Raw genomic sequence first — 144,179 nt, 5'->3', positions numbered from 1 at the left:
GTTGGAATAGAGGAAAGGGTTAAATGGATTTTCAGTGATGATGGGATTGAACATATATGAGGTATTAAGAATAAGAATATTTTAAAAAGCAAAGATGACGTTAAGAACTGAAAATGGTACATTTTGAGGGGCCATAGGGCTTCCTTAACTGCTCTGTGTCAGTGGTGTTGGTGTAGCTGCGAGAAAACAGTGGCTATAGTAGGGGATATAGAAATCTTTTTAAGCCAGATTTCTGACTAAGCTATGGATGACTTATCAAATGGAATACTATTAAGAATTTTAAGCATAGTTACATAGTAAAAAGTGATCTTTAAGAAAAATTGATCTGTTGGTGCTATGTACAATACATGAGAAAAAGAGCTAACATGTCCACTCAGTTAGGAGGCTAAGTTTGACCTGTAATTACAGGTCTAAGGCTTGATTCAAAAAGATGGCAGATAGTAGATTAGAGTTGGAGACCTTGATATGAAGTTACATTTAGCTTTATGTAGATACTGATGCATGCATATAGAAATATTTATAGATTTGTGTATATAGACGAACTATTGCTCCTACATATAGTTTCTTTCTCCGTCAGATGAGCGGGCATACGAGTTTAATTCTTCTGGCCTGCTTTCAAGATGGACAAATGGATCTATGAATTAAGGATGCCAGCAAACTCCTAGAAAGTGGACAAGGCAAACTAAAAAAGTTATCCCCTAGAGCCTCTTTAAAGAATACCACCTTGTTTATATCTTAGAATTCTGACTTCCAGAATTATAAGAAAATAAGTTTGTTATTTTAAGTCACTAAGTTTTTCTTAAGTTTTTACAGTAATAGTAGGAAAGTTACACTAGCAGGAAATATAAAAGATGACTTTAGAGAATCTTATAGTGCCAGAAAGTAAGGAAGTACTTAACATACAGATTTATACATATACATACACATACAAGTTATGTCAAAGGAACATAGGAGTTAAGTGAAAGAGCTCTCGAGGGATAAAACTGGAACAATCTGTGCAATAACTTTAGTAACATAATATTTTTAGTAACATAACCGAGAATATAAAATAAAAAAATAACTGAGCCCATGATAACATAAAAAATAACTAAGAATAAAATGGAAAAGAATAGGCAAATCTTCTTGCAGAATTCCAAATAATTTTGTAGATTTGCTATCCTTAAGAAGAGGGAACATGTCCATCCCGTCCTTAAGTATGGATTGTACATAGTGAATTTCTTCCAAAGAATATAGTATGAAGGGGTTGTGGAGAGGGAAATTAACTTTACAAGGAGAGATCTGACAAACATTACCTGAGCCAGATGATCAAGGTCAACATCAACAGTGATAAGTCACATTAACATCATGTACTCTTGATATGATGTAATGATAATGGTGCTTTACCACTAGAGTATTCCTCTCAAAGACTCATAATCTCATTCTAATCATGAGAAAAAGTTTCAGACAATTAAGATGAATCCTACAAAACACTTGTCCAGAACAGATCTTTAACATCAAGGAAGGTTAAAGAAACTGTCACAGCCAACAGAAACCTAAGGAGAAATAATTGAATGTAATTTGGCATCCTGGATGAGATTCTAAAACAGGAAAAACTAGATTAAAACTAAAGGATATGAATATGAATACAGCATGGGCGTTAGCTAACAATAAAGTATCAATATTGTTTCATTAGTTGTGTCAAATGTACCAAACTAATAAAGAAAGATGCTAACAATAGGGGAAGATGGGCGTAGAGTATAAAAGAATGCTCTGTACTAGATTGCACTGTTCTGTAAATCTATAGCTATTCTAAGATAAAAATGTTATTTTTAAAATAGCACAAAGATTTTGGAGGGTGAAACTTCTTATGAAAGATTTTAAAGGAAGTAACAACTGGCTTGGTGATTAATTGGATAAAGTAGATGAAAAATTAATGAATGAGTCATAGGCTATCCTAAAGTTTTAGTCTGTATGATTACGAGAATGCCAATGACAGATGAAAGATGGGAAAAGAAGTTTGCTGGTCACTAAGCAAATAACAAGTTTTGCACATAAAACTTGTGAAAAATAAATAACTCATGTATAAATATAATCATCAGCTGCAAATAAAAGAATTTGATGTTGAGTGAAAATTCATGAATGAAAATGCAGATTTAGGTATAATTAACCGACCAGCAAATATTCATGGAACAACTGCTTATAAGGGCCTGTGTGGAGAAGGGAGCAGTCGTCTAGACAATAATGCAAATCACTGAAGAGTCAGGCATATGCCTACATAAAGATAACAGAAGACAATGCACAGAGTCAAATAAAACCGAAAGATAATAAGTGGTGTAGAAGCTCCATAGGAAAAGGCACCAACATGCACATTTAGTCAGTACAAGTGAGGTCACTGAGGGAAAAGATGGCATTCTAGATTGAATGTTTGTGTTTCCCCAAAATTCATGTGATGAAACCCTAAGCCTGTTTTTGGAAATGCAGCCTCTATGTAACTGGTTCAATGAGGTCTTCTTGAGGATGGGCACCTGATCTAGTAGGATTAGTGCTCTTATATGAAGAGACACTAGAGGGTTCCCCCTCATTCCCTGGCCCCTTCTTCATCCCTTCCTCACTTTGTTCATATGCCAAGGAAAAGCCATGTGAGGATATAGTAAAAAGGCAGCATATGCTAGCAAGGAATAGAACTCTCATCAGAAACTAAACCATCTGATCTTGGACTCGTAACTTCCAAACTGTGAAAATTAAATGTATGCTGTAAAATGCACTTAGCCTGTGATATTTTGTTATGGCAGCCTGAGCAAACTAATACAGATGGTCAAGAAGGTAAATGAGGAATATGAATTGGAGAGTGATTTTTAAAATATCATGACAGTGGCTAACTGGAAAGCAGTTTCAAATATAACAGAAAAGAAGATATTAGTAACTGAAATGGAATAGTGATATACAGATGGGCATGGTAAAAAAAAAGTTGGGTGATGGATTGGATGTAGGGAATTGCTGAAAAAGAGGAGTTAAAGCTGATACCTGAGTTTTATTTAAGAAATAGATAAGTGATGGTGCCAAATACTGAGATACAAAAGAGCACTAGCTGACAAGATTTATAAAGAAAATCAAAACCTCAGTTTTAGACATTGGGCCAGAAATTTAATTTTGAAATCTTAAATCAAGATACTTAAATCTATGAGACTGAATGAGAAGAAAAAAGTTCTGACAGAATTGAAAAGAAAGCTAGTCCTGGGCCTAGGACAGAAAGGGCAACAGCAAGCTCACAGATTAAACCAAGAGGCTGTGCTGTCAACAATGGCAAGGGAAGAAAAGATTTCAAAAAGGGTGTGTGTGTGGCTGTGTCAAATGCAATCAACACATCAATTGAGGACAGAGGAATTAGGTTTGCAATACAGAGATTATGGGAGACCCTTGGCAAAAGGAGTTTCAGTGCAAAGGTGGAAAGAATCTAGAGGAGAATGGTGTGAAGAATTAATAGTGGACGTAATAAAGAGGTGATGGTGAGCATTGATACCATGTTCAAGATGATTAATTGAAGGATGCAGAGAAATAGGGAATATCTGAACAAGAATTTGGAATCAACTGAATTGTTTCCTTTTACTATTATTTCTTTAACATGGGGCATTTTAGATATTTTTGTTGGTATGATACAGTAGAAAGGGTAAGAGTATTCATGGTTTGTCTTGTGTCCCAGTAGATGACTGGATCAAGAAGTGGTACCTATACACAATGCAATATTACTCAGCAATCAAAAAAGATAAACACATGCAGTTTGTAGCAACATGGATGGAGCTAGAAGGGATCACGCTCAGTGAAATAAGTCAGAAGGAAAAAGAAAAATACCAGATGGTCTCACTCATAGCAGGAATTTAGAAAACCTAAATAAGAGACCAGGAAAAAGACTAATCAATACAAAGTAAAAATCAAAATCAACAAGCAACTATAAACCAGATACACACTATGGAGAGGGGGGAGGGAAAGGAAAAGGCACCATAGGAAAAGGCACCAACATGCACATTTAGTCAGTACAAGTGAGGTCACTGAGGAAAAAGATGGCATTATAGATTGAATGCCTCCCTGGTGACACGGGGGTTAAAGTCTCAGCACTTTCAAGCTATAGCCAGCCACTGTGGTGTAAGTTCGATCCCTGGCCAGGGAGTTAACCCACATGGCGCAGCAGACCTCTCCTGTCTAGCACACTGATCCCCTCAGCAGTGTATTTCAGTAGATTTGCCTGTTCCCCCACTCTGTCTCTGGGGAAAGGAAGGACTAGAGTCAAAATAAGGGAGGAGGTGCAATTGTATGGGGAATATAACCAAAACAAAAATGCATACATTGTGCAAAGATGAAAAAAGATGTAAGATTATATAAAACAAAATATTTAAATAAAAAAAAGAAAGGGTAAGAGAAGAGGAAGTGTAACTTCTAGTGCATGAGAAAGCAAGAGGGGGTGAAATCCAGAAAAATACAGCCGGTTTTGCATTTGATAGGGCCAAGGTTATTTCCTTCCCTTTAACTAACAGGGCAAAGGTTCTTTTTAGTTAGATTCAGGGTGGGAAGGTGAGGGAGTTTACCTGTAATAGCTTCTGTTTTCTCAGTTCAACCCAGGGAAAATGTTAGGTGTGAAGGTTTGAAGCAGTCATCTGAGAAGCTGAAAAGAAAAATTACTAGGAAATATACAAAAGTACTAGGCACTATTGAACGGCCAATTGGAGGTTTTCATCATGAATTTTAAATGGTATAATTCGGCCCATTTTTTGAGAGTCTGTAGATTGGTGGTTATGATATGTTTAAAGAACTTCAGCTATAGGAGACTAGAATGACTGAAATAGAGTAGTAGGTGATCACAGGATAATTTAAAGATTTAGTAGGCGGTTTGTCTCTTGGTGGTGCAAATTCCAGTGTTCTTGTGAGTAGGAGGCAGTGATGGAGTTAAGGAAGAGAGTAAAGGAGAGAGGTCAAGGACTAGAGGCTAAAGTTTAGGATATTTCATCCACATGATTTTTGTAATCACCAAGAACAATGACAGGAATTAAGAAGCACAGGAAGGTTGTGAGTCAGTAGTTTAAATCTTAAATAAATGAGGAGAAATGATTAGGAAAGTGAGTGGGAAATACCACAAAAAAGGGGTCATAGGCAATAAAGTTAGATAGGAACCCACAGAGTACTGCGCAGTCAAGTTTATAAGAATATTGTCATAAAGACAGTGTAACATTGTTCTATAAATGAAAAAAAATCCATATACTGTTATTTTATTAATGATGCTTTCCAAAATAAGTGCCTTCATTTTTTTTTTTAATTACACATTCAGGGCCTCCCTGGTGGCAGAGCGGGTTGAGCACAGCGCTGTGAAGCTGCCCGCAGCCTCCAAGGCACCAGTTTGATACCTGCCGGGCCGGGCCGGGGAGATTCCCATATGGCGCGACAGACCTCTCCTGTCTCGCCCGCTGCTCCCCTCAGCAGTGTATTTTGGTCATTCTGCCTCTGTTCCCTGCTCTGTCTCTGGTGGATTCTCTCACCCTCCTGTGCCTCTGGCCTGTACCCCAGTGCTTGTATAAAAAATAAATCTTTTTAAAAAATACATAAATAAATTACCCACTCATCAATCAAGAATTTTGAGCAAATACCACAAGATTTATAAATTATGTGCTACTGTAACATTTATTATAAAAGAAATTTTAAAGGATTAATTATTATATGTGAAATTATATTTAAACCTATCATTTATTTTTATTATATTGCAAAATCCTTTTGCTCTCATTAGACTATTATTATTAATAATTTTACAATTAAAAATACTCATTTTTAAAATTCTGACTTTAAATGTGTAACCAAATGATTTCAAGATCTGGTACAAAGTTTAGTTTATGTCACTACATGGTTTTAATGAAATTCCTAAGTGCAAAACCTCTCCAAAAATACTTATATCTATATTTTTTTATATCTTATATCTGGGCCTCCCTGGTGACACAGGGATTAAAGTCTCAGCACTTTCAAGCTATAGCCAGCCACTGTGGTGTAAGTTCGATCCCTGGCCAGGGAGTCAACCCACATGGCGCAGCAGACCTCTCCTTTCTAGCACGCTGATCCCCTCAGCAGTGTATTTCAGTAGATTTGCCTGTTCCCCCACTCTGTCTCTAGTGAATCCTCTCAACCCCCTGTACCCTAGCCTACACCCCAGTTCTTATATATATAAATGGATAAAATAAATCTTAAAAAATTTTGAAACTATTTGGATGATTTAGAATAAGTTAAAAATTTTCATTTTATTGTACAGATTTTTTTTTTATTATTTACTTTTTTAAACAATATTTGCTTCTCCCCACCCCCTCAGATTGAGTCCCCATAGAATTTCCTTCCCCAAGGCACCTGTGCTCCTCCCTCCCTGTCTCTCATCCCTCTCCCTCCTCCTCCCCTGCAGTATATCTCTGATTTATCATGGTCTGTTTTTACTTTGTTGTGTTTTGTACTGTTATTATTTTTTTTACACTGATATCTTATTTGGTTCCCCTGTATTCCTGTACAGAAAAATTTTATAGGTGCTGTACTTAATCATTTTCAGCTATGATATCACATAAAAATGGATGTTTTTTCAAAGATTTATCTTCAAAATGTTCTCCCTGTACCACAAACATCTTTCAAAATCAGGTTACTTTTTCACAAATTACTAAAATACTATTTTCATCCTTAAGGGGACAGCTTAATTATGACATTGTTTTAAAAAATATATACCTCTAGACAAAATACACAGTTGAAACAATTGTCTTTTGTAATATGACTTACTCATGTCAGTCTCTCCAGTGTCTGTGGCTTTTGTGCATTTGTTCTAGCAGCCACTGCAGCAGCACATTCTGTGAACTTCAGCCAGTTTCACATAGGTACAACCTTACAGTCCCAGGGTTGTCTTTTGATGCTGACCTAGTGTTCCCTTGCTTAGGGGAATCCCACTTGAGCCAGAATGGAGGTGGGTATTCATAATATGGCCCCACCCCCCAACTGAGCTGATGGATGGTGCTTACCAGTGATGGGGTGAGGGGGGAATGAGGAGTTATTATTAAATGATAACAGTTTTAGTTAGGGAAATGAAAACATTGTTAAAAATAAAGATGATGATGTTCACAAAACAGGGTGAATGTATTTGATCCAACAGAACTATGAACTTAAAAATGGTCAAAGTGTGAATTTTATATTGCATATACCTCACTACAATTGAGAAATTGTGATTAATCTCCCTAACATCCTAGGATGTAGAGGCTGTTATTACCTTCCTCCCTTCTTAAAAAGTTAATGAAGCTAGGTCTCAGAGAGGTGAAATGCATCCCCACAGGAGTGTTTGGCAGCAACACATACACAAGACAGACATCAGAGAAAATTAAAGCCCCATGGAATAAACTTTTGTGTAATTCCTATTTTGCAACAATCTTCACCATGGTAGTGCTGAAGTCATCAGATATCTATGCCCCACAAAAAAGTGAGTTAGAGCCCTATAGATGGGAAAATAATATTTGTAAAATGTGAAAATTATTATCACCTTCTGAAAAGATAGAAGGCAGTGCTTTTTGAAGTAGAGAATCCTTTTCTTACACAGTATTTGTCACTTATTATTTAAATGTAAATTCATTGTTCATGTTTAGATAAATTGCTCTACTAAATAGTTTATCATCTATCACTAACTTCACCTTTTTAGTACAGTTACTAATTCGGAGACTGAATTCAAAATATCTAGCAATGTACATGTTTTTATAAGTTATTTATAATTTAAATAACTCAGTTTATATTTGCTCTAATAGAACCAAGTCATCTCCTGCACAAATCAATTCCATTTAATGTTTAAACTAAACATTAAGTTTTCTATTCTATCAAAGGTAATATTGGTCCACAAATTTTAATCTTGTAATTATAAATAGAAATATATTCTCTTATAAAAGTTGAATTAATAAGACTATTTGTTAAATTCAAAATAAGTTTTGCAGACAATCCGGGAAAGTATGCCTCACTAAATAGGCCAAATTCTAATGGCTGCATACTGACTAAAGGTCACAGATTAAGAAAATAATGTTTTTTCAAGTTATTTAAATACCTGTTATAATAAAGTATATTAAAAGGTGCAATGTCTAATTGGAAAATAATTGTGTATGAACAAATGAGATTTCATCCAAAACCTCTAATTAGCAGGAAAATTATATACATCTTTAAAATGTTCTTGTTTTGTGTACTTTCCATTCCTCTAAGATGACTTCTCTGTACAAGCAGTCACGGTGATGTTTTTGCTGATAATATATACTAGTTTAACAATTCTAATTCAAACAAACTTTTTGCAGAGTAACTCTTCAGAAAGATGTTTTCATAATCAGGACACTCTCTTGGCATGAGTCCATCAGAAAGTATGATCTGGCAACATTTTATGTGCTATTGCTTTATGGTAGATTCTGACCCCAGGGAAGCAAGGGTGAAAAAAAGGGAAATGAGATAAAATGTGTTGAGAAGAGTGCATTATTTGGTTGCCACTGTTTGGTATTAAACTGACTACAGGACTTTGTCATAGAACTGTCTTCCCAGTAGCTGTATTAATCACTGCTTCTTCAGACAGTTCATAGGAGAAGGTGAAAAAGAAAAGATATGCCAACTCTTATTTCCCATTGCAAAGAAATTATTCCTGAAGGAAATTTTACTCCTAAATTTCCAAGTTGGGCGTGTCTGGTTTATGAGCAAGTGCTACAGCTTAACATGATTCAAAAGCAGCTGGAAAGTCCTGGAGTGGAAAGTGAGCGGCAAATGACAAAGGCATGAGGAACAGAGCTGTTGCACTGTAGGCCCAGGAGAGTGATTCTCTCCACACTGCAAAGTACAGCCTGTAGAGGATTAATTACAATAGGGATGGCTAGAGTTAAACAAGAGTGTCTGAGGTAATATGTAGGATTTTTTTTAAGGACAAGATTTTCACCTTGAGGAAAAATGTGTTTTTTAAAAATTTTTTTAATTGAATCAGCATTCCATTATAACACCTAAGTTTCAGGTATGCATCATTAAAAGCCATCATGCATATATACCTACATTAAGTTCACCACAAAAAGTCCAAGTAGTCCAATTATATCTTACACCATACAACTGACCCCTTTTACCTGATTTATCAAAACTCCATCCTGCTTCCCTTTTGGTATCCACTAATTGGTCTTATAGGCTAAAACTTTGTTTTATCATTTTATCAGTTTGTTTTTTCTATATACCACTTATAAGTGAAACTACACTGTGTTTGTCTTTCTCTGCCTGACGTATTTCACTAAGCACAATACCCTCTAGTTCTATTCATGTTTTTGCAAATGACAGGATTTTATCTTTTCATAGCTGAGTAGTATTCCACTGTGTTTATATGCCACATTTTCTTTAGCCACAATCTGTCAGTGGCTACGTAGATTGTTTCCGGCCTTTTGCTATTGTGAATATGCCTCAATGACCTAGGAAGTACATACAATAAGTGTTTTCTTTGAAAACGTTCTTTTTCACCTTTTTTAAAAAAAAAAAATATATTTATTTATTTATAAAAGCATTGGGTACAGTCAGAAGTGCGGGAGGGTGAGAGAGTTCACCGAAGCCAGAGCAGGGAACAGAACAGGCAGACTGACGAAATACACTGCTGAGGGGAGCAGCAGGCGAGACAGGAGAGGTGTGCGCGCCATGTGGGACCCTCCCTGGGGGCCAGGGATGGAACCGGCGCTGCAGAGGCTGCGGGCAGCTTTGCAGCCCAGCACTCAACTGCTGTGCCACTGGGGAGGCCCCTTTTTCACCTTCTTGAGATAAGTACCTAGGTGTGAGCTAGCTGAGTGATATGGAATTTCTTTATTTAAGTTTTTAAGAAATTGTTATACTGTTTTCCTTAGAGGCTGAACCAATTCACATTCCCACCAACAGTATATAAGGGTTCCCTTCACTTCACACCCATGCCGACACTTGTTTCCAGTCTTTTCATGATAGCAGTTCTCACAAGTGTGAAATGATAGCTCACAACTGTTTTGATTCATATTTCCCTAATAAGAGATAACAAACATCTTTTCATGTGCCTATTGGCCAGCTGTATGTCTTTTTTTGATAAGTATCTACCTACATCTTTTCCCCATTTTTTAATTGGGTTGTTTTTTGTTGTTGAGTTATATGAATAATTCATATATTTTGAGTATTAAACTTTGTTGGTATGTGTTGCAAATATCTTCTTCAAATCAATAGGTTGCCTTTTATTGAGCATTGGATTTTTATTTGATTTGATTTGTACCACAGCAGTCATTCAAGCATCCAAACTAAAGGATCATTACCAGCTTATACACATTCCTTCAAAGATCACTCTGGACATCCATATTCAACAGGTGGAAAGGGACGAAGGAGTCTGTAGGATCATATAAATCTGGTCTAAAAATCATATACCACACATACCGTGAGAATCCATTGACTAGAATTCAGTCCTAAGAACAATACCTAACAGCAAATAACTTTCAGTAGTTTGTCAAGGAATGAAAGAAAAACGGTTTAGTGAAAACCGGTTATCCTGGCCAAAGACTTCCATATCCACATTCTTTGTAAACAAATTCTTAGCATTTCTATCTAGGATCAAAGAGAATTTTAAAATTACATACATTAGAAAACTACAGGGATTGTAGATTTGGGGATACTGGAAGCACTCTAGCTAGTTGTGAGATAAAGGAGGCAGCAGATGCTAAGTATAGAATCACTGTGCCCCTGAGAGTTGTTCTCTTTTAGGAGAAAAGCAGACCACCAGATGGTGTTGGTACTTATGTGAGATTGCAGACCCCAAAATGTTGGATCCATTTTACCACCTTTTTCAAATTCACCCCAATTAACTTGAATGTTTAGGGAATGTGTCTTAAACATCATGAAATCAACATGAATAACACAAGCCATGTAAGGTCCATCAGTTTCCCTTTGTTTTATGCTTGCTTTTTCTTGATTTTTTTCAGTTCATACTAAGGCAAAGAAAAGAAATTCATGCAAGGAAATTTCTATGAAATAATAGAAACTCTTCATAATATTTGGAAAGAAAGTGAACATAGTGTCATATATACATGGTGTGTGTGTGTGTGTGTGTGTGTGTGATTTGCTAACCCTAAAGCATTACCTTTATAAACTAATTACAGTATGCTATAGTAAGAATATAGCCAAACTGTGCGTTGTTTATATATTTAGATGCTAAGTGGAAACAAATGCATTTCTTTCACTGATAGCCATTCTCTCTCCTGACTAACCCAAAAGTATTTTAGATTCAGAGTTAGAAGATTCAATTCTGGTTCCTGCTCTGCCACACATTTACTGTGAATTTGGCAAACTAATTTATCTCTGTATTTGTGTTTATCTGTAAAATAATGAAAACAAGTACTGCAGGGTATTTTGAAGTGAAATGAGATGCAATATGACATCTTTATAAATCACTATACAAATTATATTTTTTACATGATCAAATTATATTTTTTACATGATCCTACAAGTTGTAGGATCAGAGTGACAAGGATCTACCTGGAATGTTTTCTTATTTCTGACATTTCCTCATGCTTTTAGCCATGGATATTAATCTTTTGGGGCATGTGTCAGAGATACTTTTTTTGTGTGTTTTTATTCCATTCCTGATTTCCCACTGGGATATATTTTTTACTTCTACTTTTTAAGGCAAGATTTCATTCTTCAGCAAATGTGTTTCAGTTAATTGTGATTTTTATTTTTTACACAACCAGAACTTGGTCATTTATAGATCTTTTATTAAATTAAAAAATCCATTTCAAAACAATTAAATAATTTAAAAGACCAGTAGAAAATGTTTTATAAAACATGAAATCTATTGCTACATCTTAGTTGCAATAATTTTTGACAAAATTTTGTTACAATGAAGAGAAACAAATAAATTTTATACTATCAATGGTAATAAATAAAAATATATATGTAAGCCTAATGATCTTCTATAATGTAATGAGAAAAATATATGAAAAACATGAAGTATTCCATGTCCACAAATGTTCCTTTATTTTAAGAGCACTGCCGCAGAGTTACTGGTTTACTCAGACTTTCCCTAGGAAACAGTCACCATCTGCCTGATTAGTCTGTTTCCTTGGTATCCTACCCATTCCAGCTATTTAAATTTCTGCTCTATTTCAAGAAATGCACTCATTAGGATGGCCACATCTGTCATCATTTGAAAGTTGCACATATTCAAAAAACATATACTAGAATCTTAATGTTTTATTAACTATAAACAAGAAAATTTGCCTCTCAACTACCTTACTCTTTTTTTTAATTTAAATAATAAATTTTATTTTTATATTCCCCCATACAATTGCAAACGCCCCATTCTGACCCCAATCCCTCCCCTCCCGCCCCCCACCCCCCAAAAAGTGTCTCTGGTTCATAGTTTTTTGTTGATTTTGATTTTCACTTTCTTATATTCATTTTCCTGGTCCCTTATTTAAGTTTTCTAGATTCCTGCTATGAGTGAGACCATCCGGTATTTTTCTTTTTCTTTTTGGCTTATTTCGCTGAGCATGATCCCTTCCAACGCCATCTATGTTGCTGCAAATTGCATGTGTTTATCTTTTTTGAATGCTGAGTAATATTACATGGTGTATATGTACCACATCTTCTTGATCCAGTCATCTATTTTTGGGCATTTGGGCTGTTTCCAAAGCTTAGCTATTGTAAATAGTGCTGCTATAAACATAGGGGTGCAGGTGTTCTTTGGAATTGATGTTTCTGTGTCCTTTGGGTAAATACCTAGGAGTGGAATTGCTGGATCATGTGGAAGCTCTATGTTTAGTAGGTCCAGAAATCTCCACACAGCTCTCCATAGTGGTTGGACCAGTTTGCACTCCCACCAACAGTGCAGAAGAGTTCCTTTTTCTCCACACCCTCGCCAACATTTGTTGTTGCTAGTTTTTTTAATATGTGCCATTCTCACTGGTGTGAGATGGTATCTCATGGTAGTTTTGATTTGCATTTCCCTGATTACAAGTGATGTTGAACATTTTTTCATATGCCTGTTGGCCATTTGCATTTCCTCTTCAGAGAAGTTTCTTTTTAGCTCTTCTGCCCACTTTTTGACTGGATTATTTTCTTTGTTGTTGCTGAGTCTCATCAGCTCTTTGCAGATTTTTGTGATCAGTCCTTTATCATTAGTGTTGGGTGCAAAAATGTTCTCCCAGTTGGTGGGGTTTCTCTTTGTTTTTGTTATTGTCTCTTTTGCTGTGCAGAAGCTCTTTAATTTGATGTAGTCCCAGCTGTTTATCTTTGTCTTCACTATCACTGCTTTGGGTGATGTGTCTGTAAAGATGTCTTTGATGTGCAAATCCCGTAGTGTTTCGCCTATATTTCCTTCTATGTATTTTATGGTTTCAGGTCTTATGTCTAGTTCTTTAATCCATTTTGAGTTGATTTTTGTGTATGGTGTGAGGTAGTGGTCAAGCTGCATTCTTTTGCATGTAGCGACCCAGTTTTCCCAGCACCATTTATTGAACAAACTTTCTTTGCTCCAATGCATAGTCTTTGCTCCTTTGTCAAAGATTAGTTGATCATAAATCTGTGGGTTTATTTCTGGATTTTCTATTCAATTCCATTGGTCTGTATGTCTGTTCATGTTCCAATACCATGCAGTTTTGATGATTATGGCTTTGTAGTATAGTTTGAAGTCTGGGAGTGTGATGCCTCCATTTACTTCTTTTTTTTTCAGTAGAGCTTTGGCTATTTGGGGTTTTTGGTGATTCCATATGAATTTCATCAATAATTGTTCTATTTCTTTGAAGAATGACATTGAAATTTTGATTGGAATAGCATTGAATCGGTATATTGCTTTTGGTAGGATGGCCATTTTAATAATGTTTATTCTTCCAATCCATGAGCAGGGGATGTCTTTCCATTTCTTTGTGTCTTCTTCTATTTCTTTTAACAGTGTTTTATAGTTTTCTTTGTATAGGTCCTTTACCTCTTTTGTTAAATTTATTCCCAAATATTTGATTTTTTTTGTTTCGATAATAAAAGGGATGTTTTTTTTTATTTCTTCTTCTTCAGATTTATTGTGTATAGGAAGGCTACTGACTTTTGTGTGTTGATTTTGTATCCTGCCACTTTACTGAATTGATTGATGAGTTGAATTAGTTTTTCTGTGGAGATTTTGGGGTTCTCTATGTATATTATCATATCATCTGCACTCTTTAATGCTAAATAAGGGTGACAGAATCTTGTGGTCCTTCTTTTAATTCCATGAATCTAAAATTAAAAAGAGTGCTCACATGGTAAAATTACAACTCAAACATTTCCATTATATACAAATACAGGAAAAAATGCCACCTGTTAAAAATAGTTCCTTGAATACTAGCAGAAATTAATGAATATAAAACAGGTATCCTGTGTTAGTCTATTCTGATTACTGATTATATCTGGCTATTTCCTAAAGTTCCTGAAGTAAGATAATATCTTACCAGTTAATAACATCTGACTCATTTAGGTAGAATTCTAAGATGGCCTCCCAAGGTTCCCAGTCCCTGATGTTCATGTATCTTCTTCCACTTATTCAATCAAGCACTACTCTAATTATTACCGAGAAAGAGTGTTACTGATATAATTAATGTCCCAAATCACTTGACCTTAAGGTGGTTTGATAAGGTGATTTTATCATGATTGTTTAAAAACATTTTTTTTTTCATCTGATCACAGAAGAAGAAATCAGAAAGACACATTCTGACTTGTCTATAGGAAAGCAAGAACCTGTAAGTGGATAAAACCATGTAGTAGGGAAAGGTAGGCAGCCTTTAGGAACTTAGAGCCCCCAAACTGAAAACCAGCCAAGAAAGTGGATTTCCTCAATCTTAAAACCACAAGACATTATGCTACATAATAGGGATATGATAAGGATACCATAAGGTATCATGCTACATGATAAGGATAATTGAAAGGATGATGTATGAGACTTTGTAGGGAACAATGAGACAGCTTCAGTACTTTCATCAGCCTTCATAGTGCTTCTTCTCTATGCAACCCTTTCCCTTCAGCTGAATATGCTATGGCAGCGGCTAACTCCAGGTAATAACTATGCTCAACTCTGGAGATTATAGTTGGAGGTGTAGCCAGCCAAGGCAGAATCTTTCATACAAAATTCTTGCAATTTTAGAAATAAGTTTCTGATTTTTTTATATTTGGGCAACAATTTCCTGATATTTTTTATAACTGTGAAAAACTAGTATATTTCCATTCATATTTTACATTTAAATGATAGAATAAAGTTTAGAGTAAATAAGTCCGTAAATCCACTTCATCTCTATTTTGAATATAGGTGTAATAAAGTTTATATATACATTTTCAGTACATAAAACAGGATTTTGTTCATTTAGAATAGTTATACTATTAAATTTAAGGTTCAATTTGCAGTCAATAGTTGGGGGTTTTACCCTATCTACTTTTCAATATGAGACATAAAATTGGAAAAGATTCAAATGAATATATAGCCCATGCTTTAAAAAAATCAGTACGGTAAAGCTTCAGAAAGCCATCAATATGTCTTTGACTATAAATGACTGGATAGAATTCAATCCATATTGGATGTCCAGATGTTACAGAAAGACAAGGTTACAGGATCCAGGAAGAAAATTTAAAAAGATGATACATAGCACTTTTTAAATAGATTGGGTTTTGTACCATTATAGGAATTTTTTATCTGTTGCCCTTCATATTTATTTATATATATAAATAATATATATGTATAACTATATATAACTATATATATTATATATAAATAATATATATGTATGTCCTTCATATTTATATATATTTTCAATTATATACCACTATTGTAATTTGAGGGAACAATTTGTCATTAATAAAGTAAAATTAAATAAACATAACTGAAAATATTGAAATAATGCAAAGAAGTCAAATACTCAGTGTCTAATGCAGTTGTTATAAATGATCATTAAATTTGATTCTGACCATATATATTACAATAAATAAGATATATAATTAAAACAATATTTTAAAAAATTATGTGATCTTAAAAATTCCCTTTCATCTGGCCACCATGCTCAATATTTTTTTAATAAAAAAGGTTGATACATCACCTTTGACAGAGATATTCTTAACAATTTTATCTGCAGTTCAAAGGAAAAGAAGTCAAAGAACATCTTATGAAAGTGGAAAAATGGCATAGAGAAAAATGTTAAACACTAAGGCAGAAAGATTGTTAAACAGCATCCTAGTTTTGTTCACTCTGAGTATCAGAAAACAGTAATTGAATTATTTTACCAGAACCATACCTGAATGAATTATTAAAGCAACAATTTTATAAAGGAAGAGGAAACTGTTAAGAGTTTATTAAGCTATATGGAACATTACCATGTTTCATTAAATAGAATGTGTGTGTGTGTGTGCGCGCACGCACACGTATATCTCTCACATTTCTCTCTAATCTACATATAATAGAATAAATTTTAAAATAATTAAACATGCTTCATCATAATCTGACTTGTGAACTTTAACCCCCTTGACCTTTCCACATTCTCAGCTTTGCATCTTCACCCTCCTAAATGACCAGCCTTCTCCTATGCACCCTTTCTCTGGAAACCTCTTCATGTGGAGTTTACCTCATTTGTTGCCATCTCCCAGGGATAATTGCCTTTGTTGCTTATGTCTATTGTCTTTAAAAACTATCACTTCATATATTTTTTGTCCATATTTTTAGTTGTTTCAAGCGGGAGGGTAAATACAGCCCCTGTTACTCCATCATGCCTAGGTGAGGCAGCACAAACTGTTCTTGAAGCACTCACCATGCAGGATTCCCATAAATAAAGTTCTTGATTAAAATGCACTCACAATCCAAAATTACAGATCACACAAGTAAGTATTTCATCATAAGTTAAAGTCAACAAACACAACAAACAGCAGGCTTATACCCTAAAACTTTAGAAAATTGGATTATTAGATATTGGCTACAACATGTTTCAAATGACTCAATATAAAAAACTAGGAAGAAAAAAATCATGCCTTTCTCAAGTGGCATCAGGCAATTTTGAAAAATATATCAAATAGAACTTCTAGAACTAAAAAAATATATCAAATAGAACTTCTAGAACTAAAAACTATATCAAATAGAACTTCTAGAATTAAAAATATATATCAAATAGAACTTCTAGAACTAAAAAATTCATTAAAATTATAAATTTAGAAATATAAATTCATTAAGTTGATTTGTTTAATGTCCTCCAACTTGTATGTGGCAGATCTGCAACACAAACAGTTTCTAGGTAAAAATGATACCTGTGGTATTTTCATTATACTCTGTCCTGAAATGAATTCAAATAGTTTTCCATATATAACATCTCTTGCCAGTATTTTAATTTAAGCTTAACCAATATTTGAGTTGTTGGTGAAGAAGTTAATGGAACATCTTTATAATGGTGACCTTTAGTAGCAGCATTAACACACATACTTTAGGCTAATATTAAGTGAAATTTATTTTATTGAATTGAAACTTGAATAAAATTGAGCCTAATTTATTTCAACTTCAAACTCATGGCAACTTGAAAATATATCCAAAATAAATACAGATGACTCTAAAGGCAAATTTTACATATTCCACTCACCCTTCAAAACTTCATAAAAGCCTTTTTTGTACATCTTGCTTTCCCAAAATTCCTTTATATCTCTGCCTACCAAAGTAAAATAAAATAAAACAATAATACAACACAACTTTCCTTCCCACTTTTATACTTTTTTTTTCTCTCCTGTCTATTCTTCTTTTGTCACTTTTCCATTACACAAAGCAAGCCAGTGTTATGATTTTATTCCAATTCCATTCAATTACTCTTTTTGGCAAACTTGAAAACAAATTTTGATTATTCTTTTTTCTTTTTTAGCATTTTTTTATGTTTCTTGGTCCCTTCCACACACCTCTCTCTATTTCTCTCTCTCTCTCTCTCTCACACACACACACACACACACAAACACACACTCTCACACACTTACCACATTCACCAACCTTTTCCTTTAGTTCTTTTCGTTAACATTTTTTCAGAAGAGAATCCTGGTAAAAGTGAAGCTACATGATTAGAAAAAAAATTGAGTGAGAATTTAAACAAATGTGATTTTAATGAACATCAAACTCTTTAGTTCATTTTATATTAAAAATATTTTGAATCTTTTAACTGAAATGGAAATCAGAGATCATGTATCTTTGTTTGCTTGCTTATTCTAAATGCCATACTGTTTCTATAGTAGATTCTAAATGTACCTTAATAGTTCAGCACTAAAATGAAGAGAATGAACCTTTGATCATAAAAGAAACAATAAATAGTTTCAAAATTATGACATAATGTCCTAAAAGTTGAGGTGTGATATTGACTCATAACAACTAGTTAGCTGCACCAATGGAGTATTGTGATGTCACTGCCATCTAAGAGAAAGACATAGTGTTTTCAGGAATTTTTGGTAGATGTCTTCAGGTCATTTTTGTACTGTCAACCTTTCAGATTTTTTCTTTCTATTGGTTTGACAGTGGTCATTTCCAAATACTTGGAATATGGTAACATTTCATTCCCAGTTGTATGAATGCATCTCTCTCAGGTAAGCCCTCCTCATCTTTTGCTGGAAACCTGATCCCCACACTGTTCTAAGGATTTTTACACAAATTAAGGTATAAATGACTAATGAAAGTTTAAAATATCATTTTTATTTTCATTATAGAACTTTTTCACATGTACATAAAAGTAAATTAAAAATAAACCTCCAAATACTATACCCAACTTCAACAAGTATTTGATTTGCCAGTTTTATAAAAAAAATTTTTGTAATCTATTAATAAGGATGAACATTATTTTAAAGAGGGTCTTGCTGTAAACCTGTGTTCTTAACCTGGGTCATAACTGTAAATGGTTGCATTCTGCTTTTATCTGTAAAAAAATTCAAGATCCATTCAGAGGAAATAGGAATACATGAAGCACAGTTTCTCTAACAAAGCAGGAAGTAATCCCTTCCTTTGTTAAAAATATAGTTTTTAACTATAAATGGCCTTTGTTTAACTTTTGAAAAATGCCAGAAATGTCTTTCACATACAAAAAAATTCTCAGCAAAATTTTGGATAAATTATCATATTTCACTTATATTCATGGAGCTTTCTCTTTTCCTCCTGGCATTTTCACTCCAAGATGGCTGTTTGTATGAGGTGGAGGAAGGAAGAGATATTGTAAGCAGGTTATTCTTGGTCTACATTATCCATATTTTCAAATATTATGGAAGTTTTCCGTGAATGCAAAGTTACTGAAAATATGAAAGTCTTATTTGTTACTTCCTCCTTTAATAATATCTCAGTCTGACAGTCAAAGCTTTGTTTTTGGTTTGTTTTGTTTTTTGTTTTGTAAGCAGGGTTAGTGTGCAATGTAAGTAAAAGCAGAGTAAAGGCAATAACTAGGGGCATGAAAGGAGGAAGTTCTATTTAGAAAGCGAGAAAAAAGGTGGATGATTACTTTACTCCTATAAAAAAAATAAATTTTAGGTGACTTAAAGATATAAACAACATACAATATGAAACATAAAGCCACCAGAGTGTAATTTAGAAGAATTTCTAAAACAATCTCATCAAGGAGAAGGTCCTTTTAATGATGACACAAATCTAGAAGTCATAAGGGAACCTAAATAGATCACATGCCCTTGTTTAGTTACAAAGGTGGCTGGGAAATTAAATGTCAGACAGGAAACATTATTGTTGAAGACTGGTTTGGAGCAATAGGATTCATCACTTCAACAGGAAGTATACCATCCCGAACAAAATTAAAATTCAGTTGGCAAGAAAGGAGTTGGGAGGAGTTTCATAGATAAACAATTAATAGGGTCTTAATCACTATGCACTATCCTTACAGAATCTTTAAATCTTGCCAAAGCGTTGCTTGATTTTGTTTTCTCTTAAATTACAGAAGAAAAAAATAAATGCTCATATATCAAAACCAGTAATCAAGAATATAAATTATAATGAATTTGCTACTATAGAAAATGAGATTAATATAAGTTTTGGGAATGTGAAACAGTACAATTATTTTAATGCTAAACAATGGAATAGTTGTAAATAATTATAGATAACATGTATATCCTAAATAACAAAAAAGATGTTAGTATTTTTTTAACTAATCAAATAAGAAAATTTTAAATAAATTTGAAAATAAATATAGTTACTGTAAGGGATAGCAAGTTATTATATTTTATTTTAAAGATTTATTTTTTTATATAAGAACTGGGGTACAGGCCAGAGGCACAGGAGGGTGAGAGAATTCACCAGAGACAGAGTGGGGGGAATAGTAATAGGCAGACGGACTAAAGACACTGCTGAGGGGAGCAGTGGGTGAGACAGGAGAGGTCTGCAGTGCCATGTGGGTATCTCCCTGGCCAGCCTAGAATCAAATCAGTGCTGCAGAGGCTATGGACAGCTTCACAGCATTGCACTCAACCGACTGCACCACCAGAGAGGCCTGAAAGTTATTTTAGATGAAGATAAATGATAGATCTTTATTCCATTAATAAAATCTCAAAACTTTTGTTTATATCTGGTGAACAAGATAATATGATTTTACAGCTTCAAAATGTAGAAAAAAATAATATAAAGTATAATCACATAATCTTCCAAAAGTTATTTAATCGATGAATTTATTCCTCTAAGTTATGATTAGTTCAGTAGAACTTTTTTCTCAAAGATTAAGGCTTATATAAGCATATATTATATAAGCAACATATTGTCCACGACCTCAGCCAGGAAATAAGAACATCAATACATAATGCATTTAGGAAACTTCAGGCCAAAATCATCTTATGCTTTGGTTAATGCCAAGTCTTAAGTACTTATTATTTTACTTGAGAAAAGCACAATTTAAACAAGTCAGGGTATGTGTATAAGTCATAAATTTTTAGCTGACTGGGAAAATAATATGGCATTGCGTTTTTCAACCTCCTATATTTGCTTTGATTTAAAAAAAAAAACATGTTATGCATTCCAAATGGTTCATTCACCTCAAAAATTACAGAAACTTAATGGATATCCTTTTTATTAGCTAGGATGTAGAAATATGTATGCTAAATAGCAAAGTACAAATTTAGAAGCCCTTATCAGTGTTAAGATTTATTAATAAACAGAGCAAATGGAGAAGTGACAAAACTGAAAATATAAATCAAGTTTAATACCTCAGTCAAAAGAATAAAGAGTTCCCATCCCAAGCAAAAAAAAAAAAAAAAAAAAAAAGAAAAGAAAAAACCTATGCTATCACAATTGCTCAGATTTTGTACACAAATCAATGCATACAATTATTTAGAGCATTCAGATTTTTAAAGCCTTTTCAATCTTTGGTAGTCTTCAAATCTTATGGAAGATATGTTTGGTTATTCCAATAATAGCAAAACCTTATTCATAATTAAGATTTTAGACCATATAAACATGCAGCATTTTCCAATTCATTAGCATCTCTAAATCATCATTACTTTTCACTCTATTTTATTCTATATTAGAGACTGATTGCTTTTATTAGTCAATTTTGCTTCAGAAACAAATAGTCCTAGAAATCTATTACTAATGGATTGTTCACATTATAATGTTGGCTGTTAAGTTTTCCTGCCATTTTGTTCCATGCATCTTCTTTTTCGGCAAACTGACTAAAGAAACAATCTCTGTGTAGAACGTTCTATTTTTTTTTTTTTTAAGATTTATTTATTTATACAAGCACTGGGTACAGTCAGAAGTGCAGGAGGGTGAGAGGATTCACCAGAATCAGAGTGGGGAACAGAACAGGCAGACTGACGAAATACACTGCTGAGGGGAGCAGCAGGCAGAATAGGAGAGGTCTGCCACGCCATATGGGATTCTTGCCAGCTGGCCGGGATCGAATCCGTGCTGCAGAGGGTGCCCACAGCTTCACAGCGTGTCGCTCAACCGCCTGCACTACCAGGAGAGGTCCCTGGAGTTATTTTTAAAAAAAAAACAAAACCTTTTTTTTCATTGCTTCTCACCTAATCAATTACAAACTCCCTGTCCTCTCATCTATTCAGAGTATTCCCTTGACTGGACAGCAAATTAAGAAGGATCCTTGATACAAATAAGAGTATACTAAGTATACGAGTAAGAATATATGATTGTTTTCAATGTGCCATAACATCCAGCTTTATAAAATTTGTCTTGGGTTACTGAAAGAACTTAAAATGTGATCATGGATTCCCTGAAAAGTTCAATGTGTTGTAACGATTACAAGAGAAACCAGAAGATAGATGTTGGGTACATGCTCTCATTATGATACTGTGGTATAGCGTGGCTTTGGTACTTTAATCTTGGGAGCTTTGGTTTCCTTGTTTACTGAGTGGTAATGGTAATACCCATTTCATAAGGTTGTTGACAGGATTAAATTATATGAGCGGTCTCAGGTCTCCCTGATGGTGTAGGGCTAAAGTCCCAGCACTATCACCAGTACAGTCTGATTATGATCTTTGACCAGGTTGCTAACCCACATGGCACAGCACACCTCTCCTGTCTCACCTGCTACTCCTCTTAGCAGTATATTTCAGAAGATCCACCTATTCTGCTCCCCACTCTGTCTTTGGTGAATCCTCTCACCCCCTGAATCTCTCATCTATACCCCAGTTTTTCTATGCATGAATAAATAAATCTTTCAAAAAATAATAAAAGTGATGGGGGGCCTCCCTAGAGGCATAGGGGTTAAGTCTCAGCACTATCACCATTGTGAGTTCAGTCTCCACCAGGGAGCTAACCCACATAGGGTGCAAGAGACCTCTCTGGTCTTGCCTGCTGCTTCCCTCAGCAGTGTATTTCAGTAGATCCACCTCTTCTGCTCCCCACTCTGTCTCTGGTGAATCTTCTCAACCCCCGCACCTCTTGCCTACATCCCAGTTCTTGTATGCATATGTGAATAAATAAATGAGATCTAACACAGAAAATTTTAAAATATTAGTTTTCTTCTTAAAAAAAGATTATAAGATTTCCATAAATGCTTAACAAATATAAAAGACATAACAAAACTTTCAAAAAGATTACTAACCAATTACTTTGAGTATAGAATGAAACACCATCATTAGCTATTTTTACCAAGAAGAAATTGATTTAAGCTATACCAAGCACTCATTTATTTTTTTTATTTTAATAAAGTTATCAAATGGTAATAGAATACTGCTATAGATATTCTTTTTAAAATTAACAAGGTATTTTTCAAAATCACAATACAGATGGGAATAAAATAAAAATAGGTTAAGTGGATTTATTGTTCATTAATCATATGTATCTATTTAATAATGGATAAATGTATCTATTTAACCAGAGAGGTTGCTAGCCTTATATTTCTTGTTTGTTCATTATATTTGTTGATTTGCATGATAATGCACATGATTTGCTTTAAATATCTGGCTCTGTATCAGTTAGGGTTCCCCCACATAGACAGATAGAGAGAGAGAGAGAAAATAAAGATAGTAACCTAACTATACAGAATCTATAGCTATAGCTCTAAGTCTCTCTCAAGAGATCAATAAAGATAGTTCTCTGAAGTGATTCCTCTCTCTATATCTCCATGTATCTTAGGGAATTTGCCTATACAATCAAGGAGCTGGCAAGTCTTAAATCTGTAGGGCGGATTTGAACTTGGCAGGAGCTGAGAATTTGATCTTGAAGGAGAAATTCTCCAGAAAACCTAAGTTTTTGCTCTTAAAGTCTTGAACTATTATTGAATACAACCACTCATATTATGAGGAGTTACTTCCTTTACTTATAGTCAACTGTAACCATATTTTTAAAATACTTTCACACTAACATCTAAATAGCATTTAATTAAATAACTGGGCAGTATACCATAGTCAAGTTGACACATGCAGTTAACTATCACAGATACCAAAAAGGTAGAAGAAATAATCAATATTTTGTATTATATAAAGTGGATTTTTAGAAATTTCTTGTAAGTTTGAAATATTACATCCAACCTAAAGGAATGCACAAATTACATTCTATAGGTTGCATAAATACAGCATTCAAGTGACATGACTTGATGAATATTCATAGGGAAGATATTTCAATAGCAATTATTGTATATATGTGTGTGTTCACATAAATTTTTTCAACCATGGCATGCAAATTGCTTTGAATTCTGATTCCTTCCTCCCTTCTCTCCTTCCTTTTTTTTAATTCTTATCTCCTTCCCCAGAGATTTATTTGGCACTTACTATGTGGAAGTCACTGTCCAAAATGAAGAAATACAACAGTTAACAATACAGGCAGAAATCTCTGCTCTCATGTAGCCCGTACTCTATTAATAAGAGTAGACAATAAACAAGTAAACCAATAAAAATGCTATATAACTTCAGGGGCTGAGAAGCACTAAGTAGAAATATCAAATAGCATAAGTGTGAGTAGAAGCCTTTTGTAGTTAGATTGGTTAATGAAGAACTTTATAAGAATATGATATTTGAGTAGAGTCCAGTGGAGGAAGGAAGTGAGCCAGCAAAGCTTTGTTGAAGAGTTTTTCATGCAGAGGGTTTAGTAAGTTTAAAGGCTTTGAGATAGTAGGAATGTTATATACTAGGAAACAGCAAAACATTCAGTTGACAGGACTATATTAGAAGGATAAAGGTTGTGTTAGGGGCTGTAATTTATGAGAAAGGCAGAGGCGTCTGTCATGCAGGGTCTTATAAATCATGGGAAGATGTTTGCATTTTATTATGTCTGATGAAAGGATTTTAAAAAAGTATATAAGGTACTTTGACTTAAATTTAAAATGGTTGTTCTGGCTAATGTGTATAGAATAGACAGTGGAATAAAAATGGAAGCAAAAAGCTGCTAGAAAATTCATTATACAAGGCTAGGTAACAAGATGGTGACTTAAACAGGGTGTAATAGAAAAGAATGGAATGCAATCAGATACAGGATATATTTTGAAGGAAAAGCTGACAGGATACACTGATGAAGAGAGGTAGGTAATGTGGTATACGAGAAAAACACAAGAATCAATGCGGTTATCTAGATTTTTGGCCACTAGAGGAGTGACAATACCTTTTCTATGTGGAAATTTTGGAGGAGGAGCTTTTATGTTTGGTGAATTCAAAAGCTTTCTTTGAACCTAAGGTATTTATTTATCTCATATATTAATGAAGTATCATTGTTTGACATCCTCGTTAGGTGTTTTGTTTTGTTTTGTTTTTTACAGTATAGGATTTCTCCTCTCAGGTGTGGTCACCTTAGCTCTCTGATCACCAAAATACTGATAGTCCTCCACCCCAGTCTAATGCATTGGCCCCCGATTCTCACCTCTCCACCATTTCCCTCTCCCTCCCCTCAGATCTATGATCACCTTTCAAGGGTTAGTTTTAATGGACATAAAATATCTTAATAGAGATGAAATATTGTGCTAAGAGGACAACCTGGGCCTGGAGAGATTTATTTGGGGCTTATCTGCATAACCAGGGTATTTAAAGGTATGAATCTACATTAAGTATTTAGGAAGAGTAATACTGAAGAAAGTGAAGGGTACACCCAACAGTTTGAATTTAAGAAAACGGAAATCATCTGCAAAGAGTTGAGGAGAGTGATTTAAGAAAATATGATGCTTTGGTAGCCAAGGAAAGAAAATATTTCAAGATGAAGGAAGAACCAATTTTTAGATGCTGATGAACAATTAAGATGAGGATACATACAATCTTAAGCTGTATTAATAGCAACATAATAAGATACATATGATTTATATATTAGATTGAGCAAAATAAATCTTTAACTATTATGTAGGGCATCACTATCAAGTGATAGTGAGGATGGGAGTTTATCCAAAAGATTAGAGCAATATCAAGGGGCCTCCCTGGTGGTGCAGGGGTTCATCAGCCACTGCAACATGAGCTAGATCCCCTGCCAGGGAGCTCACCCACATGGCACAATAGACCTCTCTCGTCTTGCCTGCTGCGCCCCTCAGCAGCGTATTTCAGTACATCTGCCCATTCTGCTTCCCACTATATCTCTGGTAAATCCTCTCACCCCCACACATCTGGCCTTCACCCCAATTCTTGTATACATAAATAAATAAATCTTTAAAAAAAGATTAGCACAAGATGGTAATAGGAGATCAGTATGTGGCCATTTGAAATATTATGAAAGCAACTAGGCATTTTGTGTAAAGAGATATTCTTGAGGACTTATTAGTTACCTTCAAGTATTTCAAGGGCTGTATGTTTAATATAAACTACTAATGTGAGTAGTTTACTAGGAGGATATCTCTGCTCAATAATGGGAACCACTTTATGATTGAAAATGTTCGCATTTTCTCCAAGTCACAGATCTTTAGATTTTTGCAGTGAGTAGGATTTATACTAGTTGAACTCCAACCCAGTGTTGTTTTTAAGATTCTAGTTCTCAAAGTTTATCCTTAGAATTTTATTTCCAAGATAGTTGTCTTTGTTCAACAATCTTCACAGCTGTCCATTTGACTCAGGATAAAATCCAAATGCCTGTGACTAACTTTAAGAAATCTTTCATAACTTTGCTCTAACTTCCAACTTCATCTTCCTCTTCCTTTCTGATTATGAACTCTCTGCTCTAGTAAAACTGGTTGCTTCCTTCTCTGCCTCAGAAAGATGTCCATCTTGTCCTGTCACCTTTCCTTTTCTCCTTCCCTTTTTTTTTCATTAAAGGAGTTAAGATTTAAAGTAAATTGCAGCTCAAGGAAACGCTTGCAGTTTTACTGTAGGACACAAGCCCTCTGACTCTTCTCAGCTAACATTGCAAAATCTAACATGTTTACTCATGGTAACAATTACATTTTGAATTATATTGCAATGTATTATTATGCTATCATTTCATAAGTGTTTATCTTTACCTTTCAACAGGACACAGTTTTTTGAACTTTGTTCCATTATTTCATTATCTCAAATCCTCATAAAACCAGCTTAATGGGCCTTCCTGGTGGTGTAGCGGGTTGAGCGCAGCACTGTGAAGCTGTCCGCAGCCTCTGCAGCACGGGTTGGATCCCAGGCCAGCCAGGGAGATACTCACATAGCGTGGCAGACCTCTCCTGTCACACCTGCTGCTCCCCTCAGCAGTGCTTTTGGTCTGCCTGCCTGTTCTGCTCCCTGCTCTGTCTCTGGTGAATCCTCTCACCCTCCCGCGCCTCTGGCCTGTACCCCAGCTCTTGTATAAATGAAAAAATCTTTCAAAAGAAAACCAGTTTAAGATCCATTGTCCTGAAGGTGTCAGGACCCCAGCTATATTCTCTTGTCACTAACTATTCTGTTATGTGGCCATGAAATCTACCTGCAGACTCCCTGGGAACTTTGCTTCACATGTGGGCATGGAGCATAAGTATGGAGAGGTAAAGAATTTAGGAACATCCTTCACCAAAGATGGAAGGGACTTGAAGGTTAAGTACCCCCAATCTAGTTCTCTTGTGAGGATAACTCTGAGGCCGTTTAATATGGTTTCATATAAATCCCCTATGGAATTGAGTTGCTACCCCTTACCCACAATGATTACCTATTTGATTTTGTATCTACTATTGACTTGCTTCCTTCTCTGGCTTATTTCTCTTCTGCAATGAGTTTCCTGGAATCAGCTCCCAAATAACTTACAATCCAATTCTAGTCCTGGGGTTGTCTGGGGGGAACCAAATCTAAACTAATAGGAGCTGTTATCCATACATATAATAGACGTGAAAACTGAGATTCAAAGACATTAACTTGACCAGCATTACGGGGCTAGCACTGACATAGGAGTAATTCCAACACAGTCTATCTGTCCCAGAATCCCAGGTTTGCAGCTGATTTACTATCTTGCGTCATTACACTGTAACATTCTGAACACTCAACAAAGACTCTGTCAAGTGACTCTAAAAAACATAAAGATTTCAAACCAGTTTAGTTTTTCTTCCCCTAATATGATTTATCTTAGTGCTGCACTTATTTAAATGGCCAGCTGATTAACTATCTACTTCTCTCTCTAAATTATATGCTCCATGAGAGCAAAGATCATGCCTATTTTGGCTCATCAGTTTCTCCGGCACTTAATAAATACTTGAAAGTGGAGTTAAAGTAGTGGAAGGCACAGTTAAGCAGCAATCATGAGGCAGAGAGGTATAGACAGAAGGTGGCTTATAATGGGAGTAAATTCACAATCAATAGAAGGAGTTGCTGTGTTGAGCAGAGAAATAGGAGGAAATAGTGACAGAGAAGTAGGGACATGGAAATAGGGCTGCCACTAAAGGAGATAATAGCCTGGTCCCCATTCTTCAGATGTGACCACAAGCTTGTCTGTTAGTACTCTGGAGCTGCTTCTTGATCCTGAACAATAAGAGATATATGGTTCCCTAAGAGACTAGACATTTTATTGCGGAACAGTTTTCTTTTCCTAACTTCATTCCCAAGAATCCTGATCATATACCTTTATCACTTGAAGTGAATTGAGCACACCTTTGGAACACAAAAACATGCTGATATGTGAATTCAAGATAATGATATTGTCATACTTTTTGAGGGTTGTGAAATAGAGAATGAACAAGAAACAATTTGCCAACTTTAAAATTTTGTACAGCACAAATTGGAAACATTTTATTTTAAGGATTTATTTATTTATTCATACAAGAACTGGGGTACAGGCCAGAAGTGTGTGGGGGGGGGATTGAGAGGATTCACCAGAGACAGAGTGGGGAACAGAACAGGCAGACTGACTGAAACACATTGCTGAGGGGAGCAGTGGGCGAGTCAGGAGAGGTCTACTATGCTATGTGGGTAGCTTCCTGGCCTGGGGATCGAACTCGTGCTTCAGTGGCTGTGGATAGCTTTATAGGTTGTGTCTTAACCCCTTGCGCCACTAGCAAGGCCCCTGGAAACACATTTTAATAAATAAAATATGGTATAATGTAATTTCTTCAAAAATGCTGCAGAGCATCCATGAAGGTGTCAGGACCCCAACCATATTCCTTTGTCGCAATCCCATTTGGTTGTCAATAGGCTATTTTATGTTCAATGCATAATCATCTTTGCTTTCATTATATTATCTAGCTCAAAATACCTATTAAGGAAATATGTTTGGAATCAAACAATAAATAGTCTTAGAAAGCCACTCTTTCTGATCAGCATTACTTCAGTAATAAATTACTGGTAAATGATAAGTTCTCATCTAAGTCAGACCACCATTAACATTGAATAAGCTTCCTAATCATTTCAGTTAAATGGCTTTAGTAAGTCATAGAGTAGGGTAAATTAAATATATATTGACTTAAGTATAACATATAACATTACAAAGTACCTATGTTTAACAGAAAATTAGTTCTTCTTCAGACCCTAATGTAGCAGGTACTGTCAGTGCCAAGATCAAACCCCTTGGCATTCACCTGTTCTGTGCTTGCAATGGCTTCCTACTGAAAACAACAGTACCTCTCTACAGAGGGCTTTCTCTAGCGATGCCAGATGTTCAGTCTGCACACACACGTGCTGCAGGTATTGGAAGGAAGATACGTGCTTCTAAGAACAGCCTTTAGTCAATGACAAATGGAGGCTGATTTCTTCTTCCCTTATGTGTGGCAATTCTCAAGTAGGTGCTCTGCTGTCTCCCAGAGCTCCCCAATGGAATTAATCCCCCAATGCTCTTAGCAGTTACCTGCTCATTAACACATTCTATATTGGCTTCCTTCCCTTCTCTACTGAAATTTCCTGGGATCACCTCCAAAATAAATGGCTTAACACTCAAATCCTAGTTTCAGAGACTGTTTCTGGGAAAATCCAAACTAAGATGCCAGGTCTATAAACCAATTTTTAATAAAGCCATAGAAAAATGAAAGAAGATCTTAACACATGGTGAGTATCTCAGGAAGCTGAGTTTATGTAATTCAAAAGACTTGGGCCTCCCTCGTGGTTCAGAGGTTAAAGTCTCAGCGCTGTGAAGCTATAGCTAGCCATTGTGGCATGAGTTCGATCCTCTCAGCAGGTACTTCAGTAGATCCACCATTCTGCTCCCTACTCTGTCTCTGGTGAATTCTCTCCCCCTCCCCCTCCCCACACCTCTGGCCTAGACCCCGTTCTTGTATGCATAAATAAAATAAATATATTTTTTAAGATTTATTTATTTATACAAGAACCGGGGTATAGGCCAGATTCGCGGGAGGGTGAGAGGATTCACCAGAGACAGCAGGGAACAGAACAGGAATGGGCACAGTGCAGGTTTTCTAATCCAGCAGACCAGGTAAAGGAGGAGTCCGAGTCCTGGAGCCCTCAGTGGCTTTTGCAGGCATTTTTATTGGGATTTGCCAGGTACACAGCAGGCAGGGGTGCTGGGGGGGGGGTCGGGAGGCTGGCAGGCCTCAGCAAGTCTTCACTCTTATCTGGACTCCCCGGCGTTCTCTGCTTCTCTCTCAGCTTCTGTTCGTTCTTGGCTTCTGCTGGCATCTCCATGACGCCGCCCTTATAAACTCAGTCTCTCAGCAGAGGTGTACCCACTTCAGGTGCCTGCCATCAGGCATGCATTCAGGACCACAGGGTTCCCTCATCTATCCTAATGGCGGGAGGGCAGAAAAATCTGACACTTTTTCCTTACCCTACAGAGTTTAGCAACTAATACCTACATGTCCTTTGTACCCACCTAACCAAGATTATAGTTTTTCTCATCTAGTATTCTTTCTTTTAGAGTCATTTTTTAGGTATTAACTACGTCCTTAAATAGTATACCATAGCATAGAGGTTTTTAAACTTAATTGTGTAAACTTGAAGGGCTCACTAAACTATAATTACTACAGTTTCTGATTGAGAAGGTCTGGGGTAGGGGCCAAGAATTTAAATTTCTAATAAGTTCTTAGCATATTCTAGTCTGAGACCACTCGTGTGACTAGTAGTATAATTTATAGCAGGTGGTATAACATATAAAAGCCCCATGGAGTACACAGGTTTACTGTTTATTCAAGTTTGGCTGATTTGGCAAGAAAGCTATGTAAACCTCGAAGGCAAATGTCTTGCGACCACTCTGTCACATCTTTTAGAGATATTTTCCTTTTTTGATGACCTATAATGCCCTTTCCCATCCCCAATGTGCTCCCCAAGTAATCATCCTTAGTAGAGAAAATAGTGGTCAATGCTTAAGTTAATGTGGAAATTAATATATGAATCCAAAATGGTAAATTACCAGCACTGTAATTTCATACAATGGCACTGCTGATATAGTTTATATATATATATTCCAGTATAAAAGACCAAGCAGAACCATTCTCTGGCTCTACTAAAGGTGAGATTTTAGTTTATCGATAATTTTTGAAACTAAGTAATTAGAAGTGGCACTTTGGGGCCCATCTTGACATTTGCCCGCAGGTGGTCTATAGGTTCACACAACGTGGCATGTGCAGCATGCCCTGCAGCCTTACAACCACACAAGTGCGCAAAAGAGCACTGATAAGATTGGTGTGTGGCACCCCTATTCTTCAGACCTTATTAGTACCCAACAGATTTGCACTGGCACTCTAAGTGTGTGTGTGTGTGTGTGTGTGAGAGAGAGAGAGAGAGAGAGAGAGAGAGAGAGAGAGAGAGAATATTAATGAATGAGATATGGCTGAAGAAAACAAAACCAGTGTAGTGGTAGCCACCTGACTTTACGTACACTTGTGTATTTCCTTTTCTTCTCGAGTTTCAGAGCGTCAGTTTTTGGTTTGCAGTAATCATAGTTATTTGAATGATACAACAAAAATGAAAAAACACCCAGAGTACTGCCTTGACCTTTGAAGCAGGCACCACCCGCCTCCCCCGCCCCCCCCAGCCCCGCCGCCCGAGCCCCGGCATTAGGTTTCTGTGCCCGCGGCTGAGGGTGTTTCTTCAGCCGGTCGGGAAGCAGCGCAGCGGCTTCGCGGCATCTTCCTTCCCTTTCCCTCCTCTCCACCGCCTCCCAGCCCCCCGGCCTCGCGTCTCCACGCGGGCTGGCGTGCGCCTCCCCGCCGCCCCACCGGCCCATCAAACAAAGCCCAGCGCGGCCGGCGCGCGCCGCCCGCGGCACCGACCAGCAGGAGCGGAGCCGCCACGCGCTCGCCCCGGAGCGGCGCCGCCAGCGCGTGTGCGCACGGCGCGCCCCCGCCGCTTCCTCCCCGGGAATTCTCCCTTTTCCTCCCTCCCGGCCCAGCCCCCCCGCCCCGCGCCGGGAAGGCGCCTGCGCAGAAGCGGCCCTCCCGCCTCCCCCCGCCCTTCCTTCCCCCCGCCCCTCCTCCCGCGCCCCGCCTTCCTTTCTCTCCGCGATTTCTCTGAGCGCTCCAGGTTGGGAGCACTTCAGTCCATTTCCCCCTGCCCCGCCCCCCTTCCTCCGCTTCCCACCCCTCCCCGCTCCAGCCCGGCGGAGGATGAGGCGGCTGCCGCGGCCCCAGCCCCGGCAGCGGCCCCGGCTGTGGCTGCGGTGGGGGTGGCCGGAACTGGGGTGGTGAAGAAGCGGCGGCGGCGGCGGTAGGAGCGGCGGCCGCCCGGGCCGCTCCCCCTGCGCGTCCCTTCCTCTCGAGCGCGGCCAGGAAGTTTCTCGTCTGTGCGCGATGTGTGCGCGCGTGAGTGTGGGTGTGTGAGGTGAAGGTCTGGGCGGCGTTTGTGCCGGCGCTGGGTTTTTTGCCCACTTCGCTTCCCGTAACCCGGGCGGCTCGGGGGCCTGGGCCCGGCCGGAGGAGGGGGCGCGGCGGCGGGCTCGCGTCTTTTGTTGTTGTTTCCTCCGCCCGGGGCGCTGACGGGGGGACGCGCCTGGGCGGGGCGGCGCGGAGCCCGGGCCTGGTGGCCCCCGGGGCTCCCGGGCGGGCAGGGTTGGGCAGAGCAGGGCGGGCTTCAACATGATGGCGGCCGAGGCCGGCAGTGAGGAGGGCGGCCCGGTGACCGCCGGGGCTGCGGGGCGGCGCGGCGCGGGCGCCTACCCGGCGGTGTGCCGGGTGAAGATCCCCGCGGCCGCCGCCGCCCCCTATCCGGGGCTGGCGGACTCGGGAGCGGCGGGGACGCTGGGCGGTGGAGCCGCTTTGGGGGCAGGATTCCTGGGAGCCGGGTCTGTGCCTGGGGTCCTGGGGGGAGCCGGACTGTCAGGGGGAGGCGCTGCTGCTGGCGTGGCTGGCGCTGCCCCCGCTGGACCTGGAGGGGAGATGGCGCTCGCCAGGGGGACCACTGCGTTGCCTTCTGAGACCTTCGGGGCGGGCGGCGGATTCCCTCCTTTGCCGCCGCCGCCTCTGCTACCCACTTTGGGCGCGGGCCTGGGACCCGTGGACGAGGGGGACTCTCTGGATGGACCAGAATACGAGGAGGAGGAGGTGGCCATCCCGCTGACCGCACCTCCAACGAACCAGTAAGTAAAGGTCGCCGTTGAGGGGCTGGGGAACCGGATTCTTGGCAATAAGGGGGGAGCGGACACTTGGTGCTTACAGCTGTGGCTCGTTCTGAAAAGTTTTGAAGCTTCAGGTTCCATGTGTAGGGATTTAATTTGATCACTCATCTTCCCTACAGGCATACTCCCTGGCGTCCCCGTCTATTTATTGCTCCTCTGGGAAGATGTAAAGTTTTTAAGATGGGAAGCATGGGAAAATGTGTGTCCAATGAGAACCGGATATGGTTCTGCCCCTTGCAAAGTGAGGTGGTGCCCTAGGGTTCAGCTGAGCTTGCAGCTACGGACGCTGTGTTAAACTATGTGTGTTCTCTGTTGCAGTTCGATGGTTAGTGAGAAACTTTGAATACAAGTCTTTGAATGAGTATTGTACTAATACTTGAAACATGCTTTGGTCAGTATCCTTTTTTGGGGGCTGCGGTTTTCAGCTTATGCCTGTTGAAAGCATAACAATGCAGAAAAGTCTTTGGATCAGGGGGAAAAAAAGAGTTCGGTGCAATTACAGGTGTGATTTAGGGCCCATACTCTAACAATATGTAACTTGTGCCATAGAATTCCCTTTTGTTAATATTAGTGTAATTCTTTAATAGTTGAGGCTTTGTAAACACAATATAGAAATGAAACAACTACTAGTGTGCTTCCCTTGAGCATTTTTTGTAGGTGGGCAATACTGTATTCTATTTGAAAATTAATTTTGATAGTCTACTGCAGAATATGTAAGCAGACTGCTTTCTCTATAAAGTTAGTACCTCCCTCTTGTTCTTTTCATAAGTGAACTTAGGTATTTTTAACGGTGAACCTTGAGAGTGTGTGATGGGAAGTGGTAGTATGCAAACATTTTTTATAGATCCTCATATCAGTCTTAATTGACCTTTAGGATTTTGGCAACCTTGGTGAGTATCAGCAAAAAAGATTTGATTCATATACCGATATCATTCTCTCAACAACGAAAGTCGCTTTTGGTGGGGTGGGGTGGGGGGGCGTAGATATGCTTGTTTGCAGGATTTAGAAGGGACTTAAAAATAAGTTAGGAAAAGATTCCATAATACTAACACTACATTTTTGACTTAAGGCTATATCGTTTGATACATAAAGTAGAAAAGTAGTTGGTCTTATGTTTGTCAGTCATGGTATAATGGTATTGTATTCCTCTTATACTGTTTAATATGATTGAGGGTTTTTTTTTTTGGTCCAGTTTTATCCAACTTGCCATGTCATGTCTGTGTGGAATGCCTGTGTATTCCAGTGAAAGTGTTCTGGAAGTGTTAAAAATTTTAATTTTACAGCACTGTTGATACAACTTCAGGCCTTTTTGAAAAAAATCAGTAAAAAAATGTCAAGTGCCTGCTACACACTCAGCGCCGTGGTTATAATAAATGCAACTTTTCATACTGGATGAAGTCTTAACATCATTTCATAACTGCATTAGGCATATTAGTATATTGTTATTCTAAATGGGAAAAAAAACCCAAAATAAATATGTAGAGCAGGTGGAGTAGGTCCTCAGTAAAATAAACCAGAAAATACAGAGCATCCCTACTAATTTTTTAATAATAAATATGAATGAGTACTAAGGGAAAAGCCTGTTTGTGAGAAGTCCATTGTGTCAGATTTTCATCATTACTCTCTGTATTTGGGAATAAAAATATTTGACTATGTATATAAAAATTGTTCTTGTTTTATAAAGTATCCTCCATTTCTAGTATGTTTTTAAAATTTGCCACTGAGAAGTACAAATTTCCCTCTTTTTTTAATCTTAGATATCAACCCAGAGTCACTGGAGGCAATACAGTGTAGTGGTTAAGCGTGCATGTTCTGAAGTTAGACACGATTTGAGGTGGAATCCTGACTCTGCCACTTACTAGCTGTGTGATCTTGGAAAGGTCAGTTTCCCCATATGTAAAATGGGGATAATGATGGTACCTTCCTCATACAGTCATTTTTTCAAGGTTTAATGAGAATCCTGAACATATTCAGCACAGTGCCTGACACATAGTAAGTCTTTAATAAGTAGTCTACCAAAATAACAATATAATTTTATTGTCATTAGATTGACTGCTAATTTTATTGATATAGGAACTCCCTTCCTAATAACCATTTTGGAAAATGTTTTGGATTCCAAAAACCTGCCTGCCATTATTAATTAAAATTTCAACTTCATAAAGATTTTCAGCAGGTTTAGAGATGAAATTCAAGTGTTTTCTATAAATTCCTATTTCTAAATGAAATGAAAAAGCCTTAACAGCTTCATTAAATGTCAGATCTTCCTTAAAAGTATTGAAGAAATGGCAAAATATTTGATCAGTGATGACTGGTCATGTTAGTATTGAGAGCAGAGTATTAAGATGGTTCAGGTCACAGGACTGAGTCCACAGTGATTTCTTACTTAGTCTTGAATTCCCTGATCTCAGAATTCAGTTTTGTATCCAGCTAGTTTTATGCTGATGGTCACAAAAGTGTCAAGTGACAATAGGTAGACAGACAAGTGCATATATTTTAACAGTATTAATATTCTCTCCCTTCTCTGTGTGCATGGCAAATCACTAGTTTACTGTTTATTAACGAGCATTTTCATTAGTTTGGCTAAGGGCAGAAAAATTTGTATAAGTTTATTACATTTATTTAAATATTTTCCTTTTTGTAAGGTTTGAGGAGAGAAACATTTTTAAAAAAGAAAAAAAATTTCTTCCCATGTATTTTTATGTCTAAAATGTTTTATATCTAAAACTGCTAATGTCTTTTTCAAGAGAGGAGAAAAGTTAAAGGAATTGGTCACTACTATGCCCTGTAATTTTATGGAACTGCTTTTTGTGGTTCTAGTTATTTCTTTGTCTTTTTCCTAAAGGTGAGCATGATAGTAAAAAGAAGTATTGTTCCCTTAGTCCACTTTTAATTACATATAGAGATTTATATAGATTTAAACTATGAGCCTGTTCTAGCCACAGACCCTTGGGCTGAATCTAATCCACACATACCACTGCTTGTTTTAAGTGTATTTGGGATATTTCATAATTAGTTGCCACCATTTAAAAAAAGGACCATTTTACACTTAAGAAGTCTTGATTTCTAGCAACGCTTGACAGAAACAGAGGACTTTACCTGTTTCTATCGTGTAGATCGAGTAGAGCTGAGTTGCCTCTTATAGGTAAGTTCTGAATCTCCAAGTTTGCTGTAAATTCTGCTATGCCTGCTTTGCCATTGATATTATTTGCCCAGCATCCAGCTTGTATCTTACCCAGGATTTAATATGTAGACTCCTCAAGCTTGAAAGTTTGAAGAAATAAGGAATGTAAATAAAATGTTTTCCTTAAAATCATCTTACTGTCCCTATAAATAATTTGCAGTTAAGTCAAATAACTATAAAAAGTAATGAGAGCTTATTAATAACATGGGTTAGAATCGAAAAGATTACTTATAGATAGAATGATTGTTCAGCAGGACCCAGATATTTTTTTATTGTATTTGTAATCAAAATAGAGTAATGCAAGTGCTTAATTTAAGGGCTTCCACATGTATAAGATGCGTCTTTTCTCATTGAGTCTCTTCTGTGGGAGTTAGATCTAATGGAATTTAAGAAAATCAATTACTTTCATTCAGGCCAGAGGGAGATAAATATCATGTGTGAATTATAAGAAAAAGATCTTGGATATAAAAGATTAAGACTTTCATATAGGGCCTCCCTGGTGGCGCAGCGGTTGAGTGGTGGGTTTTGAAGCTGCCCTCAGCCTCTGCAGCGCCGGTTCGATCCCCAGATGCTCCCTGGCCACCGGAGGAGGGTCCCACATGGTGCCCAGACCTCCGCTGCTGCCCGCTGCTCCCCTCAGCAGTGTACTTCGGTCCATCTGCCTGCTCTGCTTCCCGCTCTGGCTCTGGTGAATTCTCTCACCCTCCCGCTCTTCTGACTGTACCCAGTGCTTGCATAAATAAATAAATAAATCTTTTTTTAAAAACAAGACTTTCATATAATTAGGATCATTAAATTCTTTGAGGAGAAATAGGTATGTTTTCCCTGCTGCTTAATTTATATTGTCAACAGGAGATTGTTGGCTCTTAGGGCCTTTGCCTAATGACTATCAGGTTAAGAAAATTATAAGTTAAATGAGAAGAAACTTTTGACTTTAAGTGAAGAGTGTGCTCTATTAAACTCTTAATTATTGTGAACTGGAGGGAGGCAGAAGGGGGTGCTTGTAGTTGCTAAGAATACAGAGCACAGCTGAAGGCTAGAATTGGTCTGGATCATCGCACTCTGGGGAAACCTGCCAAATATTGACAGAGACAGAAAGAAAAAATACAGTCATAAATTAGGAAGAAGACAGGAAAAGAAAGTGGAGGCTTTGCTGTCAGTTTTACTCTTACCTCTTTATTGGTCTTCAAGGAAATTAGAAAATGCCTTTAACAGCAGCTGAAATATCCAAACCAAGACCAGAGGAGGGTGTGTGTCATTTATAATGATTATTAACAATTGAAATGGTTACTACTCATTTTCACTGATTGCTTACTAACAGAAGCTTGTAATTGGTTTACATGTGTTGTTTTAGTTATGCATTGCATTACTCCAAAACTTAATTGCTAATATAAGTTACTTGCTCTCGATTGCAAAGCTCAGGTAGGACTTGATGGGGACTACTTTGTGTGTCATCAGTTGACTATAGCATCCAAGATGATTTTTAACTCATAAATGTGCCTCATCTGCAGTGTCTGGAACCAGCTAATGGATAGCTAGGACTGATCTCCCTGGCTTCCTTCTTCCTACCCTCCCTCCTTCCTTGCAGGTAACCTTTCTCCTTTAGCTTGAACTGCTTCACAGCTCAGTGGCTGGGTTCCATGTGGGAGTGCGCTCTTTAACAGTACAAACCTCACTGTGCCAATAATTATCAAGCTTCTGTGTTCTTCATGCTTGCTAATGTTATAGTGACCAGTGCTAATCACATGACCCAGTCCAGATTTAGTATGGGGAGGAGATTATACAAGGACATTAGAGCTGGGAGGGAAGATTTCTTAGGGGCACCCAGTAACAGTCTACTACATGTATTATTATCCATTTATATGTATTACTGGATAATGTTAGAATATTTGTGAATGAGGTGGGAGAAGGGGAAGTCTTTCTTACCTCAGCCTCAACATGGTAATCTGTCTTTTATTCAAATTCTGTACAGTAGATTTTTTTCTCTAACTGCATTATCTTAATTTTAACCAAAAATACTGAGTGTGAATGTTGGTATGGCTCCATTGTTTGAATATGCAAGTCTATGCATGATAGGTGTGTTATCCTGAAATCACCTGCAGTACATTTTAATTGTGAGCTAAGTTAAAAATAGTTGATATCCGGTACCGTTATCTTCTACATCTGGATTTCTACAACAGAATTTGGGTATGATGTTAGGTGTTTCAGTGATAGCATGATTTTGTGAATAAACAATGAACGTTGTGGAGGTCAAAAAGAAGTATTAAGAAAAGTGTGATCTGGTTGGAAGATGAGGTATTAATAATAGGGAAATAAGATGATAAATTAATCTGTAGACACATTGTATAGATAGGCTTTTCAAATTAGAGGATAATTATGAAAGAGTTGAAAGTATGAACTGCACATGTATGGAAGATGATACTGAAATTTCATATTGTAATCTCTTTTATTTGAGTGTTATAGAGTATTTGATTAGCTTTTGTAGCACAGTGTTTGAACTTATAAGAGTAACATGCATAGATAATAGGAGTTTTAAGGAAGCTTTATTGCTCAGGTGCAGAAGCAAATTCGGGGAGAGTGACTGGCTTAATGTCATATAGCTAGGCAATGGCAGAACTGAGAAAGAATCCAATTGCCATAATTTTTCAGGTATCTGTATATTTGAGTAATTTATAATTTTTTTTGGGGGGGGGGGAATAAAAGGCAGAACTCCAGTACTACCATGTGCTAGGTTCTTTATATAGATTATCTCATTCAGTTCTCACAGTTTTACCGTGAGAATACATGTTATATCATTTTTATTGTTCAGATAATTGAGTGACACAATTGGAATTAAAATGCAGATAGTATACTTTTTGCCTTGATCCCTTTCACTGCATGAAACATACATAAGTACACTTATACAGAGCTTAATATAATTTAAGAATGGCCAGTCACTAGGTTTTATGAACTGTAAAGTGTCTCCCCAAAATTCAGAGATTGAAACCTAATTCCCCAGTGTGGCCACATATGGAGATGTAAAGAGGTAATTGTTTAAATGATGTCATAAAGTGGAGTGAAGCCCATAATCCAATAGGACAGGTCTCTCTTCTTTTAAAAGAGAGACATCAGGAGTGCATATGCAAAGAGAAAAGACCAAGTGTGTTCATAGTCGAGAGGGCAGTGATGGCTGCAAGACGATGAAATAGGCCTCTCTAGACACCAGCTCTGTTGGCACCTTAACCTTGTACTCAGTTTTTACAACTATAAGAAAATACATTTCTCTTGTTGTTTAACTCATCCAGCCTGTTGTTTTGTTGTGGTAGCCTGAGCTGAAAAATGGTTTTGGATGATTTTGGAGCAGATTGAATGCATAGCTATTGCTTGAGAAAGGGGTCCTCTTTTATTTCCTAGCTTTCACTGTAGGATTATTTCTTTTGTTATGACTTAATGATTTAATCGTTTCTTTTGACTATACATATGTTGAAAGATGGAAAACATTTGAATGCATGTGTGATATGAACATGTAAAAAGATCCTATGCATGACCATGGTAGTCTTGAAAATCCTATAGGTGAGATATTCAGCAAATTTTCTGTATTTACTCTTTGTTCAGTACTGTAACTTTCTTAATTCCTTTTTTGTTATATATCTATCTCAATCTAAGGGAAGAGGTTCAACTCAACTCGGTTTTATAGGTGTAACTTACTGTAGGGTAAATGGTAGTTAACAGGTTTTTTTCTGGCCTCCCACCATTGGCATCTGTGATTGACACTGGCGGTGGATACCAGGAGTAAGGTGTGGGCAGGTGTGAGTAGGCGCACCTGAGCTGACAGACTGAGCATATAAGGACAGGGTGGCAGATGGCCCTGCAGAGGAGTACATTGGAGAGCGTCAGAGAATGACTAAGAGAGGAAAGAGCATATAGGTATTTGCAGGGCAGGGGGCCCTAGTTGCTATCTCCCTTCTGGCTTGTTTCCCCTGCATACTATTAGACAACCTGTGGAGATGACTCCAAGGGCTCCAGGATTCTCCTTCAAGCTGCCTGAACCAATGATGAACCTACCCGGCCTGGGATGATTGCAGAACACTCACTATATAGGATTCATAGTTAACGTATTTTTATACTACTAGGACATTATCTTTCATCCATCCATATTTACCTGTGTAAGTATTGATTATATGTTAATTGTTTATTTTAGCTTTTAATTTGAGGTAATTGTATATTTGCATTTGGTTGTAAGAATTGATAAAGATGTGTCCTTCACCCATTTTTTGTCAATGGTAGGTAACAGTCAGGAAATTGACATTGATGTAATTCCCTTATCTTAATCCGATTTCACCAGGTCTACATACAAGTCTTTGACTAACCTTTCATTCATCATTGTTTCTTTATAATGTTGATTGGGGAAAAAAAAAATCCATGTCTGTTGGGGCTACCATTTGTGTGGAGTTTGCTTGTTCTCTTCATGTCTGTGGGGTTTTTCTGAGGGTACTTCAGTGTCCTCCCACACACAGAGATGTGCACATTAGGTTCATTTTAGTGTCCAAACTGCCACAGTATAAGTGAGTCTGGATGTGTGTGTGTGCTCTCTGTGATGGATGGGCAGTTTGTCTTGGGATGCCTTGCTTTGTTGAGCTGCAGGCATGGTTTCCGGAGGAAGTGGGTTGGAAGGTGAATGGACATCAATGACTGTTTAACATCGAAGTGTTTTGATCTTTATTTCAAAACTTGGTGATTTTTTTTTTGTGACCACAAGTATGCTATAGGAACTCTATATCAATTAGTTTATGGTACAATTGCTTTTGTTATGTTGTTTTGCTTAAAGTTGTAGTTTCCTAGAACCGGTCCATGAAGTTATGTGTGGACTTAGTGTACACCGATGTGTGTGTGTGCATGCTGTACATTTAGTGTTATGCAGTTTTATCATGTGTAGATTTGAGTAATCATTATCCCAGTCAAGATACAGAACAATTTCATCATCCCTTGGATCCTTTGTGCTGCCTTTTTATCACCAAACTCATCACCTGCCATCTTTAATTCCTGGCAGTCCCTAATCCCTTCTTCATTTTGTATTGGTTACATTTGTATAACTTTTCATCTCAGACAGGTTACATAGACTCATATAGCATATAACCTTTTTGGATTAGCATGTTGCTTGTATAAATGCCATCATTTCCTTTCATCGGATGGACTGTACTAGAGTTTAACCATTTCACCTACTGTAGAACATTTGGGTTGTTTCCACTTTTGATTATTATAAAATATATATAGCTGCTGTGAACATTTGTTTGTTCCTGAGAACATAAATTTTCACATCTCAGATAAATGCCTCAAAGTGTAATTGTTTGATAACTATATTCAGTTTTATAAGAAGATGCCTATCTACTTTCTAGAGTGGCTATATTCTCTTCCATTTTCACCAACATATAAATGATTCAGGTTCTGTGTATTTGATATTTGCCACCCTTTATTATTGTAGCCATTACATAAATGTAGTGTTATCTCATTGTGGTTTTAATTTACATTTCCCTAGTGGCTGCTGATGTTGAAAATCTTTGCATATGCTCATTCTATCTTCTTGGTGAAATGTCTGTTCTCTCCTTTGCCCATTTTCTAATAGGATCGCTCTTTCATTGTTGAGTTTTGAGAAATCTGTAAATCTTTTTTTTTTATTAGTCCTTTGTTTACAAATATTTTCTCCCATTTTGTAGATTATGGTTTTCTCCTCTTAACAGTCTTGCAGAGCATATGTTTTCAGTTTCGAGGAGGCTTACTAATTTATCAACATTTCCCTTTCTAGGTTATGCTTTGAGAGGCAAGCCTGAAAATACTTTGCTTAGCCCAGGTCTAAAAGATTTTCTCCTGTGATTGCTTCTCAGTGTTTTTAGTTTTTTTTGTAATTAAGCCCATGATTTATTTTGATTTCCTTTTTAATTAAAGATAAATTTAAATTTAGTTCCATATATTTGGCTATGGATATCTGATTGCTCCAGCACCATTGATTGAAAAGACAAATATCCTTCCATTGAATTGCTTTTGCTCTTTGTCAACAATTCATTGGGAATATATATGTGGGTCTACTTTTATATTGTGTTACATTGCTCTATATGTGTTCACCTGCTAGTAGTATACTCTAGCTTACTGTAACTTTGAAGAAGCCTTAGTTATCTGGTGTTGTGATTCCTCTTGCTTTTCAATATGGGTTAAACTATTCTAAAGATAAATTTTAGAACTGGTTTTTCCATAAGTGCAAAAAGTTTACTGAGATTTTCTTAGAAATTCCTTTAAACTTGCAGATCAGTTTGGAGATAATTGACTAATTTATTGACAGGGTAATGTGTCTCCATTTATTTAGATCTTTGATTTCTGTAATCACCCTTTTGTAACTTAGTATATCATTCTGTATACCTTAATTTTTCCCCCTTTGGAATGATTTAATAACTGTCTTCTTGTTTTTTTTTTTAAATAAGATTTATTTTATTTATTTATACAAGAACCAGGGCACAGGCTAGATTCGCGGGAGGGTGAGAGGAGTCACCAGAGACAGAGCAGGGAACAAAACAGGCAGACTGAAGAAATACACTGCTGAGGGGAGCAGTGGGTGAGGCAGGAGAGGTCTGCCATGCCATATAGGATTCTCACCGGCCAGCTGGGATCGAACCCGCGCTGCAGAGGCTGTGGACAGCCTCACAGTGCAGCGCTCAACCACCTGTGCCACCAGGGAGGCCCATAACTGTCTTGTTTTTAATTTTAGTTTTCATATGTTCATTGTCACAGTATAGAAATGCAATTGATTGTTGTATGTTGGTCTTGTATCCTGAGACCTTCTAAATTTACTTTTTAGTTTTAAAACTTTTCACAGATTCCTTGATTTTCTAAATAAGCATGTAAACAAATAGGGATCATTTTCTTCTAAAAACTTAAAATTTCCTAAAAACTTAAAACTAAATGCTTAAAATTTCAAATAAGTTGACTTGTCCCGTTACTATAGTTTTAATTTTTTTGTAAAATTCACTATAAAATTAGCCATTTTAATTATCTATATATATGTACACACACATATGTACACACACATATATATATATATATGTACACACACACACACACACACACGAGACCAGGTTTTTATAAAACCGGAGAGAAGAATAAAGGACACTTGCTTAGGCACAAGTGGGCAGGAGAGCTGCCCCCAAAAGGGACAGGTTTGCTAAAAGAGAGGTCTGCATGGTCTCAGCTGGCAGCCATGGGAGGAGAGCTGCCTCTACCTACTGCTTTGCAAAGGAAGAAGGTTAGCCGAGAGGAACACCTGCATAGGCATGGGTGAGCAGAAGGGCTGCACCATTTAAATCATCTTTAAGTGTACAGTTCAGTGGCATTAAATATATTTACATTGTAACGCAGTCATCACCACTGCTCTAGTTTTAAAACAAATGATTTTCTTCCTTCTCTTCTAGGAAAAACTGCTACACAGGTTAACACAGTAGAGTACGTAAAACAGAATCACATATAAAACAGTTTAGAAAACTTTCTCTCTTGAATTAGTAAGTATAAAACAATTGTTGGAAACAAAACCCAACAAGAATGAAATACAGACACTTATAAACCTTACTATTGTGCCATGTGTCACAAAGACAACAAAAAATTTTAAACTTTACTAGATATGAATTTAAATATATAAAGAGGAAATATCCTTTGTTTTTATCCCCAAGTTTTCTTCTGAAGTCAGTGAAACTATTTTTACTTTGGTAATCACAGATGTCATATATTTTTGCAATTTTTCACTTTAACATGTATTTTTCATTCTGATACAGTTTAGGTATTAAGATGCATTTTAAAATGGAATGATACAATGTCAAAGCCCTAGCATCTTCACTGTTATAGAGCAGCACCCCACAATCTGCATTGCTCTGTCCTTGTCTAACATTTGCTAGTTGGTATGCCATGGTGACAGTGTTAGGTGGCATTGCTTCTTCCTTTTATTTTTCTTCAGGGAACACTGGACACATCAGAAGAAAGTTCATTCAGTGTTTTTCTTTAAGGGGATCCTCGTGTAAGAATTTATGAGAATTCATTTATGTAATTTATGAAATTCAGCTACATCTTCTGACTCTGCAGACAGTTCTGTCTCTGCAGTTGTTGCTACTTGAACAGTTTGTATTTATGTTCACTGAATAACTATGACTGTGATGTCTGAATTTCTTGCAGGACTTGGAATAGTTTGATCTGAAGGTGATTGCACTAGAGTTACAGCTGGGGAGCCTCATACTTTGCCTGATCCAGCTACAGAAATCTGATCTGAGAACTTTGTTGTTTTCAAATATAACAGTTTAGTTCTACGTATTTGCTCGTTACACTACTTTGGCAATAATATGTTGTCTTCATTTTCAGTCATTTCTGTTTCTTTGTATTACTGCCACACTTAATCTTTGACTCATGGGTTATTTATAAATGTATTTTTAAATTTTCAAGTGTTTTGAGATTTTCCAGTTCTCTTTTTGTTTTTGTATTGTTACTCTTATGATTTCAGTACTTTTACATCTGTTGAAGTTTGTTTCATGTCCAGGATATAATTCTGTCTTGGTGATTGTTCCATAGAAGCTTGAAAAAAAAAATGTGTACTTTGCTGTATTTTGGTGGGTGGTTCTCAGCATGCTGATTAGATCCTATTGATGATGTTATTTAGGACTTTTAGATTTTTGCATATTTTCTGTTCATTATTCTACATGTCTCTGAGAGGAAAACCAGTTACTGGTTCTTGTAATTCTATTTAAATTTATAAGAAATTGCCATAGTATTTTTGATAACTGCTATACCATTTTGTAATCTCACCAGCAGACTATAGGAGTCCATTTATTACACTTCCTCAAATCACCGGTTTCTTATTTTTTATTTTTGGAGGGATTATACTATCTTAATGATATCAGTTGACTTGTCCTTCCCCAATTGCTAGTAATGCTAAGCATCTTTACTTGTGCTTACTGGCCATTTGTATTATTGTTTGGAGAACATCTATTTGCTTTGAGAACCAAGTTGCCTTTTGTTGAGTTGTAGGGGAGATACACATCCATACTGGATATCAATCCCTTTTCAGATAGACTGCTTGCAAATATTTTCTTCTATTCTTTGAGTTGCCTTTTTACAGAAACATTTAATTTTGACGAACCCCATTTTAATATTTTTTTGGTCTGTATGATTTTTATTTCATCCATCGAAACCATGATTTTAAAAACTCATAGAAGCAGTCTGAGTCTATTGTTTTTATTCATGTTTTTGCTTTTCCCATTGTTTCTTCTTTTGTGATGTTTCAGTATTATTCCTTTTATCATTTAAAGAATTTCCTTAGTTAGCCATTCTTGAAGGTACCTGTTAATGGCAAATTCTTTGCATTTTTTTCTTGTTTATGTCTTCCTTTCCTCTTCATTCCAGAATGATAGTTTTGTTGATAGGAAGTTCATAGTTGAGCATTCTTTTAAGTCAGCACGTGAAGTTTTTTTTTTTTTTTTTTATTACCTCCTGATCTTTGTGATTTCACATGAGAAATCTGCCACTCGATTGGTGTTCCTCTGTAGGTACATAATGCTTCATTTCTTTGTGGTTGCTTTCAAGAGTTTCCTTTCGTTTGTCAAGGTGTAATTTTTGTTGGTATACTTGTTTGAGATTTGCTTCTTTGAGATTTGTAGTGGTTTTCCAAATTTGGAAGTTGTTAGCCTTTTTTAAAAATACACTTTCGGCTCCATCCTTTGTTTTTATGGGACTCCAGTGATAGAGTTGGCTCTCATGTTATTGTCCCACAGATTTTTGACACTTTTTCATTTCAGTGATTATTCTCTCTTCAAATTAGGTAAATTCTGTTGATCTGTCCTCAAGTTTACTGATTCTGTCCTTCATAATCTCTCCTATTGAGCCCATCCTATGAATTTTTTTTCTTATTGTAGTTTTCAGTTTCATAATTTCCATTTTTTTCCTGTATCTTCTATTTCATGGCTTGAATTTTGTACTTTTCTTTCGTCTGTTTTAAGAGAATTCGATGACTACTTTAAAATTTTATTCCAAAAAAAAAATCTTTTTCCAGTGAATTCAGTATCTCTATGAGGATTGCTATCAGTTGACTATTTTGTTCTTTCCCAAATGGTGACTTTTCTTGGCTCTTGTGATGATGGGTGATGTTTGATTTATGAATCTGTGACAGTCTTAAATAAAATTATTTAATGTTACTTTACCCATAAAGTATAATTAATATTTATGGTGTAAAATTTGGAGAATACTGGAAAAGACAAATAAAAAACTCACTGTTTTAGTTACATTATGTCTGAATGGAATTATATATACTAGTCAATTATAATTGTTGCTAACACTTTTACACATAAATAAATTGAGGTCAGGAGAGTTTTAGGTAATTTTTCCAAATCACAAAACTATCAAATGATTCAAGCCCAAGTCTGTATACTTTAACCACAATGGTATACAATCCCTCTGTTCTTTTTTTCCCCCTTAACCACCAAAAAAATAAAAAATGAATAACGTCTTCCAGCATTTTGCTTTGTGTTTAATTAGTTCAATATATATGTTTATAGGTATTTGGCAAATAAATATACGTACATACATGCATTTTCGAAGGTTATCTTACAAGTAGAAAAGGAACTTTGATACCTCTGTTTTTGGACACACTTATGGATATTTAAATTAATAAATAACTCCTTAAATTGAACGTGACGAAGTAATAGACCCTTTGACCTTTTAGAGATTTTTATCATCTTTCAAGACTTTTTTACACAAAATTGTTGTTAGTCGTTCATACGTTATCACGTAAGTGACTATATCTGTGTGTGTATATATATGTAGTGAACTTGGTTGTTATCATTTGAGTTTTAGGGTGTCTGTGTAAACATGGATTTATAGAAAATTCCACATAACTGGGTTAAATAGTTACTATAATGAGGACTTAGAAATATTTTACTACTTTTAGTTCCAACCTGACTAAGAAAACCAATCCAAGCATCTAGTGTGGATTTGTTATTGTGCTTATTTGCTTATTGGATAAAATGCTTTGTGTAGCTTTTTATAGCTGGTAGAAAGAAAAAATAAAATTTGAAATAGTTTTTAATAGATCTTTGGAATCCAGTAAGAAGTCTCTACATTTTAATTGTCACAGCTGGCAACTAAAGACAAGTTAACTTTGTGGTTTAATATTTGCTTTTGGTTAGTACGTAAATGTATCTTCTCATAGAATTCAGAAGAAATGGACATATTTTACACTGACAGAAAACTGCATTTCTCTAGTTAACACTAGAATTCTTGATTTTCATCCTCACAATGGTTTCATCATGAAGTCATTTTTGAAATAATTATAGAAGTAAATAGAAAATTGCCAAAATATTTTTATTTTGACAGTTTTTTAAGGACCTAGTCTATGTAGAGTGATGTTCATCTTCATATGAAAATTAAGCCTTCATGCGAAGATTTAATAGAGCTATGGAGAAATAGTGCCTTTCAATAGTATTTTTATGTACATGTTTTCATTTGCCTAGTGCACAGGACCTGTGAATTTGTAGTAGAAAACAGGTTGCAGAAATGATAATATGCTTTAAATGCCATGATGAGTAGCTTTCTTTGTTGTATTATAGGTATGTGGAACCCATAGACTGTAATTAATATATATTAACTTTTCAAAACAGTTATTTTTAAAGGTATTAATCTGACTTTTTCTCCTTCCTGTACTCCAGTCTGATCATTCACTAAGATTGTTCTTTTCCATCTCCTGAATTGCTTTAGAATCGTGTGTTTTTGTACGCGCATGTGCGTGCATGCGTGTGTGTGTGTGTGTGTGTGTGTGTGTGTTCTATGACTCCAAGCCCTTGTTCTCCCTTTTCGCATACTGTTAGGGTCTTTGTCTCCCTGTCCTTGATTTCTTTGTTTCTTTTCTTGTTTTGCCAATTAATAACTCTATCAGTGGCTTTCTAATTTTTTTCTTCTAAGTGAAATTAAATAATTTGCTCTATATTGTGACACAGAACTTTGTATTTAAAAACACCAAAATTTCATGAAAAGTACACTTTTTAATTACTACTTGTGATGCATTTTGTATTTTTAACTGTTCTATACTTAAAAACAACACCATACTCCCAGCAGTTTGATACACTGCTTTATGTTACTTTCAATGTGATTTTGAAAGAAAAGTTTTATTGTATTATTTCTTGAAACCTTTCCTATGAATCTCTGTTGTCTGGAAAGTAGTGACATTCAAACTTGATTTTGACTGACTCATCTGTGATCCATCGCACACATATAAATAGACATACATAACAGAAACAAAAGTTTAATGAAACAGTATTTATCCTTACTGAGTTGCACTCTGTACACTGTTTTGTTCTATTCTTTCCTTTTTCACTTTATAAAAAAATGCTGACTGTGACCTGTGAAATTGATTTCTTAACTCAATGACTTGAGAGATCTGCAGGCTGAAACAAAAAAAAAAAATGAAGGCTTATCTTACCATGTTCACCAGTATTTTATAGTTCATCAAGACTATCAGTTTGTTCCTTAAACATGACATGTTATTTTCTGTCTGTGTCTTCTATTGGGAGCACCTTTCTCCCTACCTTGAGTCTGTGACAAACTCATTTATTCTTCTAATACAGCCACGTTGTTACTAAATACAGTGTTCAATGACAAAACCAAAGGCTTTTTCTCAAGAATTTCTGTATTCCAGTTCTATCCTTCACCATGTAGTTGACCCTTTTAGCTCCCCCTTCATCATCTTTTTAAGGTCAAATATGAAACCTAAAAAAAAAAAAAATGATGAAACCTGTTTGTTTCTGGTTCAGTTTTTAATAAATTATGTAAATAATTTCTTTAAACATTTGAATAATTTTTATCTTTTTGTCCAGATCATGCTTACCTCCCCCACAGGTTTTTATGATGAAAAATTTCATATCTGCATGATTGTTGTAATAAGAGTATTGTACCAAGTAGTCATATATCCTTTACATTTTGCTATCTTTTGTCTATTTTCTTTATATGTATATATATTATTTTCATTCAGTTGTTTGTGAGATACTTACAGATTCATGTCCTTTCCCTTTTAAATGCGTCATGTATTTCCTAAGGACTACAGAGCAAATATAAAGAATTTAACATAATATTTATATTCACATAGCCTCAGTTATTCTATACTGTCGTGTTTATTTTAATGAATGCATTTCATTGTTATACCCTTTAGTCTTTTTTAATATAGAAAACTTTCTCCATCTTTTTTCTTATATTCTCTGAATTTTACCAAAATCCATTATTACTCTGTTATGACATTCTAAATAGAGGGATGTTTTTATTCCTTTGAACTTTATTAGTTGGTATTCTTCATACAACCTTATGGTTACAGTTTGATTTCCCATTTAGCAGGCTTGCAGGGGGAGAGTAAGCTGGGAAGAAATAAATGCTGGGAAGAAATAAACCACAACCAGTTATTGTGGTTTCTGTTATAAAAGTACAGTTCACTTACGAGCTTGTTAAAATGTATCAACAGTGTTGAGTATAGTCAACTCTTGAAACTTGACTAAGTGAATTTGAATTGAATTGCATACCGCAGCAAAGTCACCTTGTCTTTTCCTACTTTGTGAAGCCCCTTGGCAGCCAGCATGTGTTAATTAACTTGTTCTAGGAGAAACCTTTTTGGCTGCTTACCCTTTTGTTTCATGTGTTTTTACAGTGGTCTTTTCAAAACTATTAAGAGCTAGGAGGATGTATATCATAATCCTCCTAGAATATAAATATTATATTAATGTTAAATTCTTTATATTTGGTTCGATAGTCCTTACGAAATTCATGACCCATTTAAAAGGGAAAGGCTTTGGATTTAATGTTATAGATGATGGAGAACTAATAGGACTCCTGCTTCAGTAAAATGGTAGATGCTGGTAGATAAACTTAGAGTGTTGGCTTTTTTCAAATCATTACAAAAAAGTTAAATATAGTTGCTCCTCAGTTCTTGGTAATCTTTTTACTATGTCCATTGTTTTGACTTTTCTAAAATGTCAAACAGAATGCAACATTTTCAGATTGACTTCTTAACATTTAGTAATATGTATTTATTTCCTTTGTTTTCCATTGCTTGATAATTCAGTTATTTTTAATGTTGAATATTATTTCATTGTCTGGATGTACCTCATTTTATCCATTCACTTGCTGAAAGGCATCTTGGTTGCTTGCAAGTTTTGCCAGTCATGAATAATACTGCTTTAAACATCCGCGTGCAGGTTTCATGTAGACTAAGTTTTCAGTTCATACAGAAAAATACTAAGGGGTGCAGTTGCTGTATCATACGACAAGCATATGTTTAATTTTTCAGAAAACCCCAAATGACCTTTCAAAGTGGGTGTAACATTTTGCATTACTAGTAGCAGTAAAAGAAAGTTCTTGTTGCTCTCTGCCCATGCTAGCGTTTGGTGTTATCAGTATTTTGGATTTTTGCCACTTTCATAGGTGTCAGTTCTTTGGTAGATGTGTCTTGCAGATGTTTTCTCCAAGTATGTGACTCTTTTCATTCTCTTTCACAGAACAAAAGCGTAATTATTATTTCTTTCATGAATCATGCTTTCAGTATTGTGCATAAAAGATTATCATACCCAAGATCATCTAGATTTTCTTCTAGGTTCTGGGAATTTTATAGTTTTGTGTTTTATATATATAGGTCTGTGATACATTTTGAGTTAATTTTATGGAAGATGTAAAGTCTGTCTATACTAAGTTATTTTTGCATTTCTAGTTATTCCAGCATTTGTTGAAGACTGTTTTTGCTCATTTAACATGGGCTATATTTTACTGGACTCTCTGTTCTGTTCCATTGATACTTATTTGCCTAATATTTTACCAGTTCCACATTTTCTTGATTGGTATAGCTTTATGGTAAATCTTGAAGCAGGTAATGTAAGCAGGTAATGTCAGTCCTTTGATTTTGTTGTTCTTTAATAATGAGTTGGCTATCCTTCATCTTTTACTTTACCAGATAAACTTTACAATTAGTTTTCAACATATTCAAAATCTGGGATATTGATTAGAATTGCCTAGAATTACAGATCATGTCAAATTACATCCTGACAGCATTGACCTTTCCTATTCATGGTCAAGGGATATCTCTTCGTTTAGTTCTTTGATTTTGTTCATCAGAGTTTTGTAGTTTTCTTCATAAAGATTTTGTACATTTTTTTTAGATTTACACCTCAGTCATTTTTTTTGGAATGCTAATATATGGGAAAGCTGTTGATTTTATGTATTAACCTATATCTTACAACCTGTATCTTACAGATGTCTTTTTTGTTCTAGTTTTTTGTTGTTGTTAATGATTATTTTAGGTCTTTATACAGGCAATCATGACATATGCAAACAATGACAGTTTAATTTCTTCCTTACCAAATGTATACTTTTAATTTCATTTTTCTTATCTATTAATTCCATTAATATAATAAAAAGATGTGGAGAGACAAGACATCCTTGTCCTGTTCCATTTTTAGTGGGAAAACTTGTGTTTCTCACCATTAAGTATGATATTAGTTGTAGGTGTTGGGTAAATTTTTTAAAACTTGATCTTTATCAAGTTAAGGAAGTTCCCTGCATTTTTAGAGTTTTGAGATGTTTTGTTATAATGATGGGTGTTGGATGTTTCAAATGTTATTTTCTGCTTCTATTTATTTAAGCATGTGATTCTTTTTTAGCTTGTTGATATCACAGATTACATTGATTTTCCAGTGTTGAACCAGACATGCATGTCTGGGATAAATCTCACTTGGTTATGGGGTATGATTTTTTTTATACATTTTTGGATTTGATTTGCTAGTCAGTGTTCCCAAGATTGAAGAAAAATAAAAGGAAGCATTGCCACCTAACACTACCACCATGGCAGTACCATCTAGCAAATACCAGACATGAACAAGGCAAATTGTGCTTTTTACCTTTCAGTATACCATGTAATTTGTTGAAAGGTGCACATGCTGTACTTAGTAAAAGCAACTGCTATAGATAGTCCTTTAATAATGTTATGCTGAGGCATGGAAGTTAAGAGCTGTATTCTGTACTCCTATGGTTAGCGCTGAGACTTTTGGAGATCCTGTGTGCCTAGACTGTGAAGTTAAGTGCTTCTCAGTTTTATCTACCCACCCCTGCATATCCCCCACCAACACCCCTATATGTGACAAAATGGCTATAGAAGGCTGGATTGGGTTAATTTCCCCTGCGGCAGTAAAAAGCTGTCTGGGATTGAGTATTTCCCTTTCCTCTGGTAGACTAAACTCTAGTTAGGCTCTGATAAGTTCATTTCTTCTTAGGCCTTGTTAAGAACAGTGCTCTGGTGTGTTTCACAATGGGTTCCTTTTCCTCCCCCTGCTGGAAGCACAAGATAGTTTTTCTTGGCTATTCACTAGAGCTCTTGAAAGTAAAGTCACAAAAGTGTTATTACCCCAACCGCCTCCCACCCCCTCATTTCCACTCTTGTCCCTTGATTGAGTCACTCTGAGTTTTTAACTCTCTGTATTGTCTATACTGATGTGTAGTAATTTAACAATACTGTTCAGGTTTCCCTACTTTGGCAGGAAGTTTCTGCTTAGGTAAGTTTTAAGTCTCTTTATCTGCCTGTAGTCCCCTGGTGTTTGCCCAATCACCTCATTTCTCTATTGGAGCTAAGAAAAGTTGTGAATTTTTTAACTTTATTTAAGGTTTTCCTTCTTGTTAGAATAGAGGAGTGTTTTCTAATATATGCCTGATTGGAGGGTGACAGTGTCTTAAGGTAGTTATAAATTAAAAGTTTTAAAGAGGTTAAACAGCTTGGTTTATGGGAATTGGAGGCTATATCCTTCAAGAGAATGGTGATTAGAGGGGATAGCAAAGTAAATAGAGCAGGTGTTTTAAAATAGCAAAGAAAAATAATTTGAATAATTTTATTTCTCGTAGTAAATATTTACATGTCTTTTAAATGGTCATTTAGCTTGGGTTTCTTGTTTTTATTTCAGTATATTGAAAAGTACATAATGTTTTATTTTTCAGTATATCGATATGTATAATTACAAACTTGGAGAATTAAAGTATGTTATCATTAGAAGAAAAGCAGTTTTGAACAAATAGAGAGAATTACTAGCCAGTCAACAAGTATCCACTGTTGAAATGTCTTATAACATTTCCTAAATTGAGTACTGCATAGTTCAGTTACAGGAATTAGTATTTTTTTTTTTTTTAAGATTTATTTATGCATACAAGAGCTGGGGGCTGGGAGTACAGGCCAGACGTGTAGAGGGTGAGAGAATTCACCAGAGACAGAGTGGGGAACGGAACAGACAGAGTGAATGAAGTACATTGCTGAGGGGAGCAGCGGGCGAGGCAGGAGAGGTCTGCTGCGCCATGTGGGTTGCTCCCTGACTGGCCCTGGGGATAGAACTCATGCTGCAGTGGCTATGGACAGCTTTATAGGTTGTGTCTTAACCCCTTGTGCCACCAGGGAGGCCAGGAATTAGTATTCTCTGACTTTTTTGATAGTTAAATAATTTGGGTCTGTGTTCTTGGAAATCCAGAATGTACATAATAAGGATTCCTAAATCTTTAAAATACTAAGCAAACCTTTTAGTTGAACTTTGATTTTCCTGAGCTTAATCACATGCTTAGAGAAAATTCTTTGCAGAGCTTACTTGCTAGTATCTAGGTTTCTATCCACCTGGTGCTTATGGAGGAAATGTAGAGGAAGAACCTTCAGTCTAAGCTTTGGAAAACCTGAGTTTCTGTTTTTATTGCTTTCAGCGAATCGCTGTATTGGGAATTTTATCTGATGTCCTCGTGAGTCACTTTTCCTTTTGTGAAATGTACCTTTTCTCCTCTAGTTCACAGTAATGTCTGTCATGTTTTATCAACATTATTCAAATTTTTTTTGTGAAATTCAAAATTTGGATATTCAAAAGTTGATGTAGTTTAAAAATTATCAAAAAGCTTTAGTAAAGTACATTTTATAACGTTTGTGTATAGTTCTTACACAGGAGTTGGATATTTTATTACCTGTTGGGGTGATATTGATGTGAATTGTTACTGGAATCAGAAATCTGTATATTTTGAAACAGTAAGAAGCTAAGTTAGTATGGCTTACTAACTTTTAGAGGCAGCCGTGCGAAGGACTTAAGTTTTCATGTAATGTTTTTCTGTACACATTACAGTATGTTGCCAGAATAAATTATAATAGTAGAGTAAGGATTACATTTTAGTTTAAGTAACACTATACTTATATATATACAAGTGTGTATATACATTTTAGTGTAAGTAAAACTGTACTTATAACTTATACCTAATAACACTTTACAGGGATTCTCTAGTAGAGAATCTTATCCTACTTATTAATGACTGAAATATTATAAAACCATGGATAGAAAATTTTCAGGTAAAATAATGCAGCTTTTGAGATAACATTTCAAATTTCTTCATTCTAAGGAAGTTAAAGGTGTAAGAGTTTTAGAATAATGGCTATAATAGTTGGGGACATAGGAACTTTTTATATGAAACTAGTGAGAAACTAAAGTATTCAGATTTTTTAATTATTTAAGCTTAAAGTGAGACTATGCTTAAAGTTTACTTAAGTAGTGAATAGAGAAAGTGAAAGATGGCGACAACATCCTGAGAGGTATAAAAAAATACTTGCGAAGAGGCAGAAGTATGTATTTCTGTGATACCTCTGACCTTGGTGCTCATCAGTTGTTAGTCAAAGGATGACAGCAGATGAGATAGGGCTAGAGCCTAGCTCTCTGTTACCATTGACTCAATTGTGAGTACTGGCCATAGTGTTTTAAACTATTGAGCAGAACATAACATAAATTTGAAAAGTAATCAAAATCTTGTCCTCTGCAAACATTGACTGTTGCATTAGCAACACCGCAGTGATAAAGAAACAGGAGTCATGGAGCAGGCTGTAGGATGCAGGATGCTGCTCAAGAGCAAGACCATGGCCTTGTTATTGATGGAGAAAAGGGTGGGTCAAACTGAGCACTGCATTTAGGGCTTTAGGGAGAGTGAGTCCAATGATATACTCCCGACCCCCACCCTTGGCTCCAATCTCATCTGATCAGTCCCTGGGACGCAAAGTAAATCAGTCAAGGCCCTGCTCCCCCCCCACACCAGCGGCGTTCCCCATCATACCTCCTGTTGTATACCCATTGCCCAGGGCCATCAAGTGTCTAACTTGAAAGGAGCCTTGTACATACACAACTGACAGTATTGGGGGCTAAGGGAGATTGAGTCCAAGATGATGTAATAGATGATGACAGGGAGGATGATACAGTTGGATGATACACAGTTACAAAGTGTCTAGTGTTCATTTAACTTTGCCTAATATTGTGTGTATGTGTATAAATATTTTTAATGTTTTAATGAAACATTAAATGTTAATGTTTTAATGAATTAACATTAAATGTTAATGTTTTTAATGTTAAAATGAAAGTTTTAGTTTGGAGAGTATTTTGAATTTTTTATGTTTATCAGTAGGTATCAATTTTGTATCCTGTGTTTTCGTTCTTCTAATCAACAGAAATTCTTAATTTTAATGTAACCATTTTCCCCCTTATCATTTATGCTTTCAGTTGATAGTTAAGAAATCTTTTCCTGCCTTAAAGGACATTCTGTATTTGCCCATGTATTTTGTGGCAGCTTTGTTTGTCTTTTACGTTTAGAGGTAACATATATATGGAATTGATTTGTGTATATTACATCTAAGTTGTGTTCCTTTGGTTTACTTCTATCTTTGCAATGAATATTAATAAATGATAGTATGACTATGACTATTCTTCTGTTGAATGTATAGGATGGCCTCCTTTTCATTACTGAAATTTATAATTTGTGACTTTTTTCTTCTTTCGATTAGTCTTTTTTGGAAAGATTTATTTATTCATTTATGCATAGAAGAACTGGTGTATAGGCCAGAGGTGAGAGGAGAGGATTCACAATGTGGGGGGCAGAACAGGGGGATTTACTAAAATACACTGTTAAGGAGAGCAGCAGGCGAGACAGGAGAGGTCTGCTGTGCCATTTGTGCGTTAGCTCCCTGTGTGGGGGCTCAAACTCAGGCCATAGCAGTGATAGTGTTGAGATGTAACCTCTCTTTATGCCACCAGTGAGGCCCATCTTTTGATTAGTCTTGATAGAATCATCAGTATTTTCACTGTTTCCTAAGCCAGTTTTTAATGAAGTTTTATGTTACATGTTGCTTTTGATTTCATTAATTCCTTCTTGATTATTTCCTTCCTAGGTTTAGCTTTTTCTTCTTTAACTTCTTAAGGAAGATTAATAATTGTTGTTAGTCATTTTTTTAATGTAATAACCATTTAAAGCTACAGAATTTATTCCAAGTGTATCTACATCTACATGCCTCTTTATGTCCTATCTTAATTACCTTGAAGCACATGCAAAAATCCTAAGCAAATTCTTAGCACGCCAAATTCAGCAATACATTGAAAAGCGTAAACATCACAACTAGGTAGGATTTTACTCCAAGGATACAAGGAAGGTTCAGCATACACAAAATCTGTGTAATTCACCATATCAGTAAAAGCAATGACAAAAATTGTCATCAGTAGATGCAGAGAAGGCATTTGTGAAAACTCAGCATCGATTTATAAAAACTCTTCATAAAATGGGCATAGAAGGAACATACCTAGACATAATAAAGGCCTTATATGCCAAACCCACAACTGGCATCATACTCAATGGTGAGAAACTGAAAGCTTTTCCTCTAAGTTCAGGTTATGATGATAAAAAAGGAACTGACAAAATGAAACCAAATCAAACCCTAGAAATGTGACTGCAGAATAGAGGCTACTGGAGGGGGAGGAAGGATGGGCATGGGAACAAAGGAGGGGGGAGCCCAATGGCCTAGGGTAAAGGGTTATGGGTACTTTGGGGGTGGGGTGGTAACAACTTGTGTTTGAGAAGATTGAATCTATCCCCCTAAATCATAACTAATTGTAAACCAATGTTCCTTCCATAAAAGAAGAAACAAATTACGTCGGTTAACTACTAAGTAGTGGAAGGTTTTGTTTTTTGTTTTGTTTTTGGTTTAGTGATTTCTTGACTATTGCATTAAGGCCAGAAAATATACTCTGATTGATTGCATTCCTTAAAAGTGAGGCATCCTTTCGTATTCAGCATATGGCAGTTTTGATAAATGTTACTGGAGGTAGTTTTCTCTACACTCCGTCACATTGTATCTATGAATCATGATTATATCTTTGTTTCCTGATTTTTTTAATTTTGTTTGCTTCATTTATCAACTATAAGAGACGTATGTTAAACATTTCAATATACTGTGGTGGCTGTATGTTTTGATGTTATTGGGCATATGTCCTGTTAGTATAATATTAAATTCCTGGTAAATTGGTCCCTTATTATGAAGTTAAACGCCCCAAATTGTTTGTAGTAATAATTCTTAAAATCTGGTCTTTCTGATTAGTGCTTACAAAGTGTAAATTTTTCTGTCCTTTTGTTTTCAATTTTATATGGTCCTTTAAAATGTATGTTTAGGGCCTCCCCGGTGGCGCGTTGGTTGAGCGCTGGATTGCGAAACTGCCTGCAGCCTCTACATTGCCGGTTCAATCCCCAGCTGCTCCCCGGCCACCGGAGGAGGGTCCCACATGGCGCGCAGACCTCTCCTGCTATCCGCTGCTCCCCTCAGCAGTGTACTTCGGTCCTTCTGCCTGCTCTGCTCCCCGCTCTGGCTCTGGTGAATTCTCTCACCCTCCTGCGCTTCTGACTGTACCCAGGGCTTGTATAAATAAATAAATAAATCTTTTAAAAAAAGGTATCTTTATAAGTGTTTTATTTCTTACTCATTCTGATGATCTTGATCTTTAGTTGTTGCAATAGAGATTATAACAAATACTGTCTTATTATAGTATACTGAAAATAATTACTTTTACCACTTCCCTAGCAATGCTAAGAATGTAGAGCATTTGAAAATTACTTATATTTCTCTTTTTACATAATTTTCCTGAATTTTCATTGTACATATGCTTTGATACTTATTAGATAACCTATTGCCGTATGCAGTAAATATTTATTTAGAGTTACTGATATATTTACCCTCTTTAATACTGCCTTTCTGTACAAAACTTTTTTTCCCATGTAGGATTTCTTTTAATATCTTTTTTTGGTAAGCATCGGCTCTCAATAAATTTATTTTCCATTTATCTGGAAATATGCTTATTTTGTTTTTGAGGGATATTGTTTCTGGGTACGAACTTTTAGGTTTGTAGTTATTTTCTCAGAAATTTGGTTATACTGTGTTCTCCCAGCTTCCAGTATTTCTGTTGCAAAGTCAGCAAATTATAGTTTGACGATAATGATTTTTTGTTCGGATTGCTTTTAACATAGATTGCCATATAATATTTTTTATATATATATGTATCATCGTAGTTTTTACTACTGTGATTTTTTTTATATATATATATATTTTTTTTAATATAGAGGCATGCTTTATTTATTTGTTTGCTGGTTTGTTTGTTTGTTTTGTTTATACATGCACTGGGTACAGTCAGAAGCGCGGGAGGGTGAGAGAATTCACCAGAGCCAGAGCGGGGAGCAGAGCAGGCAGAAGGACCGAAGTACACTGCTGAGGGGAGCAGTGGGCGGCAGGAGAGGTTTGCGCGCCATGTGGGACCCTCCTCCGGTGGCCGGGGAGCAGCCGGGGATCGAACCGGCGCCGCAGAGGCCGCGGGCAGCTTCGCAACCCAGCGCTCAACCGCTGCGCCACCGGGGAGGCCCTACTGTGATTTTTTTTAAAGTTAATCTATGATATTTTATTTTGCTATCGTTTTAGAATTTAACTTGATTACAAAAACCTCTAATTATTTCAGGACTATTTATTGAATATTGATATGCCTCCCATTACATATTAAATTTTATTTACATGATGGCTGGAAATTATGCTGTTGGTTAAGTTATCTGGAGGGAAAGACATAGGGTGGATGAAGAGGAAGGAAGTATGTGTAATGTTTTAATTAGAGGAAAGGCTTAAGCTTGCTAACTATGGCAAGGAATTCAAAGATCTCATTGATTTGTAAAGATCAATTAGGTGATGATTGGCTGCCTTGAAGTTCTTATTTTTGTACATAAATTAACCATAATCTGTAAGAAAGATATTACCAAATAATTGCTGAAGTTACGTAAGGAAGTTATGTAAGGAATACAACAAACCATCAAGTAGAAGCTGAGGATTTTTAAATGAATTTTAAAGAATTCTATAAGCCTATGATATAAGGAAAGAAAAATTAGTTACGTCAAAGGAATGGAATTCATTATGAACGTATTAGTAAACCTAAAAAAGATGCCAAAGCTTAGGAAATTAAGAAATATCTGAAACATGTCAGTAAAATACAGTGTTGGAATTTATTATTTGATAATGAGGTCCTTTGTAACAGTTATCTTGTTTTTAAATAGTGACAACCAAAAATTCATAGCTAATGTGTTAGAGACTCTGTGGTCTTGATATAAATGAGAGGAAGAATTAAAATTTTGTTATAATATTGGTTATGGTCTTCCATATAGAAGTTGATATATTGAACTGAGACTGTTTGAGAAATAGGTTGGAATAACTTCCCTAGGGTTGATAGCCATTTCTCAGTTACTTTGATGATAGGATATTGGTTCTGAAGTCTGGGATTATATGAAACCCTTTCAGACAGTCTGTAAAGTCCAGATAGTTTCATAATACTAACCAAAAATTATTTGCCATTTTTACCTTGTTGACATTTGTACTGATGGTGCAAAGCAAAGGGAGGTAAAACTACTGGTACCTTGGTAGAAAATAATGCAGTGGTACCAAACTGTGTCAGTGGTCATTCTGTTCATCACTGCCATGTACTGGTGGTTACCAGTTTCATAAGACTGTCTTTTGATGTAGCATCAAGATTATTTTATTAAATAGCAACCCTTGAGTGTTTTCTATGAGGCAAAATGAAAAATGTACCTAATGCTATATTCCTGAGTACATTTTCTGGAGGAAAAGCAGTTGTGTGATTGAGTTGAGTGCTTAGCTTGCTACTTTTATGGTATGCTCTATTTGTAATATAAAGAGATATCAACAAAGCAATGAAATTTGATTAAACTTGTTATTCAAACAAATTTGAGAGTTTGACTTTTTTTGAAAAAGAACGAAGTGAACCTGTCACTTTAAGAAAAATATCTGGCAATATTTGGTGCTTTCAAGCAAAATTTGAGCTTTTAAGTAAAAATTAGAATTTTGGAAACCTTGTGTCTGCAACTCTGAGTTTGAGAGCTTCCCAAATACTAAGTGATTTTTTTAAAAAAATGATATTGATGGTTGTTGTCATAATTCCCTAAAACCACCAAAACAACTAACAAATCTCAGCAAAGCTCTTATACTCTCCGTAGGAGTGGATTATAGCCAAAGGATACAGAGTGAAAATGGCAAAGAGAGAAAGTGCCTACGATAAAGTAGAGGATACTAGATGCAATCTTCCTGTCTTTTCCCAGTACTTAATTCTCCCAGCCAGTGTATTTGATAACACCAATGAAGTATTGATAATCTGGAAAGCTCAGCTGAGCCTTCGTGTCCAGAAATACTATCTGAGAGGTTAGTCATAAGTCACAGTGTTAACAAACAACATGACATGACTCAGTATTCCCAGTAAACAAAGACACTCTGATTGGGCTGCATTTTTCAGAGGCTTAGGGGTTGTCTCTCAGAACCTGGACAAGGTGAAAACATGCATAATTTGGACAACCTATACCTAATTTACTGCTTAGTGGCAATATAAAGAATGTGACATTTTGCTGTTATGAAATAAAACATGTTGCACTTGAAGATCCTTATAGCTTAGTGAACCTGTATTGGTTTATGACTTTTGCACGATATTATAAAATTATATGATTAAGTGATAAGCCAGTAGATTTTAATGTAGCTGAGTATTGAATGTTTCTGATTAGTCTCCGTTTCACCTAACTTGTAAGTAACTATTAAAGTCTCACATACTGTGAACAAAAACAATTTACAGCAGTTGATTAAATGTGGAAATAGATTAAAGAATCTACTTATCTTCTATTAAGTTAAAATTGAAGAGTTGTATTAAAATGTGAAGTTGCTTCTCTTCTCATTAAAAGTTTTTTTGGAAAATATTTTCTTAAAAATTTTTTATATTAGCAATAACTCTATTATGTATTAATTTAAAATTAATAGTAAACATACTTAAGAGGTATTATATAGTTAATATTGCTAGATAAAATCCAAATAAATAAAATTTCTTCCCGGTGCATGAAAGGGCTTATGGTTTAGACAAAAAAACAAAACAAAACAAAAACAACCTAGTGTGGCGGTAATAAAAGGATGAGATGGGCAGCTAAACTAAGGGAAGGGTGTACTTATGACTTAACTCTCAGACATAACTGGAACCAGGGATTTGAGTGCTGCCATGAATCTCCATTTCCATCTCTATCTTTTGATCACATTCTATAGCCTCTGTCATCAGAGAAAGACTGACTCAGTTCTAATGTGAAAAAAAGTACTTAAAAAAGAAATTTTTACTCTGCTTAGTCCTCACCATGAAATGATCAGTTATGACTAGGTCAGATTCTTCAAAGAAAATGAAAGCTTCCTCAGAAGCCATGTGGTTGGAATTGGGAGAGAAAGTTCCCAGAAGAGGGTGGTGTGTGTGTATTTCCTGACTAGAGTGGTTGCTGAACAGGCAACTTCCAGATCAGCATGTGTGAGGGTCAACAAGTTCTACATATTGTAAATATTGTGAGAGTTCAGATTAAGAGAGCTTGGGGTGTTCAAATGATAATATTTCTGCTTCAGTATTTTGCTGAAAAAGTTCATGTGATCACAAAGCATTAATATGGTGGGTAGATTTTGTATTTAAAACATCACTTTGGGCCTGAGTGGTCTTTAGATGATTTCGTAGGAAGTGGTGGAATTTTGGTTCTGCCTGGAGACCTGGGTATTAGAATGATAAAAGATACCAAAATTGAGGGTGGGAAGACAGTGCAGGTTGAGGACATAGCTTGAATGGATTTTGGCAAGCTATGTGGATTCCAATAATGGATTATAACTTAAGAATTTCACTGTAGTCAGGGCATTTTGACAGGCTTGTTTTGCTAATCGTTCCACCCGTCATTGCTTACTGTGTTTAAAGCATTATAGCAGGTGCTAGAGTAGAAAATTGTGACGATAACTTAAATGTCACCAATATCCTCAAGTACCTTTCAACTTAGTGGAGACAATAGATGTGAAAATAAAAATGTTAAAAAAAAAGTATAAGAATTATACTTGGAAGCATGTATAATTCCAATTATAATTGGAAGCATGGTAGAAGATTATGACAAAGGGTATCAAGGAGCTGGAATTTAAGCTAGGAAGTAAAGAATGAAATGGATTTTTGTAAGCAGAGGACTGGCAATAAGAACATTTCCGATGTAAGATCTAGAGTTATGAAACAGTTGAAGTCTTGAAAGTGCATGCTTGATACATTCAGGAAGTGGCAATTAGTCCTTGGAGAGACTAGAAGACTCATAAATTTGTGAATGTCATGCCAATAATTTGGGTACTATTCTGCAAGCAGTGGGACCAGTTCAGCTTTGGAGTTGTGGTTCAGGCAGCTATTTTTAGAGATATTATTACAGATGTATAAAGAAATGGAAGAACGGTGAAACTAGACCTATTGCAGGAATTGCCACAGGACATGATGAGGAAGGATATTGACTGTGGGAAAGGAAAAGCATAGATAACAGCATAGAGAATTTGGAATTGTTAAGGTTTTTTAACTGATTGGATTTGAGGGAAACAGGGTAGAGGAGTAAGTCATTGGGACTGATGAGAGGTTTCTACTGGGTTGAATCATGTATAACTGCCTTTAAAAACCTAATTTCTGAAGAAAAATGCCTTCATTTTAAGATGACCTTTGTCCTCATTACAAAAAAATCTTAAATAGGTAAATCAAATTGGCAAACAGCAGAGAGGGAGAAACCGATGTTCAAAACTGCCTAAAACATAGAGGGTGCTTATAAATATTTGTTGACTCAATAAGTGTTTCTGCAGGACATAAGAACATAGAGGATTTACAAGAGAATATTGATATTGTAGAGCGCTTGAATGCTATCTACTACAGTCATTCTCTGTTCTGTGCTCCCACGGCTATTGCTGTGGCTGTATGAAAGCATCATCTGAGAATATTTTGAACTTTAAAAATATCCTTTAGTTATATTTCTGTTTGAGGAGGTAAAGTTCAGCAAATAATGTTATATAAGTGAAGTCTTAATTTTAAAGCCTGTACCTTTCCATTTCATCTGATAAGAGTTAGACTTATAAAGTACATTTCAAAGTGTAAAGTTTTCTCTTGTTCCTATTTCTGTGTATAAACTTTTTGGCCCATTCTTTTGCCTCTACCTTTGACTTGCTTTGTCTGAATCAGTTGCTACTCATCTGTTAGGTTTCAGTTTTAGCTATCAATATTTCAGGAAATAAATACTAACATCTTGAGACTGATGTTTTTCAATATGCACCTTCGTTCTGGCACTTACTACACAAGATAGCAATTGTTTGTATTTTCTATTAGATCATATACTTATATGGTATCCTATAGTTTTAACTTTTATTTCTACCAATTAGTGTAATGCTTGACGCATAGTGTGTTGGAAATGGGCAATGTTAAATTATAAAGTTTGTAACCTCAAGATTTAGTGTTTTTTTTTTAAGAAATAAAAATACAGACTAAGAAATGTTTTAGCAACAGTACATAACCACTGAATCACCATATTCTCCAAATTTTTAGATTGAACATTCTGAAATTAAAAATACAGTGTTTATTTTTAAATAAAGGATTGCTTTTAGGTAGATTACAGTTATGTTGCAGCAACGCATTGAAGTAGATGACCACAAGACCATTCCTTGCCCCATTTTCCTGCACTTAGTGGTATAATGCTGTAATTGTTGAAGTTCTAAGAAAAACTCAGCTTTAAGAATTGGTAGTTTTTGAGGAATGAAACTACACAGATAGAAGGGATTAAAGATGAGAAGTAGGAATTGATGCTAGCCTGCTAGTGAGTATGTACTTTCTTTTGTAATTTTTGTTTATTGCGTAACATTTTGGGAGAGAGTATAGTTTTTTTACCCTTCATTATCTAGTTTCTAGGATAGTGGGAGTTAAGAGTAGTGAGAAAGGAGAGTATCTTGGTTGAGTGCATTTCAGTATAAAGTTTTCCCTATATAAACATTGTGATCATCCCCACTTTTTGTACATTAATATTTCTGCAGATTGAATTTAGAGGGGGATAGACCATGTGACAGTGCTCTTTTTTTTTTTTTTTTTTTTTTTTTTAAGAAATACTCCCACAGAACTAAAACATCTTTTGGATTCTGCAAATATGTTACCTGTGGTAAAAAGAAATAGAACTTATGTCTCTTGGCTTTGAGCTGATTTTATCTGAGACATATAGCTACATAAATATGCAAATATACACATAATTGATATTTGCCTGAACAAACAAGATATACAACATGTACATACAAGTATAATTATCTATATTTTACATGATTTCTTTTCAAGTTTAATTGGTCCAAGGAGCACTACTCCTATTAAACTTAGCTTAGTAGTTGCTCAGATAAATTTTCTAATGACCAAATTTCAGTTTCTCTGCAGAGAGATACAAAAAAAAGATCCAGTAAATCACTTAGTATAAAGCATATTTTTTTTACTTTTACCTTTATTTTACAAACTCAATTTTTTTTTCCTAACCATCAACTCAGACTATATGACTGACTGTAGGAATTATGTTGTTTAAAGGCAGTATGGGTGCTTTAGGAAATTTATAGTAGTTTTAGCAAGTTTATTTGTGTATGTCTTACTAACTTGAAATAAGCAATTTAGTATCATTAAGGACAAATGTATGAAAATCTGAATAGAACTTTTGAGAATTATAGAAAAACGTTAGAAGATTACAATATTATTAGGCACACAATGTTCCAGGTAATTCAGATGACAAAAGAGATTTCTTGATAGTTGGATTTCTTCATGTTTCTCTCTCTTTGGTGCCTGTGAGTGACATAACTAAGAGGAGACCATAAAGAAAAGCAAAAGTAATTGATGTGCTCAGAACTTCAATTGAGTTTCCTTTTTAGAAGGATGTCTGTTGGTAGTAGCACTACATTAGTCGTTTTCTACTGTTTTCCAGTTAGGATTGTCAGGTTTTAAATAATTTTGTAGTCTGAATGTAGTTTACATATACTTATACCAGGTTTTCTCCTGATCAGGAGAGACAGACTAAAAAGCACAAAGCCCTTTCTGTGTCCTCTCAGATGTACTCTACTGATGTTGAACATGTTTATAGAAAAATAGCATGTGATTCCAAATTTAAAAGTAAAATGATTACCGCAACTTGTCTTTTTAATTGTTGACTTATTTAATATATACTTTTATTTTGGATGTGATATTTTAAATAAACTGTTGCTTTGAAGGAAAAAAGGGATGGATTTGATAATCATGTATGTAAGATTTCACAACAGAATCACAAAGCTACTAAGACACTGTATATACGTCTTAAATTTCTTGCTGTTTCTTTTCCCTTCTTGATAGAGAGGGAATGTTAACTTTTAAATAGGGGAACATTATGTATTTCATTAAAGTGTTTCCTTGGTGAATTTAGGTAACAGTATCTCAAATACAAGCTCTCTTATACTCCAAGGAATATATCCTTATTGATAAAAGAGGAGAGCTATTTGAGGGATTCCTTCTTAAATTGCTAGGAGAAATGGAAGAATTTCTAGTTTATGACTAATATGGTGCCTCCTCCTGCCTCAATTAATAAGTACGCTCCTTAATATTAAAAAAAAATTATGAGATAGGAAATTTCCTCTTAAAATCAATGCTTTAGCAGAAACAAAGATTGGTTTCTCCTGTTTGGTCTAAAAAATTAGATGGAGGGTAACCAAGACAGGTAGTTAAGATGACAGTTGGGTCTCAAGTAAGTAACAGATTAATTGTGCATTATGCAACGGTCATAAAATTTGAGATTTTCCTTGGGACTGTAGTCTTAGCATATCTCACTCCCTTTGGTAATGGTTTAATAATGTTTATTTTTACTGAACACTTGCTATCCATTAGATATTCTCTAAGCAATTATATGTATGAGTTATTTAATAATAATGTCAAGCCTACTTTCTATGAGGTAGGTACTATAAATACATGCCTTTTTATACATGAGAAAACTGAGGCTTAAAAATTAGTCATTTGCCCATGTTTGTGCAACAAGGTGGCAGAGCTAGGATTCATGCACAAACCTTGCTTTCAGTTTTTATTCTTAAACTATGTAGACTTTGTAGTACTCTTTCATTTTTATATTTTATTTGGAAGGCTTTAGGACAAATATTCTGAGGTTGAGATGGACATTACTTTGCCTATTTTACAAGTAATGATAACCAGGTCCAAAATGTAGAGATTTACAGTAATGGAGAAGGTTCTGGTAAGTCTTAGTATCTTAAATTATAGGAAATATCAGCATAGCTATCCTTCTATAAGTTCTATCAGCCTAAAGTGTTTTCATAATTCTTTCAAAAAGAAATAGCAGTCCTTAAAGCTCAGAACTTGCTTACTAACATTGAATAATACGGACATTGAAGAATGGTTTGTTTTGTTTTACATTGGCAGGTCTGTCAATCTAGACTTCAAAAGTCTATTCCAACATTATGTTTTATGATTGGACACTTCTTCCCCTGTTTAACAAATGCTTTAAAAATTAATATTACTATGTGACAGGTACAGTCTATAAGTTATAATTGTCACAAATGTAAATATAGTAAAAAATGTATGTAGGTGATTGAGTTCACAGATAATCGGTATTCTCATGCTCCACTCAGAATATCCTCATAGCCCTAATGTGATACTTCATATAGTCTATCTTCCTTTGAAGAATTTTAGATTCCAGTTGCATTTTATTTATTTTTACTTATTTGAAAACAGTCACCATCAAAGCTACCCTTAGCAAGATATAATATGGCTTTACTGTAAAAACTTAGAAAGCTTGTCATATTTTTTTCATTTCATCATAATGATGCTACTGTAACTGTACAGTTAGAAAATAAAGCATTTTTGTTAAATCTTTTAGATTTACTCAATAGGGAAGTTTCTCCTCTGGGGGGAATGTTGTATTTTTAGAATGTGGATGTTTTGAGAAACCATAATCCACATTATCTTTTATATAAAATAAAAATTAAGATAATGTCTTCTTGGCTGATGAAATTAAATAGACTGTATAATGGTCTGAGAAATTGCCACCTTAGGGACTCTCAATCTCTTGATAGGTAAAATTTTTGTTTATCCAAAAGATCATACATTAAAAAGTGGTTGACATTGTTTTAAAGTAGATCAAAGGACTAGTAGTTAATGAATATATTGATAGAAATTAATATAAATTTGTGAAAGATTTCAGCCAAATCATATCACATTAGATTTATGATTTATTTATATAACATTTGTTTTAAATGCATATCATGATGGCATATACAGTTTAAATACAAGGTTATTTTTATGTAGTGATTTTTTTTGATTTCCAGGTTTTTAAATGGTACAAAGATTGCATATTATAAGAACAGTTTAATGGGAGTGCTTTTTATGTTTCAGTAATAGCTTTAAAATATCTGTGCATATACATTTAAAATATTTTTGTTACTGTGTTTTACCTTAACTTGAAGTCAGTAGTGAAGATAATTGAAGAAATTTAAGTTTTGAAGGAGACCATTCCATTGTTTTTTTTTTTTCTATGACAGCCCAAGACTTGTAGCACTGGTATGTTTTGACACTTTTGGAGGATCAAACTCAAGTACATATGTGTTCTTGAGCCTATTGTTGAATAATGTAATTTTAGTTTATAATTATAATCAAGAATTCACATGTCTCACTATGTATTCAAAACTTAAGAGCTTTTGGCATGAGGGGAATTACTAAAATTGAGGGAAACAAAGATCTTTATTAAGGTCTTTGTCTTGAACTGAATACATATGTTTTAATACCAAAGTCTTACAGATATACAAACTAAAAACAAATATATTTTTCATATAATAATAAAGATCTTTGGTGTAATTTTTAAAAATTATACAATGTAATTATATATAATGTAATTCTTATACAATGTAATTGTGTAATGTTTATTTCAAGGTGAGTTTTCAAGATGGAGATTAAATAAAATCTTAAATCTTGAAATTTTACATAAAACTCAACAGAAATTTAATAAATATCAAGTACATAAAAATGGGCTTCGCTTAAAATTATCCTTAATTTTATCTTTGCTGGATGTGTAAATCTGTTAGGTATATTAAGCTGCACTATTTTAGGTAATAAAGAATATGCCAATTTCTTATACTAAGTATGTCCCATGTATTTTCAGAAATAAAAAAACTTGGGGACCGGGGTCCTGTGCCGGGGTACCCCTATCGCCCCTCAGGTTCACCTTTGCAGTGGTCCCCGAGGACCTTCGTAGGGGCCCTGCGGGCATCAGGCCTTCCGGTCCAGTCCACGCCCCAGAGACCCCACCCGTCATCCTTGCCAGGCCACTGAGGTGGGCGCTCAGACCAAACCAACCAAAAAGTGTTTTTGGGAAAAAAAGAGAAATATCACACTATATCTTTAAATCGTGTCCACGCTCGTCTCCAGGCCTTGCCACAGAAGGAAGACTGTACGGGCGTTCCTGGCTATGCACGCTAGTCGGCACCCCCAGACGAGAGCCGCAGTGCATATTAGCACCTGCTGGCAGCGGCTATGGGCCACATTGACTGTAAACTTGAGGCCCACTTGAGTGCAGGCTCCTAGTGAGCAGATACCAGACCGCGTCGTTTACCCCTCCCCTCACTGCCCTCTCAGGACATGAGCTACACCTGCGGATGCCGAGTTTATGAGGCGTTTACATCACCTCACCATTGCCAAAGCAGACGCGTTCCCTCCAGAGAAGTATTAGTAGCCTTAAAGCCAGGCAGTGAGAAGGGCCTGCCCAGCCCCCTAGCGGGTTAAGGCTCAGTGCTACAGTGCACCTCTGCTGCTACGGCCTGATGTTCGATACCCGGCCCAGGGAGCCAACCCACCCACGTAAGGTGCATGGGCCTCCTCCTGCCCACTGCTCCCCTTGGTGGTGTAATTCAGTAATGTTCACCCTTCCTGTGTGTCTCTTCCCCCCCACCCACTCCCCGTGTGTCCCCTCCCTCGTGTGTGTTCCCCCCTCCTCTGCCTATTCACTCTCTCTCCCCCCCCCCCCAACATAAAACAGGAATCCCACAGCATAAAATATGAGACCACGTGTAAGAAATGTGTTGGGAACATCAAGTTAGTTGAACTGAAAACAAGGAGAGCTCATCAACGTGTGAGCAAGAACTCACAGCTAAGGTGGAGACGGAGCAAGTGTTTCATTTAAACCAGTGTTTTCAGCTGATTAAAAATACATGCTTACAGGGGCCTCCGCGGTGGCGCAGCAGTTGAGTGCTGGGTTGCGAAGCTGTACGCAGCCTCTGCAGCACAGGTTCGATCCCTGGGCGAAGGGTCCCACATGGCGTGCAGGCCTCTCCTGCTGCCCACTGCTCCCCTCAGCAGTGTACTTCGTCAGTCGGCCTGCTCTCTCCTCTGGCTCTGATGAATTCTCTCACCCTCCCGCGCTTCTGACTGTACCCAGTGCTTGTATAAATTAAAAAAAAAAAAAAAAAAACAAAACTATGCTTACAATGCCCAAAAAGACTTGTAGCCTAGAACTTCAAAATTTTGCTCTCCTCATACAGATAGCTAGATTTTGACTCTTCAAGGAACTTTAATTATCAGTAGTCTAGGGCCTCCTTGGTGGTGTAAGGGGTTAAGACACAACCTATGAAGCCGTTCTTCAGCTTCTGCAGCATGCGTTCGATCCCCGGCCAGCCAAGGAGCAACCCACACAGCGCAGCAGACCTCTCCTGCCTCTTCCACTGCTCCCCTCAGCAGTGTATTTCATCAGTCTGCCTGTTCTGTTCCCTGCTGTCTCTGGTGAATCATTTCACCCCCCCCACACACACACAACTCTGGTCTATACCCCAAGCTCTTGTATGCATAAATAAATAAATCTTTAAAAAATATTAGTCTAAATAAAATACTCCCCATAGATTAAAAAAATTTTTAACTTTGGAAGTTAAATTTACTTAATCTCAAAGATAATGGTTGAGCTAGAATTTTAGAGAAATGCAGTCAGTGTTGATCTTTCCAATGTATCTCTGTTACTAAGTTTACAATGTTTTTTCTTATTAAGTTATAATGAAGCTCCACTATTAAATTCTTATTTCTGTCTTCTGCATAGACTTCCAGTTAGATGTGTTTCTAGATAAAAAGGAAAATTAATTATTTTGAGCAGTTTCAGGTTTTGTAAAAAAAATGAGTCAATAGTAAGCTTTCATTATAGCAGACTTACAGAAATAATCATCGTATAATAGTTTTGTCTATTGATGACTAGATGGTACATATCTATTGCATGTCTATTATGGCTAGCTATTACATATAACAGTATAATATGAATATTCATTTCCTCTGTATGTTTGAAGTTAGAGTAGAAGTACCAAAGGATAAGTTTTGATGCCTAATGTAATAAAAAGTAAAAATATTTCATAATAACTTGTGAATTAGTTACCATGACCATGTGAAAATAGAAATCCATTTTAAATGTGCTTCTGTTTTTATCAATTCATGATTCTTTTATAGGCTTAAATTAAGAGCAGGAAAGTTAAAGGAACAAAGGACAAGTTGCCTTTAAATGTGTGGTTATAGAGTAGATCATCTTAAGACCCAAGGGGATTGATTATTAGCTTCATGTTGAAATGGGTATTAGAATAGTGTCCATTAAATAGGGTCATTCTAGTTCTCCATCTCAGGGAAAAATTCTAAAATGAATCAGTTTATTTTCTTCTAGGTGCCATGTGTCTTATTATGCCTAGTCTGGGTTCCTTAGTCTGTTGAGAGATAGTAAATCGATTGTTTCTATTTGCCTATCCTACTTTTGTGTACAGGTAAGGATTTGATTGTAGCGTCTGTGTCTTGAACAGATACACAGTCCTGGAGATCAAGAGATGAACAGAAATGAAAGAGGTTCTCATGTGAGATGGTTAGGATTGAGATTATAGAACAAATTGAAAAACTAATTTGGAGGGAGATTGAGAAGTTAAAAACGGTTAAAATCAGATTAACTGTTTCAGAGTAAAATGTAAATGAGTAAGTTTTATGTAGCAGTATCTTTTCAAGTACCAATAGTATATTTGATTGCTATTTTTATTCTAATCTATTGCTTTTTTCCCCCATAGGTGGTATCATGGAAAACTTGATAGAACTATAGCAGAAGAACGCCTCAGGCAGGCAGGGAAGTCCGGCAGTTACCTTATAAGAGAGAGTGATCGGAGGCCAGGGTCCTTTGTACTTTCATTTCTTAGCCAGACAAATGTTGTCAACCATTTTAGGTAAGTCATTATTTCTATTATGAGGCAACATAATATAACTATCTTGCTGCAGTATTCACAAATATACCTTCTTTTAATAGAGTTCTGAATGATATTTAAATAATGGAGAAAGATTTATTTGCATTAAATGATTTAAATCAGTGATTTTGGGGTAGATAGTGAATTTTGTAGTTTTGTTTAAAAACATTTTTTTATTGGGATTACTGTGCTAATTCCAAATCATTGCTTTTAAAGTTGTGAAGAATTACAAAGAAACTGGTAAAATACAGGATATAGTATTTAAGTGTCAATAGTTTGTGCCCTTTTTTTTTTTGCTTCACTCTTCTGAAACTTTGAAAACAGCCATTTCAATTTAAAAAGGCATATGGGTTTTGAAGTACAGATCTCAAAGTCTCTTTGTAAAGTATATATTTTCAGTTTTATGGAAGAAATTGTAAAATAATGTAACATCTGTAAAGTTAACTGATAAAATGTTTGTTATTCCATGATTTTTAGATTTTAATGTAAGCTGTGAGGGTATTCATATACCACATTTAGAATACAAAATTATTGTCGTGTGTAAAGAGTTTGAAAACTACTTTTAGGCAGAGAAAAGTCATTAAAATTGGTGTTCAATCCTTAGTACAGAAAGAAGTATCTTACAATGGATTTATAAATATTTTAATGAATTTTGTAACTAAGGTTTATAAATCTCTGTTTCATATCAAATGTGAATATATTTAAGAGAAATAATTTTAAGTAATTTGCATGTGGTGATGGTATTAATAAGTGTTGGTTTAATACAGAGATACAGATAAAAGGAGAAAGTATAATAAAAATTAAGGAACTTGGTCTTCAAAATTGACTTTAAAGTTTGTTTTTGTTACTTATTTTTTTTTCCTGAACAAATAGGATTATTGCTATGTGTGGAGATTACTACATTGGTGGGAGACGTTTCTCTTCACTGTCAGACCTAATAGGTTATTACAGTCATGTTTCCTGTTTGCTTAAAGGAGAAAAATTGCTTTATCCAGTTGCACCACCAGAGGTAAGTAAAACTTAAAATATTTCAAGTCTTTATTATTTTATTAATAGGGTTACCTTTTGTTTAGTTTTTTTGGTGATGTTTATTATAATTCAAGAAGTATTTGAATTGCATTACATTTTAATTTTTGTTGTAAAGAATTGTCTGGTAAAACCAAACAATATCTTTTTTTAAAAAAAGTAATTTTACTGTAACTTTGTGATTTTAGATTTTTTTTTTATAAAAACGTATGTAGGTAGCTTAAATAATTTTTGAATGCATGAGGAGTAATTACTGATATAGTGTTAATCACCAAAATTGCTTCAGGATTTTGAATTTTGTTTTGCATCATCAGAAAAGTCAATATGTTCTATGTCACTTATTTAAAACTATTTTGTTAATTGCTTTTTTAAAAAGTCATATTTTTAAAAGAATTTGTGGAAAAACATTTCTGAGTTTTGGATAAATTTGAACTCAGTGAAAAACTAGTTTGTATGATCCTGTGGAATTTATAGTGTGGATTTTCATTGGTTTTTAACTTTGTGTGGACATACCTGATTTAGATGTGAAAGGATTATTTTTTCCTTATGGTTTCTAGCCAGTAGAGGATAGACGGCGTGTTCGAGCCATTCTTCCTTACACAAAAGTTCCAGACACTGATGAAATAAGGTATGTAATAAAATATTCTCTGTAGTAGGCATTTGAAACAGATATTTGAATGACTTTAAAACTTTATTGCTCTTGGAATAGGAAGGTTTTGGAACTTGAGGAAATAGCATCACAACATGGTAAAGGTGTCTTTTAATATTGATTTCATTATTCTTGTGTTGACTTTCTATTCAGATCGTGAATTTGGATCATAGAAGTAACTTAGCTTTTATTAGACTGTCTCTCACAAACTAAAGAGAATTCTTTTAGTCTATGACTTAATTTTTATAGCCATATATTTGTGTCTCAACTGTAAATGTTACCCAAATGATGATTAATTTCTATTTTACATGAGTGAATAGTTTATGTGATACTAATAGTATAGAATTATAGAATGTGATAATTTTTTAGTTTTATTATGTTTATATAATTTGTTATTTTTATATAATTTTAATTACTATATAATTTGATAGTTATCAAATTATTATTGTCTTCCCTTAAGCTGTTTGACTATCAATAGACAATTTGTTTCTTAATGGTAGAATGTTCAGGTTCCTTTCTGAATACTTTGCTGATTCTGAGTATACCATTTCTCATCCATAACAGTAGCACTATTTAAAATAGTGATAATTTTCATGGATACTAAATGTTTTTGAAATTGGTGTTTTAAAAAAAGATTCTCAAAATCAGCATTCTGTTTTTATATGATAGTCCTCAAAATATCTTATGTAGTTCTTACTGGCACACCTTCATTTGCAATCTAAGCTAGAAAAAACAATGAAAGGAGGAAAAGGGAGGAAATGCGCATAATGAGCAGTGGGTCCTTACAGCTTCAGGAAGTTGGAATAATCTGTAAATTCTCAATTGGTTCCTTGAAGACAGCAGTTCTCAGAATGTGACCTTAACCTGGGGAATCTTCAGACCCACTCAGAGCATCCATGAGATCAAAACTATTTCCATAGTAATACTAAAACATAGTTTTCCTTTTTCACTCAAAGCCTATAATACTTGTACAATTGCTATTTATAAAATTTTACAGTAATCCAATGATGGGAGTAATACAGGTACCATTAGTAAACCCATTTTACAGATGAGGAAATCACAATTCAGAGTTTAAATGTTGTCAGAGTTTTTCATGTGGATAATATCAGAAACTGACAGAAATCTCAGGTTTTTCACTTCAATCCGATTCATTCTCAATTGTATTTAGTTCTGAGGTGTGGCACATGATTTCTCAGATTTTCAAGTGTACTTTTAATAACTTCATGATTGCTGTTTTCAGTTTCTTAAAAGGAGATATGTTCATTGTTCATAACGAATTAGAAGATGGATGGATGTGGGTAACAAATCTAAGAACAGATGAACAGGGCCTTATTGTTGAAGACCTAGTAGAAGAAGTGGTAAGTTTTGTACTTCGCACTCTTGGAATTTTTTTGTAAAATTTTGAAACTTACCCAGAACCAGAAGAATTCATTTCTTTTATAAAAAATCTTAAATTATAAATATAAGAATTTTTTTCTTATAATCTATTTGCTATTTGTAAATGCTAGGGTTTTTTTTTTTTTTTTTTTTTTTGTATAGCACATAACCAAGCTAGCATGTTTTAAATTTTAGCCACCAATTTTCAGAAAGTTGTCATGAGATTTTAAGAATTAAAACATATTCACTAGTAGTTCTTTTTATCCCTTTTTGTCATCTTGGTTTTCCTCATAAATGATGTTATATCCAGCTGATCATGGAATCTCAGTGATTGCATATGTTTACTTTCAAATTCTGTCTTCCAAATACATCTAATTTTCAAGTAATCTGGAAAAAATTATATTACATATATGTTATCACAGGGTTTTTTGCATTTTGAGTATTGGTTTTCATTGTCATCACATAATGCATTATTAATAATTAATCACACAGTATGAATTGTATTTTTTATTTTGAGATAGCAAGTCAGTATTCAAAGAACATGTGAATTTGGAAAATGCTCAGTATCTCTGAAACATCAAGTGTTAGATTTTTGAATTCACTCTTTTTAGATTTTCCCAGCAACTTGAGATGTTTTTCTGTTATCTTTTACAACCCATCGAGCTACTCTTCTTAATTATACCAGGAACCTAGTAATATACTGCATTCTGTCCTCTGATAATTACTTCAGGAAGATGGCAAGTGGAGAATATTTTCTTTGCCAATTTCTTGTCTGCCTGTTATGGGTACCAGAGTTTGGTATATACAAGTAGAGCATGATTACAGAAGTGGGAGAGTTGAGGAAATGGTGTGATACAGTCCATACTCATAGTGGGGTGGTTAGTGGGAGAGTTAGCAGTAGAACGCGTCGCTCCTAAATAGGTATTCTGCATTGTTCGGTATGAGAAAGGTTTACTCCATTTAGACAAAGTTGTTCAAGCTGAACTATCTAACTTTGCTGGTTTTACTACAAGATTTCATATTAAGAATTTTCATGTTGAATTTCCTTCTTTCTGTTATAATCCCTTCCTCTATTCTGATTATTGAAAGGAATTATAGTATAGTTGAGCTTTTCTCAACCTTTTAGAATTCTGGGTCAAACTTAAGAAGATAAATTTTAGTAAAAATAAGTGAAAGTTAATGGATGAGTATAGAAAAAACCACTGTTCACAAGTAAGGAGACTTTACCTAACATCACTACAAGGAAAGGGAATGAAATTGAGAATAAATTAACAACATAGTATGAGCGAATAATATGATATGGTTGCTGAGTATGACTATAGACATACTTTGAATGGAGTCATTCCAAGTTAAGAGTTACAGATAGTTTTGCAATGTTTAGAATAATTTACATAATGACCTTCATTGGAACATAGTGATTTGCTTGTAGATTGAAAGCCACAGGAGATTGTGTAGATTTCAGCCAGTTAGGTGGTTGTTGGATTTAAGGAACTTTGCACTCTGAAATTCTGATTACTGTTCTCTGAGCACATTTGTGCTTTTACATCTTAACTCTAGAATGTAAGCTCAGAGGATTTTTTTGTTTTTAGTTCAGTGATGTATCCTCATTCCTTAAAATAATGTTTGGCATTAGTGGGCATTCAGTAAATGTTTGTTGAATGAATGACCATCTCTATGATAATACTTTAGCCTCTTCCTTGACACTTTGCCCTGCCAGACTGCCTTGTAAAATTTATTGATTTATTTTTATCAGTCCAGCTCATATGTTACTGCTTTCACAGAGGTGCCTCTAGATTTACTTAGACTAAATTGTTTCATCGTGTTTCCATTGCACCTTGCTAATTCTTCATATACATTGTATAAAATTATTCTGTAAACCTTTTCTATAGAGATTAACACCTGCTAAAAAATTATGCATTTTGTTTTTATGTATTTTTTTTAACATACTACTTTATAATAGAGTAGGCATTCATTGTTTGATTTTAGTTTTGTTAATTATTTGATGAGTGAGAAACAAAATTACAGAAGTAAATTCATGTATACTAGGACCATTTTTCTACTCTTTCCTTCATTATTCAATGGAAACTGGTATTGTGCTGGGTACCAGGACTACAGTTTAACAGATAATCAGTAAAAATTATGCCCAGTGTTGTACTAGTGTTTTTAGTGGGGGTAGGTGGTAACAAATAATGTCACCCATCTTAAGATGCTTACATGTACTATAATGGAATGAATAGACTAGAGTAAGGTAAAATTCAAAAGTAAAAGGTCTTTTCTATTCAAAGTAAAAGATAATATTTACGTTTTAGGGAATCAGAATGTTTCACAAGGAGAGTAATATTTGAAATAGATCCTGCCTGTGTAATTCAGGTTTTCACTAATGGATAGGAAGTTGTGAATGGAAAGGACATTCTCCAACAAAATGAACAAGCTATAGTGGTGGGAAAATGTTGATTAACGAATTAGTATAGTTATGTGTGTCCGTAGTATACATTACCTAAAGGAAATTAGCGACGAGACAGAAAATGTGGATCTAAATGTATGCTCTAAGATTTTGGTTGCAAACTCAAAATTTGTAGGCAGTAGAGAGATAGTAAAGGTTTGGTTTTTAAAATGTTTGTTTTTGTATGGTTTGGTGTTTCTTAATGCAGGGCAAAGTTGCAGTTGAAACTTTAATTCAGATTGTAGTAGTGGGGTGGAATAAGGCATTAAAGTAATGATACTAGCTTGTATACTGTAATAGTTTTAGAAAACTGTTACCTAAACTAATCTAGGTAAAGGCTCTAGATTAATTTGTAACTAGAGAGAAAAGAAAGGGAGAAAGATGAACAGAAATATTTACATTCATGTAAATATGAAGGGCAGTGTAAAGTTTGAAGATGTTTTTTTATTAACTAATAAAAATAGTATTTTATATAATTAACTATTAATCTATCTTAATGTCTTCCCTTCTAGGGCCGGGAAGAAGATCCACATGAAGGCAAAATGTGAGTTCGTGTTAATTATTAAAGAGAAAAAACATTTGTTGTAGACCTACTACTTGAAAAACGTGGCCATAAAATATTTTTTTTATTTGGCTCATGAACTCGTGTAAATATTTTCAGGATCTCATAATGTGTTATTTTTAAATAGTTGAAAAGTGATTTATAACTATATACAACTTTTATATCACCAAACTAAAAAGGGTTTTTTGATAAGCATTACATTAATAACATTATGGATGTCATAGCTCTTAACATTTTTCTTTATTGTTGATTTATTTCTTGTGTTTATGTAGTACCTTTTCTGTATTTCATGTTTTTTCCCTTAGGGGATTTTCCCCCAAGATTATTGCTCTTACCATGGTAAAAGGATTCTGCAAGGACTTCATAATCTTTTTAGGCTGATTTTAAGTATCTTGTGAGGACTGATTTAAAGGTCAGGTGTTATTACATCTACTAGCCATATTTATTTCTTATATTTCAGACGTTATTAACTGTAGCCAGTTACCTCTTATGGGAAATCATTTCGGTGTGGTGTTTCTACTTTGCTCTAATTTTATTATTGTCCTTGAAGATCTTTTTTCACTGTCTTTCTTATCCTTTTTGGCATTTATTTTTTTTTAAGACCTTAACTCTTAATCCCAGTTCTGTTTTACTCACAATGTCCTAATAGACTGTTGGTTCATTTTCTGGTATCTTTTTAGTGGAACATTTTATTCTCACCATTCTTTTACGATTAAGATAGATTTTAAAGTTTGTATCTCAATTGTTTGCTTATTCTGTTTTCTCAATTTTAGAACATAAAAACATTATATTAATACTGCACTTGCTGTCACCTTATTTAGTTCCTCAGCTTTCCACTACTGAAATAAGAAATTTTCTGATTTTAATTTCCTTATTATTCTGTGTAGCCACAGAATAGTCCCCATCAAAGAGACCATACCTTGTTAATTATATTATAGTTCCACCACTACCAATATCAAGAGTTACACATTTGAGTTAATGATTAGAAAAGACATACAGATAATGTGTTGGGGATCTGTATTCCCTTTTTTTCTTAAAATATTCTTGTTCTTATTTTATCTCTGATAAAAGTTCAGGATACATGGACCTATTACCCTACTGTAAAAAACCGTATTTACAAGCATGGTGATAAATGGCAAGTTTCATTTTGTATTACGGACGATACAGGAAGTCACAAATTTGGAAGTGTTTGGAGCAGTATGGTGTCTTCTCTTCTCTTGTTGTGTTGCACAAATAAGAATCCTGGTTTTATATGATTGTGATTATTCCATTTTCTGAACTTTATCATTTTCTACTTATTTGGTATTTAGCATAGGCTTAGTTTACATTGCATAGTTGGTTTATTTTACTAAGGTTATCAGCGCTCTCGTTTCTTAAGGTAGGAGACTATGGCAGGAAGCATCTTTCATTCTTTATTATGTCTCCTCAGTGACATTTGTGAATGACCCTTTGAAAATAAACAGATAATATAACTTTAGCTACATTTCTTTTCCACTCCCTATTTTCTTTTTTCTTTCTTTTTTTTTAATATATCAAAATAGTGGTTTTTTTTTCTCTAGAGTTAACTGAGATCATGCTTCATGACAGTCTATATCACTTTTTTTAAATTTAATTTAATTTAATTTTTTTAATTTAAATTTTATTTTTATATTCCCCATACAATTACAACCCCCTTATTTTTACCCCAAGCCCTCCTTTCCCCATAGAGTGTCTCTTGTTCATAGTTATTTGTTGATTTTGATATTTTCTTTCTTATAGTTGTTCTTTTTCCTGGTCCTTTATTTAAGTTTTCTAGATTCCTGCTATGAGTGAGACCATCCAGTATTTTTCTTTTTCTTTCTGGCTTATTTCGCTGAGCATGATCCCTTCCAACGCCATCCATGTTGCTGCAAATTGCATGTGTTTATCTTTTTTTAATGCTGAGTAATATTTCATGGTGTATATGTACCACATCTTCTTGATCCAGTCATCTATTTTTGGGCATTAGGCTTGTTTCCAAAGCTTAGCTATTGTAAACAGTGCTGCTGTAAACATAGGGGTGCAGGTGCTCTTTGGAATTGATGTTTCTGTGTCCTTTGGGTAAATACCTAGGAGTGGAATTGCTGGAAGCTCTATGTATAGTAGGTCAAGAAATCGCCACACAGCTCTCCATAGTGGTTGGACCAGTTTGCACTCCCACCAACAGTGCAGAAGAGTTCCTTTTTCTCCACATCCTCGCCAACATTTGTTGTTGCTAGTTTTTTTAATATGTGCCATTCTCACTGGTGTAAGATGGTATCTCATGGTAGTTTTGATTTGCATTTCCCTGATTACAAGTGATGTTGAACATTTTTTCATATGCCTGTTGGCCATTTGCATTTCGTCTTCAGAGAAATTTCTTTTCAGCTCTTCTGCCCATTTTTTGACTGGATTATTTTCTTTGTTTTTCTTGAGTCTCATCAGCTCTTTGTAGATTTTTGTGATCAGTCCTTTATCATTAGTGTTGTGTGCAAAAATGTTCTCCCAGTTGGTGGGGTTTCTCTTTGTTTTTGTTATTGTCTCTTTTGCTGTGCAGAATCTCTTTAATTTGATGTAGTCCCAGCTGTTGATCTTTGCCTTCACTATCACTGCTTTGGGTGTTATGTCTATAAAGATGTCTTTGATGTGCATATCATGTAGTGTTTTGCCTATATTTCCTTCTATGTATTTTACGGTTTCAGGTCTTATGTGTAGTTCTTTAATCCATTTTGAGTTGGTTTTTGTGCATGGTGTTAGGTAGTAGTCAAGCTTCATTCTTTTGCATGTAGCGACCCAGTTTTTCCAGCACCATTTATTGAACAAACTTTCTTTGCTCCAATGCGTATTCTTTGCTCCTTTGTCAAAGATTAGTTGACCATAAATCTGTGGGTTTATCTGGATTTTCTATTTGATTCCATTGGTCTGTGTGTCTGTTCTTGTTCCAATACCATGCAGTTTTGATGATTATGGCTTTGTAGTAAAGTTTGAAGTCTGGGTCCACTCCCTATTTTCATGACACGAGCACCAAGTCCTGATAATTTTACCTTTTAAAATACTTCTTTATTTTTCTCCCAGGAAAATAAAAGTGTTTTTTATTTCAGAATATTAACTTTCTTTTATTGGAGTACTGGCCAGAATTCAACTCCGATACCAATGTAAATATAGTATGTCAAAAAATATATATCACTTGAATTATCTGAATGTCTTTTTTAAAGGCAAACATTTTAAACCATTGTATAAAACAATGTACATTAACATATGTATAATAAGTCACAAATGCAAACCTAAGGTGAATAACCAAACCGAATTATTTCAAGTAATAATTGCTAGTATTTAAACATTGCACTTACTTTCAGTAACTTATATGTCACTGTCTGGTCTTCCCACCTCCTAATCTCTATAGAAAGTACAATCTTTTTTTTTTTTTACTAGATTTAAGTAATAAATCCAAATGTTTACTCATAGTAAGAGATTCTGGCACTAACCATGATGGAGTTTAACAGAAATACTGAAAATCATGAAGATTTATAAGTATTCTAAAGTGATCACTTTATAACAGTTCCTTAGAAACTCTAGAAAGGCAGTTCTCTACTTTCTAATATTATGTCACATAATCAAATTCAGAACAGTATTTTGACCCAGTGATAAGTTAGGGAGATTCTTTCTTTGTTCAACATTTAATTATAAAACTGTTATTTTGACAAATATTAAAATTTTTTGAACTCCATTATGCTGACACTTTCCGAAGTATTGTTAACTTAGTAATAAGGCATCTTTATGATTCCATTTATTATAATGGGGAAAAAAAGATGATGGTACATTCTGGTTTTTACTTTTAAAAGACATTTAATTCAATAATTTGGCTCCTCGGTGTTTAAAACGACATTTGTTGCTCATTACCAATGGTGCTAAGGTGAAAGTATCTTTCATGGTTCTTGAATTCCCTTTAAAGGAACACTTTACAGAATTTAAGCAGTGAACATTATCTGGTTCCTACTCAGATTCTATCTTCAAGAAGATGTGAGAGAGAATCTGAGCTATAATCTCTATTCATGACAAGAAGATTCTAATATCAAATATTTCACTCCGACTGTGTTACACCATTTATTCCATTATGAATTGAAATACTTCTTGAATGTGTACTTTTCAATTTTAGCTGTATTTTGCTTTAGGCCCTTTCCATCTCTTACAAGGACTTATGTAATAGAATCCTCCACAATGGTCTTCTTTGATATTTTAATCACCTTAAATCCTTTCTTACAGTAGCTGGAGTAGTCTTCCTAAATATTTGACTGTGTCCCTTTTTTACTTAAAATTTTTAACTGATTCTATTCCATGGTTACCTTAGCAGAGCCTAAAGAGCGCCTCTGATTTAGTGGCTCTTATATCCTTTATTTGTCGTATTTCTTTGTCATTTATAGTTTTATACTCTCCAGTGTGTAGACCTTCGAATGTGAATACAACATTCACATTTTCACTTTTATGCCTTTGTTCAAGCTGCTTCCTAAACCAGAACTTCTCTCAATTGTGTTTGGTAAGACTTACTTTATTTGTAAGACTTACTTCATTCTTCACTTTTCCTTCACTTTTCCTAAGACCCTGTCCTTTATCTTCTTCCTTACAACACTCCACAGAATTGTTGCCCTTCTCTGTTATTAAAACACTCCCCTCAGTGCACACTTATCACTGTGCTTTATTTTCTATGTTATTTTACAGTTATACAGTATTTGTGTCCCTCTCTCATATTAGATGGAGGACTTCTAAAATCAGAGGCTCATCTTTTTATCATTGTTTGAAATACATATATCTTAGATATAAGTAATAAGTGTCTGGGTGAGGAAATTCCTATCTAATCCATTCAGAAAATATTGCCAGTTTGTTCTTTAAACCCATTTGTGCTCCCCCTGCCCTTTTGAATTCTTTCTGCCCCTCTAGATAGAAAATTAGAGCAGTTATTTGCAGGATCACCTACTCAATTTTTCTGCACCATATAGATATCTTATTCTAGCATTTGTAGTAAATGGTCATTTAGACTGTACTTTAATGCAGTGCGGAATCTTACTAGGTTTAAAGATAGCCTGGACTGTTCTAGTTGTCGTGTACTTGCTTTATATGATTCTTACTGTGTTGGGGTCTCCAGGAAATCTGAATTCAGTGAGCAAATCATTGCAGTAGAGGGAAATTTAAAAGTTTAATGTTTTATCCGTGAAAAAGTGGAAATTAAGTTATGTTTTAATACTTTTTTATTTATTTATGCATACAAGAACTGGGGTACAGGCCAGAGGTGTGGGGTGGGGTGAGAGGATTCACCAGAGACAGAGTGGGGAACAGAACAGGCAGATTGATTGAAGTACATTGCTGAGGGGAGCAGCGGTCAAGGCAGGAGAAGTCTGTGGCGCCATGTGGGTTGCTCCCTGGCCAAGGATTGAACTCCTACTGCAGTGGCTGAGGATAGCTTCATAGGTATGTTTTAATACTTTGACCAGTAATAGTATGGATAATTTAAAGCAATGTAAAAAGCTTCTGAATCTGTTAGAGTGAATCTTTTAGAGCACTTAAATCTTTTAGCTTTAGTCTTGTAGTATTTTGATTTTTCAACTTGCTCTTTGAGCCACTGTTAAAAATAATTGCAGACCCTAAAAAGAGTATATGGCAAAATGGTAGAGAGAGGATCTGAAATTATCAGCTTGATATTAGCATGTGTTAATCAGCAAGATAGATAATAATCCTTCAGATAACTAAGAGATTTAAGTGGTTTAATTGTTAATTGATATTTTAAGCCAGATGTGTCATTTTTTCTTAAGTAAAGTATAACTATTTTAGTTATTTTATGCAGTGGATCATGACTGTAATGCCATGTATAATTTCTAAAGGGTTAATTTAAGAATACAGAATATAAAATATTCTCGCAGTCTTCTTTGATATGCTGTTATCTCAAAAAGAATTTGGTATATTAAATCATTCTTTTAGTTCTTGATGTTGGCGTCTACTCTTTCTTATTACTCAATCTTATTTCTGGCTTTCAGAAATAAATGCACTTTTCTGCATGATTCAACTTTGTTGATTTTATTTGAAGAGAGACTTTATCACATAGGCAAATTCATTTTGAGAGAAATAATGAGAAATTTTCTTTTTTTTCTGGGCAATTCTATAGAGGACTCTGCTTGTACCACCTTTCTCTTCCAATAAAAACAAGTGAGAACACTAGCTATAATGCAAGCATAAACAGTTTTTCATTATCAGCATTAAATTCATTGCTGTTTTTGTATTAGTAATTAATATATAAATTGTAGTTTATAGTAGTCCCTGATTGTGTTTTATTATGTTGAAATTATGTTTACAAAGTGTAGCATAAAGTAGGAGATAATTTGACCAATTACTTTGCATTTATTTCATGATGTCAGCTGATTAAACTTATGTTACAGCTCAGTTTTACTTATATAAATCAAAATGCTTTTTTGCTGTTATATATCTAATTTGTTCTCTCTTCAAAGATGGTTCCATGGGAAAATTTCTAAGCAGGAAGCTTACAATTTACTAATGACAGGTAATTATATATTCACTTGCCTTTTCTAGTGTCTTTATTTTAAATAAATTAAAAAATAAAACCTTAATCAACCATTTATCATGTATTTTGCTTTTGCAGTCATTTGATATTTATGTGCATTATTATTTCTGCACAGTATAGAGAAACTAGTGCTTTTGTTTTGGTGTTTTCAGTTAAATAGTGTAAAATTCAGGAAACTATATTTTCCTTCCCATGTCCCTGTCCTTTTCTCCAAAAGCAGTATTAGCAAGGGTTTTCTTTGTTTCTAGAAGTTTTCTATGTCTTTATTTCCCTTCCTTACCCCTATACATCCCCACCATCCCCTACACACACACAACACTCACAGGAACATTAAACACATTTTTTTTTTATATTTGAGTGTATTGGGGGATCATTACATGTCTCCATATGTAACTTTTCTTTCCTTTTTTTTTTGGTGATCATAAACTTTCCATTGAGTAACAGTTTATTTTCAACTTCCTATAGAAGAATTCCATGTTTTCACTTTTTTGCTGTACAGCTGTAGTAAATGTTGCTGTTTATGCACTTATAAAAATAAATATATAATTGGGTTTTTAAAATATTTTTCCATTTTCCGAAACTGTGGTTATAGAGGTATGTAGAGTAATGTTGACTGGAATTGTGGGTTTAATGTTTAAAAAAAAAAAATCTGGTCATCCTTTATTCTAACTAAACATTTAAGACTGGATTATTTTAACTACTAAATATTTCTTCAGTAAACCTCACCTTAAAAGGATTTGAGAAAAGTTTAAGCTGTCATTATGTAATTTCGTGGTCTTTAAAATTCTTCAAAAACAAGCAGTTTGATAGCTACTGTGGTGAGTTATTGTGAATAAATTACTGTTAAAGATATTTTATCTGTATTATTGTTTTAAGCCACACAGTATTGCATTGTAATGTAATTTAATATTTTGCTGTTTTAAAAGATTTGAGTTAGTTTTAAAAGTGTTCAATTTTATTATGAGACTGTAGGATAAGTAGATTAAAAAATAAAGAACGTGATTAAAGTAGATTAAAAAATAAAGACCAAGTGTATATCAAAATGACATGCTGTAGAAACAAAATATTTTTTTCAGTGATTTTTTTTTTTTTAAATGAAGTTGGTATTTTGAACTTGTACCACTGAATACTTAACACATTAATTCTTGTGGGCAGGTGAAGTTCAAAAGGAGCTGAACTTAATATCTTTAGATTAGTTTTTAAGAATCTGGTGGTTTTTCTCTCCTGAAAAGCACATATAAACCCTTGCACTCACAGGTTTACAATAATCTGTAGTCTTTGTGATTAACATAATATTACTTGATTGTAAACACCCTTAGCTAGATAATTGGAACTGTTAGTAATTTTCATAAAAATGACACCTGACATTTTGAAGTGTTCATTGTGCTTCCCTTTTAAAAGCAATCAATTTCTGATCTTTCCTGTGGAATATGACTTAAACAGAGAAAGGGCAAAGCCTTTTAATTTAAAAGTCACTGTCAATTGATGGTATCAGAAACACTTCTCTAAAATTAACATGAAAATAACTCATATGTAATTTGCATCTACATGACTTCAGAATCACACCTACCTGTTGAACGATTCACAGTGCATGTACATTGGTTTTATTAATGTGCACACATATTTAGTTGTTTTGAATCTACTTTTATAAGCTTTGATATTCTTACAGAATTACCTTTTAATGTTCAATATGAAGTTTTGATAACTAGAGTATTCCTCAGCAAAATTGCCTTTAACTTTTTTACGTTCTTATTAAGGGGATTTACAAATAGATTGTAGCAGTTTTTGCCAGTAACCCCTAATTGTGATTACATTGTTCTTTCCAAGTTAGGACCAGTATAGATACTAACCTGAAGTTGCTGCTGCTAATTTCTACCCTGTATTTTTATGTAATAAAACCACTTGTATGTACTAAAGCAACTTCTTATGTGGTTGTGAACAATACATCACACACACAAAAAAATGCCTTTATTATAAAATAAGTTTCTGGGGAATATTTACATGTATTTATGACTTTTGAATGTACTTGTAAATTATACTACTCAATACTGTCTTTTTACTTGATAATTAGGAAATAAAACTAATAGCTTAATTTTTACAGTTGGCCAAGTCTGCAGTTTTCTTGTGAGACCCTCAGATAATACTCCTGGTGACTATTCACTTTATTTTCGGACCAATGAAAATATTCAGCGATTTAAAATATGTCCAACACCAAATAATCAGTTTATGATGGGAGGTCGTTATTATAATAGGTAAGTTGTAAGATATTCTTAGTTCTTTTACTTTTGGGAAATGAGATCAGATCTCAATACTATAGTATATCAGATTCAAAATAATATGTTCAACTTTTTAAAATTTAAAATTACAAGAACTTTCATATAATGTAGTAGCAGTCATATTCAAAAATTCTTTAAGTAGTGTTAAACATAATAGTATATTAATAACTTGCCATTTGTTTCCCACAAAATAAATGTAATTTTTTTGGATATTTCTACATGAGTTACAGGCAGCGAATTCACCAAATCCATATATTAACTGCAAGACAGCAAAATATCTAAGAAAAAAAATTAATTTCATTCTTTTGTCAATGAGAAAATAGGAAAAAAAGGCTCTTAAAGAGTAAGTTAAGACTCATTACAAATGTTACCAAATAATTGGTTTATATTCTTACTTGCATTTATTGGTTCTCAATTCTCACCTCTAAAATTCAAGTAAACTCTTCACATATCCCCAAATCCAGAATGAACTTTATTCACTTGATAAGGAAAATAATAGAGAAACCGTAGGATTAACTGTTGTTTTCTGTATAATCAAAAGTAATATTTCATTTTATTGAAATAAAAATGTAAATGTTTCCCCAAACTGGATTAATCTAAAATAGCATAATTTTCTTTTTTTGAAGACTTGTGTAAGATGAAATATTATTTATTCATCTATTTTAATCCCTTCATACCTCAATGACATTTTCTATTTCATTAGAATTTCTCTTAATTCTAGCTTGTTCTAGGAGTGTAGTATATATAGCGATTCAGTGGTTGGTTTGCCTGGAAATAAAACAAAGCAAACCAGAAACAAGCTCTCGTTGCTCGTCAGAGGTTCAGTGGAAAGTTCTAAGACATCAATTGGAAGATGTGAGTGTAGAGATTTGGATCCTTTTCCCCGCCTCTTAAATAAACTGCTCTATAATATCGTCTGTATTACAGTGTGATACAGCATTCTTACTGAATATCTGCTAGCTGCAATGTGAGCTATTCATAATGAGGGAAAAGTAATTTTTCCCATTATTCAGTTTTCTAGGGATTTGGACTATATAAAACTACAGATTGCAAGCATGATGTTAACTGAATTTGTATATATCCATCTTGAGACTTTTTCAAAAATAAAATTATTTACATACATTTGTTTTGAGGCAGTTTGATATATTGACTTCCCTATGGTATACATTCTGCACAGCTGAAAATTATTCCTATGTAATGGAGGCAGTATGTAAAATATATAAAGATTTTTTTGCCTGATAAAGACCAAAATGAAACAAGGAGAGTGAACTATTTAAAATATATTTCTTTCCAATTTATTGCAAAATTATTAGCATGCTTGCAAAATGACTTTAAAAATTAAATATAAAAAATTTGAATATATATTAATTTAGTGTCCTTGCTCATTCCTCCAGGCTTTTTTCTTCCCCTGATGGGTATGTTCCTCTTATAAAATCCGGAGTACTGGTTCTAGTTTTATTATTTAAAAAAAAAAAAAATTGTAAAAGGAAGTCACAGTTACATTAATCTAATGTCTGGAAAATTACAGTTTTTGTTTTAGAAATATATACTCCAGGGGCCTCCCCGATGGCGCAGCGGTTGAGCATTGGGTTGCGAAGCTGCCCGCAGCCTCTACAGTGCTGGTTTGATCCCCAGCTGCTCCCCCAGCCACTGGAGGAGGGTCCCACATGGCACGCAGACCTCACCTGCCTCCCGCTGCTCCCCTCCCTCTCCTGCCTCCCGCTGAGGCAGCAGTGTGCTTTGGTCCTTCTGCCTGCTCTGCAACCCGCTCTGGCTCTGGTGAATTCTCTCACCCTCCTGCGCTTCTGACTGTACCCAGTGCTTGTATAAACAAACAAACAAACAACAAAAAAAAGAAATATATACTCCATCTTAGCATTATTGTCAGTAATAGAATAAGAAGATACACCTTTGTGATTATTATTTAATGTTTAGATATAGAAATATAAAATTGGATTATCCAGTAGATCTATGTCACAGAGCTCCGTTCTGCTGTTCTGGCCTACATTAACTCTACATTGGTCTTTTAGTGAAGAAATGTAGCAGTTACATCTGTTTCATGTGTAATCTGCTTTGTTGAGACATAATGTTCTTAAAATCAAAAATGTAGATAGAGGAATTTAACAGCACATGGAATTCAGCAACAATTTGTTGACTTGTCTACTTTGTGAAAAACATTCTATAGTTCCTATGCATATCTATACATTGAAAGAAAAAGTTATTACTCTTAGACTGCTGAGGTCTCTCAGATAGAGATGGTAACCTGACTACATAAATTCAGGTGTATAAAAATGTGCTTAGGAGAATAAGTAGGAAGAGAATTTAGGCTATGAGATATTGATTCTACTTTGAAGATTAGTAACATTTATCTAAGTTTCAAGAATATAGTTTTATTTACTAAATATACTAAAATGAACGCATTTCATTTCCAGAACATAGTGTCTCTGGAAAATGATATATCAAAAATAAATTCATAGTGAGCTTGTTTTGGTTTATGAAATGTAATTACCTGATTTCATAGCTAGAATTTTTGTGGAATTTTGGAAATTTGGGTTATGTCTCCCTGTTCTATTTATTTAGATGCTGTCAGATAGAAAATGAAATAAAACTTACTATAGTTTTCGTAAAGTTTTAGTTTTCGTTAGTAAAGACATATCTCATTGGTTTGCTCCTAAGTAGTCTGAACTACATTTTACAACAGTATCCTATTCTTTCACCACTGAGAGGAATTATGTGGTAACACTGAGGTGCTATTCAGGATCATTGTGTTTACAGATACTAAGCCATAAACCTGATGCTATTTTTCATAGATTTGATGCTTTTTCCTTGTCATTTTTACAATGATAACTTTTTGCTTGTCTCATTTTCTCCTCCCATTCTGGTTTTAAAATGATGCTTCTGCTTTTTAGTTCATATTCATTTAATTCTTGTTTTTTAATCTTTTTAGTCTTCTTTTTTGCTTTTTAACATTATTTACATTTTGTTTAAATTTTGTATTATAGCAAAATTTATATGTGTATTAATAATATAATTTTTGGGGGTATATCTCTGTATATGTGTGTTTGCATATACAAACACATACATATGTCTCCAAAGATAAAAGATATTCCAGTTATTTTATCAGTCTGAAGAACATGAAAAACAAGTTTTGGTTAAATAAAATCTGCTTTGAGAAATGTTTCATTGCTGTCCCTTAAAATACTCATTACTTGAGTGTATAAAGGAAAATTTTAAATTTAAATATTCAGGATAATAAAATGGCTTACTGATTATAAAGAAACTCACTTTCATATTGAAAAAAACTGTAATGTTAAAATACCATGTGTAATGTTATTTGTAATATTTCCCAAATATTAAGACTATTTTATAGCACAGAAACGCAGGAGGGTGAGAGAAGCGCAGGAGGGTGAGAGAATTCACCAGAGCCAGAACAGGGAGCAGAACAGGCAGAAGGACCGAAGTACACTGCTAAGGGGAGCAGCGGGCCGCAGGAGAGGTCTGCGTGCCATGTGGGACCCTCGCTGGTGGCCGGGGATCGATCCGGTGCTGCAGAGGCTGTGGGCTGCTTCACAGCACAGCACTCAACCACTGCGCCACTGGGGAGGCCCTTTATAGCACTTTTTAAAATAACATTTTGAATTAAGATTATCAGTGTCTTTCCCATGTACTGTAATCCTGCATGTAAGGATCTCCTACATGTATCTCCTCCTGGTCTTTTCTTCATTTTCTTTGCTTCTGTTTTCACCTGCTATTTATATATTTATAACCTAATTCTATCTGCTTATGATAGAAGCAGAATAAGTGAAGGTTTTAATGATAAAAATTTTTAAAACTTACCTGAACTCAGTATCAATTCTTCTCAATCATTTAGAAATATTCTTGCCAAAAAAAGTATAATCCTTTCTTTCTTATTATTTGAATATGTATATGGAAGAATTGAACTCTGATTCAGCTATTCTGATGTGCAGACCAATGTTGGGAACGTTTTTATTTTTCTAAAATATGATTATTATGATCATATGTTAAATATTTGGGTTATGTGGTTTGAAAAACACTCGCAAATAGATAGTCCTTGCTAACATGGTTTGTGTGTATTTTCAAGGTTTGCATGTCATTGTTAGTCATTTTTATTTTAACAGCATTGGGGACATCATAGATCACTATCGAAAAGAACAAATTGTTGAAGGGTATTACCTTAAGGAACCTGTACCAATGCAGGTCAGTGTTGATTTTCTTTTTGGAATAATTACCATGTATTTTTGTGTGCATTTTTTTGTGATATGTTTATGCATATATTTATACAACTAAAATTGCATAAAATTTAGAACAGATTTAAATCTTTAAATAATTCTTTCAGAAAGTGAATTGCTAAAGAATCTTTCAGTTTTTATTTATGTTGGTTCTAGATGATTAGGAAATCCTTAATGGCTTTTTGAGAACTTAAATGGTGGTGGGGACAGAAGCCAAGTGACATTGGATCAGAGAGTGAGCTTTCCTTCTGCACAAGAAGTGGAGAAATCAAGCTTAAACCATACCCTGGCTAATCTAGATGAATTTGGTAAATAAAGAAGTAAAATATGACAGTGAATGTTTAAATCTTTATTTGCATATAGTTTTACAGTGGAAAGTTTTGGGCATGTCTGTATATTTTGGGTAAATCAATGGGAAATGGGAAAATGTCATTGATGGGTGAGGAATGGATGATACCTGATGTACAAGGTACTAGAGAAGGCAAGAGTGACTAAAATCCATAATATAAGAGGAAAGATTGTTGAACAAGAGGACCTGTTTAATATTAGGTGCTTAATGTGTAGGGTGATTGATTAGCTTCTCTCGCTTCCTCACCTTACTTTCTGAAGTGTGGTGGGGAAAGGTGTCAGCAGAGGTTAGAAAAAGATACTTCAAAAAGAGGATTAGGAATTTTTACTATGTGAAAAATGGAGGTAATGATACCCCAGGGACATCAAGAAAAATTGTGAGAAGTTCTGGGTATGCAACTATAGTTGTACAGTGATTTATAGTGTCTCTAACTACTCAATTTAAAGTTAATTTATCTTTATTTTGCTAGTCCAGGCTGCTTCTATTGAAATCTTGGTTTGGGATAACAAGGATTGAATCTTTTATTTTTTTTGTGTGTATTTATTTAATTGTTATTGACGTGCCACTGTTTTCCGTCCTTGCTAGTGTTTTTGACAGTATTGTATGTTCCTCTTCAGGTGTAAGTCACCATAACACTCCCACCACTGAACCACCCATAGTCCTCCACCATAGTCCATTGTGCTTTCCATCATCTTCCCTGCTTTTTTCACCCCCCTCCTCTTCCACATCCCCCCTTTGAGAACCACAGATCTATGATCAGTTTTCAAGGGTAAAGTTTGTCTTTGTTTGATTCTCTGGTTTTTCTGTATTCTAGTTAGAAGTGATACCAACCAGTATTAACTTCCTCTTTCTGGTTTCACTTAGCTTAATTCCTTGCAGTTGCATCCATTCGCTGAGTAGATTTCCACAGTGTATATAGACCATATCTTTTTGATCCACTCATCTGTTCTGGGGCATTTAGGTTGTTTCCATATCTTGGTTATTGTTGCTGTGTTGCTGTGAACATATTGGGGTGCAAGTTTCCTTTCAAATTAGTGTTTTTGTATTTTGGGATACCTAGGAGTGGGGTTGCTGGGTCATATGACAGGTCGATTTTTAGTCTTTTGAGAAACCTCCACACGACTTTCTGTAGGTGCTGGACTAGTCTACATTTCCATCAAGCAGTGTAAAAGGGTCCCTTTTTTTACACACTCTCCCAGCATTTGGTTTTGGGTGTGAGATGGTATCTCAATGTAGTGTTGATTTGCATTACCCTGATAAGTGGTGATGAGCATTCTTTCATATCCCTTTTGGTCATCTGTATGTCTTCTTTGAACTGTCTATTTAGCTGCTCATTTTTTGATTGTTTTCATTTTCTTTGTGTCTAGTTGTATGAGTTCTTTGTAGATCTTTGGTATGTATGGTGCGCAGATATTTTTTTCAGATTCAGTAGGGTGACTTCATTTTAGTTATGGTCCTTTTTGCTGTGCAGAAACTTTTTAGTTTGATACAGTCCCATTTATATGCATTCCCTTGTTTCCCTTGCTGCTGGGGTCATCCCCATCTGCAAAGATAACTCTAAAGCTTATCTCCTTGAGTGGTTTCCCTGTTTTCTTATATGTATTTTATGGTTGAAGGTCTTATCTCCAAGTCTTTTATCTATTTTGAGTTGATTTTTTGCATATGGTGTGAGATAGTGACCTGGTTTCATTCTTTTACATGTGGCAGTGCAGTTTTCCCATTACGGTTTACTGAAGAAGCTTTGCTTGGTCCAGTGTATATTCTTTGCTCCTTTGCCTCTTAACGAGTTAATTTTAAATGGGTACACCTGTTACTCATTGCAATTAATGAGGGGATGATCATTATTCTGATCCTTAATATAAATTCAAGAGTCATCATAACTGTGTCACATTTTAATGTAACTTCATTTCCTCATGTTTTCTTGGTAGAATGTAAGGTTCTTGAGAGCAGAGGTTTTGTGTTGTATTTCCCAGTACCTAGAGTAGAACCTGGCCTTACTATTCAATATTGAATGAATGCCTGTCTGCTCTCGAGCAGGAAGATTATTTGGGACCTGGAATAATTATCTGGGACCTATTTTAACACTTGTATCCTTCCAAGTGTGATAAATTAGAGAACACAATGGCTAGTTATGTCCTTATATTGAAGGGAAACAGATTAGCTACCAAAATCAAATTTAACATCTCTTGTGATAGACATTGGAGTGTCTTTTGAGAAATTGTACCTCACAATAAAAATAGGTAACATTTTTTAAAACAGGTAACATTTTTTGAGCTTTTTTGGTTTAGGCTCTATTTTTTATATGTATTTAATTTTTTCAATTACTTGATATGGTTGATTCTATAAATACATTTTATAGAGGAAAATTGAGACCAGAGACGTTAAGTAAATTACTTAAAGCATCAAAACAAATATTTGCTTGATATTTCCTTGCTTATAAAGACTTATATGACTTACATACCTGAAATGGGCAGTGGTTTTTGAATGGAACCCATTGTTTATTCACTGTCATGCATTGAACCTGGAACGTAGGCATTTTAATATTAATCTTAATTCCGGATTTCATTTATATCTTTAATAAAACTGATTCCATATTAAAATTACAGAGTTCTAGCTATTGATTCTATTACAGAGTTCTAGCTTTTGATTCTTTTTCATACCTACTTGCATGATTAAATGCAGTACTTTTGATAACTTTGGCTCATAAATGTGGAGAATCCATAAATACAAACATCAAATAAATAATGCAGTGAATTTTTCTACATTTTCTTCCTACTCTTTCGATACAGATTACCTTCTGTTGTAATAAAATACCGCATGGTGATGTCTTTCCTGTTGAGTGACTGACTAGATGGCCATACCATATTTTCTTTTTATCTCTAAGAAATACGTTGTTCGTTCAGTAATTCTTGAGTTTGAGAAAATTCATCAAGAATATCAGCTGGAGCATTAGTCTGATATTTTCCTTATCAAAATCATTTTTATCACAGTAGATCAGGGTGCTGTTGTATATTTTCTTATATTCATCTTCTGATTCTTTTAGTAATTGTCAGACTCTGCTGTTAGAAACAGAAAATTAAGAGTTGGGAATTTCCAGCTGTGTTCAATGAAAGCAAATAAAAAGACAACAAAGATGGTGTTTTTACTTTTTTTGTAAGATGCTGCAATACTTGGCAACCTAGTAAGGAAACCAGTGGTGATGCAATAAGAGATGTTTATTTTCACTGTTGCATCATCCTTTAGGGTAAAGGTTGGCAAACTTTTATTATGAAAAAGCCAGAAAATAAATATTTCAAGTTTTGTGCACTATTTGGTCACTGTCTCAACTACTAAACTTTGCCTTTGTTAGTATAAAGGCAGCCACAAACAATATGAAAAGTAGTGAGTGTGATGATGTTCCAGTAAAACTTATGTCCATGAGCAGGCAGTGGGCAGGTTTGCCAGCCCCTGTTCTTTAGGATGCTTGGAAATAATTATTGAGTAATGATAAAATGTTTCCGAGGATGATGAAATAGACTGTTTCAAGACATAGGAAAAATATGATTCACAAAAATCCCACAACACATCACATATTTTTGTGTTTTTTTTTTAATAATTTTATTTTTATATTCCCCCATACAATTGCAAACGCCCCATTCTGACCCCAATCCTTCCCCTCCCGCCCACATCACATATTTTTGAAAAGATAAAATGTATCCACGAAATATCTAAGAAAACAAATATTAATCCTTGCAAATAGCTAGAATGGCTCAAAAAATAAACTAAAAACTACAGTTGAATTCAGTGAAACCTCATGGTAATATTGAAGACTGATGTATTTTGGGAAAAATCATTATGAAGACACTTTACACCTATATTCTTGATGATATGATTTTTTTGGTTGTTAATTGAAGAGATTTAGCATTCAAGACATATATTCCTAAAATCACAGTGTTCTTTAAAAATAATACAGTAAAAAATACAGGGTTATGGGAAAGCTGGTTAGGGCTGTAATACTCACATACTTCTTCAGTCACACATAAAAAACCTAATTAAAATGTAGCGTAGTTTTTGTATATGATAAACAGTTAAGAAATGCATAAATTCTGCAATAACTATTCACTTGAAAATACTGGCATTTTCTATTGAAGGTGGTCATTGGAAGGGTTGTGAGTACTGTGAAGTGGGAGGGTATCTAAAAGCAAGATGTTAAGGTGTGGATGGATGAGTATGGAACATAACACTAGGTGAGCTGATGTCTCTTAGATATTTGAGGTGTGTTCTGTATATTCCCATGTATCTCAGCTCAACTGGCTTCAGTTTTCTGCATTCAGCTAGTGTTTCTTGAAGACAAGAGTGTGCACAAGCAAACATGAATTTGGTTTGTGCTTAAACTGGCTTTTAATTATGTTTGGACAAATTCTTATTTTCAAGACAATGAATGCTATTTGCTGTAAAGCACAACACTTGTTTTTGAAAATAGATTATTCTATCTTGAAAAATGGTAAGAGAACCCTTTTGAGAATTTCTTGGGAAAGCAAAGGCTTTATGCATTACATACAAAATATGTATTACATTATTTTAGATTTTAGTATTTAAAAACATTTAATATCTAGACAGACAGTTTTTAATTGGCAGTTTAGTAGATTTTACTTCATTTCTATCAATTCATGAAATCATTTAAATATTTTTAAACCCTCAGGATCAAGAACAAGTACTCAATGATACAGTAGATGGCAAGGAAATCTATAATACAATTCGTCGTAAAACAAAGGATGCCTTTTATAAAAATATTGTTAAAAAAGGTTATCTTTTAAAAAAGGGTAAGTATTAATTTCAGTATTTTATCATTGACATTTAATTAGAAGCATTGTAAATATTGGGGATAAAACTCATTGAGATAATATTTAGTCAGTTTTGACATTAATTGACCCTTGTTTAGAGTTTTTAGCTAAGCAGCCTCTGAAATCTGGAATCTATATTTCCAAGTAGAGTTTTAGTACACATATGCTTCCAAGTATGTCTATATATCCTGACCTCAGTTCCAGTGCAAGGTATTTGATTGTTTGCCACTTCTCCATCCCATATTTTTAATTTTCTCTTTTTTTAAAAAAAGAAATTTAACACTTTGTTTCTGTTCCTTTTGTCCTTAATAAACTTTTTCTTTCTCTAAACAACAACAAAAAAAATTTAAGATAATGGTCACATTCATGATATTGATGTTTTTATTTTATAGATTTACTTCAGTTTGACATTAAGAAATGTTAGGGGGCCGGGGAGGGATGTGGTCAGTGGAAGAGTTTTTTCTTATGAGTGGAAAAGAATTACTCCTAAACAAGAATCTTAAAGATTTAATCATAATGAGCTCTCCAAAGATAAAGTCCGGATGTCCTTTCTTGTCATTTACTCCATAATTCATTTTAGCAAACTATATAATAAAAATCCTTTTCTGAAGATAAATTTTATATTTTGTCATTTTACAAGAATGGCTGTATTATTAAGGTTTGGAATAAAAATTGAAATATATTTAATTATTATTTTCAACATTGATTTTTATGATTTTAATATATGACTTCATAGTTCATTAATTTGCTAAAGTAAAAACACTTTTTTTTAAACAGGCAAAGGAAAACGATGGAAAAATTTGTATTTTATCTTAGAGGGCAGTGACGCTCAACTTATTTATTTTGAAAGTGAAAAGCGAGCTACAAAACCAAAAGGATTAATAGACCTCAGTGTATGTTCTGTGTATGTTGTTCATGATAGTCTTTTTGGCAGGTAAGAAATTTGTTTCCTATTTCTTTTTGGAATTGTTTTATTATAAAATATTGTATAGTTCAGATCATTTCAAAGTATAGCAAACCAATTAGAGCCATAAGATCATCTAAAATTTTCCCATTTACTACTAGGTTAATTTTTATATTTTATTTTAAAACTATTTTAACATATACAAAGGTTTTACCATTGCGGTATATAGAAATTGTTCGAATGACATTTCCTATAGTACTTATTCTTTATGTAACATGTTTCCTCCCTGCCCCTACTCCTAATTCTTTGAGTGACTTTGAGTCTTGTCATCTTTCTCCTGTTGTTTATTTTTTTCTTTTCACATTTTCCTTTATATCAGTGCATCTGTTAGTACTAGGTGCACTTAGTTGTGCTATTAACTTGAGGGGCATGTTCCTAAGGAATTTAACGTGAAGAAATAATTGTAATATAAAAACAATTGTTTAAGTGTTTAAGATTTGAAACTTATGTCTATTTATTGCAAAGTTTTAAAAAAATTAAATACAAATGTATAAGCTAATGCTAAATCCTGAACACTTGGCAAATCCAGCTAACATCTAGTTTTTTTGCTTAAGAACAGTGGTTTTTTACCTTTTACCATCCCTATTATCAATAATCCATTCCAGAATTTTTTATTGTCATCTTTATTACCTATTGGTAAGATTAATAAAACACATAGCAATTAAAACATAAGATTTTAACAACTTACTTTCCTGCTGCTAGATGGTGTTTCTATTAGGCAAATCTAGTTTTATCTTATCGAAGTTGTGTAAACATCAGGATTAATACTTGTAGTGTTACAGGGTAACCCCAATGTGAAATGGGTTGGCCTGACTCTGGTCCCTAACCTGTGCGCTTAAAAAGGACTTATAATGAGACTCAACTATGGGCACACACAAAAAGGGGTAATAAAGTGTTTATTTACAAAAAGGAGAAATGAAAAAATGAATTTCAGGGAGAGAGAGAAATTGGTGTATGTGTCTTGCCAGTTCCGCTGATCTGGAATCCCAATAGCACCCCGAAAGCTGATGAAAAACCAAGGCCCCACAATGCCCCCATGTCTGGTTATATACCAAGCCTGTCTGCTTAACTCCACTCTCAGTTTCCAGCAATTCTCCCTTTGGTGGTGATGACATTATGGGATTTGTAGTCCTTGCTGTCTTACATCTCTTTGATCTGGGGTGGTGGTGGGGGTGTCCATAAAACCTGTTGTGGAGTTTGTTCAGGACCTCTTTTCCCCTAGCAGTAGTGCACATACAACCATGTTGTTTCTTTTTTCCAAATTGTGTTAAGGACATACTAGTATTATGTTTAATGTTAACTGTCATTTTTAAAAAGTAATCAGACAGGTTTGGGGAAAGCTTAATTGAACAGAAAGTTTTCCTTACGGCAGTGCTTTTTGGCACCTTAGCTGGTGTTCTTATTCTGAATCACTAAAAGTGAACATAATATGAAGGATTTCATGAATTCATTTGACCTTGATATACCCTTTTCCCCCATTCGTGAACACTAACATCTCATTAAAAAAGTAAAAAAGTTTGGGTAAGAGGATTGCTAGATCTTTTTTTTTTCCTCCCTTAAAATATGGGAATCTTGGCTGTCGGGTGTGAGTGGAGCAGATTTCTGACTTTTCATTATTCTGCTCTGCCTTCCTCTTCTTCCTTCCTCCTCTTCCTTCCAAACCAACTTTTTTCTGATAGCAAAGCAGCAGACAGAACCAGAGAAGGAAGTGAGCATTCTTTCCTGTAATTATTGAAAATCTTGAGCGTGCACTATTAAATTACCTCTGAATTAGTCTCTAATCTTTGGTTACCTGAAGTGTAGTAAAGAAAGGGATTACCTTCACAAAGTGAGGCCATGGTGTTCCTAGCCCTGCTGGTAGAAATGATCTCACCCAAAGTTGGTGTACTCTGTGGGAGACTGCAATGAATGTTGGAAGATAACCACACTATTCACTGCCAAATGTAGATTATTAGTGCCATGAACAGTTGCAAGAGGGTAGAGATTTGGGAGGTAAGCTTATTAAAATAAGTAATGTGGGGGGAATAAAAAGGATTTTAAACTGAGTCTTGGGACGATGGATATAAATTCATTTAGAGCACATCTTCCCACTGTGCTATGAATAAGTTATAAGTGTCCCTTGAGAAACTAGAGGTTGTACATTTTTATTTATTAACACAAAAGTTAAATTGTTTTCATTATTGTAAAATTCATGAGTTCTTTAAAAATAGAAGTAATTTAGATTTTCTTCATTGTTACTTCTTTATGATTGATTTTATTAATGCATAGGTATTTATTTCTTCACCAAAAAGGATATTTGGTGATGAAAACTGGAAAGTTGATTAATTTTGTAAGATAGAAAATAACGGCTTTAAGGGAAAAAATTCAAGCCAATAATTAATAAGAAATTTAATAAGAAATAAATTTACTACACCCAGTAAATCTCTTCCTCCCAAAAGTATTTCATTTGCATTAAAGTTTATTGAATAAATCACTGGTGTTAAGCACATTGTGCTGGCACCATAACACTAAAAAACTGTAGGCTCCCAATGAAAGTTTCTTCTCTCATTCCCTCCTTGCTCATCTCCTCCTCGCATAAATTTGTTTCTACAAATCTACAGTATCTGGTTATACTTGGGAAGCTTGTTAGGAGATTGTGCAATTAATAGCTTAAAGCAGAATGCTTCATACAGAATTAGAAAGATGCTTGTTTTACCAGTCTGCATAGAAATTGCTAATTCTGAGGCTAAAAGGGAAAAGAAACAGAAGACGTACCACTTTCAATAGTATTAGATTGTGTTCAGGCACTATTAGTAAATTAGGTGAATTAGATCCAGGGATTACATTTTCATTGCAGACTGATGAATCTACAGATATGAGCTTAGATGTAAATTATCAATACTCAGAAGTAAATTACCAGTTACTCAAAGAAATACCAAAAGAATTCAAAACAGTAAATAAATCCTTTGAAATACAGATGATAGTATCTAATATTTAAGTTGATGATGATCAAGATAAGGAGTCCTTTATGTTCATGAGACTTCATAATAGGAATATTATCAAGAATGGATTCTTGAAAATAAGCAATGAGGAGAATCTCTTAATATGTAAAAGTTTCTTTCTAGACCTGCATTCTACATTAAATAATTTAAAATAGAGGTTCTAATAAAATCCAAGCTACTTCAGCTCCATGTGTTTTTTATGGGAGGATATGGGGTTAGATAGAATACCACTATACTGTTTGATACCAAAGTATATAAGCTGTCCCAACGAGTTTTAGTGAAATTTATGATATATAGAAAAGAACTTTTGGTGAATGATTTGCACCAGGTTTACTGAAGAATGGGTGAATTTCCTCGAAATTAGAAGTACAACGTAAGATATTAATGTGTTCTGACAGTTTATGAATTAAAGGCAGAAATTTAGCTTTGGAAAATGAGATTATAAATAATTCACTAATACTTATTGTAAACAATTTGTTTTACCATTATTTTGAAGTACTTTATCTGAATATGTGCAATTGGATTGAAAAGCTGTTTGCACGCTCAATGCTCAATGGAAAGGTGAATATTATGCTTGCCAATTACAAAAAGAACTGCTAAAGTTAAAGATCAGATCTTTGAAGTACAATTTGTATAAGTAATAATACCCAATGCTCTGAACTTTAATTTTAAGATGGAGACTAATGTGATGGTTAATGGCAGCCCTCTGCAATACATGGTGTGTTGCGTGCTCAATCCATGTCAAGGAATGTTGGGTAGTGCTGCTCATTTGGCTGTTTGCCTGCACCACCACATTAGTTGCACAGCTATCCAGTTTTCCAGTTTTTTCCTCAGCATTATTAGTCGGTCACTAAGAATTCATATTAAACTTCTGATTTTAATAGTGCTTTATCTTAAATATTAAGCTTTTCAGAAAAAACAGGTTAAAGATAGTTCAGTTACAGTTACTTACTGTGAATTTATTTGTAGTCATTTTTATACCTTTATCTTTTCATACCCTGAATCTTTCACTGTGGCACTGGTTTATCTTCACTTAGGAATGATGGTTTTCTGGTTGTTACATATTAGGTGGGCAGTTACTTTCTTCCAGCATTTTAAGCATTTTAAGCATTTTAAGCACTGTTTTCTGCCTTCCAACATTTTCTAATTATCTTACTTTTAAAGGTAATGTATCTTTTTTTTTTTTTAACAACCTGCTATAAACTTTTTCTAAATTTATCCTAATGTTTGTAGAGCTGCTTCAGTTTGAGACCTGACTCTTTTTCAGTATAGATATTTCTTGGTTAGGAAGTCATAGTGTTCTTCTGCCACATTCTCTTTCATCTTCTGGAATTCATTTTACAATTTGTATATTCATAGTGTTTGTCTTGTGTCTATTTTATACTTTTCTGGGTTTTTCTTTATATTTTCCTCTTTGTGCCTCAGGCTGGATTTTTTTTTTCTGATTTGTCTTTCACTTCACTTTTCTGTTCTTGCAGTTAAATACATTTGCTTTGAAGTCTTTATTACATTTTCCAATTTAAAATTTCCATTTGTTCATTTATTGATGTAATTATCAGGCAAAATTCTTTATTTTCCGTTTTCTTAAACATTTTAAATTTAGTTATTTTAAAGTTGTGTCTAACTTCAGCATCTGGATTATATGCAAGTCTTTCTCTGATTTTTTTTTTTTTTTTCCTTTTGGCTTTCATTCATTCTGATTCCTGTTGGATGTACAGGAAAGTTTGACTAAATGATATTGTATATAAAAATCTGTAAAAACTTTGGATAATGTTATTGCCTCCAGAAAAGATTGTTGTTATTTCTGCCAGATAGATTAGTGGTAGTTTATTTTTATTCCCTTAGGGATCTTATGGAGGTATTTGGTCAAGATTTTTTTAAAGACCTGGAAGAAATGAACACATTTCTGAATTTCCACCACTGTGAAGCTGTTATATGTCATCCTGATTAGCCTTTTTAACCTCTTACTGCTTTCTGCTTAGCATCTCATTTTTTTGCCCTACACTGTTTAGGAAATGGTACACACCTTGAAAAGCAAACATACTGAAAGGAAAATCTGTGAGGAATGTCAGACTCATCTCACTATGATCTTGACCATTCAAATCTTTGTTGCCTTGGTTACTCTCCAGTGACTTCAAATAGTCCTGTTTTGTCTACACTTTACTCAGCTAGGAAGAGTAGTCTGATACAAGCCACTTCCAGAAAAAGAAGTTTTCATTTTATATTTCTCATAATTTAATGCCCTTTTTAGAAAAGCATGAAAATATTTTTAATATTAAATAAATATAAAGCTTGACCTCCTAACACTAAAGTATAAGATACAATCTGGCTAAAACAAAAACAGAAATAACAATTACTAAGTTCCACAAACATGAAGGTCCTTACTAGGCATTTTAGAAACACTTTAAGTCCTTTTGGAAAAGACAGCTCATCTTCAAAATGATATAAAATCTTACCTAATATTTTACTTATGTGTCAAAAAATTATGCTACAGTGCAGTCTAAATAAGGAAGAGAAGAACTAATATTTTCCATACACCACGGTTAGGTCATTTAATCCTCAAGACAGTAGTATGAGCTTTTGATATTTACAATTTAATAGATGTAGAAATGGTCAGTTGTAAAGGATTTGGAAATAAATAAAATTATAGGGAAAATTAAAATTATATACAGTCTACTAATGAGACAATCCCTAAGAGCATTTGTAATTTTAAAAACTGTTGTCTTTTTCTAATGCATGTAATTTATATATCATTCTGAAACAATGACTTTAGTAACATTTGCTTTAAAACATGTTTAGATCAGCTATGTGCGATTCTAGCATTTGTACTTGAGTTTGTTACTATTTTTAGTGACTTTTAGTGTAGTTAAAATTTCACAATGAAAATTTTATAAAATTTCAGTAATCAAAAATTTTCAAATTCATGGCGCTAGTACAATGGCATATTAGAGAATTATGCTAATTTTATAAAAATTATATAATTATGTTGTAATTCTTAAAAAAAAATGTATACCATTTTTTTAACTTTCTGATAACTTTTTTGTTTTATTTTAAAGGCCAAACTGTTTCCAGATAGTAGTTCAGCACTTTAGTGAAGAGCATTACATCTTCTACTTTGCAGGAGAAACTCCAGAACAAGCAGAAGTAAGTTTAATTATTTCTTAAACTACTGTAAACTGTTACTTAACCCAAGTTTTCTTTCTGAATAGAAGAAAACTACTTACATTTAAGATAAAGTGTCCAAAAAGGGTACCTGATGTATAATCATCTTTTTAAGGAATGAGAAATTTCATGTGTAAAAATTTTTTGAAAGAAATGTACAGAAACGCAGTGAAGGCTTCTTAGGAATGAAAACTTCATTTTAAGTTGACCTTTGATAAAATACTCTGTGCTGTTGAATCCAGCTAAGAATGGATCATTTAAAATCCTTGTAGCAGAAAGTTTATAGATATTCACAGAATAATCAAAAGGTAAGCCAGCTAGTTTTGCTGATAAGCTTTGTTATTTTTCACTGTGGAACTCCATGTCTAAAATAGAAGTTCAGTCATCAAAAGGAAAAATATTTTAGGAAATTTCTATTTTCTTTAAGTCTAGATATGTCTACTTTCAGCACTAGCCATTGAACCTATATGCAATACTTTACTTAAATTTTTTATTTAATTTTCAAGTAATGCTGTGAAGAAATAATTTTTTAAAAATATTTTGATTTCTTTGAACCATATTATTTTTGGCATGTTTAGTGATATCTTTTAGAAATATGGCAACTGAAGTTGGTTAAGACATCAAAGAAAGTGACTTTGTTGGAAATAGAAGATAATTTGCCAACTCTGGATATAGGGCAGATTACTCTTAAAACTGTTCATGCTGGCATGGGCCTCTCAGTTACAAAAATATCCTAGACTCTAGAACAAGCTTGATGAATGAACCATTATGCTTTATGACTCATACTTGAATGTGATGTTTCAAGTCTGTGCAAAATATTTCAATTAAATATTCAGTATATAACACTTATAAACTTTGTGGATAGGTATCTAATATTTAGATGCAAAAACTAGGGCTCAAAGATTTTGGTAATTAAACAGTTTTTTTAAAACCTGAGTTAGGACACTCCTATCTTCTGGTTATTTTACCATGTTCCCTTTTTCTAAATGATGTATTACATACCTTGACTTTGCAGTATGTTTTTGCATACCTCCTTTAGTTATGTTAAATAGAACATTTTCTTACTGTACATATACTCTTTCCATGTTCTGTATTTCAGTATGTCCCTTAGGGTTAAACAAACAAACAAACAAAACCACTGGTGTTTCCAGTTTCTATTACTTTGGTGCCTGTGGGTCTCTGATTACTTCTATTTCTAAAAACTGTAGTAATTGATTTGGTCTTAATTTATTCCAAAGACACTCTTTAAATGTTGACAGAGTCCAGATTCATTGGCTTAGTCAATGAACTAAAGACATAATTGAATAAAGCAGTTGTACAGAGCCAAAGAAAATATTTAGATTTATCTTTGATAGAGTTGTTTTCTTCTTTTTCAAGAGCACTGCCTAGACACTTTAAAATTTAATTTGAATATTAGGCTGAAATATTTTTTAATCTAATGTTATATTTGAAAGGCTAAGTATCCCAGCTCCCCTTATACATTTCTGCATATATCACTGTCTAAGTATAGAGTGCTTGCTATGAAATCATTTGCTATTTTATCAGTTGGCTTTATAATCAGCCCTCCTTTCATAAAATATGTTGTTGAATTCTTCCCTATGGTGCCTCAAGTATCACTGCTGAACTATACTTAAATTTCATTTTGGCTATTTAATGGCCACTCCTTGAATACATAACATTAATTTAGAGATTCTATGGAAACAGAATTTTATACCCAATTATTATAGTCATTGTTTTATCTTACTGGGGCACAGATATATTAGAAGAGTAGTATGCTTGAGTATAAAAACAGTCTAGAGAAGGAAAGAAGTATTAAATTTGAACATAAAACAAATTGATCAGAAACTGAATATTGTATGGTGTATTTATTTCTTTGAAATAATATTTTTTGTAGGACTGGATGAAAGGTCTACAGGCATTTTGCAATTTACGGAAAAGTAGTCCAGGGACATCTAATAAACGCCTGCGTCAGGTGAAACTTAATTTTCTTTATCATGTTTTGCTCTATCATTTTACTCTTTATTTTTTATTTCTATCTGAACTGTTTGGGCAATGTTTCAAACACTTCAGCACTCTTAAGAGAGGGTACTCTTTTTCAGGCATTCTGAAGCCATTCTCCCACTTCTCTAGCATGAAAAAATACTTCTTTGTGAAGTTTTTTCTTTTTTAATACTTCTGTGTATTTATTCATAATGCCATCTTTTGAGTATATACCAAGGATTTTTTGCAACTGAAAATAACAATACCAAGCTAACAAAAATTATTCTGTTTGTTTTTCTTCAAAAAACTATTTTGGCCTGTTTCAAAACAGCACTAAAGGTATTTATTGAAAAGATCATGTGATTTAAAGAACTAATCCTAATATACTTTTAGGTTTTCATTTTGGTTGCTTTTGAAATCCATTACATAATTACTCTTAGGTAATCTTATTTGAAACTTTCAAATGTCTTACATGTTAATTTATGGAGAGTTAAAGTAGGTTGGGTTTCTCTTTGTTTAATGTAAAGTGAACTTCATACCCGCTATTTCTTTGAAATTTCTTTTTAGTTATCCCTAGATATTTGGAAAATGTTGGGTTTTAGAGTTCAAGGAAAAGTTTGGTGAAATATTTATTGACCAGCTGTATACTCTTGTTTTATTTATGGGAAGTTTCAGTTAAGCTTGTTGAATTTAATATGTTGATCTTTGAAAGTGCAAAAACACTTAATATTTGGATGAAAAGAAGTAAGATTCCTCATAACCAAAAACTGGCTTTTCCCCAAAAGGTATTTAATTACATGTAGTCGCAACATATTCTAATTCTTTGTAAGCTATGGAAAGTCAAATTAAATTTTTGAAGATGTGTCTTGTGTAAAACTTAGCCTGAAATTATCACTTGTGGATACATATGTGATCATAGCTAACATCCCTTGAGCCTTTTCTGTGTATCAGATATTCTGTTGTGTACTTTACACATATTATTTCTAATCTATATAACAAATTGCAGTATATACTTTATCCTAATTTACATCTCAGGTAAGTGAGGTTCAGAGAGGCTGACTTGTATGACTGTGGTAAAGTCCTAGGTGGTGAGTGAAAGAAGGGGACCTGATACTAAAAGGCGGATGGTCTGAATTTGGCATCTAAGTTGACAAATAATTTAGCTGTTTTGAATGTGTCTCCTTTTCTATAAAATTTCTGTTGAATCAGTTTTTGAAAAAATATTTTCTAGCTATTTTCTAATTCTGTAAAAAATTAAATCTTCCAGAAGAGCATTATATAACACATGGGATTTTGACTTGGGTGCTTGACAAGTTACTTACATCAATAAAGAATCCTTCTAACTCTTCTCTGAACCATTGTTTTATGATACATTTCATTGTTTCTGTGAGAGAATATAAAATGATTAACTTGTAAAACAAAACTGCATTTTTTTAAGTGGGAAGAATTATTTTAAATACTTCAATGTTGTACTTTTTGTGTCACATAAAAGGGAAAGTATAATTGAAGGCTGCATTTCTAAGAAGGGGGGAAAATAGGAAAATAAATCACTATTTAGTATTTTTATTTTATAATGCTTACATTTGTAACTTAATGTATAATTCTTGAAATCTAGGCTAACAATTTTTGTGCTTCCTTTGTTTTCTTTTTTTTTTAGGTTAGCAGTCTTGTTTTACATATTGAAGAAGCTCATAAGCTCCCAGTAAAACATTTTACTAACCCATATTGTAACATCTACCTGAATAGTGTCCAGGTAGCAAAAACTCATGCAAGGGAAGGTCAAAATCCTGTGTGGTCAGAGGAATTTGTTTTCGAGTAAGTCTTACCTTTGAGTTATAGTTTGGTAAAAGAAAATATTTTAATATATTTTCTTTTCTTTTTTTTTTTTTTTTTTTAGTCTCTATATATACGCTATCAGAACAAATTACCAAGTCCAGGCATTTTAAATAGTACATATATATGTAGGAACTATTTGTTCACCTTTGTTAGTGAAGTCTATGTCTTTGGTTTATCTTGTTAACTAATGTGAAATACCATTACTGAAAAATCAAAATCACACATACAAAATTTTGTAAAGGTGTCCATGATTTATTTGGGGTCATTAAAGATGGTAGGTAGAGTGCTAACTTGCTTATCTGTATTCCTGAATACCAAATAATAAAATGTTTTGCTTCTAGTTTTAAATTTAGCACATTCAGGTTGTTTAAAAGCAAAAATAGTTTGTTTGATATTAGAAATAAAGAGATTAGTTTGATGTGAGGATGTTTTGTTAATTCCTTTCTTGCTCCTTCAGTGATCTTCCTCCTGACATCAACAGATTTGAAATAACTCTTAGTAATAAAACAAAGAAAAGCAAAGATCCTGATATCTGTAAGTTGATACAAAAATTTCTTCTTTGACTAAAAGGGCATGTTTTATATGTTTAAAATTCATAATGAAATGTAGTTTAAAATAGAAATTAAAAAATATGATGGAAATACAAATAGTGTAATTTCTTTTTGTACTTGTGAAATTATTGTTGATCATTGAAATAGAAAAAAGACCAAAAATGGCTAGGTTGTACACTCTATAAACTTAAGCATTTAAGATTAAATTGTATATGTATTTACTCTTTCTTCCCCAATGAACAGGAAGAGTAAGAAAATGTAAGCATTGTCATCTTTCTGTGGTGTTTCCTCTCTTCCTTCTTTACTACTTTTTAGGATTTTTCTTTTTGCTTAAAAGTAAAGAAGGGATACTAGTATAACTTTTTTTTCTTTAAGCTAGAATATGCTTGTCACTTATAGTAAATGAACCCTCCCAATTTTTCTTGGCAGCTCACCTTTTCCAGCATGTTAAAAAAAAAAGTAAAATTTAGCAGTTCACAATAGCGTGAATTATGAATATTGTTTAAAGCCCGGCTATGTAAAAGAAGTGATGTTTTAACAGATAGATCAAAACCTGAGTATTTTCCTATAAAATGTTTATAATTACTATGTGCTTAACATTGTTTAGTGGTTCCCTGTTACTTTTAAAAAATCCAAACCCCTGGTAATGACACAGAAAGGCCCTTTCCTAATTACTCTTTCCCCACTTGTCCTCACTGTATAATCATTTTGATATCCTCCTCGCCACCCATACTGTCTTTTGTATATCTTTTAAATTACCCATTAATTTTAAAAGCACCCACCATACTTTCTTTTTGGTCTTCTCCTATATCTTTCTAGTTAGCTATACCTACAGATCGTGTTACAAGTCAGCTTAAGGGTTACCTGTTTGGAAGCTGAGTTAGATATTATTTCTCTGTATTCCAGTAGCACTAACTACTGTTACAGCATATGATACCATATCATAACTGATTTCTTGGCTAACTTGTGATTTCTTGGCTAAATTTAGCCTTCTTGGCTAAACTGTGATCTCCATGCAAGTGAGAGACCATACCTTAATCATGTCTACCAATCCCTGCCTATCAGAATCTCACAAATAGTACATATTCACTAAACGAATAAATGTTGCTTTTGTGATATCACCAAAACTTAATAAAACACTCAACACTGTACTGTACATGGATGTTGGGAAAATTTACTGGTGTGACTAATGATAGTGTCATCTTTAGACAGTGATCATTTGATGTTTTTCTATCATAGTATTTATGCGCTGCCAGTTGAGCCGGTTACAGAAAGGGCATGCCACAGATGAATGGTTTCTGCTCAGCTCCCATATACCATTAAAAGGTATTGAACCAGGATCTCTACGTGTTCGAGCACGATATTCTATGGAAAAAATCATGCCAGAAGAAGAGTACAGTGAATTTAAAGAGGTATTAAGTCATTTACCAGTCTAACCACTTTTGATGGCATTAATGAAAATATTAAATAAAAGATCCATTATGTTAAATATAGTAATTCCACAGCTTAGTAGCACACTGACAGAGAAAGTTGAAAATCCTTGCAATGGTATGATTTTAATCTAAAGAGACTATAGGTATGTAGGCTACAAACTCATTGCTTTTAATAAATATTCAATAGACCGTAAGTCCAGATATAAGAACATATAAAGAATATATTTCCTGTTAATTTTACCGAGAATGTTTACTGCTGTGTACTTTGAACACTTTCTTCCTTGATCTCCTGTTTAGCTTATACTGCAAAAGGAGCTTCATGTCGTCTATGCTTTATCACATGTTTGTGGACAGGACCGAACACTACTGGCTAGCATCCTACTGAAGATTTTTCTTCATGAAAAGCTTGAATCATTGTTGTTATGTACACTAAATGACAGAGAAATAAGCATGGAAGGTATAGTATGGATCAGTTAGAGTGGTACTTCTAAAAATTGGGCTAATAACCAGATTGTATGTATCAAGTGTAAATGGACTATTAGAATGTACAAAACCTTTAAATCATTTTGTAAGTTATTTTGTTTTCCTTCATTAAAAATTGGCGTTTGGAAAATCAGTTTTGTTTCTTCAGCCAGCTAATTATTTTGTTAAGGTAAGTTAGTATTAGAAACCACTATGTATGCATCAGTGGCTCATAATGCCTGATTATTAAGAATAGTTTGGCATACTTACCATGTTCTCTTGTTTATTTTCACTTTTTAATTCATTGTGTAGAAGTTGGATGTCGGCTTCATTTTATTTCTAGCTTCTATAGTACGTAGTTCCCAGGAAATAGAGCTGGACACAGCTTTGCCTGAATAAACTAGTCTCAGCAATTTGATTCAAAAACAGTGCTTGCTTCTGGGTTTCCCAAATAAGCTATAAAATCTAGAATTATTATCTCTTTATCACAGAAAATGTACAGTATATACATTAAAGAGAAAGTGGCAGTATGCTAAGATTGTCTTTTTTGGGGAATACTTGTTTACTGACCTAAAACGTACTCATAAAATCCTAAACTGTTTTATCCTGGTATTTTAAACTGATTTATACTGATATTGTATGTCATGTTCTTATTTGGAAATTACCTCATATTTTTAAAAACATGGAGTAGTGAACAACAAAGCTGAATTCTGACTTTAGTTTTATCACTGACTTGCTCTTTGTACTTGGACAAGTCATATAACCATTTATCCGATCATATTTGTGTTAATGCCCTCTCCTATTATTACAGATGTATTATTCATCATATAATAAACATTTCAGTACTACATGCAGATAAGCACATTTAGTGGATGTGAGGAAAATGGTTGAGAGAGAAATGAATTAAATGAATTTAATTTCCAATTTGGTTCACTTAAGTACAATCCTTTACAGATAATCTTTTAATATAAATATCTGTGCAGATGAAGCCACTACCCTATTTCGAGCTACAACACTTGCAAGCACCTTGATGGAGCAGTATATGAAAGCCACTGCTACACAATTTGTTCATCATGCTTTGAAAGACTCTATTTTAAAGATAATGGAAAGCAAGCAGTCTTGTGAGGTAAGAATTAAATGTAACTTTAGCAGTAGAATTAAATGTTACTTCATCAAAGTGCATATTGTATGATAATTTATAGCTAAATTACATTTTAAGAAAATTATATTAGTCTCTAGTATTACATACGTTTAGAAAAATGTTTTGCAAAACAGACTTAAAAAAGATGTACTTTATTTTTGTGTTAAAAACCTCAAATTGTATGAGAAAGTAATCAGAGTATCATTTCTCCTGCTGTACTAAAGATAAAAGTATTTGCTAGAGACACTTGTTGTCTGCTTAGTGCTCTGTGGCACTTTTTAGTATTTAGATTTTCCCTTGAAGGTTTTTGAGGAGGAGAAAGAAAGGTATAGACATTCCTCTTGAAAGCAAATCAAAACGTCCTTTTAGAAGTAATCATTAAGACTTTAGTGTAAATTCTTAACAAACCAGTAAGATAGAAAGAGTTTCACTTATATGGCTATTCTCTCATTTTGAAGGTAGAAGGAAGCTATTAAAAAGTTTTTAATGCAAAATTAGTAAGGAACTGCATTTGATAATATACATGGAGAGTCTTTTAATGTTAATTCTGCACTAAGTTGTTGGTTTTTACTAATCAACTTAAGAGGAAGAAATGGATGATTTCAGTGTTGAAAACTAGGCTAACACCATAGTTGGCCTACCTGTAAAGGATGATACAGTAATGCAGCAAGTCAGCAGCTGGGATGTTGGATCCCAGCTGGGGAATATAGATTTCTATAGACAGATCTACTCCAGTGATTCTAGACCAGGCCCCTAATTTCAATTCAAGGATGACTAGAAGTTTTGAGAGAGGTTCATGAGTATACTTAAGGCATTTGTTATTTTATTAGACCTTAATTAAGGCTTACTCTCATTCAGAAACATTTTTGTATTTAATAATTTCCCCCCTTAAATAAATAGAACTTATTGCAATAGTATGGTGATCTTTCTTCCCTTTTAAATGCCAGTATATTTGTGAGACTGTCGCTACTAAAGCTGGTATTTTGTTTCTAGTTGAAAATACTATAATATAAATACAAGTGATCCACTTTTGTGTGCCTATAAAAATCTGTGGTGAAGTGTGATAAATGAGTAGAAGAAAATGTTCATACTCGTATTAATCCCAAAGCAAATGAAAATAATTGAATAATCACTACTTGTTCTTCAACTGTGAGTTAACTGGCAATGAACAGTAAAGCTATCAAAAGGAGTTTCCTAGAGCAAACTACTCAAAAATTCCCCTTTATCCTTCCCCTGACCCCCAAAATACTTAGTGAAAAATGGAAAAATAGAGAACCTTGGAAAACAACTGTTTACTTATCGCGATCATTACCAAGATGCATTTATATTGATTTATTCCTTCTCTTAGTTAAGTCCATCAAAGTTAGAAAAAAATGAAGATGTGAACACTAATTTAGCACACCTATTGAACATACTTTCAGAGCTTGTGGAGAAAATATTCATGGCTTCAGAAATACTTCCACCGTAAGTGGTGAAATTTTAATTAACAAGAAATTATCTGCATTTTGAAAAATTTGTATTTGTAAAACATGTATAAGTTTTTCCACTGTCCTGATGTTATTATACTCTGACAAAGTTAGGGTTTTTAATTTACAAGATGAATTATGTTTAAAGATAACTTGAGGAAACCAGAGTGAATGAAATATTTACATTAAAATAAGTCATACTTTTTATATAGACCAGTGTGTCTTGTTTATATTTTACTTGGAGAATGAATAGAGGCTTGAAGTCTCAGATATGAGAAAATCATAAAAGACACATGTATCTAGCCTGTACTTGAGTATCTTGTCAAAATGTCTACCAGATAATTACTTGGTATTTCCTTATTCCCTCCAGTGGTAGAAGTTATTTTTAACTTAAGTCAAAATTTGCTCCCAGAATCTGTACTCATTAGTTCCTCTGTGTCCTCATTCTAATACTTCTTTCATACTTGCCATTAGTAGAGAAGTAGTCTAATATATATGGTAAGATATCTTCCAGAGTAGATGTAAATAATTAAGTGAATTGCTAATTAAAGTTTTCCTTTATCCTTTGCTAAATGTGTGTATGCTTTTATTTAGCTAAGTAATATTTTGGAGAAAGGACGATTGCATTAAAATGTGGTGTATTTAGTAAATTAAGCTTTGGGATGCAATGAGATAATTTTTTATATTTATTTTCTGTATTGAGATGATTGTCTTACTTTGGCAGGACACTGAGGTATATATATGGGTGTTTACAGAAATCTGTTCAGCACAAGTGGCCAACAAACACCACCATGAGAACAAGAGTAGTTAGGTAAGGTTCACCAATTCTTTTATTACATCATTGTATATCTCATGTATATCAAATGTATGACTGAAAATTTGCAGAATAACAGTATACAGTATATACAGTTCAAAACCTTTTCCTTTTATGTCATAGTCCTGCTGAATATTTTCTGAGTTCAGATGGCTCCTAATTTTAACTATGTTTTATGGAAGTTACCATGAGATACTTAGCTACCTTTTATATTTCATTTATGTCAATTAACTGTTTGGGGTTTTTTAAATCTTTTATAATGTTGTTAAAAGTTACATAACCAATCAAATCTACACATAACTTCATATAATCTTTGTACACATATACATACATATTTATAAATATAGAAAGAGGAGAAGGAGAGGAAAGAGAAATTGATTTGGTCTGTGCTAAAAGGGAAGATCAGTAATTGTTGAATAGTTTAGCTGTTAATTGATTTGTAACATAATCTTTAACTCTGGGCTGACCTCCGGTCAGGGCCTCTAATTTTGTCTGTTTCAGTGAGCTTGTTGTATAACAGTAATTGTGTTGGCAAGTCATAGAATTCTGTAGCTTATCCAAGGGGACTGTATTACCATGACTTTAACTTACTTTTCCAATGAAGAAACAGTTGTGTAGAGGTTAAACTGCCTACAGGCTTTTGTTAGGCATACACCACTCCATTGAAGGAAACTGGCAGTTTATTACAAAAGCACCAGAGAATATGGCAGTCTAATTATATGTGGACTATATACTTCTAGTCATGTTATAGACCTAAAAAAATTTGCTGCCCACTAAAGACACCTGTATCATATACTTAGTTTTGAAAATGTCGGTTAGTACTACCCCATCTAAATTTTGTACAGATAAATTCTCTTGTTAACGATATGACCTAATATTTAAGAATCATAGATTCTGTATTTCTTGGCTTTATAGCAAATGAAAGGAATATAAAAGAAAAGCTTATAATGTTTCAGCAAAGTTATGTGTGTGATAAAATTTAAACTGTAAACTGTAAGTTTCAGACAAGTGCAATTGGTAAGTATACAGTGAGAAATTCTGCTTTGTGGTTTATTTCACATTATAGGCTGTCTTACGGGGCATTTGTGCCTTCAGTGATGATTCCTGTCTCTAGTATGCTTTTAAATATATGTGAATCTACCTCTTTCTTAAATTTAAAATCATCTTTAAAGTCTCACAGGAAGATTTATACACTAAAATGTTTTATGGTTTAATGTTGCCAGATTAGATTTCATATTTAAGACATATTTAATGTTTATCATTTAATGTTTGACATATCAAATGTTTTTATCAAAAATTATGCAAGTCTTCATAAATTAAAAAATAAAATTTAAGACATGATGTATATAATTGTAATAAATGCTGTCTGAGAAGTTACATATTTTATAAGAATTCCAAAATTAGAAAAATTGGTGTATATTGGAAAATAAATCTGGGAAGACTGATGAGTCAATCAAAAAGAATAGAGACAGCGCAAATATTTTAATATCTAGAAGACATTTTATCATCAGTTTTGGGGATAATACTTCTTTTTACAAGAAGCAGATGGTCAGTTTTCTGTGTGTATTCCTCTTAAGAAGAAATTAAAGAAAATGGTCTACATGACAACGTATACTCTCTACCAGCAACTGAGAGACAGAGTAGGAGTAGTTATATAAGCTTACAGTTTTACATACTGCATTGTTCCCAGAGTAAGAAGAATAGGTAAAACTATATACGACAACTGTTATTAAACCATGTGCTTTTATAGAATTTTATTTTTGTTACTATTATTTTGTAATTGGAGAACTTTTTCAAACTTCGGAAAGAGTTTATTGCCAAAAAGCTTTTCAGCATTCTATTGTATACATTTTGATCTATCAAGAAATCCCTTTTTCTCAAACACAGTAAATTCCTGGTTTTATATAGATATATGAAAAGTTAAAGACAAAAGAGAAGTGAGAGAACAATCGTTTTAGGATCTTATAGGACCGTGTATCTGTACAAGGGTTATTGGCACTCCTATGCTATTTCAGAAATTCTTACTGATTCAAAATACACTGCTTCCCCAAAGTATGAAATTTACTACTTGCCTAGAATAAATAAATAGTAGCCAAGAAAGTAAATGCTATCAATACAACTTAAATCTTTCCAAAATAAATTTAAAATTCCAAGTTGGGGAAAAATGAATATGTTTAAGAAGGAATTATATACATCCTTAAAGTTACCTTAGCTTATCTTAAAGCTATATATTTGGTCTTCCTTAAATTAGTTCAAAGTTCATGGTTTTAATATTAAAACTGTTTATTACTTTAATAAGATATATGTGTTTTTCTTAAAAAAAATTTTTCCTCCCATTCTCAGTGGTTTTGTTTTTCTTCGACTTATCTGTCCTGCCATTCTGAATCCACGGATGTTTAATATCATCTCAGGTAATCAGCTTCTGTAAATTTTGAGACTGAAAAAAAAGTTTCATAGTATTTAGTAAGGATACTCATTTTTTTCTTTTAAATCTAATTCTTTTAATTCTCTAATTGTATGACTTGGTATAAAATACTCCAAAGACCCTTACTTTTCCCTCTTCCTTCCTTTTACTTCTTACCTTTTCAATCTAATATCTGAACCTCTGATGACATTAGATATACATTATTTTTTTTCCCATCCTTGTGTCTCAAATTCTTTGTACCAAATAACTTTTTCCAGTTTGCAACTTGGCATTTCAGTTTGTGAAAAAGCTTTCTGTGTTCTTTCAACACATGCTAAAATGTCCCTACCACTGTAAGCTGCATTTTAAGATCAAATTAAAATGAAAGCTACAACTACAATAATGCTTTGTGAAGATGATGAAAGTGGTCCTTTAGTGGTCTTGTTGTCAGTAATATGTTAATCAGCCACTTTAAACTCCAGTAAACTAGACTTGGTTTGCTTATTACCCATAACATCCATGATGGAATGACTTTCGGATGTTGTAGGTTTCTTTCAAAGAAAGAGTAAGAGTGTTATTTGTGACTGGGAATGTAATGATCCACTATTAAAGTAGAAATCTGAACCACTTTTAACTTGAAGCTCAAAGTTGTACTAAAAATATCTTGGAATATTTTAATTTTATATAGCCATGATATCTCTACCTATCTTCCATTATTATTTAAAATGGTCATATTTATGGGTCTACTAAGTATTGAGAGTCTAAAATTCTTTAAGGGAGATATGTTTATCTGAATGTTGGCTCTGAACCATTCACTGGGCATTACTAGGTGTAGTTTAGCAGTTCAAAGTTAAAAAAAGGTGTCTAGTTTAGCAGTTTAAAATTAAAAAAAGGTGTACTCTAATGTGTAAGTTTTTACTTTTAAATAATTACTTTTAAATAATTTTAGGGTGTTTACAAGGAAATGTCTCCTAATTTTTTAAATATTTTAAATGGCTTATTAAATTGCATGTTTTTTCTCCTCGTGATAAAGCAGAGGTCTCAAACTTTTTTTATTAAGCTTTTTAAAGTGAATTATTTGCTGTTATTAGAGATTGGGGAAAATGAATTGCAAATTGTTAGACTGAGTGTTGACATTAGCTTTGTGGATTGTCTCTGAGGGTGTGTGGAGTCAGTCTCTGTAGCAGTAAAGTAAAGCTTTGTGGGTATTTTACAAGATTATCAGCCAGTTGGAAATTGCTAGGTCTTGTGTGTACCCTCTTCAGAAAACTAGAATGCTGACAAATGTACTCACCATTCCCCCCCACCCCTTGATGCAAGTTCTTTTGAATTATATAGGTCATACATTCCAAAATACATTGAATTCATCTGAATGGAAGAATGTTAGTGTTTCTGACAGTAAAGAAACACCTATAGTACTAAATACAAAGATTTATCTGGAATTGCCTTTGGAGTTGTTATGATTAGCTGTGTCCAATTTTTTTTTATAGATTCCCCATCTCCTATTGCTGCAAGAACACTGATATTAGTGGCTAAGTCTGTGCAGAACTTAGCAAATCTTGTGGAATTTGGAGCTAAGGTAAAAACATTTTGGTACTTTAAAATGTTATTTAGGAGTGAAGCTTTGACATGATGAAACTATAAAAATAGTGTAAATAAATTTTCAACATTTAATACCATGTAAGGAAAATTTATATTTTTGTTGGTGTGTTCACATTTTTTAAAAGTTCTATTTCAATTTTACATGTAAATAGTGGAATTTTTAAAATCACCATTTACCGTTTATGGAGAACTGTTATTTCAGTTTCTATTATGCTTAAGTTCCACCAGTAAACACTTTGAAATGTATTCCAATCTATTTTATAATAATTTCACAATAAACATCCAGCATAAGTATTAAAACGCAGATGACTTTTTTAAATGTCCATAGGTGATCCCACAATCAAAGAACAATGATTTTAATATTCTAGTAGGATCATATTATATCATTTACTTTTGTTAATATGTAGCAAATTTCTCGCCATAACTGAAAATACACAGCTGTTTTCTTAATGATATAGTATGCCATTTTTGTAAATGTTATGTAGTCCTCAGATGGTTTCTAATTTATCAGTGTCACAAAATAGTAGTTATGTAAGTGTTCTTATATATATTTCCTTTGAAACTTGTTTCCTTAATAAATTTTGGAGTAAAAGTGGCACAGAATATTTAAAAAAAAAAGACTTCTTGGGCCTCCCCGGTGGCACAGCAGTTGAGCGCTGGGTTGCGAAGCTGCCTGCAGCCTCTGCAGCGCCAGTTTGATCCCCTGCCACCGGGCAAGGGTTCCACATGGCACACAGACCTCTCCTGCCGCCTTGCTGCTCCCCTCAGCAGTGTACCTCGTCAGTCTGCCTACTCTGTTCCCTGCTCTGGCTCTGTTGAATCCTCTCACCCTCCTGCAATTCTGACTGTACCCAGTGCTTGTATAAATAAATAAATCTTTATATATATAAAAAGACTTCTTGCTACCAGCATATTATTTGTATTTCATTATTTTCAGAGAGACTAATGATTTTTCATGATCATTCTTTGTAATTGACTGTTGCTGTCCTTACTTGGATCTTACTGATTTTAATAGAGTTTGCATTAATACTTTGCTGTTTTACAACATATTTTTCAGTAGATGTGATTTTAGTATGAAGAGTAACTTATATGTATGACTTAGCTTTTGAATTTTTTTATTGTAGTCCTTACCAGCATTATAAATTCTACATTCTCTGCTAAATTTTAACCTTGTTTGTCTTGGTGCTCGGTAAATAAGTCTCTCAGTAATTTTTATGAATGAATTATATATTACATATAAGCAACTTGTGTCTGTTAGATTTTGTGTTCTGATTTGTTTCCATCTAGAATTTCTACTTTATGAAAAAAATACAGCTATTAGCTTGTATTTGAACAACAGTACTGTCACTGGATGATTAACTTCTTGTGAACACATACTGCTGATGGACATGGTTAGGCTTATTAAGAAATCTTGCTTATATGTATGGTTTTGTTGTAGATCAGACAATGTTTGGTTTTAATGCATGTACTAAGCTAAAGTTTTTATATTTTTAGGAACCCTATATGGAAGGTGTAAATCCATTCATCAAAAGTAACAAACATCGTATGATCATGTTTTTAGATGAACTTGGGGTATGTATATTATTTTTCAAGAACTATGAGAACAATAGTATAGCTGAGCGTTAACTCATTTAATCCATACTTTCAGATTTTCTATATAGAACTTAAAAAAAAACCCAATAGCTGTTTATTTTTGTCTACCTTTCCAGATAAATTATTTCATCTGATTATGGTTTTAACCATTGATTCTTACACTAAAAGGTTTGAAGCCGGCATACACTCTACGTTGGCTTTTGATTCCCTGTTTCAATTTTTAGTTTCTGGGTTGTTTTTCATCATCCTCTTAACTGTTCCATCTTAACACCTGTGACATTCTGTCACTGTCCTTTGGGATTGTGAATAACCTTTTTTACCTACAGTTCTGATTAGGTTAAATGAGTATATATGAACTGGAGAATGAGCATTCTTATGGCTTTTCTTGCACTAAAATACATGGATTTGGTGTTATATTTATTTTAATGGGATTACCTATATTTCTTATTTGGGACTTCAATAAATTGGTGATAAGGTTTTTAAAAGTAATTTGTAAGACACTGGATTTCTTAGTAAAGTCAAACTACTCAGGACTGCCTCTGGGACCCTAGTTTGCAACCTTAGGTATAAAAACTAGTGTTAAGTAATTATAGCATATCTCCATGTTTATAATGAAGTTGAAAAATAAAGGCTCAAGTGCTGAATGTCCATGTTTTTATATGTGAACTCCTGAGAAGTTTTGAAGATATTATTTCTAACTACAAAAAATGAAGTTGGCCAGTGGTTGAAAAAAACATTTTTACTATGATAATGTTTAAGGGGCTATACTATAAGAAAACAATTTCCCCAGTATTTAGGCTAGCAGGTTTTATCTTTCTGGGTTTTTAGATTTATGGTTGGGACTCCATTTTTCTTCCATAATCCAAAATGTTTGCAGTCCAGCCTTTTCTGTTTATCAGCTCTGTCACATAACCTAGCCTCAAGCTACTTAGAATTGAAATATTCTAATATTCTTCTAGTGTTCTCATATTCTCCTACTCCTTTACCTGTATTAACAAATAAATGTATAACTGAATCAGCTAATGAATAGTTTTCTAAATTTTTATTTATAAAAAAACCTAAGTGTATTGTACTTTTTTAGAAACATACCAAATATTGTTACCACTAGGGAGGGAGATGGATTTATTCAAAAACCAAATGTTAAATTTTATTGTGAGGCTTTATTAATGCTAATAGAGTACTTTCAGCTTTTCATGGTGACTTTCTGAACCTTATTAAAGATACTGTAATTAAGGGCCTCCCCTGGTGGCGCAGGTGGTTGAGCGCAGAGCTGTGAAGCTGTCCGCAGCCTCTGCAGCGCTGGTTTGATCCCGGCCGGCGAGGGTCCCACATAGCGCAGCAGACCTCTCCTGTCTCGCTCACTGCTCCCCTCAGCAGTGTATTTCGTCAGTCTGCCTGTTCTGTTCCCTGCTCTCTGGTGAATCCTCTTGCCCTTCCGTGCATCTGGCCTGTACCCCGGTTCTTGTATAAATAAATAAAAAAATCTTAAAAAAAAGATACTGTAATTAACTGTTTTCCATGTAGTAGCAGGTATTTTGGGCACCCTCAGGTAAACTATAGGCCAGGTTCTCATCACACTTTGATAATGGAGCTGTTATGTATGCTGTTTAATTTGGACAATAGTTTTAGAATTTTAAATTAATACTTGAATGCTAAAAATTATATCTACTATAAACAATTAGAATTTTTTTCAAAAGAGACTGTAAAGGCTTGTGTTTCTAAGTGCAAATTTTATGATTTTTCTTAAAGAATGTACCTGAACTTCCAGACACTACAGAGCATTCTAGAACTGACCTGTCCCGTGATTTAGCAGCATTGCATGAAATTTGCGTGGCCCATTCAGATGAACTGCGAACACTCAGTAATGAGCGTGGTGCACAGCAGGTAGGTTTTTGCCTACATCCATTACAAAGATGTTTCATTAGCATGCCAGCTTAAGGCTCTTGAGATGGCAATAAGTAGCTGAATTATGGGTACCATTTTATCAGTTCTGTTGAATTTTTAAGACCCAAAGTCATATTCCAAAAAGATCTCAGACAAGAATAGGACTATCATGTATTTCCTTTGCTAGTAAATGTTGATTGTTGCGTTGCTTTTGGGTCTCAATAATTGTGCACTGAAAAGTGGTGATATTCATATACATTTGAGTGAACTAATAGTAATGTGGCTTTTTCTAGCACATACATGATAAATTATCTGTAAACTGTGAAAGACATGAAAATTATTTGAGAAGTTTGATAAAAATATTTCAAGGAGATGCTGGAGTGTGGCCTTGGAAACTGTCATTTCTAATAAGCACCCCCTAAGCATTGTCAGTGCACTGGCTAACCGTTAGGCAAGGACCTTGTGGAAGAGATAAAAGCATTGAGTTTGGTGATTCTGAGTTCCGTTCAACCTGAGATTCTGAAATTTTCAAATTTGGGCAACTTTATAACCTGGTTCACTAAGATTCCAGTCACATTAGAAACCTATTGGAGACTGTGTGTGATGAGCCTATGGCATGTATGTCTAGTCAGTACACTGGAGCTGCATCTACTTATAACATGCCCTGGATATTAAATTAAAAATAAAATTCTTACTGAAGAATTGGCCCAGTGAATGAAGACTTTTAAAGAAAGGTAAAGGAACTGTTTGATTTTAGGTCCAGCGCAGTTAGAATTTCTTTGATGATCCCTTAATGCTGCAAGCTGTTGTCCGTACACTGTCTAAGAGGGCTTAGGACATATACAGGTGTCATTTACAACAATAAATCTGTCTTCTGGCAAGATGTTCCATCCCAAATAGATAGGAGAATGAAAATAAATTTCTGTTCACTTCAGCATATAAAAATTCCGTCTTGACCAAAACATTATGACATTGAATAAAAGAAGTGAGTTTTATGTGTTGAATGAATATGTTCTGAAGTTGATAGGGCTTTTTATCCAATTGCCGTTTCCATTCCTCCAATTTTTGACAAACTTTCAATTTTTCCTTGTCTAGCATGTACTGAAAAAGCTTCTGGCTATAACAGAACTGCTTCAACAAAAACAAAACCAGTATACAAAAACCAATGATGTCAGGTAGCAGCCTTCGCCCAAGTATTCTGCATGGATTCAGCATGCCCAACATGGTAATCACATCAGTATACTGTCTCCTTTGCTCTTGCCAAAAAATAGCACACCTTTCCACATTCCAGTGATGTGTGAGCTATGCAAACAAAACCCCAGATTCTGCTGGTGAATGGTGCCAGCAGCTTTGTAAGCTATCTGTGCAGGATATTTGCACTTTTTCCACATATGGAATCAATCTTTACCAACCTCTGAGCCTTGGTGTACTGATCACCTCTCACAAAACAAAATGCTATGACTGTATCTTGAACTTTGAAAATATATTTTAAATACATCCAATTGCCAAAGTTTTTGTGTCTCTTGGAAAAAGAAGTATGAAATCAGCTGAGAAGAAAAAGTATTCTGTTGACAACTGAGTATATAACTGGATTGCAGACTGTTCTTACTGTAACTCTTCCTGATTAGGAACATGACCGTATGACTGTTCAATGACTTTATTTGTATTTACAGTTTCCAGAGTTTGCCATTATAATAGGAACAATCTTTTTGCTGTATACTTTTTTAAAATACTGCTATTTCAATCTTGCTGGAACTGTTCAAAGAAAATATATAGAATGGGTCTATTGCTCATCAGCTTTATTTTTTAAACATACCACTTATTTTGTTGGAATTGTCAAAGACTGTATTTAGAGCTCATAATACTTTTGTTAAATGTTTACACGGTAAATAGTTTGAGTTTAATAAATATTATTGGTCTTTGTACTGGTCAATGCATGTTACCCCATTCCACCATTTTATAGATTTAACAAAAGTTGGTAAAAAAAAAAAAAATCCTAGAATGCTTTTGTCAAAAGTATTAATTCCAACTTGATTTTTTTGATTATACAAATATCAGCCACTTTAACAGCTCTCCATCCTTGAACTTCTGACTACTTGTGTGTATCTGCTGGATATTTAGTTTGTATAGTTTTATTTGCTTCTGTATGTGTATTTTTGTGAAGTATTCACAAGGGTTAAGTTAAAATAAAACCAAGGGTTATCTTGCATAATTGGCTACTTCTCTCTAAATACAGCTAAGCACTTAATTTCATCACTTTCTTCCTCCTCTGGTGGCAGCTGTAATTTAGTACTAGAGCAGGGTCCCCAGGAGAAGATGAAACTTAAGAACCATGGGCATTTCCCACTGAATAGCGATTTTTCACAAATAGGGCCTAGATATGTAGTCAAGATAACAATCTCAGGGTGTGTACAGGTAAGAAAGTAGCAGCAAAATTATATTTTTTAATTAAAGCCATATAAATTGGAATTATAGTTACTAGCAGTATTTCAGACTAAATATGTTGAAAGAAGTTTATTAAATAGAAAATTTTAGATTTTTATCTTGACTGCACATTTGATTATTTAAAAAAAAAAAACCCATATGGAAATGTTTTCAGATAATAATGCTCTGAGTACCATCTAATAGCTAAGGTACATTTTGTAGACTTCAGTAGCAACATACAAAATTATTGGCATTTGAGAAGCCATTTTATAAACACTTTCTATAGGGTAAAAAACAGCTTTAAATAAGCTAAGGAATAAGATTTTTTGTGAAGTCTTTTTTTCAAAACGGGTACGTTTGCTTACTGCATTTTCCTTAAAATAATGTAAATAAATTATAATTAAAATTATTTACTATAGAGGCTAATTTGGTATTAGTCATTGTGGATAAGCTTTACAAACCAGGTGCCATTCTGGCTCCCTTGAAGATGCTTTATTTCATGTAATGCTTTCAAAGGAAAATACTTTAAATAGGAAAGTTTAACTTGATGCTTTCATATTTCTTTTTAAATAGTTAAATGCCAGTTATGCTTCTCCCTTCTGCTGTTTAGTTAGTATTGACAAATCAATTTCAAATAGTTAGAGAGAATCTACCAGGTCATCGTCAGTCCATTCTTCCTGAGGAGGAAAGAAAATAAGTATAACATTATACTGAAGCATAATCAGTATTGCTTATGTTCTTGCCTTCCTTTAGGAAAATGTTTTACTATACTGATTATAGAAGCTAAATAAATGAGAAAAATTTCTAGTAGTTTATTAATGAGTAACATGGCATGGTCTCACCAGACTATTCCCATGAGGAATAAAAGTTATTTTTACCTAATTTATATCTGACTTGCCAGATAAGATTTTCTTTTAAAGGGTAAAACAACAATCCTTGGAGAATAAACAAACAGCAAAAGTTTAGCAGGTATGTGTAACCCTGTGCCTTCTACAATGATAGAAGGATTCATCAAGTAACTATTATACTGCTTCAAAAACGGCGGAGTCAGAAATGGGAAGAATCCTAAGACTTTAGTACATTGTACATAAAGGTCATACCAAAAAAATGAAGGCTTCAAACCCTACTTCTCTATAATGCTTGCATGCTATATTTTTAAAAATATGTTTTGCTGAAGTAACACTGCATTGTAACATGATTTAGATGTCTGTTATATTAAGGTCACCACCCAAAGTCCAGTTCTGTCCATTATATCATCGTCAAACTTTCCCCCAATTTATTCACCCATCATTCTCCTTCCCATCTTGAAATCCTGTTCTTTTGATTGTATAAAAGTTTACTTTTGTTTTACTTAGTTCATCTAGTGAAACAAAATCTTAACATTATACAAAAACAACTTAAAATTTACCTTTGGAGCACATACCTCCTCATGTTTGGATTTCTTTGAGACATAATCGTCGTCTTCATAGCCTTTCCTCTTCTTCCTGTAGTTAAGCAACCATCAGTATATGTGTGTATGTATATATATATATATAAAAGCAATCTAATATTGATAACATAAATTATAAAATAAACAAGCAATGCAATACAAAATACATCTAAAGAACAAAGAATGGACAAGTGGAAAGATACAAGTTATGGATAGGATAATTATCATTTTTCAAATTAATCTTTAAGTACAATGAATTTCTAATTAAAACCTTAACAAAAATTTTAACTTGTCAACTCTAACTCTGATCTGGGAAAGATCATGTATAAATATCAAAAAGAATCTGAAAAGGAATGAATATGTGTACCTCCCAAGTATCAGAACACTATAAAAAGTATGATATTAGCAAAAAATAAAAATTCAATGATCAGAGTAAATAGGTAAAAAATAGTAATACATAGGAATTTATTCTGATATCTGAGTACTTAAAATGAAAATTATGAAGCACCCATTAAGTCAGGCTGTAATACTTGTATTCATTAAGGTCCACATTTCTTTACTCTCTGTGATCACTTAAAGTCCTAGACTAAGCTATACTTTGCACACTTCATAGGCCCTTGGGTATTCTACTGCAAAGGCCTAAGGAATGTGTCATGTATGTCTGATCTGAAGGCCTTCGTGTATTGTTCTTGCTTCTCATACATTATCTAGCAGCATATATTAATTTTATAGAAATCAAAAACCTCTCAAATATATCTTAACTATAAGATGTAGCTAATTCCCACTAAATTGTGAAAAGAAAACTTTTGACTCCATAGAAAAGTTTCACCATGGGATTCCCCTGGTGGCGCAAGCGGTTGAGCGCAGCACTGTGAAGCTGTCCACAGCCTCTGCAGTGCTGGTTCAATCCCTGCTGGCCAGCGAGGGTCCCACATGGCGCGGCAGACCTCTCCTGTCACGCCCACTGCTCCCCTCAGCAGTGTTATTTCGTCAGTCTGCCTGTTCTGTTCCCCACTCTGTCTCTGGTGAATCCTCTCACCCTCCCATGCATCTGGCCTATACCCCGGTTCTTGTATAAATCTTTAAAAAAAAAAGAAAAAAAAATTTCACCAAGATCCCTAACCACTTAGAACTCTTAAAATGTTAGTTTTCAGTAGTAGATCAATTTGTAAGGCACAGAGTCTAAACATGGGAATGTCTACATTTCAGCCTAGAAATCACAAAGATATTATAGGTATTCCTTATGGCTACAAAAAGAGCTCTAAAAGCATATTTTTCTACTGAATCCAACTTATAAAAGTTCACCACTGAAAGAAAATATACCAAATTTCCTCACTAATAAACAAGTGTGGAATGGAACAGTATATATTTGGTCTTCAGATGAGAGTCAGACCTGTTAAGAACCCAAAAGTAAAAAGGCCAAGGAGAAATTCAGGCATTCCCTATGAAGGCTGCCCCAGAGGATCCCATGAGTAGTAGAGTAAGACAAGGCCTGTAAGCCAAAGAATACATTAATCACAGGAGGAACAGAACTAAACCATGAAAGGCAAACTATTACCTCATGTTTAAGCCTGTTAAAAATGTCCACTCAATAAAAAAAAAATCTGATTTAATGGGTAGTCAGTTTTTCACAGATGAAAATGATTTAGGGACTGGCTGGATGGGGAAAAAAATATATCTATTCTTGAATAACAGTGTCAGATCTACTTACGTAATTACATTGAGTGCAAGGTCAGCAGAGTGACATCTCTCCAACTTCTGTTTCAGAACAGCAACTTCTTCAGATCTGGGAGGCTCATACTTTTTAACCAAGTTTCTCATGTCTATGTGGAGATTAAACAAAAGGATCAAATCAGGCCACAGAGGTGGTAGCATGGTAGCGCTGAGACTTAACCCCTATGCCACCAGGGAGGCTCTAAAAAGGATTTAAAGTAGGTAACAAAAAAGCACTGTTGCCATTAGTAGCTGAATAATATTTTCCCATCTACTTATAGGAACAACAGTTAATAGATTCTTAAAATGTGATTATTACCAGTATTTCATTGTTCTATATTAGAGTCTAATACAGTTACAGCTGTCAGCTGCTTAGACCATATGATGTCTGGCATTAAAAGAGCAGGCTCTCAAAATTCATTTTTTTTTCTTTCAAATCCCATCAAGGTCACTCTTGCTTAGTGTTAAGCCTTTGTAATAATCCCTATATGATTTAGTAAATTTGCTCCTTGCCACTAAATGTATCCATAATATTCTGTCCTACAGTTGATGGCCCAAGAGTGTACTTCTTGTTTACAAAGGAAACCATTATTACAGAACATATAATAAAGGGAGGATGCTTAGGAAAAAGTGTTGATGATTCTTTGCTTCATAACAAATGCAGAAGAACCTACATAATGAAAACCTTTCCTCTTTAGGCTAAAAGCAAACCACTATTACCAATAGGTTTAGAAACTGCAGAAACATCCTCTACCTGATCTGTTTATGTTATCCAACTACAATTTAAAAAATACAAATCTCAATATTACGGAAAAGATCACATAGATCCAAGGCTCATTAGTCAGCCACATGTTCCAAATAGATGATGGTTACTGACTTCATAACGCAAATAAGGCCATGTCTTCAATGTAACTGAGATACTTATGACTCAGTACCCTTAAACAAAATCTTTGTTCTGAAAAATTATAAGATACCTGCCTATCTTCAAAGTTCTATATTTTATCAAGACCTATTATTTCATAGTAAAATACAGAGTACAATAAAGAAATTACTGAAGAAATCAGTAATAAAACAGTAAGCTAGAAAAATGAGCAAAGTAGATTATCTTTTAGGCCTTTACCTACTATTATAAAATCCATGATACTAATGCCAAATCACAATTTGCTTTAGAAGTGAACCCTCTAGTGGTATAATTGAAGACCTACAGATTAATAAATCACAACTCCCCATCATTCTCAAAGGGGGAAACGATTTTCAGTGGTATTACTGACAGTTTGGGTAGGGTAATTCTTTGTTGTTAGGACTCTTAATTTTTTGATGCTGGTATTAAACATTACCACAAATTTAGCAAGGCTTAAAAGAACAGAAATGTATTTTGTCACAATTTAGAAGCCCAAGAGTCTGAAATTAGTTTCACTGGGCCAAATCAAAGTGTTGGGAGGGCCACGGTCTGTGGAAGTGCTAGGCGAATATCTGTCCATTCCACTCTGTCCCCGCTTCTGGGGTCTACAAGCATTCCCTGGCCTATGGCCCTGTTACTCCAATTTTCAAGAACAAAATCTTTATATCTCCTACTGTCTTCATGTTGCCTCCTCTTTGTCAAGCTTCCCTCTCCCTTTCTCCAACAAGGACTCTTGTGCTTGCCTTTAGACAAATATTCACCACATCTGAAAAGACATTTTTTTTTCTTTTTTTCTTTTGGCCTTATAAGGTAACATTTACAGGTTCCAGGGATTAAGGTGTGGGTATTTTTGAGGGGGAGCCATTTTTCAGCCACAGGACAATATTGTCAATTTTAGCATTTTTATATAACTTTTATTTCTATCCACTAGATGCTGGTAGCTGCCACCATCCCCACCTCAAGTTGTCACAGTCAAAACTGTCTTCAGACATTGCAAAAACTGCCCCCACTTGAGAACCATGGATTCTGTGCGATCACCTAACAAAATAACCAGCATATACCAGTATTACCAGTTAAAGCTGATTTATCCACAAAAAGGAAGTTTCAAATTTAAATATTTAACTCATTCTCCTTTTGATCTTTTTCAGTGATCTATTATATATTCATGTACACTTTAAAGGGCCCCTAGTTTGAATCTTAACACTTTCTGAGTCTAATTATATTTTCGCTTTCCCATTAAGCTCTGTGTGAAAACTACTTCATGTACTCTATTTGTTTTCCACCAGTGCATCTGATATGCCTCCATGATACAGTGAAGCTAAACTTAACAACAATCAAGTTATCTCAAGCTATACCAAGATATATATTTAGAAAATAACCCTTGTAAATGAACATAGGAGAACCATCATACTTACTTTTCATTATATCTAGCAACTGAGACAAGCAAGTTCTGTTCTCTTTCAGCATCAGGCTTTCTGATAAATAACTGGAAAAGAATTTCAAGTTTTAATCTATTGAACACATACAGCATCTTGTGAAAACATGACATTATAAATTATTTCCCCCAGTTCATTCAATATTAATTTTTAAGTTATTTTAAAAGTATTAAATAACATTACTTTGAACTCCCATACTACAATCAATAACTTAGATTTAAAGATTTACTACAATTTATATGATTGAAAGATACTTAATATTCAAAATTTGTCTAGTTCTGTAATATATAAACTTTCAGAGGGAAAACAGGAAAATAATGGTGGTGGTAGTTGGCAATGCTTTATTTAATATGCAAACCCTTTGAATCTAACCTTACTTTCTAAACACTGAACCTGAGTCACAGAAAAAACAAGTTATGACTTTGCATCTTGCCCAAAATCATAAAGGCAGGAAATAGTAGAGTTGGAAACTGGCTCTATCAGGTCCATATTAACTACAGTTACTTTTCTTGGAACGAACAGATATTCAAACCAAGTATTACCCCATGTTTTACAAATCTATGACATCTTATTTGCACCGAGTCCAAATCAATAGTGTTAATACTTTTCCAGAAATGTAATTATATATTTTCTTTAGAACCAGATAGTATAAAAATACATAATTTCAACATTTAAACTCTTAGTTACACTGAGGTTTTATGGACCTGAATTTAGTCTATAATAAAAGCCCGAGTGAACATATACTCAAGGCATAAGTAATCTTCTAAACAAAAGAAAGGTTGAATACCAAAAGAAATGAATACCAAATGAAAAATGAATACCAAAAGAAAAATTAATCAATTTTCTCCCAGGTGGAATAAAGTCACAAAACTAAAAATTCTTAAAGATATGTAGCAACAAATGTTCTTAAAACTTACCCAGATTGGGCTTCCCCTGGTGGCGCAGGCAATTGAGCGCTGCGCTGTGAAGCTGTCCACAGCCTCTGCAGTGCCGGTTCGATCCTGGCCAACCGGCAAGGGTCCCACATGGTGCAGCAGACCTCTCCTATCATGCCCGCTGCTCCCCTGAGCATTGTACGTCGGTTGTCTGTTCTGTTCCCTCTCTCTGTGAATTCTCTCACCCTCCCACATATTTGGCCTGTACCCCAGTTCGTGTATAAATAAATCTTAAAAAAAAAAACTTATCCAGATTATTTAAATTACAAAATTTTGATAACTTAGATGATAGTACATCTTTATTATGGGACTTAATTTTAGATATGGATCAATAGCCACCTTAATACAAAATGTTTCTTCCTTAAAATGCCTTACATTTTTGAGATCTTTATTTCTACTTATCCTTTTTCTCTCCCCCCCCCCTTTGTTTTTTGGTGGGACCCTCGCCGCCGGCCGGGGAACAAACCGGTGCCGCAGAGGCTGCGGGCAGCCTTGCAGCCCTCGCAGCCCAGCGCTTAACCACTGCGCCACCAGGGGAGGCCTCCCTCATATTTTTTTTTAAGATTTTATTTATTCATATAAGAGCTGGGTACAGGCCAGAGGTGTGGGGGGGGGGTGTGAGAGGACTCACCAGAGAGTGTGGGGAACAGAACAGGCAGATTGACTGAAACACTGCTGAGGGGAGCAGTGGGCGAGTCAGGAGAGGTCTGCTGTGCAATGTGGGTATCTTCCTGGCCGGGGATCGAACTCGTGCTGCAGTGGCTGTGGATAGCTTCATAGGTTGCATCTTAACCCCTTGCACCACCAGGGAGGCCCTCCCCCTCATTTCTTAAGCATGAAAGTGTCACTTTGGTTCTCGAAGCCAACTAACTGACCAGATGCTTTATCTCTGTGAAATGCTTTTTTTTTTAAAAAGCTGGCAACTCTTCATCTCGATCCTGAATTAGAAATTTAATCTTTAAAAAAAAAAAAAATCCACAAGCAAGAATAAGAAATCAAACTCGGAAATGAAAAAGCTCTAAATCCAATGGAAAAAATGAAGAACACCAGAATTAACAACAGAACAACCTATAAGCAGGACTCTAAAGCAGCATTCATAATATAACAACACAAAGGCTTTCCCTTTTTGAAAATAGCAATAATTCTAAAGATTAATGTTCATACACCCCAAAAGTTTGCAAAGTAAATCACAAGTAAAATGGCTGCAAACAATTTGTCAAAAAGAAAAAAATGCCCAAATGTCTATAAAAGTATAACAAATTGGCAATGAGCTCAAGATACCACAATTCCAATTTTACTTATCTGAAAATATAACTAAACTTCTAAGATGAAATAAACTCTTATTTAGACTTTAGGATGCTTTATCCCTCTCTTTATCTACATAAGAAAATCTTACTACTGGAAAATTTGCATCTATACTGTATAAAATATAATACTTACACAGATTAATCAACCATTTAGTTATCAGAATTATGAGAAAGGCTTTCTTCCCTTATGGAAGTGCTACATCTAAACTCCACAGATGATAACTATTTGCCTGGCTATCCTTCCCAACAAGAGCCAACATTTATAGCTTAATCATTGTTATACTCTTGAAAGTATATTATAGTTCATGGTGCACTGAAGGTACTCAATAAAGGTTTGCTTAGTAGATAAATGGTGGCATAAATCACTTTGGAATATATATACAGTTTGGGGCCTCCCCGGTGCCGCAGCGGTTAAGCGCTGGGTTGCGAAGCTGCCCACAGCCTCTGCGGCGCCGGTTCAATCCCCGGCTGCTCCCCGGCCACCGGAGAAGGGTCCCACATGGCACGCAGACCTCTCCTGCCGCCCGCTGCTCCCCTCAGCAGTGTACTTCGGTCCTTCTGCCTGCTCTGCTCCCTGCTCTGGCTTTGGTGAATTCTCTCACCCTCCCACGCTTCTGACTGTACCCAGTGCTTGTATAAATAAATAAATAATCTTTTAAAAAATACAAAATAAAAAAATAAAAGAACTATCCCTTTAAAAATAAATAAATAGTTTGTAAGCTGTGATAATAAAGAACCATAACATAAAAGACAAGCTCACCATCCCTTATCTTAAGTTTGCCCTAAAATGGACACTCATTCATGTCTTAGGCTGCCTGATGTGTATACCATGCAATGTGAAATATTCCAAAGATGTTGGGTTAGTATCCTGTAATTAGTAGAATTCATATTTCTGCAAGGGAACAAATATTCTTATTAAGCTGAGTATTGACTAAGTCACCTGTAATTGTTTGCTGCCACTTTATAAATGGACTTTAAAATTATGGGTGAGGGATTACAAACAAGTACAACAATTGAGGTTTAAAAAGTTTTGTAATGTTTCTTCTTCAGCTATTTCTAGAAATGAAATCAAGTAGAACCTCAAAGATCATACAGAAATTAAATGTAAAATTTTTAAAAATCTAATTTGCTGCTAGCCTAAGCCTGAGTTAGTGATAAATTAACATTATAATACAGGTATTTAATTTATGTGCATATGTTATTTTAAGAATCAGTGAATTTACCTCACATAGGATGCTTATCAGAGTCTGGCTCTCAATGTACATTTATATATTAACTGTTACTACTTACAGCTCAATTGCAATTCATTTGGATATTCCCACAAGAATTCAGTCAATAAATCTTTACTGAATTCCATGTAACTCACTGAATTACACCTCCACGGACAAAACAAAGCAGACATATTTGCTACACTTACATTACTAACCGGTTCATAAAACTTAAATTTGCCATATGCTGATAGCTATGTCAGCCTTTTGAGGATACTTAGTGATTTACTTTTGCTTCAGTCATAAATGGATCCTGCCTAAATCAAATTATCTTCTTTAATTTTTAGAATATTCTATAGAATTTGCCTTCATTCTTTCCTTAGCTGCCCTTACCAGCCCTCCCAACTACCAGAGAAATAAAGGATTGTAGTCATAATCTTAAAAGTGAATCTTAAAAACTCAGACTTACAGGACGGAATACTTGAATAATGGCATCTGATTCAAGTTAAAACAGAAATTCATACCTTTCCATACTAATTCCTGCTCTGGATGCACTAGATAAAATGGCAGTCAGGGCAATTTGAGAAGGTGTGTATAGAAGGTAAGCATCTGTCAATGAAACTCTATTGAGAAAATCATCAGCCGTTTTCCTCAAAATCTCTGGATTCTCCAACATGGGACAGCGAGTCTAAAAAGAAAGTTTGCAAAATGTTATCTATCACTTCTGAGTGTTTAATGTAGTAGTAACAGTTAAAAAAATTTACATTAACCACAATGTGGTTAATACAGGATGCTTTTCTTAAACAATAACTTCTTTTCTACACCCCATCAACAACAAATAATCTGTCCATGCAAGATCATTTTGTACTCAGCATTAAGAAAGCACCAAATACGCAATCACTAAATTATGCATGTTTTAGGAATCTGTTGTTTGTTCAGGGGCTTTCAAACTTTTAAAATACACTCCATAATAAGAAATACATGCTTTAATATTCTTTGAAAGGGCCTCCCTGGCTGCACAGCAGGTTGAGCGCCACACTGTGAAGCTGTGCGCAGCCTCTGCAGCACGGGTTGGATTTGAGGCCCACCACAGAGAAACCCTTATGGCGCGGCAGACCTCTCCTGCCTTGCCCGCTGCTCCCCTTAGCAGTGTCTTTGGTCCATCTGCCTGTTCTGCTCCCCACTCTGTCTCTCATGAATTCTCTCACCCTCCTGTATCTCTGACCTATACCCCAATTCTTGTATAAATAAATCTTTAAATAAATATATATATTTAAAGATATATATATATATAAATTTGAGGTACTCAGCACAGTACTTGACACTGTTCTGATATTAATTCCTCTTGATCTCTTTTCACCTGAAGAGGAAGAGAGGCTCTTAGAGATCTGATTGTGTACAAAGTACACCAAAAAAATACTTTATTCCCAGGTAAATGCTTCCAGGTGATTCAGATCTCAGGCCATATTTAGGAAACACATTTTGATTTGAAACTCCTACATAAAGTTTAGTTTTGGGATGAAGTAAATAGAACAAATCTGGGTTTGATTATGAAATAATTTTTAGGCTATGCCCAGACTTTTTAGGCTAGAAGTATGTAAGATTCCACATTTCCTGACAATTTCTTATCCTTTGAGATGAACCCTAAAGCCTCTGTTCTCAAAATTTCAGAGATCCACATTCAAGTCTCAAAATAGTAAGTCATCTTTCCTTTAATGATGAAACAAAATATGCAGTCAATTTTACAGTACACCAAGGTCTTCCATTATCCCAAATTGTCTGATCTCTGATATGACAAATTCAAGCATTCCATTCTGACTACAGTATTCCTTTTCCAAATAAACTTGTACAATTACTTCAGAGTTGTTCTTTGACTTCCTCCTCAGAACCTTTGGTCCCTTATCCCTCCACTGGCTGCTACCCACCCAATTCTTCTAGTCCACCTTTCCTTCCTGAATTCCCTGATGGCTATACTGCCAACACATTTCTGGCAAAATTTCAACAGTGGTTGAATGAATTCCACTTTAAATTTTCATGGGACAATGATATCCAAGTCTATACCTGCAGTCTAGCTCTCTTCTCTGTCTTCCAGGCATAAAACTACCCATCCACCCGGATGTCTTGTAGGAAATTCATATGTTCCAAATCAAATTCATCAACCCACTACCCCTTCACCATCAACACATTTCTCTTGTACCAGGGCTTCCTCTACCTACAGCACCCTTCATCTATCTATTGCTCACACCAGCAGTCAGTGGGACCCCTACATTTTAACTAGTATTTCTGTATCCATCTAATCTATTCTCTACCTTATGCCTGGCACACACCACTGTCCAATATCTGATGCAGACTGATGCACGAGAGCTTGCCAACAAGATCTTAAGCTACAAAACTAATTATGCCACCCCCCAGACCAACCTTTCACTGGCTTCCCATTGCTATATTCAAAATATTGAATATCACTTTTATAGTCTAGACTCTGGCTTTTACTCAGGCAGCACTTTGTGGCAGTGTGCACCCTCTATCTCTAAGCTGTGTTTAGATTCTTTAGTGCACCAACGGTTTCTTGAATCTAGGTCTTTCACAAGAGAAACCTCCCTGACTAGGATACTTTTCCACCTAATTCCTACTCCTGCACTGAATTTTGCTTTAAATGACACTTTCTCAGAACTATCTCCCCTGCCATTTAAACCATATCCTTCTAAAACAGCCTGTATTTTCCCTCTGTATTATTTAGCACACTGAATATATAATGACTATCTTTCCCAAAGCCTATGAAAGCTGAGGTCTTGTTCCTGGTTATATCCTTTACATACAGAAGGTACCAGAATTTCAACTCAGCTGTGCTGAATGAACTTAGCTTTTGACTTCTATTTGACTTTACTGGAGCTATGCAAGTCCTTTTTCAGAGCCAAAACAAAACTATGTTGCTTTTGTCAATATGTATTCATTTATATATTTGATGCCTACATATTGATTCAAGTTTACAATGCACTAAATATAGAATTCATTAACTACCTAGTTTAAAATGAAGGTTTTTTTTTTTTGGCTCTTAAAATTAGATCCATAACAGTATAATTCAGAATTAGAAGAGTTTTCTTAAGTTTGTATAAATATTAGTCTAAACTCACATTGATTTTCGTTATGGTTCCCAAGCCAGTATTTGCACAGCTACTAAATCAGAAGCTCTGGAACTGCAGCCCAACAGTCTGAATTAACAAGTAAGCCCTCCAAGTGATTTTGATACAGAACTTTGAGAGATCCAGGGCAAACTCACTTATAGTTGAGCCCACTATGTATCATTTAGGATAATACCAAGATATAATAAAAACTTTGGATTCTTTTGGTTAAAGAACAGTAGCAAAGGAGTACATTCTACTAGTTAATTTTTTATCAACAAGATTACCTTTATATCAATGAGAAAGCCCTCAAACGGTCTATATGGGTTGTGTACAATAAGATGAAAATTAAGTTGCTGTATAAGAAGTAGTTCATATTCCAAAATCTGTTCCAGAGCCTTCTCCTGTCCATGAGGACTCTCCCGTAGATTTCCAACAAATTGTGGACTAGATACATTGAATTCATCTACTTTGCATGCCAAAAATGCACACGTGAGCCTAGAGGAAAAAGAAAAGGTAGACTGGAGTGGGGTGGGGTGGAATAAGCATTTACCTTAAGAAATATTGTAGTGGCAGTTAAAGCATGGAGCAGGATCTCTATGACCCTATACAGACGGGTAAAGGAGAGTCCTGGAGCCCTCGGTGGCTTTTTAGGCTTTTATTGAGTTTACCAGGTACGCAGCAGGCAGGGGTGCTGGGGGCCAGGAGGCTGGCAGGCCTCCTAGCCCCTCACCATTCTTTACTCTTCCTGGGCTCTCTGGCATTCTCTTGTGTTCTCGTTCTCTCACTAGTTCTCCTACTGGTGGTGTTCTCCTCTGGCGTCCCCGTGACGCTGCCCTTATATATAGGCCCCGTCTCAGTCTAGGTGTATCCACTTACGTATGCCCATACCTTACTCAAGGTGCCCGCCATCAGGACCACAGGGATCCATCATCAATCCTAATGGCGGGAGGGCAGAAAAGACTGACACTTGTTTACCCTACAAATATCTCTGCATTTTTTCTAAAAGTGCATTTTAAAATTGCCTAATATTCATGACTATGATAGACACTCTAGGAAATTTTAATAAAGAAAAGTTGCTCTTCAAACTTCGTATCTGTTAGACCATAAAATTAGTTTGAACAATATTGAGACAGCATACAACAATTACTGATTTAATGGCAATTTTATATAGTTTAACCTGACTATCTAGAAAAACAAAATAACAGAGGAAGAAGAGTACTTTGTATCATGAAATGTAAATGGCAGAAAAATGAAAAACAGTAGTATACACACAAGTACCACATGTGCATGGGAATAGATTAAAGGAACCCTATGTAAGGCTCTCAGTGGAAGTAGTGTTTGAAGAGGGGAGCATTACAACAGAAACAAATCTATGACACTCTTCTGTTTACTACATAAATTTTGCAGTGACAAACTAGTAATAAAATTACCACAAATGCCAAGATTGCAAGATTGGAAGTAATAAAAGCCTGCCCTAAACTGGTGGGAATGAGAAAGAGAAACAGGAATCACGTGATTGATAGCAAGCTCTTTGATGAACCTCATACTAATTTCATCTGTGTCTCTAATAAGCCTAGTACTTAGCAGGAGCAGAAACGCAACAGCTTAATGAATCAATTTTGTAAATAATGTAAAAGACCTTGTTCAACTGAAAGGTTGGCGCACCATAACCTGTAAAATGTCGAGAGGGAGAGGAATTACTATGAATAATTCTTAGAGCAACGGGGAAAGAAAGGTGTCACTAACTGAAAGGGATTTTAGGGAAGGTAGTTTGGAAAAAACAATTTGAATTTGAACAAGCTGAAGTTCAGATATCATCAGTAGGAGAGGGAAATTTTATTCTAGGTATATAAGGAGTAAGTACAATGAGGGATCTTAAAATTCAGAAAAGACTGCAAGCTAAATTACCATTTATTAGGAAGTCATTTCTTCACACACATACTCATCTAAATAATGTAAAAATCTTTCTAAAATTAATAAGATAGATTTATACTCACATTATTATCCGAGGATGATATTCCATTACTGAGTTATTAAGATAAAAACGCTTGAAATACATACAGGCTGTGCCCTAAGAGAAAAAAACATATACCATCAGAATCTATTTGTACATACATGTTAAATTTTGTTTTAAAAGTTATTTATCCAAATTGCCCATATAAAAATGCCAAAACCTGGGGTCTCCCTGGTGGCCCAGGGGGTAAGCCACAGCGCTATCACAGTGATGGTGGGCCAATGAGATGGCCTGAGTTAGATCCCCAGTCAGGGAGCTAACCCACATGGTGCAGACCTCTCCTGTCTCACCTGCTGTTCCCCTCAGCAGTGTATTTCAGAAGATATGCTTTTTCTGCCCCCCACTCTCTGGTGAATCCTCTCACCTGCTGCACCTCTGGCCTATACCCCAGTTCTTCCACACCCAAAATTTAAAAAAAAAATAAAAATGCCAAAACTTATTAATTCTTTAATCAAATAAATTGTGATGATTACTACAAAAAAGCCACAAAAGACCCTTTATTGGACTGGGTTATGCTCCCTATGGTCAATGGCTTAAAAAAGTATATGTGTGTTTTAGAATTCAGAGTAACAAAAGTGGTCCAAATAAGAAAAATTCAAGGAGAAAACACAGATATTTATAGCTTAATGAATCAATTTTGTAAAAATACTGACAAAAGAACATGATTGGGCTAATAAGCCGTCTCCTCTAAATCCACTCCAGCTCTGTGATATAAACATGATCACTGTTGCCAAATGAAACAAACAGTACCTGCCATTTATTGAGTGTGCCATGCACAAAGCTATCATTCTTATTTTAGTTGATACAAAATACTGCAACTACTATGTCTTTTGCTGGAACCAATGAAATAACCATTTATATTTTTTTTTTTAAAAAAGAAAACGTCCTTTTCAATACTTCCAAACTTTTATCATTTTATGTGAAACAAAAACATCTCTTCCTCATGGATTGAGATCACTTAAACATATACCTCATGATACAATTCTTTTATCAGAAAACACCAGAACCAAAAATAAAATTTAAAAATAAGGAACAGACCCAAATCTGGAAATAGAAACTAATCAAGTATATCTACAACATTTCATGAATTTTTGATCTCTCACATGAAGGTCTGGTAAACGAGGAAAACAGCTTGAATACTTTTGGACTTAATATTTTATTTCAATGTTTCCAATTATATGAAGATTATATCCTATGGGACTATTATCTGTTGAGTCATAAGTAAAATTTACTCTGTAGAATTTTAAAACTAAAATAGACTTTGACTTAAGATAAACTTTCATATCTGATCTTCAGGAAGAACCTGAGATAACCAAAAACTATTTCTTACTCCTTTCCCATTTTTGTCTTTCAGCTTATATAAACAAGAACACACACAAGAGGTACAATTACAAGGGCAATATTTACAAATTCCTATAGCCAAAATGTTCTAATCACCTACTTCTCACCATTGCCCCACTCCCACCACAATAAACACAACCACATAAATGGTACCCCCAGAACCATATATCTGAAATAACATAATATAATAAGACAAAACAATAAGGTATTATTTAACCAAGGATAAATCTTCAGTTTCTTTTTAAAGTTTAAAAATATCTATGTCACAAGTTTTAGCTGGGGCATGATTACAAATGAATGAATGCATTATTTCAAATGTGTGTGACAGAGTTGAAAAAGCACTGTTTTGGTCCCAGTTCTATCATTCATTTGATGAGGACCTGCCTAAAGGGAAATAATTTTATCTATTTCTCTAGGAAATGAGAATGCCCTAACATATCTAAATGAACCAAAATGTCAAGAATGAAATGAGAGTAAAAACACTTTTTAAGTGTAATATAAGAATTCATAATTTGAGGCATATATATAAGCTCTACAAAGAGCTTATATAACTCAACAAAACACACAACCCAGTCAAAAAATGAGCAGAAAAGCTAAAAAAGACACTTTTCAAAAGATGAAATGCAGGGCCTCCCCTGGTGGCGCAGCCGTTGCGCACTGGGCGGCGAAGCTGCCCACAGCCTCTGCAGTGCCGGTTCTATCCCCGGCCACCGGCGAGGGTCCCACATGGTACGCAGACCTCTCCTGCCACCCGCTGCTCCCCTCAGCAGTGTACTTTGGTCCTTTGCCTGTTCTGTTCCCCACTCTGGTGAATTCTCTCACTCTCCTGCGCTTCTGACTGTACCCAGTGCGTGTATAAATAAATATTAAAAAAAAAAAAATGAAATGCGAATGGCCAATGGGTATATGAAAAAATGTTCAACATGACCTATAATCAGGGGAATGCAAATCAAAAGTAAAAGAGATACCACCTCACACTGGTGAGAATGGTCCAACAACAAACGCTGGCAAGGATGTGGAGAAAAAGGCACCCTCTTAAACTGCTGATGGGATTGCAAAGTGGTCCAATCACTACAGAAAGCTGTGTAGAGGATTCTCAGAACACTAAGAATGGATCTCCCATATGATCCAGCAATTTCACTCCTGGGAATATACCCAAAGGACACAAAAACACTAATCCAAAGGGAAACCTGCACTCCTATGTTTACTGCAGTACTATTTACAATAGTTAAGATATGGAAACAACCTAAATGCTGCAAAACACATGCATGTATCAAGAATAAGTGGTATATATACATAATGGAATATTACTTAGCAGTCATAAATGATTAACTCTTGCCACTTGTGGCAACATGGATGGAGCTAGGAGGGAATACACCAAGCAAGTAAGTCAGAATAAAAAAGAAAAACATTGGACAGTGTCACTTATAGGAGGAATATAGGAAAACTGAACCAAAGGTCAAAAAAAAAAAAAAAAATGGACAAAACTTGCAGACAAATTGTAGATCTGACACATACACCAGGGTGAGGGGAAAGGAAAGAGGTTATAACAGAAGGGAAGAACACCAGGGACTATGGCGATGGTTCATGGGTAACGTGGTGGTAGGAGATTTATGGGGACTACTTACCTGAGGAGAAAAAATCAAATGTACAAAAACAAACAATGATGTAAGAAAATAAACAAAAATGTCATCAACAAAATCTATCTATTGATATATCTATCTATTCATACATACATATATGTATATAAAGATACATTTTTGAGTAGATAATTAAGTTATGAAATTAAAAGCTGTCCAGTTTCAGAAGGTAGCTAAAAGACATTATGTTTCATCACAAGCAAGACTTACCACAACAGACCTTGGCATTGCTGGCTTAAACACTGAACAGAATTCCAATAATCTTTTCTCATAGTATTTGCAAAGTGTCATTTCTTCATGAGGTTCAAGGAATACTGGATCATTTGGAAGAACCTTGAGATAAAAAATTATAGTATTTACTGATTTAAATAATCTTAAAATATTTTTCTTTGTCCAGATTAAAATTATAGGGAAATCTGACACATCTCATTTTCTTTTTAGTTTTATATTTTATAGAATTTTATAGAATTAGTATCCAAAATAACTTGAGAAAAATATTTAATGAACTAAAACTATACTGTCATTTATAATTTCTCAGAATGTCAGCTGGATATTTGCTTAAGTTATAAGCAGTCATGATGGACTGTGAGCATATGTTCAGTTTTCATGTCATTTAGAAATAAAAAAGATGATACACTGTCAATGGTTGGAAAGTCTTCAATAGCACTTTCTCAGTGGGTCATTAAATTGAGACCGTACAAATCAACAAGTGCCTCAAGGATAATTCTTACCCTTAAAACCTTAACTTTTTATCCATTTTTTAAAACCTACAACATGCACTAAATAGTTAATAAGTACTACAAGTTTACAGTAAACACTCATCAGGTGCTGTTACAGGTTTACTATGTTTAACTATGACTACCAAGTCCTAATTGCCAGTAGCTCAGAACGCAACCTTCTCTGGAAAAGGGATCTCTAAAGATGTAATTACTTAAGATGAGGTCACAGTGGAGTGGGCTCCTAACCCAATATAACTCGTATCCCCATAAGAATACGTGCATATACAGAAACACAGGGAGAGCACTGTGTAAGAAGGCAGAGATTGGAGTTAGATTGCCACAAGAAAGGAACACCTGCGATTACCAGAAGCTGGAGGAGAAAAGGAAGTATCCTCCCCTGAAGCAGCAGAGAGCGCTGCTAGTCTAAACCTTACCTCAGAATTCTAACCTCCAAAACTATGAGCAATACAGTTATGTTTTAAGCCACCCAGTTGGTAGTAACCTTTCATGGCAGCTTATGAAACTAATAGAGGTGCTTATTTTATAGAGACAGTAGGACCCTGTGGTTAGAGCCGGAAGGCTGGGTCTAAATTCCTTGGTTTCAATCCTAGCTCTAAACAATGTATTCTTAGTTATTCAATCTCTCTACACCTTGGTTTACTAAAGCAAGAATAATAACTATACCAACCTCAAGGAGGATAGCTGTGAGAAGTCCATGAGCTAACACTTGCTAAACGTTTGGAATAGTGCCTGCACACAACACAACATACACTTTGAGAAGCACCACAAGTGGTATGAAACAGACGTGAGTGAGTGAAAGATAAAAAGTACCTCAGTACCCATAGGTCTAAGACCCGGAGGACCTGCTGCAGAATAGGTGGTGTAGCTGGTGAGAAAAGATTAATGCAAAGGGGGAGCTGACCCACAGCTGGAAGGATCTGGCAGGCAGACCACAACCCAAACCATTTTTCAACTGGTTTTTACTACAGGTTTCCCGTGTCCCTGCCTTATCAATCCATTCACCACCAGGTTGCCAGAACGCGCCTTCCAGAACAGAATCCGACCGGGTTAATTTTCCATTTAAAATCCTTCCAGAAAGGGTAATACTCCTCACTTAGGCTTACAAATTCTCTGCCTACCAACCCGTCTTTGCACAGACCCTCCCTGCAACTTCTGACCTTCCACTTTGCATCGGTGGCACTGTCCGCCTGTAATGCCCCTTCCCCTCTTTCCTCACAACAGCTATCGGAAAAGCCGTCCCGAAATCCCCTCTGGGCAAGTGAATGGCTCCGGCCCGAGTTACTTTAGCACTCCGCAAAGTCTCTTCGCTGTTCCTGGTTACTGGTCTGCCTGCCATTCAAATACGGGGCTGGCGTCTGACCGGGTACCCACGGCACCTAGGAAGACGCTTGCCAATTTATTACACAGATAAACGCCTCCGCTCCGCGATGACACAGAGGCAGGTGAGCTGGAGGCCCGGGGAGGGGAGGAGCCCCGCAGCTGCTTAAGAGTGGAGAGGCCCGGGCAGGTGGGGGCAGGAACCATAGTCCTCACCTTCCCGTTCGCTACCGCTTTGCATTTGAATTTGTGGTTGGCGTCGGCTCGCATTCGTGCCAGCTGCTCCTCACTGGAGAAAGTCCAGTGCCGCTTCTGGCTACTGTTGTGGTACATCGTGAAGCCCGAGATCAGGCGCCGGGAGTTCGGCGAGGAAGAACCCTAACGCCGCAACACCGCGGCGCAAAGCAACCAAGCCGCCACCGGGATCCCCAGGAAGCCCAAGGCGACAGGCCGGCCGGCGCGGGCGAGCTGACGTCACCACCACGTGGTCATCCCGTCGCGCTTCCAGAGCCTACTGGGAGAAGAACGTCTCGCGCTGCCGGGTGGCCGCCGCCAGCCACGCAAGTGGGCGGAACCTATCCGACACGCTCCTCCTTTCTGGGAGGCTCCGCCCTAACCCCGCCCCTTCCCCAGGAAATTTAAAGGGGAAGCCACAGGTAGGGGGATGGAAATTGAGAGCAGGTTGGAGGCTCGCTTGGACTTTTCAAACGTGGTAATATCGAGTGGGGAAAGACCACGGCAGGGTGACAGCTTTTAAACGGGTGTTCAAAGTAGGCCGATCTCAGAAAGTGACATTTCAGCAAAGACTTGAGAGAGATGCAGAGGGAGGCTTAGCAGTCCTGTGACTCCTGAAAACAGAGAAGGCTCCTGGCCCTTTAAAGGAACAGTGTGCCTGGAGCAACGCCAAAAATTTGGTCCTCGAAGAATGGCACATGGTTGGGTAACTGGAGGGTGTGTGTGCTTTGCTGTTCTGCCACTAATGTCTTTTCTTTTTCTGTGCTTTTTTCCTTCCCCGTGTGTTGGTTGATAATTTACCAATCCTAGCTCCCTGTTTCCATCTCTGAAGCCACGAAGTGTGGTAGTTGGGAGATTTTCTTGAGAATCTCATCTTCATTTTACCCCAAGGGAACCTTACTATAAATTGCCATTAATATTTAAGGGATTCACCATTTCTTTTTTACTAGCACTTTTAAAATTAAATTTGAGATGCAGAATTTATATTGATTCCCAAATCCTTTTGTTAGTTTTGGTATTTGTCTCATATAAGTATACCTTATTCTTTTGTGCACATCAGGTGAGAAAGATGGATTTACCTACAGCAAATAGCTGTGGGGGTTTTTTTTTAAACAAAAATTAAAAACAGATAAAGATGAGACACAAAGAGTTTAAGTCTGAAAAGATCACACAGGTAAAAAGAGGTGGTAGAATATCTCTAACTCAACTTTCTATAAAAATGTACATTTTTCTATGTTTAAGAAAGGGAGAGCTTTTTATTTTTTTATGTCATTTGGTAGAGGGTAGAGTTTGCGGATTTATTTGAATTCATCAAACTTACGCTGTCATTTATAACTACGTAGATCTAAACTCTCCCTTAACATATGTTAGTAATTTGAACTAGTAAACTGGGTGAGAAAAGAAAGGAACAAAAAAGGAGGAAAAAGTGTGCTGAGGTTAAGATCATAACAAGTCATAAATCCACTGGATTTGAGAACCCTAAAAGATTGTATAAAGGGGAGTGATTTAAAAGGGTAAATATAAAGGTACAAAAGATAGGCAGGGGAAAAATTATTTAGATGAATGAGCATTTGTATAAAATTTTAGAACTATGACATTTACATTTACTATGTCAATCCTTCTTATTTTGTTTTTCTGAAAGGCATTTGACAACTATAGTTTTATGTAAAGGAAAATAAAAATTGGTCTTTGGGAGAGATGGCAGTATTTGATTTCCATGGGGATATGAATAAAATTGTTGCATGTCATAGTGCATTTAGAAAGACAAATATGAAAAATCTGATGTTGCTGGTATAACTATTTTTTTTTAACCTTTCACAAATCCTAGACTGTGAAAATT

At 34.8% G+C, this 144,179-nt stretch overlaps 2 protein-coding genes across 8 annotated transcripts; one reads left to right on the top strand and one right to left on the bottom strand.

The window, feature by feature from the left end:
- Positions 1 to 32,798: 32,798 nt before the first annotated feature.
- On the top strand, positions 32,799 to 121,757 carry RASA1 (RAS p21 protein activator 1; the record flags this gene model as incomplete). 3 transcript variants are annotated; one of them, XM_084233984.1, is made up of 25 exons in its annotated part: positions 32,799 to 33,298; positions 71,815 to 71,967; positions 72,859 to 72,994; positions 73,569 to 73,639; positions 74,901 to 75,015; positions 77,993 to 78,024; positions 84,534 to 84,586; positions 86,709 to 86,859; positions 91,023 to 91,101; positions 96,164 to 96,284; positions 97,083 to 97,239; positions 103,307 to 103,394; positions 105,307 to 105,384; positions 107,050 to 107,207; positions 107,686 to 107,762; positions 109,019 to 109,191; positions 109,510 to 109,669; positions 110,658 to 110,800; positions 112,164 to 112,279; positions 113,006 to 113,092; positions 115,439 to 115,506; positions 116,990 to 117,078; positions 118,596 to 118,673; positions 120,444 to 120,578; positions 121,674 to 121,757. In XM_084233984.1, 25 exons carry the CDS (start codon positions 32,799 to 32,801, stop codon positions 121,755 to 121,757), a joined length of 3,102 nt encoding a protein of 1,033 aa, XP_084090110.1. The 3 variants fall into 3 exon arrangements, with proteins under 3 accessions (XP_084090110.1, XP_084090109.1, XP_084090111.1); XM_084233983.1 differs by having other exon boundaries at positions 74,901 to 75,018; XM_084233985.1 differs by lacking the exon at positions 118,596 to 118,673 and having other exon boundaries at positions 74,901 to 75,018.
- A 1,883-nt stretch (positions 121,758 to 123,640) lies between these two features.
- On the bottom strand, positions 123,641 to 142,438 carry CCNH (cyclin H; the record flags this gene model as incomplete). Of its 5 annotated transcripts, none has more annotated exons than XM_084234205.1 (9): positions 123,641 to 123,679; positions 124,411 to 124,486; positions 126,143 to 126,254; positions 128,461 to 128,531; positions 132,456 to 132,619; positions 135,338 to 135,548; positions 137,051 to 137,124; positions 140,259 to 140,387; positions 142,322 to 142,438. In XM_084234205.1, 9 exons carry the CDS (start codon positions 142,436 to 142,438, stop codon positions 123,641 to 123,643), a joined length of 993 nt encoding a protein of 330 aa, XP_084090331.1. The 5 variants fall into 5 exon arrangements, with proteins under 5 accessions (XP_084090331.1, XP_084090332.1, XP_084090333.1 ...); XM_084234206.1 differs by having other exon boundaries at positions 140,259 to 140,381; XM_084234207.1 differs by having other exon boundaries at positions 124,426 to 124,486; positions 140,259 to 140,381.
- Positions 142,439 to 144,179: the final 1,741 nt, after the last annotated feature.

This window comes from Talpa europaea (genome assembly GCF_964194135.1).
Source record: "Talpa europaea genome assembly, chromosome: 5".
NCBI classification, from domain to species: Eukaryota; Metazoa; Chordata; class Mammalia; order Eulipotyphla; family Talpidae; genus Talpa; species Talpa europaea.
Note: the sequence above shows the minus strand (reverse complement) of the source record. Positions and strands in the feature narration are given on the sequence as shown.